This window comes from Mixophyes fleayi, assembly GCF_038048845.1.
Source record: "Mixophyes fleayi isolate aMixFle1 chromosome 4 unlocalized genomic scaffold, aMixFle1.hap1 SUPER_4_unloc_2, whole genome shotgun sequence".
In the NCBI taxonomy this organism is placed as follows: Eukaryota; Metazoa; Chordata; class Amphibia; order Anura; family Limnodynastidae; genus Mixophyes; species Mixophyes fleayi.
The window spans coordinates 311,601-455,779 of NW_027445888.1; the positions used below are offsets into that span (position 1 = coordinate 311,601).

General features: G+C 43.3%; 2 protein-coding genes and 13 non-coding genes across 15 annotated transcripts; 9 read left to right on the plus strand and 6 right to left on the minus strand.

Annotated features, from left to right (window-relative positions):
• Positions 1–12,681: 12,681 nt before the first annotated feature.
• Positions 12,682–12,754, minus strand: TRNAK-UUU (transfer RNA lysine (anticodon UUU)). The gene has a single exon. It is a non-coding gene; the product is annotated as a tRNA-Lys (tRNA).
• Positions 12,755–15,413: 2,659 nt separating this feature from the next.
• Positions 15,414–15,486, minus strand: TRNAK-CUU (transfer RNA lysine (anticodon CUU)). The gene has a single exon. It is a non-coding gene; the product is annotated as a tRNA-Lys (tRNA).
• An 8,910-nt stretch (positions 15,487–24,396) lies between these two features.
• On the minus strand, positions 24,397–24,469 carry TRNAK-CUU (transfer RNA lysine (anticodon CUU)). The gene has a single exon. It is a non-coding gene; the product is annotated as a tRNA-Lys (tRNA).
• A 10,236-nt stretch (positions 24,470–34,705) lies between these two features.
• LOC142111300 (hepatic lectin-like) lies at positions 34,706–63,994 on the plus strand. Its single transcript, XM_075193797.1, has 7 exons — positions 34,706–34,813; positions 40,275–40,382; positions 42,578–42,640; positions 44,478–44,525; positions 45,530–45,675; positions 62,327–62,439; positions 63,400–63,994. The coding sequence occupies exons 1-7, from the start codon at positions 34,750–34,752 to the stop codon at positions 63,530–63,532; spliced, it is 675 nt and encodes a 224-aa protein (XP_075049898.1). The 5' UTR covers positions 34,706–34,749; the 3' UTR covers positions 63,533–63,994.
• Positions 63,995–65,480: 1,486 nt separating this feature from the next.
• TRNAK-CUU (transfer RNA lysine (anticodon CUU)) lies at positions 65,481–65,553 on the plus strand. Its single transcript has one exon. It is a non-coding gene; the product is annotated as a tRNA-Lys (tRNA).
• Positions 65,554–65,828: 275 nt separating this feature from the next.
• TRNAV-CAC (transfer RNA valine (anticodon CAC)) lies at positions 65,829–65,901 on the plus strand. The gene has a single exon. It is a non-coding gene; the product is annotated as a tRNA-Val (tRNA).
• A 1,223-nt stretch (positions 65,902–67,124) lies between these two features.
• TRNAV-CAC (transfer RNA valine (anticodon CAC)) lies at positions 67,125–67,197 on the plus strand. The gene has a single exon. It is a non-coding gene; the product is annotated as a tRNA-Val (tRNA).
• Positions 67,198–67,620: 423 nt separating this feature from the next.
• TRNAE-CUC (transfer RNA glutamic acid (anticodon CUC)) lies at positions 67,621–67,692 on the plus strand. Its single transcript has one exon. It is a non-coding gene; the product is annotated as a tRNA-Glu (tRNA).
• Positions 67,693–77,630: 9,938 nt separating this feature from the next.
• Positions 77,631–77,702, minus strand: TRNAE-CUC (transfer RNA glutamic acid (anticodon CUC)). The gene has a single exon. It is a non-coding gene; the product is annotated as a tRNA-Glu (tRNA).
• Positions 77,703–83,591: 5,889 nt separating this feature from the next.
• Positions 83,592–83,665, minus strand: TRNAN-GUU (transfer RNA asparagine (anticodon GUU)). Its single transcript has one exon. It is a non-coding gene; the product is annotated as a tRNA-Asn (tRNA).
• Positions 83,666–85,160: 1,495 nt separating this feature from the next.
• TRNAE-CUC (transfer RNA glutamic acid (anticodon CUC)) lies at positions 85,161–85,232 on the plus strand. The gene has a single exon. It is a non-coding gene; the product is annotated as a tRNA-Glu (tRNA).
• Positions 85,233–109,665: 24,433 nt separating this feature from the next.
• On the minus strand, positions 109,666–109,739 carry TRNAN-GUU (transfer RNA asparagine (anticodon GUU)). The gene has a single exon. It is a non-coding gene; the product is annotated as a tRNA-Asn (tRNA).
• Positions 109,740–110,402: 663 nt separating this feature from the next.
• Positions 110,403–110,475, plus strand: TRNAM-CAU (transfer RNA methionine (anticodon CAU)). The gene has a single exon. It is a non-coding gene; the product is annotated as a tRNA-Met (tRNA).
• A 9,127-nt stretch (positions 110,476–119,602) lies between these two features.
• Positions 119,603–140,895, plus strand: LOC142111302 (hepatic lectin-like). Its single transcript, XM_075193801.1, has 7 exons — positions 119,603–119,704; positions 121,695–121,805; positions 123,994–124,059; positions 131,728–131,775; positions 135,846–135,988; positions 137,673–137,794; positions 140,490–140,895. Exons 1-7 carry the CDS (start codon positions 119,659–119,661, stop codon positions 140,620–140,622), a joined length of 669 nt encoding a protein of 222 aa, XP_075049902.1. The 5' UTR covers positions 119,603–119,658; the 3' UTR covers positions 140,623–140,895.
• Positions 140,896–142,712: 1,817 nt separating this feature from the next.
• TRNAM-CAU (transfer RNA methionine (anticodon CAU)) lies at positions 142,713–142,785 on the plus strand. Its single transcript has one exon. It is a non-coding gene; the product is annotated as a tRNA-Met (tRNA).
• Positions 142,786–144,179: the final 1,394 nt, after the last annotated feature.

Consider the following 144,179-nt stretch of genomic DNA (forward strand, 5'->3'; position numbering starts at 1 on the left):
ATAAAAACTGAATTTCTATAGTCTATAGCTGTTGGGCAAATATGGATATTAGAAATACACACCAAAGTTATTAATTAAATTTAAAATCCTGTCCCAATACCAGCATTGAACCTTGGCTACTTACATGTGCCGACCAGTGAAGAGTACCCAGCGAGTGCTACTCCACACCGCTACAACACCAGCATGCTACAGTCGTGAGCAAAAGTTTTGGGAATGACACAAATATTATTTTTCACAAAGTCTGCTGCCTCAGTTTTTATGATGGCAATTTGCATATACTCCAGAATGTCATGACGAATGATCATGAATGTCATGTATTGCAATTAATTTCAAAGTCCCTCTTTGCCATGAAAATGAACTTTATCCCAAAAACAACATTTCCACTGCATTTCAATCCTGCCACAAAAGGACCAGCTGAAATCAAGTCAGTGATTCTCTCGTTAACACAGGTGAGAGGGTTGACGAGGACAAGGCTGTAGATCACTCTGCCATGCTGATTGAATTAGAATAACAGACTGGAAGCTTTTAAAGGCGGGTGGTGCTTGAAATCATTGTTTTTCCTCTGTTAACCATGGTTATCTGCAAGGAAACACGTGCAGTCATCATTGCTTTGCACAAAAAGAGCTTCACAGGCAAGGATATTGCTGCTAGTAAGATGCACCTAAATCAACCATTTAATGGATCATCATATACTTCAAGAAGAGAGGTTCAATAGTTGTGAAGAAGGCTGCAGGGCGCCCAAGAACGTCCAGCAAGCGCCAGGACCTTATCCTAAAGTTGATTCAGCTGCGAGATGGGGGCATCACCAGTGCAGAGCTTACTCAGAAATGGCAGCAAGTAGGTGTGAGAGCATCTGCACGCACAGTGAAGCAAAGACTTTTGGAGGATGACCTGGTGTCAAGAAGGCCAGCAAAGAAGCCACTTCTCTCCAGGAAAAACATCAGGGACAGACTGATATTCTGCAAAGGGTACAGGGATTGGACTGCTGAGGACTGGGGTAAAGTCATTTTCACTGATAATTCCCTTTTCAGATTGTTTGAGGCTTCTGGAAAAACGCTTGTCCGGAGAAGGAAAGGTGAGCACTACCATCAGTCCTGTGTCATGCCAACAGTAAAGCATCCTGAGACCATTCATATGTGGGGTTGCTTCTCAGCCAAGGGAGTGGGCTCACTCACAATTTTGCCTAAGCACACAGCCATGAATAAAGAATGGTGCCAAAACATCCTCCAAGAACAATTTCTTTCAACCATCCAAGAACAGTTTGGTGACGAACAATGCCTTTTCCAGCATGATGGAGCACCTTGCCATAATGGCCAGGCAACTCCCCCGACCTTAATCCTATTGAGAACTTATGATCAATCCTCAAGAGGCGGGTGGAAAAGCAAAAACCAACAAATTCTGACAAACTCCAAGCATTGATTAGGCAAGAATGGGCAGCCATCAGTCAGTGTGTGTCCCAGAAGTTGATTGACAGCATGCCAGAGTGAATTGCAGAGGTCTTCAAAAAGAAGGCTCAACACTGCAAATGGCAACCACAAAAAACAAGATTCTCTAAGGAATCGCCCTCGGCGCTAGCAGACCAGAATATATTCTCTATAGTATAAATATCACATGGAAAACCCTGCAGCTTAAACTACGACTCATCAGATCGTTAAGTGGAAACAATATATACAAAAAATGTCAAGCGCTGGGAATACCTGTGTTTCTTAATCTCTTCACACTGAATGTTATTTTCAAATGCAGTATCATGCAATATAATAGGAATAGCCTAATATAGTAAAGAACACATGTAGTATTTATTAAGGTTACATCACATGAATATATTAAAATGTTGAACAAATAGCCAGACAGTATTATCCTAATACACAAGAACATGCATGTTCTATCATTGGAGGAAAGGAAGGAAAGAGGGGGAAGAAAAATGCCCGGGCACGAGAAAAAATACTGCTTGCATAGATTGCGCTAGACGGAAAAAATATAAGTACATCTATTAGAGTCCCGGTTCCAGTAGAAAAAAATATATATATAAAAAGCATGCATTAATAATAGAGCTCCATATAAAAATAAAAGTAAAAACATAAAAATATATAGGAAAGGTCCTCCACATATAGTGTAGCTTTGTGGTAAGCAATAGTGCATTAAAAAATCCTCATAAGTAAAGGGGAGTTCAAATTCCAAAGGTCACGTATAAGAACTGATAAAGATGGTATATATAATATCTCAAAAAAAGTTCTTACCACCTTCTTCACGGATTCAAATGATGTCTCTAATAAATCCTCTCCTTAGGAATGGCTTAAAGCCCAGTTGGAATTGGAATAAACCAGAGTGTCTTACCACTTTCTGGACCCTCCGGAGGGATAATGAACGTATATTGATCTCGGCAGTGAGCCCAATCGTCCTGCAAGTGCTGCAGCTGTCAGTAGTCGTTTCCACTATAGGTGTTCCCACTCAGGCGTCCCTCGGAAACAATTGCGAGATAGAGATCATTCCATTCACTTGATGAAAAACGAAGGAGCTAAGGTCACAGTAATATTGTTATGACTCCTTCTCCATATATGACACCAATGTATCCGGACAAGAGTATTAGATATAGCTGACGCGTTTCGTCCTGTAAGCTCAGGACTTTCTCAAAGCTAATTCACCAACAGTACTTGCTCCTATTTAAAGAGCCTATGGGCGTGACAATTATTAAAACAGTCTCGGTCTTAAAGTGAGCCTTATCATTTTCTTTGGCTAGATCATCCGTTTCTGTTTACATTTAGGGCTTTGTTTATTTATCTGATTCTCCATTTAGGGCTTTGTTTCTTTATCGGCTTTTCCATATCGATATAATAATAATCCCAAAGTAATTCTATTATAGCTTTTCATATATATCGGATATGAGTATATTTATCAGTATGGGTATATTTAGGTCTCCGTCTCGCACACAAATGTGATCCACATTGTCTCACATATCAAATCAAAAAAATATATATAAGTTTTCTTTCACCCTTCAGAGCCTAATTGCCTTTTCCAACTCAAAGGTTTAGGTAAAAGTGTATATGTATACGCATAGATCTCCCAAATATCATATTCAGTAGTAGGGATGGTATATAAATATGACATAATGATCATATTCCATTGAGTTCTATAGGTCTCCGGAATTCAAATATATATATTGCGGTTTTCTACTCACATGGAGAAAAATCAATTCTCCTTCGCCTCCCATATTTGGTATTGGAGTCCTCTTATTGACATGGGTGCTTTACCAGTCTGCAAATATTTACAGAAAATACACCTCAAAGGAATCCTAGTGGAAATGCTTGGGGTCTAAAAGCTGTCTTACCCCGCATATATGGGTATGTTTCATGTCTTATAATATAGTGTGGTACTCCACATGTATGTCAAACTCACATCTTGTGGTATGGTATACTGTTTCACATATAGATCGGCCATCTCTATATATGTATATTAACACACATATACGTCACCGACATGTATAGATAATCCATATACTCCAATAAATAAATATATATATATATGCGCAATTTATCCCATTTATATTATAGGGTAAATTCCATTCATCTATATGAGGTCTACTCAAACAAAAAAGTATTATGAAACATTCTGCCTACATATAGGAGATGCGTCTCCATATAGGTATATATAAAAAAAGTTATCAAAAAGGGACTAGATGTTGGATAAATAATATACGAAAGGTTTAGATAAGTTCATATTCTCCTCTTTAAAGAGAGAGATATTACACTATTCCATACCATAAAAGTCTAGTGCTTCATTCAAGCCTTTTGGAGAAAGGGTCCCCATTTTGAATATCCATGAGGATTCACAAAGGCACAGTCTCTTGAATCTATCACCTTTTCTCGTAGTCACGGATACATGTTCTAGGCCAACTACCTTAAGGCACTCCGGATTTCTTGCATGAGCCTCGGAGTAGTGTCTTGAAACACTATGGGTTGAAAGACCGTTAAGTATATTCCGCCTATGCTCACGGAACCTGGTTTTTAAGGGTCTGATGGTACGGCCAACATATTGGAGTTTGCAACCACACTCCAACATGTATATGATGTATGAGGTATCACAATTGATGAAAGATTTGATTGAGAACTCTGTTCCACAAGATTCAGATATTACCTTGACTGTTCTATTCATGACATGTCTGCATGTTAGACATCGTGATTTTCCACAACTATAGCACCCATTGGGTTTATTAGGGAACCATGTATCCCTCTGATTCTTATGAGTCTGTTTCAATATACTCGGAGCCAACATTCTTTTCAGATCTAAATTTTTCTTAAATATGACTTGAGGTAAGTCCTCTAAGACACTTTTTAATATATTGTCTTCTTTTAAAATACTAAAATTCTTTTTAACAATATTACGGATCTGCTTAGATTTGATGTTATAAGTGGAAATAAAAGCTGGATCACTTTTTTCAAATACTTTATTTTTCTTTCGTCCATCTGAAGATTTTAACAGGACATTCATATTTAAGGAGGAAGCATAAGAAGCAGCTTCTTTAAGTAAGTTTTCAGGATAACCCCTTTCCTTAAAATTATTAAGCATCTTATGGGATTGATTCAAGAAATCAGTATCTTCGGAACAATTTCTTCTCAATCTCCCTAATTGTCCCCTGGGTATATTGTCAACCCATGGACGATGATGTCCACTTTCATAGTGTAAGTAGTTGCACACATCCACCAATTTATTATAATTGGAAGTCAGAACTCTATTTCCACATGCTACTACTGTAACATCTAAGAAGTTAATAGTTTCTCTGTTAAAAGTATGGGTGAATTTCAAATTATATGTGTTATTATTCAAAAAACCTACAAATTCCAATACCGAATCCAAACTACCATTCCAAACAAAAAACAAATCATCAATGAATCGGCCGTATAGGACCAGGTTCGCGCTAAAGGGGCCATTTCAAATGAGTTCGTTTTCTAATTGCCCCATGTATGTATTGGCAAAACTTGGCGCGAACCTGGTCCCCATCGCCGTACCCAGGGTCTGTAAATAAAACCGGTCTTCAAACAAAAAATAATTATTGGTTAAAATGAACTTAATAGAGTCCAAAATAAAAAGACGTCTAGCTGCTGGGATGCTATCATCTTTATCCAAGATCTCTCTGACAGCTTCTATACCTCCCTGGTGAGGTATATTGGTGTATAGCGCCTGGACATCTAGTGTAAGAAAAGCATACTCTGATCTCCATTCTATTTGATTGACAATATTTAAAAATTGAATGGTATCTTTAATGTAAGAGGGCAAACCAGGAATAAATTTCTGCAAATAATGATCAACAAAAAATGAAAGGTTGGAGGTAAGAGAACTAATGCCCGATATAATAGGGCGCCCAGGTGATGAAACTAAAGTCTTATGAATTTTAGGGAGGTGGTAAAATATTGGAATGACCGGAAATTCTGTATACAGAAAATTATATTCATCTTTTGAGATAACATTGTTTATCAGAGCTGTAGATAGTAATTTTTTAAGTTCAATCTGGAATCCTCCAGTCGGATCTCTTTGTAATAATTGATAACACGATGTGTCCTCTAATTGCCTAAAAGCTTCATTAATATATGACTCCCGGTCCATAACTACCAGCCCCCCCCCCCCACCCTTATCAGCTGATCTAATCACTAAAGAGGTATCCCTCTGCAATTCCTTTAGGGCTTGTTTTTCTTTTGGATGTAAGTTGGAATGATATCTATAATTACCTACACGGGTCTCCCCTGTTGTCTTGGCAGTCTCCATTTTCTTATTTCTACTATTTCCATGACATATAGATGTAAAATCACTCAGAGTCTTATTGTAGAAAATTGTAATAGCTGAGCTTTTCTGATTCAACGGAAAGAAATTGGACTGGCGTTTAAAGATAGAACCAGGAACTCCCTTTAGGGTATCCTTGGGACTATCTCCATTGTTAGTGTCAAAAATGGGGGTGCAGCTAGTATCCTCTATTCTATTCTACTCCCATAGAGTCTCGAGGATGTCCAGACTCCCCTGATCTTCACTATCTAGGATGATGGGGGCTGCATACTCAGAATCTTTTTTTAGATTTTTCATAGCAAAGTATCTTTTTCTACACAGTGTACGTACATACTTATTGAGATCTATAAATAGGTCAAATAGGTTTGGCTCCTTAGTTGGGGCGAAATTCAAGCCTCTAGAAAATAATCTAGTTTGATAAGGGGTGAGTTCTTTTTTAGAGAGGTTAAATATCCCTCTGGGCTCTACCTTACCCTCATCCTTCTTACATTGTTCTCCACGTCCTCTCTTTCCTCTGACTCTCTTCTTCTTTTGGGCGTCTTCGGATATAGCGGGTGGTAAGGGTTGTGATGCAGACCCACTTTCCATCCCGGACTTTTCTCTAAAAAATCAGTGTTGGTAGTATCTCCAGGTTCCTTTTGTTTCGGTCTGGCTCCTAAATCATACGGCCGACCCGGATCATTTCTACTATCAATTACCATATCATTCCTACGGGGAGTCCGATGGTATGGACGTTTAGGACTGTAATTCCTAAACTTGGTTCTACTCTCTCCCCCATATTGATATCTATTTCTTGAGTGGGATTGGAACCTGTTTATTTTATTATTGTCCCTCCATGTTTCCTTATATGACGGTCTATCCACATAATTAGATTTCCGGGCTCTTTTATTATAGGTCCTCACCTGATCCGACTCGTAATCTGTCTTATCCCTCTCAAACTTTCTTGTTTTTTTCTCTACCAGATCTTGTTCGAATCTCTCAATTATCCTATTGACAGCTGAATCTCTTTCTTTGAATTCTCTACTATCTTTAAAGGGATCCAGGGATGTTTTTATATTATCAATGAGTTCCGTGGTTTCCCTCACTTTCTCTTCCCTATATTCCACCAATAATTTCATAAGGGATAAAGAACAGTTGTCTAAGATCCCATTCCATTTTTCTAACAGTCCTGGGTTATCATTAATAGAGAGATTTTTCACTATCCTCAGACCTCTCGGGATACGTTTGGCGTCTATATATTTCTGCAATGAAACGCTATCCCACCAATGTCTCATCTCAACATTAAGGAGATCTTCTAGTTCGAAAAAAGGCCTCGATAGATCGTCTGAATTTCTGTCTCTCTCATTCTTAGTGTCTGTTTTAAAAGATCTCAAATATTGATCTCTCCTATTAATTCTCTCTGTGTAACATGTGAACACTGCAAATATTGACTCTTTGCATAAACTTAATGTATTTTTTAAGAAAAGCCTTTGACACTTATGAAATGCTTGTAATGTTACTTCAGTATACCATAGCGACATCTGACAAAAAGGTCTAAAAACACTGAAGCAGCAAACTTTGTGAAAACCAATACTTGTGTCGTTCTCAAAACTTTTGACAATGGCTGAACACTACATCCTTATTTCCTTGGCCCTCGGTACTGTTATTATTAAATATCTGAATTAAGGTTCAAATTTTTCTTGCTATAAAATCATCACAAAAGGCTATAATTACTTTTATCAATAAAGCCTGATTACCAGACTGCAATGCTCTTTTATGGCACTGGTATTATTTCGCAGTAGTCCTAATCCGATACATCAGCTCCCTATCCATACCATTTATACTTGTTGGCACTCCATAGATTATATCTGAGGATCTCAGAAACTGTAGCCTCCTGATCTGGCTGCTATTTCATAGCAGTCTACTCTCCCGGAATGTCCGGGAGATTCCCATATTTTTGGGAGTTCTGGGAAGCAGGGCATCCTCCCACTTCCTGCCCTGAAGTGGGTGAGGTCGGGGCTAATTGAAGCTTCCTGGCCCTGTCCCCTGCTGTAATTGGCCAACATCGGCCAATTACAGCAGGAGGTGGGGCAAGGTGATCTCCAGATGGGAGATCACCAAAGTTGACAAGTATGTGCTACTTACTTCTATAAGTTCCTGCTCTCCAGTATTCCTTTATGAATTTTTGCATAGTTTCATCCAGATGACAACCCAGAGGACAATCCTGTCTGACACATTTAAGAATTTCAATTTACGTCTGATAAAGATCTTCCCATGCAATAACAGACAGACTATGTAAAAAAAAAATTTGCTTGGAGTTTCAACCTATTTAAGATCTTCAAACCTACTTGCACAGTTATGTTGACAAAGATTATAAGTTCAAGCAGGGATTGAAAGAAGGTCATACACACCATGAAATGCTTGGTTTATTTTCAATATAAAACTTATCTATCCCCCACTTCCTCAGAACTGTTTGGACTTCCTTGGATTCCAAATATGATAGGATGTCATCCTGCATCCTCTTGAAACTAGTGCCATTTATTGTGCAAAAAACATTGTTCAATTCCTGATACTATTATCCCACAGGGCACCGTCCTTTGCATTCAGGTATCCAAATTTTCCTTTTAAAAAAACAAGGGGGTAAATTCAATCTACGAGTTTCTGGCAGGTTTCAAAACTGGAGATGTTGCCTATAGCATCCAATCAAATTCCAGCTGTCATTTTGTAGAATGTATTGAATAAATGATAACTAGAATCTGATTGGTTGCCAGAGGCTGGGAGAGGGGGGGCAGGGGGGTATCTGCCCCCTAGGCCAGTACCATAGAGGGCTATCTTAGGCTGGGTCACTGGGCCACTTGCATTTTTATCCTTTAAAATAATTGCTGAGTCGATTCTTCCCCCCCCCCTCCCTTGGCCTGAAATTTGCCAGGTTGCTATAGACAACATCTTCACTTTTCAAACTCGCAGCTTGATGCATTTACCCCAAGGCGTCAACTATATTAATAGAGTATAGGAAGTAAGGATATTTAAACTGTGAGGATTTCTAGAACATGGAGACACACTTTGAAATTGGAGGAAGGAGGACTTAAATGTTAAATAACTTTTTTTTACAAAAAGGGAGATAGATTCATAGAATACTTTTCCAGCAGTTGTGGGGGGGGGGGGGTCCCTATGCAGTAAAATAATTGGGGCAAATATAATGCTATTGTTAAGACAATAAGAAAATATTAAGGCCCACTCCTCAAAACAAAAACTCCACCTAGAAAAAAAAGTTGTCGGTAGCCTCCTTAAACTCTTCCTTCATTAATTCTGCTGTAAAATGGGAGAAATTTAGATTATTAGTATTAGGCATAGAAATTGCCTCAAAGAATGTATCTCATCTATATCCAAGACTATTTTGGAAAAAAAGTTAGCACAGTACAATTTCACCTCTGTTAAATAATGGGAAATAATGACTGTGTGTGTGTATGTATGTTAGGGAATTTAGACTGTAAGCTCCAATGGGGCAGGGACTGATGTGAATGAGTTCTCTGTACAGCGCTGCGGAATTAGTGGCGCTATATAAATAAATGATGATGGTGATGATAATGAGACCTACTATTCATTTCTTATCTGCCTCTAGCAATTTCAAAAGGATTGGATGCCCCTGGAGACACATAGTATTTTTCCTGAACCAGGGATTTGTTTCTGCTATATTGAGCCTTATTTAAGACTTCAGTCTTTATATACTTTATCATGCACCCCTCTTCTCTGAATGGCGTGATCCTGGTTCATATTGTAGGTTAAGACAATGGTTATACTTACGTTTCCCACTACTAACTGATAGTCTCTTAAGCTGGGTACACACTACAGAATTTTCAACAACTTTTTATGCCGATCGATTTTACATGCGATCGATGGTCCGATCGCTCGGTCCATGGTCTGCATACACACTAGCCTTGTTTAAGACGATAAAGGGAAGAGCGGACGACCCTTTAGCGACTTTTTACAGCCATGTTGTCGTGAGCAATGATTGCAATTTTGTACACATTGGTGGGAAGTTTATACACACTACACAATGGAAACGAGATTGGAACGAAAATATTCAACGGTACGACCAACCAAATGAGGTGGCAATCGTCCATTTGGGCAGACTTTCGACCATCGTGTCACTACACACACTGACCCGACTTTTGAACGAGCGGTCGTATGTCGGCTGGTTGAGCCGATTATTGGACAAAAACCCTGTAGTGGGTACCCAGCTTAAGGCTGGGTACACACTACAGGGTTTTCAGTCGATTATCGGGCCAATCACTTGATAAACGACCATTTGGCCTGATATCGTATTAGTGTTTATGCTCCAACAATGAATGATTATCGTTCCAAAGCACATCTTATCTTTTTATTTGACTTTTAAACCGGACTAAAAATCTCATTCAATGATGGAAGGATGTCAATCCACTTCTGCAGTGTGTATGCACTCATTACCGGCAATGTCCATAGATCTTTAAGAAGTGTGTAAAGTCCCGATCTTTTAAGCTCATGGTTATGACAGATGAAGAGCACAGATCTGAAGGTAAATCGTGTAAAACCTGTTTAGTGTGTATACATGCATCGGCATGCTGATCGGGACTGTCAATTGTTGGCAAGATCATTAACGATATTGCATCAGCAGAAATTGTTTGTAGTGTGTACCCTGCCTCTTTCATATCCTCCATCCAATCTGCAGCCTTTCCAGTTGTCACTGTAAGAGAGATTGTACCTGTCCCTGTACAGCAGAATCATCTAAGAGACTGGAAATAAGTCTTCATAGCCCTAAGCAGAAATACGAACCATCTGATTAGAATAAGAAACTAATTTTTCACCTACTATAGCAACAACTTCTACTGGAGAAGTCTATTCTGCTGCTTCTTCCACCATAAGTTCAAAGAAACATGGCTTTCTACCATCGTGATGTCCAAAGACACTGGAGTCTCTATTCAATATTTTGCCAGAGAATCTGTCCCTTTGTGTTCTAACGACATTGAAATCTTCAGTCATAGCCACTGGAACAGATGTGAAGAGGTGCTGCTTAACTTCATGGAATAAGCTTTCTGTTACTAGCTGAGGGCCATAAATATTGATGTGTCTGAAGGTCACCTCCAAAAATAATAAGACTGTCCATGAATACCTCTGTCAGTCTACAATCACGAGTGTTAATCAGACAGCGACCTGAAAGATGGGAACACTTGCCATTCCCTCTCAGCTTCATGTGACTGCCCTACTGCAGACAAGTGTATCTCCTGTAAGAAGAACACATCTGCATCCAGATATATTAGATGGTCATAGACTGCATGCCTGGTCTTCCTGAGCTTAATGCTACACGCATTACTAAAGAAAGAATTAGAGCAATAAACAACAGTGGCAGCACAAAAAATTATTTCTTATATCTCATAATCATAGCCACCTTGCCGACCACCCGTTTCCATATCTGATTCTACTTGCTCTATCAGAGATCTTCTTTTTTTATTGGTGGATCATCTCCTGACTGCCAACAGGTATCAGTCCCGGGCAGACGTTTGTTGGAAGTAACTGTTACTTCTACGCCTGTCTTCCATAACTTCTTCTTTTTGCTGGTTTTTGGACAACACTTGATTCACCTTCTGATTTACAAGAGGAATTTATCTTTTCTCCTCCTCTCTTTCCCTGTGCATCTGCTCTCTCCTGATGCAGACACTGTTACAGAAGTGGAGGGCTTCAATGGCTGTTGCTAAACCTGAAGAACATTTTAGAATTAATAAAACAGGTTGCATGTACGACAAGCGACTTGTCATAAAGTCATCTACCAATATCCCAATACTGTGCTGTTTAAAAAAACACAAATAGTGCACAGCTAATATCTCCTTAAAACTAAAATTTTCCCATCCACACACTAGCGTTGACCAGAGCTAAAGGATTAAACGTTGGAGTTTTTGGATCTCCCCTGTCAGCTACTTGATTCCCATATTGGCTGCTGTGGATGGATGAAGATTTGTAGAGGTGGGAATACTATGCGTTTTTTATTTATTCATTCAGACCACTGCTGGAGTGAGGATGGAAGTGGGGCACATTTATTGAATCAGCCGAGTCGATATGTCCATCTACAATTAATATGGAAGTTATTTTGCTCCACCTTGTTGCGCTGTGGAATAGAAGTGAATTTTCAGGTGAATTCCGAGCTTTGTAAAATTCTTTACACACTAATTTGCTACATGCAATAATGATGTTCTCTTACAGTCATAATTTAAGCCATAAATGCTATACCAAACACTGTTTTTGGAGAAAAATACTGAAAGACATTGAGGCATACTTTCACACAGAGGTGCTTCCAGCAGAGAAGATGAGCACCTTAATGTGTGCGGGGTACAAGTGCAAAACAAAAGCACTATCAGTGTTGTTGTTCTTAAGCCCATCTTTTGATTTATACTTATGTATAACTCCTACCATCAGGACAAAATAAGAACCTTCCGTTCTGACCAAACTCCACCTACAAATTTGCGCCTTTTGGGTAAAACTCCACCCACTTTTTTTAGGCTTTGCCCTTTTGCAGCTCTCGAAGTGGGAAATCTCGCCAAAATCGAGACAGGTGGGAGGTATGCCATTGTAATGGCTGCCATGGAGTAAGCAAAGGAAATAATAGAATTTTACTTGTTAATTTATTTTTTTTGAAGTACTAAACCCAATTTTCCCACTCATGATCTATATTCATGTTTTCGTATGACAGCTTGGTGAGTTTTCTAAAGACACCAGAGTGAAGGAGGAGCCACCTTATATATGTGTTTTCTTCTGTTTGGTATGTTTTTTCCTGCCTCTGCTGAGATAATTAGGGAATTAACCCATTATAAGGTCTGCTGTACTTCAATGAAAAGCAAATTAACAACAAGAGCTATATAAAAGTTATTAATGAGAAGGGGGGAAAAAAAAAAAGAAGTGCGCCCGAACAGGGACTTGAACCCTGGACCCTCAGATTAAAAGTCTGATGCTCTACCGACTGAGCTATCCGGGCTCCTGTGGAGTTTCTGGTTTGGTCAATTCTAAATGATCACTTGAGTGACAAAGTCACAAACTTGTAAATTATTTTAATTACTGCAGTCCATCCTTTAGAGTAGTAGTGGGCAACAGGCGGCCCACCAAACTTTCACCTGCGCCGACCTGCCTGGCTGCTTTTTTTTAAAGCAGAGAATAAGGAAGATCGGGGGAAACCGACCTTCGAATCACTTGACCTTCTCTTCAGAACACATGGAGGTCACTCTGCATACGGAAGAGGGGAAGGAAAAGGAGGAAGTTCAGTGTGCACTATAGAAAAAAGGGAAAGAGAAAAGATTTGTACAATTGGAGCACTTAATAATACAATTCTTAAACTTTATTGAGTATCAGTAAAATATTATTTTTTCCTGATTTAAGAAAAGTAGCAAAATGTGAAATGTTGAACTAATAAAGTGACAGTATTTACTTATAAAGTGAAATTAAAGGGAATTAAAATTGCAGTCAATGCATATACTTCGTTGTCTATGGCTGTATGTAATAAAACATGTATATTTGTGTAACAATAATGGCTCCATGTGATTTTTTTCTAATTGTGCCAATACAAATACACATATCTTCCTATTGAGAAGATGTGTGATGTGTGAATGAACATACGTTGTATGTATATTCACATATATTTTACTTAGTCACAAACTTCAGATGAACTTGAAAGGACTTTAGTAAAATTATGTTGTTAAAGGATAACATTAATACATTTCATGCATACATTGGCTTCCTTCTTAAGGGTTAAACCTAAGGGTAAGTATATCTCTGCCACTGATCTGTTCATAGAGGTCACAGAGCTGATAAATAACACTCAGTGTAAAGCTGATCTGCATTGCTGAGCTACAGAGTAACAGGTGAAGGAGGGGGTAGGGTGAGCAGTGTAAGCTGTGACTCATTCATACACTACATGTAGTCAAATTGGGTGCACAGCGCTTCCTGGTTGACATTGTGTAAGAGCACCTCCCCCTCCTTCTGATTGGTTTCTCTTCCTTCACTTAGAGAGGCAGAAGTGTTAATGAATGAGTAGCGGGTGAGGTGCTCCTACAAAACCATAATGAGCTAATGTTTACATGCAGGCATTGCAGGAACACTACATAAGGTTAAACAAAGGCGTTTTATAGTCCTAAAATTATCAAAGCAATCCATTACTAGTCATATAAACTACAGAACATAGCTCCTTAGCTTAGGCTAAGAAATATACAGTCATGTCCAAAAGTTTTGAGAATGACACATGTATTGGTTTTCACAAAGTTTTCTGCTTCAGTGTTTTAAGATCTTTTGTCAGATGTTGCTATGGTATACTGAAGTATAATTACAAGCATTTCGTAAGTGTCAAAGGCTTTTATTGATAATTACATTAAGTTTATGCAAAGAGTCAATATTTGCAGTGTTGAGTCTTCTTTTTGAAGACCTCTGAAATTTGCCCTGGCAGCTGTCAATCAACTTCTGGGACACATACTGACTGATGGCCGCCCATTCTTGCCTGATCAATGTTTGGAGTTTGTCAGAATTTGAGGGGTTTTGTTTGACCACCCACCTCTTGAGGATTGATCATAAGTTCTCAATGAGATTAAGGTCTGGGGAGTTTCCTGGCCGTGGACCCAAAATTTTGATGTTTTGATCCGAGCCACTTAGTTATCGCTATTGCCTTATGGCAAGGTGCTCCATCATGCTGGAAAAGGCATTGTTCATCACCAAACTGTTCTTGGATGGTTCGAAGAAGTTGCTCTTGGAGGATGTTTTGGTACCATTCTGTATTTATGTTCTTAGGCAAAATTGTGAGTGAGCCCACTCCCTTGGCTGAGAAGCAACCCCACACATGAGCCATTCATCTTGACATTGACATTTATTTCTAGTTTAAATAAAAATGTGTTTGGCAGATGCACATTACATTGAAGTGATATTTTTAGCGAAGCGACGAAGGTCGGCCCAGATCTTTGGAAGCAATGGTCACGCCTCATGGTGACATGGCTACAACCCCACATAAGCATGCGTATGCCCCATTTTTGCACATGCAGCACCTGATGACTGCAGAACATTACAAGTTGTAAGGTATGATACACACTGCTACTTTTACTAGTATTGCAATAGTGTTCCATTTGTGTTTGTAATGCATTTTGTTCTAATTTTTTTGCGTTTCCCTATGGACAACACAATGGGAAGGTATACAGTGAGCTCAAAATCCTATAAACAAACACAAGACAACCAAGCATTGTTATGCCCTCATTATAAAGAATTAGGTTTTAATATGTGAACTATATAGTAATTTTATTAACCCAAGACTTCTTTTTTATGGATCCTTTTATTACTCCCATGTGAGGTCATTCACAATTATTATTATTATTATTATAAGATAATAAGTAAAATTGCTAAAAATTAAGTTTATAATGTAATATATAAACAACAATTTCTTTTTTTAAAAAAAGCATAAAAAACAAATGTAATAAATTTGGTTTAAACCAGAAATAAAAGATTTATGAACTGCAGACCCAATATCATGATGAATGGCATCTTTCATGTCTACCATGAAAACGGCAATAAATAAACATACATGAATAGACCAGCTGAGGAATCTTTTTAAATACGAATTATAATACTTAGTGGCAGATTTCAAGACCACTTTCAAAATGGATCGCCCAACGTGGGGCTCGAACCCACGACCCTGAGATTAAGAGTCTCATGCTCTACCGACTGAGCTAGCCGGGCATCTACAGCAAACTTTATGAAGACTTGCTCTGAGCACAAAGGGGTGTTGTACAATGAGCATAATTTGCATACATCATTTAACTAGAGCATTGACATGAATTATTATTATTATTACACAGTATAAAGTACTGTACAACACAAAGTGCAAATAAACACACGTTTCAACTGAGAACAGGTGCACAGGGCAAAGAGGAATAAGTGACTTCCACAGCAAAGAGAGAGTGGGAAGGGGATGAAGGGAGATGGGGAGTGAATTTGGAGGAGACTGATTGATTCTGATTTGTAAAGCTATCCACAAATGGACCGTTGCTGGCAGCCAGCTGAGCAACTGAGTCACTTTCCAATTGGGACACACATGTGATTGGCCAAACTGAATGAGATCCTATGAAATCATGAATAAACCAGTTGACAAATCTATTTTTAAATTTATATCAGAATTTACATACTTAGTGACAAAAGACTTTTTCAAAAAGAGATTGCGCCATGTGAAGAAAAATTTTCTTCACACGGCGCGGTTGGAAGGAGGGAGACAACCAAAGAAATTGGTGGTTAGTGGTAAGTAACAGGGAGCCTTGTGCATCGTGAGGCTGCCTGTTGCTGAGTACGGTCCTACAACACTGCTCTGATCAGACAGGAAGCAGGAAGTATTCTGTGAATGTACCTTGTTTTCTGGCCCAATTCTACCCACTTTACTCTGGCTGGCCACCCATGGGTGTCTTCCTAGGCCAGGGAAGCCTACCCAGTACCTTCTAAGGTTCTTATTAGTCACTCAGGCAAATGCAGTTAGAAAGTAAAGAAAGTAAAGCAATACATTTATTGTAATAAAAACAATCACTAGATTATTATGTACACACAGCAAATATATGCCAGGCAAGTTTACCACATCATATGTCCCTTACCCCACTAGCTTAAGGAGATACAGTCACTTGGATGTCCTGACTTATAGTCCCATGGAGTGGGAAAAACTATATGTGCGTAAGGTAACGTATCCCCCCTCTCCCTATCTCATGCTTTGATGTGTAGGTCTTGATGGCTTGTTGCTGTTCCTCTAGTCGCTGAAGCATATAACGTGTGGAATTCCACCTTGTTACTACCTCTTGCTTTAATTGGTGACATGGCAGATGATATTTTTTTTGCAGCTGGTGAAATGTTCTTCATTCGGTCACTAAATGCCAAAAGTTCCCAGATATTTTACACACCACAAAAAGCATTTCCTGCATTGACCTCTCATTTTTTAAAAAATTCTGCACCACCCAGTTTACAATGTTGGCTCCGTTATCAGCGATGAGGAATCCTGAGGAGATTCTTAGCCGGGTGAACCATTTTGCTATAACATTCCAGAGATTTTCCAACAGATTAAGAAACATACTGGTGTCAGTGAATCCAATGATACAGAGAGTAACTTGCCTGTGAATGACCTGGCATTGTGTGCTGACACTACTATGCTGAAACAATTAGGAGGAGGAGGATGAAACTGCCGATGCTGCTGCTGATGGCGATACATCTTCCCAGTGGGCTCTTACGGTCATGTAGTCTTTTGTTTGACCAGTACCTCTTGTCCACATATCTATAGTTAAATGGATAGTCGGTACAATTAGATTTCTAGGGTCTGAATTACTTTTTGTTTAACCTCCTGGTACAGGTGAATAATTGCTGTTTGAGAGAAATAGACTTGAGATGCAATCTGGTAGAATGGACCCATGGCCTCAACTAAACGGCTAAAACCTGATGCATTGATGGCGGAAATTGGACACACACCTAACTTAGCTCTCTTGGCTTTAGTGATCCGCTGTGCAACAGGATGCTGACTGTCATACTTGTTTCCTCTTCAAACGCTTGCTTCTCAGAGAATTGTTGTTTAAAATTATGCTTACTCTTCTTCGTCCCCTTCTGTAAAGAATTATTATCCCCATCAGATGCAGAAGCTGTAGCATATAAGGATGCCTCTTGGGAATCATAGATTGCATTAGGGGAGTCAGTTGGAATTGGAAAATTAGATGCTGGACTAAGTACTAATAAAGAGGAGGTTGATAATGAAGGTGAAGACTGCATGAGGTATCTATCCATTCTGCAGTTAGCTGATGATAAACTGCTTGTTACTATACACAATTTTCCACCTTTTGTTAAACTACTTGAAAAACTAGCTGCAAATAATATAACAGGGATGAGGTGCTAGATATCAACGCCACTACCTCTACTTATTGTGGCATCACAAAGGCTACAGATGCTTTCTGAAATGTTGCGTGGTTTGGGATATATTTCGACACACAAAATATGCTTTTTTGGTCTTATCCCCTGGCATGACAATGCGCTTATCATGGTCCTGAGTGGCTATCACTGGTGGCTGACTTACTTGGACACATTCATTATCCTCCCCATTATCTTATTCAAGTACAACACATTCCAACATTTTCAAATCCACAATTATACCAGTCATCCTGTTGCACTTTAGCAAGTTCCAAAGTGGCATCCTCAGTTTCTATGTCTAAGTCGTCATCATTTCTACTGAACCACACAAATGGGTGAGACATTTTGAAAGGAGACTGCTCTATAATTACTAGGGGTGTGCACCGGGCACTTTTAGTGTTTTGGATTTTGGGTTTTGGGTTCTGATTAGCTTGAGGTTTTGGGTTCTGATTTGTTTTGCCAAAACACCCGACGAAAGGTTTTGGTTCTGATTTAGGGTTTTGGGTTCTGATTTATTTTTTAAAAAGCATAAAAAGTGCTAAAAATCTATTTTTTTTTTGTTTTTCACTCCTATGCTATTATTAACCTCAATAACATTCAATAACAATCATTTCCACTAATTTCCAGTCTATTTGGAACACCTCACACCTCACAATATTGTTTTTAGTCCAAAACGTTGGACCGAGGTAGCTTTCTGGACTGCGTAGTGGAGTGGGCCCGGTACCCAATTTGGTACCGGGGCCACAATATCTCACCCTAAACTGGTCATAATTCCACTGCACAGCTGCCTGCTCCTACATCCTCTGCAGCATATACAGGGTGTAGTTCTAACGCATCAATACCTCTTGTTTTTGACGATGACAGGTCATTTTAATTAATTTTGGATTTGGCCCCAACATTGAATGTAGTTTAATATCTGATACGCATCTATCTGGGCTGCGTAGTGGAGTGGCCCTGGTACCCAATTTGGTACCGGGGCCACAATATAAAACCCTCAAATGGTCTGAATTCCACTGCACAGCTATCTGGACTGTGTAGTGGAGTGGCCCTGGTACCCAACTGGGTACCGGGGCCACAATACCTCCTCCAACTGGTCTGAATACCACTGCACAGATGGCGGACACCGGATGCACGTCTAACACCAACATAGCAGTTAAGGCCGCAGTTATTTTTATTTGGAACTACTAAAAAAAAAACGTAGCAATAGAAATGGCAGTTCCTCTTTTTTTGAAATACAGAAAGAAAGAAAGTAGTTATAGAAATGTCAGTTCCTCTTTTTTGGAACTACACAAACAATGAACGTAGTAATAGAATTAGCAGTTCCTCTTTTTGGGAACTACATAAAGAATGAAAATATTAATAGAAATGACAGTTCCTCTTTTTTTGAACTACACAAACAATGAACGTAGTAATAGAAGTGGCAGTTCCTCTTTTTGGGAACTACATAAAGAATGAAAATATTAATAGAAATGGCAGTTCCTCTTTTTATGAACTGCACAAACAATGAACGTAGTAATAGAAGTGGCAGTTCCTCTTTTTGGGAACTACATAAAGAATGAAAATATTAATAGAAGTGGCAGTTCCTCTTTTTTTGAACTACACAAACAATGAACGTAGTAATAGAAGTGGCAGTTCCTCTTTTTGGGAACTACATAAAGAATGAAAGTATTAATAGAAATGTCAGTTCCTCTTTTTGGGAACTACATAAAGAAAGAAAGTAGTAATAGAAATGGCAGTTCCTCTTTTTGGGAACTTAACAAGAATTAGAGCATTTTTTTATTCAGAAATGATGAGTCTCTCTATTAGAGTGTAATGCCCCTTAAAACTCCTTTAAATAAAATAGTACGTATTCTAGGAGACCCGGTTTATATATTTAAATTGGTTCTGCAAAAATATGCATGATGATCACTGTACAGAGATCTGCAATAGAGCAGCCATTAAAGTGGCCTGATTAAAGGTCATGTAAGATCTTAAAGCACTCACAATTATATAGATACTGTATTCTCGTTAAAGACGCTTCCTAACGTGTATAAAAGTTGGCACTTATATAGCGCTTGCTTCACTGGGTGATGTGAGCAAGCGGAGTGTGTTAATATGGAGAGACCCTATCTAAACATTAATATGATAGAACAAATAGCAGCGCTGTATACGCTGTGTGTAGGTAAGGTAGGGATCTCAAATACCATGACACTCTTTTTAGCCTAATCCCTGTCAATGTAATATCACGGAAAGCCTATTTGATTATCAAGGCCAATGGTTAGCTTCTGCTAAATCAGACAGAGTATGCAGCGCACGTCTAACACCAACATAGCTGTGCCGGCGACATGGCCTGCAGGAATATCTCTGATGGAGATAGAACTAGGCCCCAAAGAGCACATAATGCCAAAAAAAGAGTTGCAAGATGGTATTGTCCTTGGGCCCTCCCACCCACCCTGATGTTGTTGAAATAGGACATGGCTGAAATGATTGGTTTGTTTGGGCCCCCACACAAAAAAAAGCTATTCATCTCTCCCTGTACAAACTAAACTGGCTCTACTGAGGCAAGATGCCGTCCTCATCCTCATCCTCTGATTCCTGGGCCCCTTCAGTGTGTACTTCCTCATCCTCACACATTATCAATTCGTCCCCGCTGGACTCCACAACCACAGGTCCCTCTGTATTATCTGGAGGGCAGTGCTGTACTTGATTGAGGAATTGATAATTCATTTTTATGAACATCATTATTTCAACGTTCTGAGGAAGCAACCTCCTTCGCCGCTCACTGACCAGGTTCCCTGCTGCACTAAAAACTCTTTCCGAGTACACACTGGAGAGGGGACAACTCAGGTAAAATAGAGCCAGATTGTACAGGGGCTTCCAAACTGCCTTTTTTTCCTGCCAGTAACAATATGGACTGTCTGACATGTCTATTTGGATGGTGTCAGCAAAATAATCCTCCACCATTTTTTCAATTGTGACAGCATCCAATGCAGCGACAGTAGACATGTCTGCAATGGTTGGCAGGTCCTGCAGTCCAGACCAGATGTTCTCAGCATCCCCGCCAGCGGCTCTTTTAGGAAAACTGAGCTTTTTCCTCGCAGCCACAGGTGTTGAAGATTTGGCATCGCCCTTGGCAGACGACGTTGATGGCATTTCATCGTCTATGTCATGACTAGTGGCAGCAGCTTCAGCATTAGGAGGAAGTGGGTCTTGATCTTTCCCTACTTTATGGTCCAAATTTTTGTACTCCATTATATGCAGCACAAGAGAGCGTACCCCTAAACCACACACACTCTGCAAAGCCTTTACAAATTATCTGCGGCACAGGAGAGTACCACTGGACTGGAGTTATACAGCAGTACCTAGTATTTTTAAAATATTTTTATTTATTTTTTTTACAATTATTTTTGTATAATTTTTTTATAATTTTTAAATTTATTTTTTTACATTTTTTTTTTATAATTTTTGTATAATTTTTAATTTATTTTTTAGCAGAACAGTGCAAAGGACACAGGCAGCACCACTGGACTCAGCAGGACAGAGCACAGGACACAGGCAGCACCACTGGACTCAGCAGGACAGAGCACAGGACACAGGCAGCACCACTGGACTCAGCAGGACAGAGCACAGGACATAGCACCACTGGACTCAGCAGGACAGAGCACTGAACAAAGCACCACTGGACTCAGCAGGACAGAGCACAGGACATAGCACCACTGGACTCAGCAGAACAGAGCACAGGACATAGCACCACTGGACTCAGCAGGACAGAGCACTGGACAAAGCACCACTGGACTCAGCAGGACAGAGCACAGGACAATGCACAAAAGTACCACTAATATTAAAACAAGGACAGGAGCTCCCTAACTGCAACCTCTCTCACGAGTGATCGCAGCCAGAATGAAGATGGCGGCCGCTAGCGCTGAATTTATGACATCCGATTCTCACGAGATCCGACGCGAGACTTGGATGTCATAGCCTCGGTTTGGCTCCGTTTGGCGCCCAGAAGTTCCCGAACAGTGCTCGGATCCCGCCGGATCAGCACTGTTCGGGTGGGCTCGGATTTCGGAAATCCGAGCCCGCTCATCTCTAATAATTACAGTGTCAGAATCTGAAATCTGAACTTCGGCCTGTAACGTAGATGTCTTTCATTGCCACAAGGGGCTGCGCCGGCCACGGGGCAGAGAAGTAGAAGCACCAGCAGTGCAGTCCCCCTGCCCTATCTCCACTCATAGCTAGACGTAATGACATACTAGCATTGCAGAAGTTCTAAATCCCAATCTGAGCCGGCAGATCTGTCTTTTTATTCTTTTATTGCGGAGAAAGTTAATTAACAGACTACCCAGAGGCAGGATCCTGTGCAGTGAACAGGCAGAGGCGGTGACGAGGAGGACGAAGAGAGAACACGCTGATTTCCTGAGAGGAGAGGATTTCAAACCCAAGTGTGGGGAAGTATGCAGCGGTAACCAGCCGGGAACCCGACCTCTGGAGAGGGATAAAAAGGTTTCCCTACATGCGCAAGATCATCCCACATGGGGTAAGAGTCCAACCTTATCAGGTTCATAAGCGATTTCACTCAGATTATACCTCTTTATTTGTTTTTATATTGTGCTTAGAATAAATGTATTTTTATTATGGTAATGCACCATTTGGAGCACTCTTATTTTTCTTTTGAGCCTATACTCAAAGAATTATGTGGACTTAATTGAAGATCTACAAGTGTAATCCACTACCATCTTTGGAGTCACAGATATCCTCCTGTGTAAGTGCATATTTGTTCCAGTGGAGAACTTCTGGTCACACATGGTGATAATTAAAATACCTTTTATACTACACGGGCATTATAAGGTTTTTTGATCGTAGCAAAATATAAGTGAATACAGAATAACACGATCTTTTTCTGTTTATTTATATGTATGAACATTTGTGGAAAACCATATCTGGATACACAATACCCTCCTTTTGGGATCAAATCTTGTTGGAACCATATGAACATTGAGGACATTGTTCTTGGGACTTTTTAAATACGTACATATTTTGGACTACCTTTTTTGTGTTCTTTTTGAGATTTTATAGAGTATAAGCGCCAGATTTGTTTGCATATGTTTGTAGAATCTGAAATGTCAGACTCATATATAGCACTCTTGTCAGGATTCTGTGAGTGCCCAATTTGTTAGTCAGTCTCAGTGTTCGTTTCATGCACTAATGTGGCTGTTTTGGAGGTGACAGACCTACATGCAGAGCAAGAAGGTGGTGCATTGGAACATACAGGAGATGCGTGACCGTGCTGTGCACTCTATATTGCAGTGGGAATTCTAGTACGTGTAACAGCAGTGACAGGACCACTACTAGCAAAAAGTGGGCAAAGTCTGAGACTTTTCCTGCCACTGTGGTGAATGGAATGGTAGCTATTTTCATTTTTTTTACACAAATCACCACATGCATCAGAAACTTTTCCCTTAATACTTATATCAAGAGCTGATGTTTTCTTTGAGATTGAAAAACAGCATTTAGATTTCAAGCACGCTTTGTTGCGCTTTCTTCCCACTTGACCTCTTACTAGTACTGGCATGCTCCTGACCTGTAGACTGAACTACTGACAAGAGGAGTAAAGCTACTTAAAGTTGGAGCTACTTGTCGCTGTCACCACGCCAGCTGAACGCCCAGTTAGAAAGGGAAAGGAGCAGGCGCGGTCTGGGAGAGGGATGGCCGGGGGGCACACAGGCGGCCGCATCGCATGAAAAGGGATGCGGCCGCGTCATTGATGATGCGGCCGCATCCCCTGTCATGTGATGCGGCCGCCTGTGCGCTGACGCGGCCGCATCTGATGTCATCAGATGCGGCCGCAGGGGAAAGTGGTGTTTTTTGCATCCGGGGGGCGGCTGGCCTAACCCCGGCCCTAATAGCTGTCCGACCGAGCGGCCCTGGGGGCCGCTGCCCCCCTGCCCCCCGGGCCAGCCCGCCCCTGGAAAGGAGGGACTTTTACCTTGCAATTTTTCAGACACTGTTCCACAATACAATTGGTTCCTACAAAAAATATTATTATCCTGGGGATGGGAGCTGCTCAGAGTCGAGGAGCACCTTGTTATTTTGCTGTTTAGTAGTTCGACAGTGGTCAGTGATACTGTCCCTCACACTGTTGCATTCAGATTGGAACACTTTGATTTTAAAAGCAAAAAAGAATATTTTTCGACCACACCTAATTAGTTTACTAATATACTATTAATACCGGTAGTCACTGATTGTCTTCTCTTCACTTTCTCACACACAATTTATCAAATATATCAGCCTACATTGCCTACAGACTGATCTGTAAATACACTGATAAGATTTGTGCAGTACAATCACAGCTATTTCAAAATACATGACCTCTTTCACCTTGTACATCCCTCTACAACCTACTTTATGAGCATAGAATTACAGCAAACATCCTACCCACGTGCTATCACTTCTTAAACGGCAGCTGAGAGCAGGGTGGAGGATTAAATATAGAAGATATGCGCCATTTTATCAGAAAATACGTTTGGCCTCCTTTTCAGATTCAAAATTTGCACAAGAAAACAACTCATGACTTAGTTTGACACTGTACACCACAATTCAGATCTGTTGGATTTCTCCGAATCCAAACTTCTCATCTGTAGATATCATTAATAAACCTGCTGATTAATTTTTCAAATTGATATATATACATTTATTTATCAGAATTTACATACTCATTACCAAAAGAGATTTTGAAAAAGAGATCACCCAACGTGGGGCTCGAACCCACGACCCTGAGATTAAGAGTCTCATGCTCTACCGACTGAGCTAGCCGGGCAACTGGTTCTTAATGCTGGGCAACTGGTTCTTAATGCACAAAGGGGTGTTGTGCAGTGAATGTGATTTACATGTATCATTTAACAGGAGCATTTGTATGAACTGAAAGCAATCATAAAAGAGAAGGTCTTATGTCTTGGATGATGAGCAATTTTTGACCTGTGTGTGGTAACATCTTCTGACTGCACAGAAGGCGCCCCCACGTGGTCTAAAATTGACTGTAACTCAAATAAAAGGTATTAAGAGTTCTCTGATTTGTGAAGCTGTCCACAAATAGACCATTGTTGGCAGCCAGCCAAGCAACTGGATCACTTTCCAATTGGGGCACACGTGACTGGCCAAACTGCATGAGATCCACCTACCTGGTGCATAGGCTGAGCAGCTGGATCCAGGGCAGGGCTGGTAAATTTAGACTCAACTCAGCAGCCTGAGGAAAAATGCAGGTGGCCCAGTGAACCAGCTAATGGTAGCTCACTATGGGACCGACTCAGGGGACAGATGTCCCCCTGCCCCCCAGCCCAGCCAGCCACTGGCTGGAACACTGAGGGCCATTTAGTGCATTCATAAGATGTTCCTTCATCTAAGACCTTCTCTTTTATGTATCCTATTTTAGTTTATGCCTATGCTCTTGTTAAATAATATATTTAAGTCATGTTCAGAGTGTTCTTTAAAAAAAATAAAAACAATATTCAATAAAATCTTGTAATCCCAACAAACAGCTTGAATAGCAAAAGTAACAAAGAAATGTGGGTCCAAAAGAATAACATATGAACAGAAGGCATGAGAATAGGGGAACAAAAAAAAAAACAAGCACAAAAAAAACATTATAAGAGATATTAGAGAAACAGTTTTGGCAGAATAATGCAGATTCCCAGTTTGCTGGTGTATGTGTGCCAAGACCTTCAACCCGAAAAGAAAAGAGGTGAGAGTAACCGAACTATGAGATTTATCCCCCTCCAAGTATGTTCAGGTACCCAAAGGTGCAGTGTCTACAGTTACATTGTCCCTGGAAAGGGTTGTTAAATGTATCTAACCAATGTGCTGTATATACAATATCCAATGTATAATTATCTAGGAGGCTTCTGGTGACTGAAGGCTGGAGACTCAGAAATCATCTCAGGAGATAACCTGCAGGACATAGTTCACCGCTGCCCAGCTAATAAAGTTGACATCGTTCCCTGTGTATGCTCTCTATTGTCTTTCATACATGCAGGAGCCAATCCCAGCAGGGGTTGAGTGTGAGGTAGGCAGTACCCATCACCACTGCCTAGCCAGCAAGCTTCAGATTAAACCCTCCAATGGAGCTGAGAGCCAGGGCATTTTCACACTCTCTCCTGGGGGTGCTAGAGTGTTGGACAATGGGAGAGATTAAACTCTAATCCCTAGGCAGTTAGGTAAAGCAGTTGGGAGTGGGTGTTCAGTTGACACTTGTTGGTGCAAGGACTGGCTGGGAATTGTGATCCTGTGTTGGTCTGCACAGCTGTGAAAGGATCAAAGAAGTTCTGACCCCTGGAAGATACAAATCAAAGGTGTAGCAGGGTGTGCAGCGGTTATAGGGCCTGTAGATGTGAGGTCCATTTCACTTGTCATTTGTATATATGTTTTTTTTCACTCTTCATTGGTACATGGGGGTCCTTACAAAATCTTGTTATATCTAGTTACGTCCCTTGCTCTAATCATCCAAATTTACTCTAAGTAATCTACTATACCTTCATAGTTCCCCACTGTCAGAGGTGGAACTAGCGAGCTGTGGGCCCCTGTGCAGCTAAGTGGGGAGGAGGGAACCGGGACCTACAGCTGGCTAGTTCCTTGTGCAGCTGTCCCCATTATCTCCATAGGCCCTGGTGCACTGCACCTGCTGCACCAATGGCAGTTGGCCCACTGTTCATGTTGTTCTCAAAGGGTGTTACCTTAAAATCTCATTGTACTGGGGAATATTTAATAAGAAATGCAATGTTGTGTGCGGCCTGTGAGAAGAGATACAGCAAGACCAGACTCCCCTTCTCGCTCTACTCATGGCCGGATTAAGGGGGGGGCACAGGGGGCACGTGCCCCGGGCCCCCCTCTCTCTGAGGGCCCCCCGCCGCCGGCCGCCAGCTGATTGGATCACCTGTCAGTTGGTGATCCGATTCTGCTGCTTGTGCGGCCCCCCTGACGCAGGCGCACCGCCCCCGCAGAATTTGACAGCTGCCCTGATGTACAGCAGCCGCGGTGCTGTACATCAGGCTATTCTAAGATGGCCGAAATGGAGCTGCTGCGCATGTGCAGCAGCAGCTCCTCACATACCAAAAGCTACTGGGATGCTGTGCTGAACGTGGCTGCCAAGGTGAGTCACACATTCACTTGGAATATGTATGTGTATATGTATGTATGTATGTATGTATGTATGTGGTTATGTGTATATATATATGTGTATATATATATATATATATATATATATATATATATACACACATGTATATGTGTATGTGTATGTATATGTTAATTAAACATTTAATAGAAAAGGCATAAGTACTTTAATTACTAACAAAATAGGGGATCCCATAACATATTTGTTGTGTGTGTCTACATATATATATATATATATATATATATATATATATATATATATATATATATATATATATATATATATATATATATACACACACCGCACATTAAAAAGAAAGAAACATTTATAACATGTCAATAATTTTGATATATATAATATATATATATATATATATATTTATGTTAAAACTGATGTCATTTTATCAGTGTTTCTTTTTTTTTTTAATGTGCCGTATCAATACTATTTTCTGAGGCGGGCTGGGACGGGGAGCTGGGGGGCATATGCCCGCTGGGCTGGGCAGAAAAAAAGGACTATTTTGGGCCGGTCCCTGCACTGGCCCAAGTCTCTATTACTTGGTGGCTGGCCTCTCCTCCGAGACCAGCCACCTTCTATCATTGGCTGCGGATTCCTACGATCCGTCCTCCCCTTCCCCCATGTGTGGCTGCTATTGGTGTCACATGGGACGTGTACCACGTGACAGGTGCCGTCCCATTTGTGAAGAGAAACAAGGTGTCACGAACGCGCTCCCAGCTGCCGTGACGTTGGGGTGTTTGCTGTATGAGGTCACACACGATTTCAGCCCGCAGTCTCTCTCACCTATCACACAGGTTCTTAGACCTACGGAATCGCCCCCAAACACAGCGCTCTCACACCACCAGACACTTCAGGTACAGCCACCACCTATTGGGTACGGCCAATAGGACCCCAATATACTATCTCACACTGGCACACAGGCTTCTAGTTCCACAAACTAGCAAGACTTCCACCAGCACACACAGGGTTAACTCTTCACACCTCCAGACTGTTACACAAATGTACATACAAGCACACACAGCTTGTTAATCAAATGTATCAACAAATCACACACTGGCATTCCAAGGGTTTACCTGGACGAGCAATCTCCTCTACAAAGGCTATGGATTATTTAGAGTATCAAGGACGCAACTTATTAAATTTTAGATTTAATATACAAAAGGTACAGGGCATTCAGATATAAAGAAAAATAAGGAATAAACAAATAATAAGTTTGACATAACAAGCAAACAGTTTAAAATAAAAGAGATAACTTACAGAGCATTACTTACATATAATAATCTGTATGCCTGGGGCAGGCAGAAATAATGGACAGTCCTTCAATTAGATTGATCCCCAAAAGTCTGACAATTTGTTCCCTCAGAACACAGATTTTTAAGCAACCTCAAATGGGTGCGGCATTCACAGGGGCAGGGTTAATGCTAATCGGGGTTGTGTCCTGGGACACCTTTTCAAACCAAATTTACCTGTTGCCTGATTTATTAACCAATTCTACAATGTGATATATTTGTCCTGGACAGCGTTACATCGATCCAATCTTATCATTAACAAATCCCCTATGACTTTGTTCATCTTTTCATATCAAACATGCCTAAGTACAGGGCATTCGCAGAGCTTCCACTCCTTTTCTTCATTTCTCTGTGGGTCAGAATTCTTAATTTATCATATGAGCTGCCCTTCATCATGCTATTGAGGAATAGGTGGTTGATCTCTGCTTTTATTGATTTTAAGTGGCATATTTTAAAACTGAATTCTTTCTGTCTATACAGTATTACATATAGGCTATGTTATCCCCTGGCCTCATTGAGCCAGACCACATGCTGAGCGGTACCTACAAGTCTATTCAAGTGTCACAAGCAAACAGTGCTATGTCCTGGAAGCTGCTAAAAGTGGCAGGCTTATCTCCTCACACTGGGATGTAAAAACCTCCAAACACCATTACATCAGACGCTGCGTCTTTAACTGTTACACTAGCTTATCAATGGATTGATTTGATACAACCTATTTACCCTGCAGTTATGAATTATCCCTTGTAAATAAATGCAAGCTCTCTAATTTACACCTAGGGGTTAGTTTGTGTTTATACTACCTATTGAAGGGAAGTAAATTAGCTAGGGAAATACATGATCAAATACAATGGATGTCTGTGATCTGCATATCTAAAGCTGGTCTCTGCACAAAGGGTTTACCTAACTCAATTACATGTTCTTGACTTCATTTGGTCACACCTTTATCTGAATTGACCATCAGGTTAATTTAGATATTCATGCAAAGATTTATTTGGGTCCTGACATCCAATATTCTATTTCAGCATATCAGATCTATGCTTTATCCTGACATCTCCCCCCTTCAAGAGATGGCATGGGCATTGACTGACAGGTCAGTGCCCAAGATCATCTCATCTAATTTCCCCCTGGGTCCACTGTAATAGCTGCTAGCTGGCTCTTACTGTCATTATGAGCCTTCAACCGATTATCATGAAAATTTCTCTCTATCATCCTGGCAGGGGAATCATACCACTGCTTCTGGCTGGTCTGGGCCTGCATCACGTTCTCATGTACCAACCCTGGTACAGTGTGCACTTTGTCTCTAATCCTCATGTCTTCTAAGTGAAAGCCTGAGGGAAAAATGGCCAGGAATTCCTGATACTGTACTTCTAAGTGGGAACCCCTTAAGGCTGGCACAGCAGAATACCTACTTCTACTCTGCCCTACTCCCCAGTTACAACCTTCCCTGTCAGTGGGACACCCTATGCACTTCTTATCTTGGGGCCTACATAACAGGACACTCCCCTCCCCCTTGGACTCATCTATCTGGGGATGTAGAGTAGCCGGGAGTATGGGCCCCTCATCTATCTCCTCTAAACCGTTAGACGGCTGGCTAAGTGAGTGTGGGCTAGCAACTGACCCCCCTGTCTCTATGGAAAACTCAGACGAATGGTCAGAACTCAGATGTAGATCTGAGTGGTGAACATTCGAACTACAGGTCCCAGCAACAAAGTAAGAATTGCTGTCACTCGCTACTTCCCGTTGGTCAGGACTATGTGTCTGCCCCACATGCTCAATCGCTCTGTATGCAGCTGGTTCAGGCACAGAATATACATCTTCACTCTGCCCTCCCTCCCAGTTACCTGGTACAGCATCTTCCGAGCACATTACCTGGGTAGAAACATTGTCTTTCTCTAGCACAACAGAATTAATCACATTGTCATCTGTCCCATTTCTAGTAAGCATATTATCTACACCAGTATTAATGCCAACATCTGCAATAACAATGTCCGCTGTCCCTATCCCATGACAAGATGTCAATGTAAAAACAGGTTTGGATTCTAACACAATACTGTTATTGACATTATCCTCATTATAGGCAGTAGGTCCAATAAGACATTCTCTTTCCTTATCACATCCTGGCACCTCGGGTTCTTCCCGTAAATCATCATAATTGCCAGAGTTAACACTGGCACGTATCAGCTTCTCATCATCACATTTCACTCGCACAGCACCAGATGCAAAATGATTACAGAACAGTTCAGGTTCTTTACACAAAGTCACATCATTGGCAGGTTCAGCATTATCCCATACTACCTGGGCTGAGTCACATGGTGTAACAGAATTAGAGATAGTAGGAACAACATTTGCGGGAACATACTGAGAATTTAACCATCCAAGATCAGTAACTACTAAAACATTTGTGGGAATATCTTCAGGCACTTCCATTTTTCCCCCAGAAATAGTCTTCTCAACAATTATGTCCTCTTTAAAATCAGCCTCCTCCAATAGCAAATTCTGTGCAGCATCTGGTAGTATGCTGCTAGCATCATCAGCTTCCCCCAGCAGATTAAAAGGGGCCTCTGGATGCAAAATCTCGGTAGCATATTCCATGTTATCTGTAGCTGGCAGGGGTACCTTTTCCTCGTGGGCCACCCCTACAGGCTGGGCGATTACTGCTCCAGCTTGTGAAAGAAGCTGCTGCAGGTGCTGCCTTTCGTCAGCCACCCGGCGACACTGATCTAGCCAGAATGGGGTATGAAGTCCACCCCTGAAAGATACCTCTTCCTGAGCGTATTCAAAACTCTCCTCCAGGTAGTCCAGCCGTTCCATAAGACTCATCGTGTAGCCCGGAATGAGGACCATCATGCGATACTCGCTGAAAGGATGGATCGGGCTTTCCTCTTCCCAGTCGAGGTGTTCGATGATCTCCCTGCGTGTCTTGTTGTGGCAGGAGAAACCTCGCAGCTGAGCTTCTTCAATTAGCTCTGCCATACTCATCATGACAAGTGGATTCTTTGGATTTATGAAAATGTACCTACTTGGATCCTCTGGTTCAGTGACATTATCCACACCTTGATCCTCTGGTTCTGTCTTGCTCCCCAGCTCAGGTTCCATATCACATTGCTTCTTTGCATCATCCTCCAATAATGCGTGAACCAGCTCCTTTTTAGTTTTATCTGTCCAGTCGAGACCTCGCTGCTCACACAGGGCAATTAAAACTTCTTTGGCTTTTTTCTTGTAAGCAGCTGCCATCCTTGCAGTCACTTTGCAAAAAAAAAGATAGAAAAGAAAAACAAGAGAGAAGGGAAGGGAACTGCTTTGCACGTATGTCTTCAAAAATTATAGCCCTGAGTTTCGTCCTTGTAAAACTATTGTATTCCTCGCAAGGTTACAATCAGTTTATAAGTGCAAGGGTTAATTGCTTAAACCATGCACTTAATACTCTAAGAAATTAAATCATCCCACCACTATGCCACCAATTTGTCACAAACGCGCTCCCAGCTGCCGTGACGTTGGGGTGTTTGCTGTATGAGGTCACACACGATTTCAGCCCGCAGTCTCTCTCACCTATCACACAGGTTCTTAGACCTACGGAATCGCCCCCAAACACAGCGCTCTCACACCACCAGACACTTCAGGTACAGCCACCACCTATTGGGTACGGCCAATAGGACCCCAATATACTATCTCACACTGGCACACAGGCTTCTAGTTCCACAAACTAGCAAGACTTCCACCAGCACACACAGGGTTAACTCTTCACACCTCCAGACTGTTACACAAATGTACATACAAGCACACACAGCTTGTTAATCAAATGTATCAACAAATCACACACTGGCATTCCAAGGGTTTACCTGGACGAGCAATCTCCTCTACAAAGGCTATGGATTATTTAGAGTATCAAGGACGCAACTTATTAAATTTTAGATTTAATATACAAAAGGTACAGGGCATTCAGATATAAAGAAAAATAAGGAATAAACAAATAATAAGTTTGACATAACAAGCAAACAGTTTAAAATAAAAGAGATAACTTACAGAGCATTACTTACATATAATAATCTGTATGCCTGGGGCAGGCAGAAATAATGGACAGTCCTTCAATTAGATTGATCCCCAAAAGTCTGACAATTTGTTCCCTCAGAACACAGATTTTTAAGCAACCTCAAATGGGTGCGGCATTCACAGGGGCAGGGTTAATGCTAATCGGGGTTGTGTCCTGGGACACCTTTTCAAACCAAATTTACCTGTTGCCTGATTTATTAACCAATTCTACAATGTGATATATTTGTCCTGGACAGCGTTACATCGATCCAATCTTATCATTAACAAATCCCCTATGACTTTGTTCATCTTTTCATATCAAACATGCCTAAGTACAGGGCATTCGCAGAGCTTCCACTCCTTTTCTTCATTTCTCTGTGGGTCAGAATTCTTAATTTATCATATGAGCTGCCCTTCATCATGCTATTGAGGAATAGGTGGTTGATCTCTGCTTTTATTGATTTTAAGTGGCATATTTTAAAACTGAATTCTTTCTGTCTATACAGTATTACATATAGGCTATGTTATCCCCTGGCCTCATTGAGCCAGACCACATGCTGAGCGGTACCTACAAGTCTATTCAAGTGTCACAAGCAAACAGTGCTATGTCCTGGAAGCTGCTAAAAGTGGCAGGCTTATCTCCTCACACTGGGATGTAAAAACCTCCAAACACCATTACATCAGACGCTGCGTCTTTAACTGTTACACTAGCTTATCAATGGATTGATTTGATACAACCTATTTACCCTGCAGTTATGAATTATCCCTTGTAAATAAATGCAAGCTCTCTAATTTACACCTAGGGGTTAGTTTGTGTTTATACTACCTATTGAAGGGAAGTAAATTAGCTAGGGAAATACATGATCAAATACAATGGATGTCTGTGATCTGCATATCTAAAGCTGGTCTCTGCACAAAGGGTTTACCTAACTCAATTACATGTTCTTGACTTCATTTGGTCACACCTTTATCTGAATTGACCATCAGGTTAATTTAGATATTCATGCAAAGATTTATTTGGGTCCTGACATCCAATATTCTATTTCAGCATATCAGATCTATGCTTTATCCTGACACAAGGTCATACAGCGAGCGGATAAAACAAAGTTAGTGGGGGTAGTTCGTTAATATAATGTGTGTGTGAGGGGGGTAGTATGTTAATATATTGTGTGTGTGAGGGGGGTAGTATGTTAATATATTGTGTGTGTGAGGGGGGTAGTATGTTAATATAATGTGTGTGAGGGGGGTAGTATGTTAATATATTGTGTGTGTGAGGGGGGTAGTATGTCAATATAATGTGTGTGTGTGTGAGGGGGGTAGTATGTTAATATAATGTGGGAGGGAAGGGGGGTTCTTAATTTAACTTGGATTGCAGGTGGATGCTAATTATTAAATGGGTGATCTTTTATTTGTGGAGTGATGGTGGGGCAATTTAATATAATAGTGTTGGCTATCAATTTAAGATGGGGTGATTGGACCTTTAAATTTGATGCTGGGGTGGTTTGGAAGCTCATAAATAAATGTGTCGTGTTTTGGGGAAAATTAGGTCTGTTTATTAAATGTGAATATGAATTATTTAATGGCGTAGATGATTGTGGAAAATGGTTATATATTTTAAACATAAATGCCATTTAATTTATTGATAGGGCTTTTTCGAGGGAGGGAATTATGTTTATATATTAAATGGGAATACTATTGATTTAACATCGGGGTTGGTTGGAATTTTCTAATTTTCATGTACCCATTTTTTTTACCAAATAGGGCCCACAACATTCCAAGATCCAGACAAGCAGCAACTGAGCTAAAGACACCAGCAGCCACAGGTGGAGAAAGTGACAAAAACAGGTAGGAGAGAACAGGACAGTCTTCCAACTGTTCTGAATCTGGTCCGGCAGTCCTGAATTTGGGTGACTGTCTCGTGTAGTCAGAATTGGGTCCAACTACAGGAACAGTTGGAAGGTATGTCCTGCTTCACCCTGTACTGCTCGTGAAGACAGAGCTGCGTGCACCTAACAGTAGTGCACACAGCATTGCCTGTGTGTTTGTCTAAAATGATAACCATGTTACATCATAGGGGCCCCCCTGCCTAAAGTGCCCCGGGCCCCCCAGAGCCTTAATCCAGCTCTGGCTCTACTAATGTACTGCGTGACAGCCTGTTGCAAGTGCCAGGAGCAACGCTAGAAGGGCACGATCGCCCGATTGTCTCCTCTGCCACTGCTGTCTGCTGATATAAAGACACACGCAAGTAGGGAAGGAAACTAAAAAAAAAAAACAGGCATAATAAAGGTTGCACTAGGTAATATGTGAGCCAATAAAGTCATTTGATGGTGAAAAACTAGAGCACATTCATATAAGCCAGAGAAGCAGCAGTGGTCATAGGAAACAAGGATGTATGCAATAGCTGGCTTTACAAGCAGTTTACAGGCAATTCTCCAAAGAACTTCCTGTAAACTCGACCCCTACAATTCTCAGGAAAACCTTCATCTTCTTGTTTCAGCAAAAAATTACACAAACATGTTTACATTGTCATTATTCCTCTGCTTCAGCAAATTGAAGTATAAGACCAGTAAATTACTCAACATATTAATCATTTCAGCCATGGAGCCAGAGACAGACTTCAGTATAGGACATGAGAGAATGTTTGACAAGCAAAACTACTCAGGTAAAGTTGTATTGTCTTCACCTTTAACCTCAATTTTTACTATATATATGTATATATATATATATATATATATATATATATATATATAGCCATGTTACATTAGACTGATTATACCAGTCCAAAACTACCCTTACAATGTTACAATAGACACCAGTGATAGAGGTGAATACAATATAGATTTGGAAGGAGCTGTATATGACAAGGAGGCCACACATAGTTCAAGCAATAACAATTAAAATTGCACATATAGATAGTGACAAGAATAAAACAATTCAGTGTAACATTTGCAGGCTGTTTGACAGACTCACACTCTTCTGGGGAAACAGCAGCATATAAAGACAGCATTTTATTGAATATGTGCATAGTTAATTGAACAGAATAAAAGATCTGTTAGCCAAATTGCGGGACAACGATTCACTCTGAAAATATATATTTTTTTTTAAGGGTTACTGAACCCCATTCGGTTTTTAGACACTTTAAAGGAATACATAATCCAACTGGTTTACAGTTTGCAGCTATAGAGAAACCCTATTTACCCAAAGGAGGAGATCTGGGAAAACTATCCAAAAAGTTTTTTCAAAAATTGTTTTAAATTGATAACTAGAATACCCGATGTGTTTACTTGATTTTTTAGGCATAAAATGTTTTTTTTGTGTGTGTGATTATTTATTTATATTATATTTATGTCCTGTAGTCAGTAGTATACTTTATATTGCATCAGACCAAAGGTTTAATTAGTAACCATTGGAGTCTAATTGATGGAAAATGGTTTACTTACCAAAATAGTACTAAGTGACTTTTTTTGGTTTTTTATTTATCCATTTAATTTCTATTTATGAATTTTGTAAAGATACTTTTTATATTTATATTTTGCTACTATAAGTATATACAAATAATGTATTGTTCATGTATATATCTGTATCTGATTGATCTAATACAATAATAATACAAATATTTATTTATTTGTAGCATCTTAGTGATTTAAAGAAATTGAGTGTTTGTAGATATATTTATAGGAGCACGCTCCTTATCCCACCATTTACCTGTAACATTTATTTTACAATACTTGTGTAATTTTTAAATGTATTTATATGTAGCACTGTCCCTTTAAATACATGTATACCTTAGCCTTGGAATGTTTAACTGGATGAGCCTCAGATGAAGTGTTACCTGTGGTGCAATACTAATTAGGCTACCAGCTGACCCACTGCTCCACCCAGGCTTCTAATTACAAAGTGTTTGTAGACCCCCTGTAGTGTCTGTAGCCAGCAGGACTTATTTGTTAGTGTGAATAAATCATCAATGGGACAGGCATTGCCTTTCATTAGGTATAGCTTGCTAGGCTTAAGCTGGGTACACACTACAGAATTTTCCACTAACTTTTTATTGCGATCGATTTTACATGCGATTGATGGTCCGATCGCTCGGTCCATGGACTGCATACACACTAGCCATGTTTTAGACGATAAAGTGAAGAGCGGACTTCCCTTTAGCGACTTTTTACTGCCATGTTGTCGTGAGCAATGAATGCAATTTCGGAAGTATATGAGGAAGTATCAGAGGATTGTCGTGGATCGGTAGGAAGTTTATACACACTACACAACGGAAACAAGATTGGAACGAAAATATTTAACGGTACGACCAACCAAATGAGGCGACAATCGTCCATTTGGGCAGACTTTAGAACATCGTGTCACTACACACACTGACCCGACTTTTGAACGAGCGGTCATAGGTCGGCTGGTTGAGCTGATTATTGGACAAAAACCCTATAGTGTGTACCCAGCTTTAGGTATAGCTTGCTAGGCTTAGCCACTGTCCTATTTGTAGAAGGAGGAGGAGCCACACTTTTGGGGACTGTAGGCATAAGTAAAAAGGTCACTGGTAAAAGTGCTTTTACTCTGTGTTGGATTCCTCTGTCTCTTTGCTGAGACCAATGTGGTTAGTTCATTTAACACTTGGTATAAGGTGGTAAATAGTGTTCTGATTAAAAATAGATAATTGTTATGTTTTACAATGAATGACCATCTGATTGTGTTTCGCTACCAGCGGTGATACCCGATATGGTCTATAAGTCTAACAAAAAATGTCTGATTGGGCTGAGTAGTCCCGCAGTGGTTCGCTGTGGGGTTATTTGCCTGAAGAAATCGCTGGATATACCACATCCTCCCTGGGTATCAAATCTATAGAAAAGTATTTTGTCCTGCTGCATTGTGTTTTTTATAGACATGAAACTACTTGATGACTTACACACACACACTATATACAGGGCCGTCTCTTCCATTGGGCACAATGGGCAGGTGCCCGGGGGCCCCTGCGGGCTAGGGGGCCCGTCAGAGGCAACGCAAAAAAAAAATCCTGGAAAAAAAAGGAAGAATATACTTACCTTGCGGTCAGCTGGCGATCCGGCTCCCTCCCTGGTCTCCTCCTCCATGCGGCGCTCGCAGTGCATGTCGGGCGTGACGTCATCACGCACGCCCGACATCCATTGCGGAGTGCAGTACGGAGGAGTCCCCTGCTGCCTGCTGATTAAAGTTGTTTTCGCACTGCAGTGACTTGTAAGCAGAGTGAAGAGGATCGCATTGGAGAATAAGGTAAGTTAAGGGTTTTTTTTTTTAAATTATTTCAAGGGCTGACCAGTATGTGTGTGTGTTAAAAAAAAGTGAGATTATATTATATTATATATATTGTAACAAAGGGAGGCATTTATCTGACAAGATGCAGAGAAAGCTTACAAGCAGAATAAAACATTGAGCAGTTATGCACCTAGATTGAGTTTAAACCAGGTAAAGACTTATGTGTAGTTTAAAGTTTGGTTAACTTACATGATTTGAAAGCTCCTTCCTCTCAGCAAACAGGGTGTGTCTGTTAGTGCAAACAGAGCCAGTGATGGGCGTTTCCTCTTAAAGAGAAGGTGGGTGTGTCACCTGTCCATCAAGCTAGGGCTGGGGGAGGAGTATCAGGTATAAAAGCTTGTTTGTATCATTTGTTCAGTGAGATTAACGCTGGGGAAGCTGGCTGGTCTTGAGAGAGCTGGTCTATGTCTAGCTAGCGTTATTATTATTATTATTATCATTTATTTGTTGGGCGCCACAAGGTTTTCGCAGCGCCGTACATAGTACAAACAGTAGCGTTTAGTGTCTCCATGATTGCTGTGAAATGAAGTTGTTCGCGCGTGCTTCAGCAGTAGCGGGCTCTTGCCACAATTATTATTATTATTATTATCATCTATTTGTTAGGCGCCACAAGGTTTCCGCAGCGCCGCACATAGTACAAACAGTAGACTATACAGGGTATAACAGTACAGAACAATAAACAAAAAGTACCAATACTTCAGAAACTCCAGGCAGGCAGATGCAATAGACACGGAGCAGAAGAACGGGTAAGGAGACAGGAGAGAAGAGGGCCCTGCTCATTCGAGCTTACATCCTAAGGGAGGGTTGACAGACTAGGCACAAGAGGAGCCGGTTGAGGCAATGGGAGAGAGGGGAGAATGAGCGGAGGAGATAGGGGTTAAGTGGATGGGTGGTAGGCTTTGAGAAAGAGGTGAGTTTTTAGTGCACGTTTGAAAGAGCACAGTGTGGGAGAGAGGCGGATGGAGCGAGGGAGGTCATTCCAGTGAAGGGGGGCTGCACGGGAATTCTGGATGGATTCTAGAATGGGAGGAGGTGATCAGAGTGGAGGAGAGGCGACGGTCATTGGCCGAGCGCAGGGAGCGGGCGGGAGTGTGAATGGAGAGGAGGTTGGAGATATAAGGGGCAGTAGAGTGGGAGAGAGCCTTGTAAGTGGTGGTAAGAAGTTTGAAAAGAATTCTGTAGGGGAAGGGGAGCCAGTGAAGGGCAAGGCAGAGAGGGGAGGCAGAGGAGGAGCGGCGTGAGAGGTAGATGAGTCTTGTGGCCGCGTTGAGTATAGAGCGGAGGGGGGAGAGACGAGAGTGGGGGAGGCCTGTGAGGAGGAGGTTCCAGTAATCCAGGCGGGAGATGATGAGTGCGTGTATGATGGTTTTGGTGGCCTCCTGAGAGAGAAAGGGATGGATGCGGGCGATGTATACAATATATATATATATATATATATATATATATATATATATATATATATATATATATATATATATATATATATATATGTGTATATATATATATATATATATATATATATATATATATATATATATTTATATATATATATATTGCAGAAGCACTGGAAAAGTGGTAAATGGCAGGTACATAAGTCCTGAAGTTCTGTTGTTTGTGTTTTAAAAACCTCAGGGAGATTGTCTGTTTGTGGGGAAAAGTTTCCCAAAGAGTGTGTTCGGCTGTAGGAATAGTCGGTATAAGGGTGCTCTGGTACAAGAAAACATGCTCGTGGGAGCATACACGCTAATGCAATGTAGGACCTAACAGTCTTTTATTGTGTGATGGGCATGATAATCGAGTGAAAAACCTGTAGTGTGTACCCAGCTTTAGTCTTATGTTGAAACATACTAATCTATTTTTAATCATTATGTTTTTTTGGTAACAGCGCTAATAAACATACTGTTTCACTTTTCAGAAAACTATCAGTGATTTCCTTTAAACCATGAGCGCAGTGGCTTGATCAATTATTGAACAATACAATATTTAGGCTATTTTGCTTCAGGATAATCATTAGACCGGCAGTCTACTTACTAATGTGCAAGCAGTTTGCTCCGTAAAATAGCCATTGGATAAGTCATAGATTTCTCTGCCAAAACCATACTTGCCAAGTTTTCCTTGTTGGCTTCAGGGAGATCCCAGGGGAGGTGTGTGTGCGGGGGTGGGGCTTGACAAATCGCATCATTAACCACAGAATATTTGCATCTGTAAGCCCTGCCCCACCACTTATCTATTGCGGGTACGAGAACCGGGAGGTTGCCCTGCTCTCCCGGGAGCCCGGGAGGTCTCCCAGAAATGCGGGAGTCTCCCGGACATTCCAGGAGAGTAGGCAACTATGCGTTAAAGAAAAGCAGCTAATGAATCTCTAGAGATTGAAGTGTCTTTTACATTTCTGTCTCCATTACTGAAGTAATGTTGTCTTACCTGTCAGTCTTTGATGAAATCTTGGTCTACGTGAAAATGGCCACCTCCATAGGCATCAATACATGGGCATAGGACACAATTTCTGAACTGTGTCATCATGCCACAGATGGCGAATCCAACCATGTCTTGTACTAGCTCAGCATCAGGGAGAATGCCAGACTCTTCAGGGAGTGAGGAAGATCACCCCTATTTCAGGGAGTCTCCCTGACATTCAGGGAGAGTTGGCAAGTATGGCCATAACCCATTTAAGGTTGCTCAACGTGGACCCCATATATCAATATGGGAACTGAGAAGTTATCCACTTTATTAAGCTTTGTTTTTCACAGTAAGGTAACACCATCGCAGGATAGCTTTAAAATAAAATTGTGTATTTATTTATTTATTTTTTCATTGTGTCTTTACAGATAGTGGATGGTCATATTTCAAGCAAAAACCTGTCATCCTCACATTTGGACTGCTGGCACTTTCATATATACTGGTTATCGTCCTCTTCATAAATGTTCTATCACAGAGTAAGCAACACTTGTTTTTATTCTTATTGACATAAAGGAGATTGAGGACCAGATGACCACATGGTCATGTTACATGTCTCTATCCGTATCTGGTCTCAGTCAACGTCTTCACCGCTGTCATTATGAAACAAAATCATTGTACTTGTAAACACAGGCAGGCCTAATGTCTGGGTGGTTCATGCTCTCTCTGGTGTCAAACAGAGTACACTTAGCTGTAGCATTCTTGTCTGACACTTGTAGTGGTTCTCTGTCTTCTCAGTGTTGTTATCAGCGACATAGCAACATGGGTCACAACGGTTGGGCACAGGTGGTGACCCCCGTCTACAATGCCTGCTTGCCTCTGACGGCAGGAAATGGGCAATGGAGGGGCTGCAAACCAGTTAGGGGATGCCTGGGCTCAAAATTTGCCCTTGTGACTCATGGACCTCTATATCATTGGTTGTGATGCACTTTCCACATGGTTCATTTTTCATGACAAACCAATATTAATGTATTCTAATAAGCAAAACCATAGTAATTAGCAATTATGAGTGCATTAAAAACATACTTGCTTACTCGAAATTCGGGTCGGTCTCACAGACTCCTGGGAGAGCAGGCAAGTCTCCCGCATCCCTCAACTGCCTACCCTAAATGACGCAATTTGCGGTGAATCGCGTCATTTTGGCCCCGCCCCCGCAACAAAACGGCATTTCCATCGCAGGGGCAGGGCCAAAATGATGCGTTTGGGCACTGCCCCAACCCCTCCCGCCCTCTAGTCACGCCCCTCTCCCGGACTACACTTGCCGAAAGTAGGCAAGTATGATTAAAAACAAAATAGCTTTAATGAAGTACTGATAAAGTTCATATATCATCCCCATTGCATAATTTAAGTAGTAAAGCCACTATTTGAAATATATAAGTGTTACTGAGATGAATAATAAACATGAAATAACTGGTGTGTTTATATTTAAATATGTCCACCATGCTCTCTTTCACCCTTTTGCAGCAGGTTGCAGTATTACCAATGGTGGACGTCTCTGACTAAACGAGCAGAGAGTGACTGGCAGTTTTGCAAACTTGCTTTACAGAAATGCAAAACGTGCATTGGTTTATTCACGCCATGATTGCCCCCCCCCCCCTTCGGATCCGCCACTGCAGGGGCCAGTCCAGTGATGTCAGGGCAACTTATTTTCAACTTTTTAATCTTCATCACGACACTGTATTAAAAATGTGGCAATAGGTGTATCTGTCTGTAATACATTTAGAAATAGCGAAGAACAATTTTTTTAAAACTGTTCCGCAAAATATTTACCTCATTCTGCATTGGGCCGGAAAATATGTTTTTTACAAATACAGTGTGGAACTTCGGTCATCTCTGATGGGAGGGTAATTCTTGTGACTGAAGTAACACAAGGGTTAGTAAAAATCTGACATGTGTGGAGGAAGCAGGTGAATAGCGACTTTTAGAAACTAATTGGAACCGTGCAGTCATTTAATGGCAAAACTGCTCCCACTGCAAGGGGTGTGGCCCACTAGGGAGCCTGGAGATTAGGATGACATGTCACTGCAGGTCTTTCCTTCAGAGGGCGCTGCTCATCTCTATTCAGCGTTTATGGAGGCCGGCACATGCACCAGCCCCCATGCATTCTCAGTAGAGCAGAGCGAGGGGTCTCTTACAAGCATGTATGGTGCCTGCAGGCCCACCCACACATTTTGCTTTCTGAAAGTGTCACAATAAAAGCAAAGTCTATTTGTGCTTGATCTGGGAATTTAGGTACTACTATTAATGGGTATTTATTGGATGCCCTAAAATGATGCAGCGACGGACATTGGGGAAACAGAATAAACGTGAAACATGACACAAGTACATACAGGGTAGATGAAATGCAGATGGCAGCTGCGGGTTTGAAAAAGTGGGCATGTTTCCTATAGCAACCAATCAGATTCTAGGTTTCATTTATTTAGAACCTTCTACAAAATGACAGCTAGAATCTGATTGGTTGCTATAGGCAACATCCCCACTTTTTCAAACCTGCAGCTTAGTAAATCTAGCCCTAAGTGTTTAATGAAAAAGATGGTGTATTTTTATTGTTTTATTGCTCCAAGGTGAAAATGGAAATTTACGTAAAATATAGATAAAAGTTTTCTATATAAGTAATATATGCACTGAAAATACAGATAATTATAAATTTTTTTCAAAATGAATTCTCCTCCAGATTCCACAATTGATATGAGTATTTTGGCCAGCAAGAGTGATATCCTCAGCTTGAACACTAGTGGTAAGATGTCACTTACTTACTCTTCTTGTGTAGTAGACTGTTAAAATGCTTAACACTAAAAACACATACTTTTAAAAAATTGATACTTCCCCATTAAAGAGGAATTACTTAATGTTATAGTACATCCAGTGGTCGAAATGAAAATTTAGAATTGGTGTTATGAAAATTTGGAAGCAGCAGTATGAAAACTGTAATAGGAATTAAATGAAATGTAATAATTTTACAATGAAGGCAGCAGTGGCGGATCAAGGGGGGGGCGATAGGGGCGATCGCCCCCCCTAGCAGACACTTGCTGCCGATGGCTGCACACTATGTGCAGGTCCGTCCAGCCGTAACAGGCAGGGACAGTGTGCTGCCCGTCTGCTCTGATTGTGTTTAAAACACAATCAGAGCAGCCAGGCAGCACACTGTCCCTGCCTGTCACGGCTGGACGGACCTGCACATAGTGTGCAGCCGTCGGCAGCCTAAGATTTTAGAAAGGGGCGGGGCCTAAATCGCCCCCCCCCCCTAAATCGCCCCGGGTAGAGTACTTTTCTAGATCCGCCCCTGGAAGGCAGTAGGAGAAGTGGCCGTATGGCCTACCACCATATACATCCCTACTTACACCACTGAGTACTTCCTGAATTTACTTAACATCCCTTTTCCTCTGACCATGTTAGGAACTGTGACAGTTCAGGAAATCTCACTCCCGCTAGTCCAGCAATGCTTCTCGTCCCTGTATCGACAATGGGCAGAAGGGGATATTCAAACAGCACTGTGTCAATTTTTAAGATAAGCTCGATCTGGGTAGAGACACAGGCTTGGTCTTGAACTTTTTCCAGTTGTCAACAATGAGTAGACATTTTTACCTAACTGGTGTGGATGGTCTCTCCCAAACTGCAGGGGTCCCGCACAGACTTGGAGCCTTCACAATTCTACTTCTCCTTATCTTGCATATTAGTTTGTTGTCCTTCAACATTGCTATTTTGACCAATTGGTGTTAGCCTCTGGCACAATAAAAAATGTGTTAATGTCTATTAGGGGCTGATTTATCAATGATTTGTCAATGGGCTATAAGCGCTATTGCAAGTAAAAATGTGAGCTTTCCGCAGTCTTTGGGGCTTTTTTTAATTTCACCCAATGCATGAAAGGGTTACTGCGAGCAATACCGGAGATTCAACAGCTTTTGCCAGCAATGGCACCGTTGTGCCTTTACATAAGAAAGCCTAGCCTAACCAGTATCGAGGCGGTACTTGTACCTCCACAATTTCTGTTCTCCTTTAAATATATAACATATGAAAATCATTAAAGAAAAGCAATAATAAAATATTTTTTTTTGTGGAAAGGTTTTTAAATATTTTATTTGTACAATTTGTATATATTTTTTAACATTAGTGGGCCTGCACCTTTCAGCAGGTACTGACCCAGCAAAGAAGTAACCCTTACTACACCAGACCAGTGTCGATACTCCAGCGATATACTTGTTAAAGCGGGAAATAATCAATTTTCTATTGCTGCGATAAGTGGTAATAAAAGCTGTATTGCTGGAAAAAGATGTAATTCTGTTCCAGCTGGGGGTGAGAGAATGCTGAGGAGGGTGCAGGGAAATGTTACACAGGGTGTGACTACCTGCCAGAGTAACCCATGCGTGTTGTTACAGTTATTACAGAAGGAAAAGAAGCGTGAAAAGCAGAAGCAGACTATTGTTACACTGCGATAGTCAGGATGCCAGATCTCTATAATGACAAAACATGCTAAATCTAGTAGCTTATTTGTAATATACAGAATATTTCAGTTACAGTCCAACATAATGATTCTTAAACTACCTGCACAAATTTAACAATTCGCTCTCTTGCAGTTGATGAACTGACTACAAAGCTGAAACAAGTGGAGCAAGATGCAAAAAGTAAGACAAAAACATACCGTACAGCATACTACAATCCCATATGATTTAATCAGAAAATGGGGGCATTAATCAGATGCATAATGAGAAAGTTATGCTTGGAAAAGCCGTATATGCAGTTGTAGTCTTTCAAATTGCAGGGGTACAAGGAAAGGGACCTCCAAAGTTCTCTTATTTGGAGAGGAGGGGGATAGTTAGCAATTAAATTGTTTTCATTGAACTATCAGAACATTTTATTTAATCTCTTTTCATATAAAAAAAAGAGTCATGCCCGATCTGAAAGCCGTGCCCCCATTTTAGTAGTCCAGTCCCTTTTGCCTGCTAAAAATCGAAAGGTCCCTTGAAACTTTGGACCCCATGGGACCTAGAAGAAAATGAACCATATATCCCAGATCTACCTATACTTTCCTCCTGATCCCACATGTTATTTAGTACATTTTGTTTGTACAGAGGTGTTTAATCGTTCAGTCTTTCAGTGCTGCCTCAATTCAGTGTGTTGGCCGATCTTATGACTACCAAGTAGCCACTGGAATGCACATATTGTAACACGAGGATCACTAACGGACCCCAAGCCAGAAATCCCTATGACTATTAGATTAGTTGGGAACTTCTTCCCCAAAAGGCATCATCAGGCAAATTAATATAACAAGGTAGACGTCAAAGGAGGGCTGGCAAATTTTAGCCCGGGGGGCAAGACTGCACTCAGCAGCCTATTGTAAAAGGAAAAAAATGTAGGGGGTCAATTGACCAACCCAAGGTAGCCCACTATGGGACCATCCCAGGGGGCAGATGCCCCCCTGCCCCCCAGCCCAGCCTGCCCCGGTAGACGTGGTAACTATCCAACAGACAGGTGAGTCTGTCTAGCCACAACATCCCCACCTCTACCCTGTGGTAAGCCACATCTCCAACCAAAGAGCTTCATTTACTGCTGAGGTTCCCACATTATGCTCATTATGACACTGTCCATAATCTATAATATTTTCTTATGGTATCTTCATCTTTTTCAGAGGCTACATCCTGTGACCCTAATTGGGAACATTTTGAATGCAGTTGTTACTACTTTTCAAGCATGAAATCTGACTGGATGAAGGCCAGGGCCTTGTGTATTGGTAAAAGCAGTGACTTGGTTGTAATTACCAGTGAGAAAGAACAGGTGAGATCCGTGTTTGTGAAGTACAATCTAATAAACTCCAATGACAGTTCACCCTCCAAGTTACATCTAAATACATCTTACTATGGCTAAAGAGCGGCTTCACTCACACACTAAAGTGACACATGTCCAGGTGTCCCCTCACTCTCGCAATTGATTTAACCCATAAATGAGGCTAAACCAAGCATTATTTTAGGAGAAAAACTGAAAATTGTATTTAATTGAAATGGATAGTTCTAAAGTGGTAGAAGGATGGACAATGATGTATTGACGGATCATAGAGTTGCACCTGTTGTGTGACTGGGGTGGATTTCATAAATGTCCTCCTGTGACTTCTAACTAGTGAACGTTTGCTGGCATCTTAGTTCATCTGAGCAGAATAGCCAACATTTGAAAATAGACCCAACAAGTCATAACCTGTAGACATGATAATAATATAATTTGATTGCACCCTAGAAAGAATTAGGACACTGCATTTACTCAACCTGACATGATCACTAGACATGACCATAATAACATTCTATTATACTCTACACATACATAGGACACTACACCTCCCAACATGTCATAACCAGTAGACATGCTTATCATTAAATTATATTGAGATAGCTTAACCTTCCACTTGATGAATATCCAATTCAGCCACTATATATCGTGGTGATGCCATTGTGGGGCAGGGAACAGGGCTTAAGGATGCAAAATCACGTCATTAAGCCCTATTCTTCATGTCTGGGAGGATGCCTACTCTTCCATAGGAGTTTGGGAGGGCTCCCCGAAATTCGAGAGCCTCCAGGAAATTCTGGGAGAGTAGGCAAGTATGGGTTTAAGCGGAGAGCAAATAGAGAATCGGTGCCACTAAATTAATAAAGGTGATGTGTATGACTTGTGTTTGCACTGTGTAAGTGCCGTCCATTCATATAACTCAATGGTTCCGAAACTTTTAAGAGTCTCCATAATTTTTTCAAGGCATCCCTCCAAAATAATTACTGAGCAGTCCCGTTTTATAAGTAGTTGGGTCAAAATAACGCAATAAGTATTTAGGTCAGGACAGAAATACTAGTATTAAAGTAATTCTATTGTTTTCAAATAAGCATTGCCCAAGCGATAGTGTTGTGTTTCCAAGGCACAAAGTTATTTATTTTAGCAGATGCAAAGTTTAACAATTTAATACATGATTATAATACAGTACAGCCAATACCAAAAAGAGATAAAATACATACCGCGCTCACATGTGCATGCTGTGCTCCCACGGGTACCAGTGAACAGTATTTCACTCCAGAATACTGTGGTCAGAGAATGGCTGAAGCCAGTGGGAGCACAGCTATATTATATACACTCAGTGTTACAGAGACAACAATGCAGATGACGTGGCTTGCTTCTATTGGTCCAGGTATCAGGAAGGTCCAAAGTGCTGCAGGTCATAGACTAGTTCAAACAACCCCCTCAAAGGCTGAGGGTCAACATTCCAGATGATTCTCCCGCCCAGAAACCAGTTACAACTAGTCCATTTTACAGTTGGTATCACTCTAAAGGTTTATTCCCTAACATCAATAACTAGAGTATGCAATGTGCGTTCTCTTCGCCGAATGAACCGGGCAGCTGTTGATGAATAGGGGATTAAAATGATACGAGACATTACACATTTCCTATAACCTGAACCTTAAATAACACTGAAGTGTACATATAATCATAATATATAAACTAATAATAAACTAAATACTATCTGCTCATAAATCACTGTGGAATGGAATCCATATAAATATGAAATATATAAATAACTAAATGCGAGTGTGTGCATGCGTATTTTACCGTGCGATCGCGTTATTCCACGTGTAGCGTGGCGTACTAAGTGCAATCGCACAATAAAACAATATTAACCAATATAGTTTTGTTCATCCAATTATACGACTTCGACACTAGTTAATAATTGCTTGCGAAAATAATACACATACATTCAAGGGATCAGAATATTTTTATACATTTTTTTCAATTATATTTCTGTCAAAGAATAATTTACAACTAACATTAAGAGGAATATAATCAAACAAAATAAAACAACAACATGTACAAGAATCATCACACTGTGCCCCTTTACCTTTACACTGTGCCCCTTCACCATTACACTGTGTGCCCTTCATCCTCACTTTGTGGGCCCCTTCATCCTCACACTCTGTGGAGCCCTTTATCATTGCTCTGTGCGCCCCTTCATCCGCACACTCTGTCTGCACCCCTTCATCCTCACACTCTGTGCGCCCCTTCATCCTCACACTCTGTGTGCCCCTTCATCTACACACTCTGTCTGCACCCTTCATCCTCACACTCTGTGCACCCCTTCATCCACACACTCTGTCTGCCCCTTCATCCTCACTCTCTGTGTGCCCCTTCATCCTCACTCTCTGTGCGCCCCTTCATCCTCACACTCTGTCTGCACCCTTCATCCTCACACTCTGTGCACCCCTTCATCCACACACTCTGTCTGCCCCTTCATCCTCACTCTCTGTGTGCCCCTTCATCCTCACTCTCTGTGCGCCCCTTCATCCTCACACTCTGTGTGCCCCTTCATCTTTACACTCTGCTCGCCCCTTCATCCACACACTCTGTGTGCCCCTTCATCCTCACACTCTGTGTGCCCCTTCATCCTCGCTATGTGTGCCCCTTCATCCACACACTCTGGGCACCCCTTCATCCACACACACTCTGCGCCCCTTCATCCTCACACTCTGTGCTCCCCTTCATCCTCACACTCTGTGTGCCCCTTCATCCACACACTCTGTGCACCCCTTTATCCTCACACTCTGTGTGCCCCTTCATCCACACACTCTATCTGCGCCCCTTCATCCTCACACTTTGTGCGCCCCTTTATCCTCACACTCTGTGCACTCCTTTATCCTCACACTCTGTGCGCCCCTTCATCCACACACACTATGCGCCCCTTCATCCACACACTCTGTCTGTGCCCCTTCATCCTCATTCTGTGCGCCCCTTCATCCTCACACTCTGTGTGCCCCTTCATCCTCACACTCTGTTCGCCCCTTCATCCACACACTCTGGGCACCCCTTCATCCACACACACTGTGCGCCCCTTCATCCTCACGCTCTGTGCGCCCCTTCATCCTCACACTCTTTGTGCCCCTTCATCCTCACACTCTGGTCGCCTCTTCATCCACACACTCTGTGCGCCCCTTCTTCCTCACACTCTGTGCGCCCCTTCTTCCTCACACTCTGTTTGCCCCTTCATCCACACACTCTGTGTTTCCCTTCATCCTCACACTCTGTGCGCTCCTTCATCCTCACACTCTGTGCGCCCCTTCATCCTCACACTCTGTGTGCCCCTTCTTCCTCACACTCTGTTTGCCCCTTCATCCACACACTCTGTGAGCCCCTTCATCCTCTCAATCTGTGCGCCCCTTCATCCTCGCTCTGTGTGCCCCTTCATCCACACACTCTGGGCACCACTTCATCCATACACTCTGTGCACCCCTTTATCCACACACTCTGTGCGCCCCTTCATCCTCACACTCTGTGCGCCCTTTCATCCTTACACTATGTGCGCCCCTTCATCCACACACTCTGTCTGCTCCTTCATCCTCACCCTCTGTGTGCCCCTTCATCCTCACACTCTGTGCACCCCTTCATTCTCACACTCTGTGCGCCTCTTTATCCACACACTTTATCTGCACCCGTTCATCCACAATCTCTGTGCACCCCTTCATCCTCACACTCTGTGTGCCCCTTTACCCTCACAATCTGTTCGGCCCTTTATCCTCACACTCTGTGCGCCCCTTCATCCTCAAACTCTCTGCACCCCTTCATCCTCACACTCTGTGCGCCCCTTCATCCTCGCTCTGTGCGCCCCTTTATCCTCACACTCTGTTTGCCCCTTTATCCTCAAACTCTGTGCACCCCTTCATCCACACACTCTGTGCGCCCCTTTATTCTCACACTCTCTGCGCCACTTCATCCTCACACTATGTCTGCGCCTTTTCATCCTCACTCTGTGCGTCCCTTTATCCTCACTCTGTGCGCCCCTTCATCCTTACACTCTGTGTGCCCCTTCATCCTCACACTCTGTTCGCCCTTTCATCCACACTCTCTGTGCGCCCCTTCAACCACACACTCTGTCTGCGCCCCTTCATCTTCACTCTGTGCGCCCCTTCATCCTCGCTCTGTGTGCACCTTCATCCACACACACTGTGCGCCCCTTCATCCACACACTCTGTGCGCTCCTTCATCCTCACATTCTGTGCACCCCTTCATCCTCACACTTTGTCTGCACCGCTTCATCCACACACTCTGTGCGCCCCTTCATCCTCACACTCTGTGTGCCCTTTCATCCTTACACTATGTGCGCCCCTTCATCCACACACACACTCTGTCTGCCCATTCATCCACACACTCTGTCTGCCCCTTCATCCTCACCCTCTGTGCGCCTCTTCATCCTCACACTCTGTGCGCCCCTTCATCCTCACACTCTGTGCGCCCCTTTATCCACACACTCTGTCTGCTCCCCTTCATCCTCACACACTCTGTGTGCCCCTTCATCCTCACACTCTGTTCGCCCCTTCATCCTCACACTCTGTGCGCCCCTTCATCCACACTCTCTGTGCGCCCTTTCATCCTCACACTCTGTGTGCCCCTTCATCCTCACACTCTGTACGCCCTTTCATCCTAACACTCTGTGCGCCCCCTCATCCTCACACTCTGTGCGCTCCTTCATCCTCACTCTGTGCGCCCCTTCATCCTCACTCTGTGCGCCCCTTCATCCTCACACTCTGTGTGCCTATTCTTTCTTACACTCTGTTAGCCCCTTCATCCACACACCTTGTGTGCCCCTTCATCCTCACACTCTGTGCGCCCCTTCATCCTCACACCCTGTGTGCCCCTTCATCCTTGCTCTGTGCGCCCCTTCATCCTCGCTCTGTGCGCCCCTTCATCCTCACACTCTGTGCGCCCTTTAATCCTCACACTCTGTGCGCCGCTTTATCCACACACTCTGTGCACCCCTTCATCCACACATTCTGTCTGTGCCTCTTCATCCTCACACTCTGTGCGTCCCTTCATCCTCCCACTCCGTGTGCCCCTTCATCCTTGCCCTGTGCGCCCCTTCATCCTCGCTCTGTGCGCCCCTTCATCCTCGCTCTGTGCACCGCTTCATCCACACACTCTGTGCGCCCCTTCATCCTCACCCTCTGTGCGCCCCTTCATCCTCACACTCTGTGCGCCCCTTTATCCACACACTCTGTGCGCCTCTTCATCCTCACACTCTGTGCGCCCCTTCATCCTCACACTCTGTGCGCCCCTTTATCCACACACTCTGTGCGCCTCTTCATCCTCACACTCTGTGCGCCCCTTCATCCTCACACTCTGTGCGCCCCTTTATCCACACACTCTGTCTGCTCCCCTTCATCCTCACACACTCTGCGCCCCTTTATCCTCACTCTCTGTTCGCCCCTTTATCCTCACACTCTGTTCGCCCCTTTATCCTCACACTCTGTGCGCCCCTTCATCTACACTCTCTGTGCACCCCTTCATCCACACACTCTGTGTGCCCCTTCATCCTCACACTCTGTTCGCCCCTTCATCCTCACACTCTGTGCGCCCCTTCATCCACACTCTCTGTGCGCCCTTTCATCCTCACACTCTGTGTGCCCCTTCATCCTCACACTCTGTACGCCCTTTCATCCTAACACTCTGTGCGCCCCCTCATCCTCACACTCTGTGCGCTCCTTCATCCTCACTCTGTGCGCCCCTTCATCCTCACTCTGTGCGCCCCTTCATCCTCACACTCTGTGTGCCTATTCTTTCTTACACTCTGTGCGCCCCTTCATCCTCACACCCTGTGTGCCCCTTCATCCTTGCTCTGTGCGCCCCTTCATCCTCGCTCTGTGCGCCCCTTCATCCATACACTCTGTGCACCCCTTCATCCACACACTCTGTGCGCCCCTTCATCCTCACACTCTGTGCGCCCTTTAATACTCACACTCTGTGCGCCGCTTTATCCACACACTCTGTGCACCCATTCATCCACACATTCTGTCTGTGCCTCTTCATCCTCACACTCTGTGCGTCCCTTCATCCTCCCACTCTGTGTGCCCCTTCATCCTTGCCCTGTGCGCCCCTTCATCCTCGCTCTGTGCGCCCCTTCATCCTCGCTCTGTGCACCGCTTCATCCACACACTCTGTGCGCCCCTTCATCCTCACACTCTGTGTGCCCTTTCATCCTTACACTATGTGCGCCCCTTCATCCACACACTCTGTCTGCCCCTTAATCCACACACTCTGTGCGCCTCTTCATCCTCACACTCTGTGCGCCCCTTCATCCTCACACTCTGTGCGTCCCTTCATCCACACACTCTGTTTGCTCCCCTTCATCCTCACACACTCTGCGCCCCTTTATCTTCACTCTCTGTTCGCCCCTTTATCCTCACACTCTGTGCGCCCTTTCATCCTAACACTCTGTGCGCCCCCTCATCCTCACACTCTGTGCGCTCCTTCATCCTCACTCTGTGCGCCCCTTCATCCTCACTCTGTGCGCCCCTTCATCCTCACACTCTGTGTGCCTATTCTTTCTTACACTCTGTTCGCCCCTTCATCCACACACCTTGTGTGCCCCTTCATCCTCACACTCTGTGCGCCCCTTCATCCTCACACCCTGTGTGCCCCTTCATCCTTGCTCTGTGCGCCCCTTCATCCTCGCTCTGTGCGCCCCTTCATCCATACACTCTGTGCACCCCTTCATCCACACACTCTGTGTGCCCTTTCATCCTTACACTATGTGCGCCCCTTCATCCACACACTCTGTCTGCCCCTTAATCCACACACTCTGTGCGTCCCTTCATCCACACACTCTGTGCGCCCCTTCATCCTCACACTCTGTGCGCCCTTTAATCCTCACACTCTGTGCACCGCTTTATCCACACACTCTGTGCACCCCTTCATCCACACATTCTGTCTGTGCCTCTTCATCCTCACACTCTGTGCGTCCCTTCATCCTCCCACTCCGTGTGCCCCTTCATCCTTGCCCTGTGCGCCCCTTCATCCTCGCTCTGTGCGCCCCTTCATCCTCGCTCTGTGCACCGCTTCATCCACACACTCTGTGCGCCCCTTCATCCTCACCCTCTGTGCGCCCCTTCATCCTCACACTCTGTGCGCCCCTTTATCCACACACTCTGTGCGCCTCTTCATCCTCACACTCTGTGCGCCCCTTCATCCTCACACTCTGTGCGCCCCTTTATCCACACACTCTGTGCGCCTCTTCATCCTCACACTCTGTGCGCCCCTTCATCCTCACACTCTGTGCGCCCCTTTATCCACACACTCTGTCTGCTCCCCTTCATCCTCACACACTCTGCGCCCCTTTATCCTCACTCTCTGTTCGCCCCTTTATCCTCACACTCTGTTCGCCCCTTTATCCTCACACTCTGTGCGCCCCTTCATCTACACTCTCTGTGCACCCCTTCATCCACACACTCTGTGTGCCCCTTCATCCTCACACTCTGTTCGCCCCTTCATCCTCACACTCTGTGCGCCCCTTCATCCACACTCTCTGTGCGCCCTTTCATCCTCACACTCTGTGTGCCCCTTCATCCTCACACTCTGTACGCCCTTTCATCCTAACACTCTGTGCGCCCCCTCATCCTCACACTCTGTGCGCTCCTTCATCCTCACTCTGTGCGCCCCTTCATCCTCACTCTGTGCGCCCCTTCATCCTCACACTCTGTGTGCCTATTCTTTCTTACACTCTGTGCGCCCCTTCATCCTCACACCCTGTGTGCCCCTTCATCCTTGCTCTGTGCGCCCCTTCATCCTCGCTCTGTGCGCCCCTTCATCCATACACTCTGTGCACCCCTTCATCCACACACTCTGTGCGCCCCTTCATCCTCACACTCTGTGCGCCCTTTAATACTCACACTCTGTGCGCCGCTTTATCCACACACTCTGTGCACCCATTCATCCACACATTCTGTCTGTGCCTCTTCATCCTCACACTCTGTGCGTCCCTTCATCCTCCCACTCTGTGTGCCCCTTCATCCTTGCCCTGTGCGCCCCTTCATCCTCGCTCTGTGCGCCCCTTCATCCTCGCTCTGTGCACCGCTTCATCCACACACTCTGTGCGCCCCTTCATCCTCACACTCTGTGTGCCCTTTCATCCTTACACTATGTGCGCCCCTTCATCCACACACTCTGTCTGCCCCTTAATCCACACACTCTGTGCGCCTCTTCATCCTCACACTCTGTGCGCCCCTTCATCCTCACACTCTGTGCGTCCCTTCATCCACACACTCTGTTTGCTCCCCTTCATCCTCACACACTCTGCGCCCCTTTATCTTCACTCTCTGTTCGCCCCTTTATCCTCACACTCTGTGCGCCCTTTCATCCTAACACTCTGTGCGCCCCCTCATCCTCACACTCTGTGCGCTCCTTCATCCTCACTCTGTGCGCCCCTTCATCCTCACTCTGTGCGCCCCTTCATCCTCACACTCTGTGTGCCTATTCTTTCTTACACTCTGTTCGCCCCTTCATCCACACACCTTGTGTGCCCCTTCATCCTCACACTCTGTGCGCCCCTTCATCCTCACACCCTGTGTGCCCCTTCATCCTTGCTCTGTGCGCCCCTTCATCCTCGCTCTGTGCGCCCCTTCATCCATACACTCTGTGCACCCCTTCATCCACACACTCTGTGTGCCCTTTCATCCTTACACTATGTGCGCCCCTTCATCCACACACTCTGTCTGCCCCTTAATCCACACACTCTGTGCGTCCCTTCATCCACACACTCTGTGCGCCCCTTCATCCTCACACTCTGTGCGCCCTTTAATCCTCACACTCTGTGCACCGCTTTATCCACACACTCTGTGCACCCCTTCATCCACACATTCTGTCTGTGCCTCTTCATCCTCACACTCTGTGCGTCCCTTCATCCTCCCACTCCGTGTGCCCCTTCATCCTTGCCCTGTGCGCCCCTTCATCCTCGCTCTGTGCGCCCCTTCATCCTCGCTCTGTGCACCGCTTCATCCACACACTCTGTGCGCCCCTTCATCCTCACCCTCTGTGCGCCCCTTCATCCTCACACTCTGTGCGCCCCTTTATCCACACACTCTGTGCGCCTCTTCATCCTCACACTCTGTGCGCCCCTTCATCCTCACACTCTGTGCGCCCCTTTATCCACACACTCTGTGCGCCTCTTCATCCTCACACTCTGTGCGCCCCTTCATCCTCACACTCTGTGCGCCCCTTTATCCACACACTCTGTCTGCTCCCCTTCATCCTCACACACTCTGCGCCCCTTTATCCTCACTCTCTGTTCGCCCCTTTATCCTCACACTCTGTTCGCCCCTTTATCCTCACACTCTGTGCGCCCCTTCATCTACACTCTCTGTGCACCCCTTCATCCACACACTCTGTGTGCCCCTTCATCCTCACACTCTGTTCGCCCCTTCATCCTCACACTCTGTGCGCCCCTTCATCCACACTCTCTGTGCGCCCTTTCATCCTCACACTCTGTGTGCCCCTTCATCCTCACACTCTGTACGCCCTTTCATCCTAACACTCTGTGCGCCCCCTCATCCTCACACTCTGTGCGCTCCTTCATCCTCACTCTGTGCGCCCCTTCATCCTCACTCTGTGCGCCCCTTCATCCTCACACTCTGTGTGCCTATTCTTTCTTACACTCTGTGCGCCCCTTCATCCTCACACCCTGTGTGCCCCTTCATCCTTGCTCTGTGCGCCCCTTCATCCTCGCTCTGTGCGCCCCTTCATCCATACACTCTGTGCACCCCTTCATCCACACACTCTGTGCGCCCCTTCATCCTCACACTCTGTGCGCCCTTTAATACTCACACTCTGTGCGCCGCTTTATCCACACACTCTGTGCACCCATTCATCCACACATTCTGTCTGTGCCTCTTCATCCTCACACTCTGTGCGTCCCTTCATCCTCCCACTCTGTGTGCCCCTTCATCCTTGCCCTGTGCGCCCCTTCATCCTCGCTCTGTGCGCCCCTTCATCCTCGCTCTGTGCACCGCTTCATCCACACACTCTGTGCGCCCCTTCATCCTCACACTCTGTGTGCCCTTTCATCCTTACACTATGTGCGCCCCTTCATCCACACACTCTGTCTGCCCCTTAATCCACACACTCTGTGCGCCTCTTCATCCTCACACTCTGTGCGCCCCTTCATCCTCACACTCTGTGCGTCCCTTCATCCACACACTCTGTTTGCTCCCCTTCATCCTCACACACTCTGCGCCCCTTTATCTTCACTCTCTGTTCGCCCCTTTATCCTCACACTCTGTGCGCCCTTTCATCCTAACACTCTGTGCGCCCCCTCATCCTCACACTCTGTGCGCTCCTTCATCCTCACTCTGTGCGCCCCTTCATCCTCACACTCTGTGTGCCTATTCTTTCTTACACTCTGTTCGCCCCTTCATCCACACACCTTGTGTGCCCCTTCATCCTCACACTCTGTGCGCCCCTTCATCCTCACACCCTGTGTGCCCCTTCATCCTTGCTCTGTGCGCCCCTTCATCCTCGCTCTGTGCGCCCCTTCATCCATACACTCTGTGCACCCCTTCATCCACACACTCTGTGTGCCCTTTCATCCTTACACTATGTGCGCCCCTTCATCCACACACTCTGTCTGCCCCTTAATCCACACACTCTGTGCGTCCCTTCATCCACACACTCTGTGCGCCCCTTCATCCACACACTCTGTCTGCCCCTTCATCCACACACTCTGTCTGCCCCTTCATCCTCACCCTCTGTGCGCCTCTTCATCCTCACACTCTGTGCGCCCCTTCATCCTCACACTCTGTGCGCCCCTTCATCCACACACTCTGTCTGCTCCCCTTCATCCTCACACACTCTGCGCCCCTTTATCTTCACTCTCTGTTCGCCCCTTTATCCTCACACTCTGTGCGCCCCTTCATCCACACTCTCTGTGCACCCCTTCATCCACACACTCTGTGTGCCCCTTTATCCTCACACTCTGTTCGCCCATTCACCCTCACACTCTGTGCGCCCCTTCATCCACACTCTCTGTGCACTCTTTCGTCCTCACACTCTGTGTGCCCCTTCATCCTCACACTCTGTGCGCCCTTTCATCCTAACACTCTGTGCGCCCCCTCATCCTCACACTCTGTGCGCTCCTTCATCCTCACTCTGTGCGCCCCTTCATCCTCACTCTGTGCGCCCCTTCATCCTCACACTCTGTGTGCCTATTCTTTCTTACACTCTGTTCGCCCCTTCATCCACACACCTTGTGTGCCCCTTCATCCTCACACTCTGTGCGCCCCTTCATCCTCACACCCTGTGTGCCCCTTCATCCTTGCTCTGTGCGCCCCTTCATCCTCGCTCTGTGCGCTCCTTCATCCATACACTCTGTGCACCCCTTCATCCACACACTCTGTGCGCCCCTTCATCCTCACACTCTGTGCGCCCTTTAATCCTCACACTCTGTGCGCCGCTTTATCCACACACTCTGTCTGCCCCTTCATCCACACACTCTGTCTGCCCCTTCATCCTCACCCTCTGTGCGCCTCTTCATCCTCACACTCTGTGCGCCCCTTCATCCTCACACTCTGTGCGCCCCTTCATCCACACACTCTGTCTGCTCCCCTTCATCCTCACACACTCTGTGTACCCCTTCATCCACACATTCTGTCTGTGCCTCTTCATCCTCACACTCTGTGCGTCCCTTCATCCTCCCACTCTGTGCGCCCCTTCATCCTTGCTCTGTGCGCCCCTCCATCTTAGCTCTGTGCGCCCCTTCATCCTCGCTCTGTGCACCCCTTCATCCTCATACTCTGTGCGCCCCTTCATCCTCACTCTCTGTGCGTCCCTTCATCCTCACACTCTGTGCCCCAAAATCCTCACACTCTGTGCAGCCTTTCATCCTCACACTTTGTGCCCCTTCATCCTTACACCCTGTGCACCCCTTCATCCTCACTCTGCCCCCTCCTTCATTCTTTTGCCACTCCATTGCTGTTTCCTATCACCATTTCCCCTCCGTTTCTTTACTTACTATACTTGGCCTTCTTTCTTCTATTTCTTCTGTCTTCTCTTCTGTCTTCTTACCAATTCAGCGGCGCCTGGGACCCAGCTTCCTCCTCTTTCCCATTCATCCACACATTCTGTCTGTGCCTCTTCATCCTCACACTCTGTGCGTCCCTTCATCCTCCCACTCTGTGTGCCCCTTCATCCTTGCCCTGTGCGCCCCTTCATCCTCGCTCTGTGCGCCCCTTCATCCTCGCTCTGTGCACCGCTTCATCCACACACTCTGTGCGCCCCTTCATCCTCACACTCTGTGTGCCCTTTCATCCTTACACTATGTGCGCCCCTTCATCCACACACTCTGTCTGCCCCTTAATCCACACACTCTGTGCGCCTCTTCATCCTCACACTCTGTGCGCCCCTTCATCCTCACACTCTGTGCGTCCCTTCATCCACACACTCTGTTTGCTCCCCTTCATCCTCACACACTCTGCGCCCCTTTATCTTCACTCTCTGTTCGCCCCTTTATCCTCACACTCTGTGCGCCCTTTCATCCTAACACTCTGTGCGCCCCCTCATCCTCACACTCTGTGCGCTCCTTCATCCTCACTCTGTGCGCCCCTTCATCCTCACTCTGTGCGCCCCTTCATCCTCACACTCTGTGTGCCTATTCTTTCTTACACTCTGTTCGCCCCTTCATCCACACACCTTGTGTGCCCCTTCATCCTCACACTCTGTGCGCCCCTTCATCCTCACACCCTGTGTGCCCCTTCATCCTTGCTCTGTGCGCCCCTTCATCCTCGCTCTGTGCGCCCCTTCATCCATACACTCTGTGCACCCCTTCATCCACACACTCTGTGTGCCCTTTCATCCTTACACTATGTGCGCCCCTTCATCCACACACTCTGTCTGCCCCTTAATCCACACACTCTGTGCGTCCCTTCATCCACACACTCTGTGCGCCCCTTCATCCACACACTCTGTCTGCCCCTTCATCCACACACTCTGTCTGCCCCTTCATCCTCACCCTCTGTGCGCCTCTTCATCCTCACACTCTGTGCGCCCCTTCATCCTCACACTCTGTGCGCCCCTTCATCCACACACTCTGTCTGCTCCCCTTCATCCTCACACACTCTGCGCCCCTTTATCTTCACTCTCTGTTCGCCCCTTTATCCTCACACTCTGTGCGCCCCTTCATCCACACTCTCTGTGCACCCCTTCATCCACACACTCTGTGTGCCCCTTTATCCTCACACTCTGTTCGCCCATTCACCCTCACACTCTGTGCGCCCCTTCATCCACACTCTCTGTGCACTCTTTCGTCCTCACACTCTGTGTGCCCCTTCATCCTCACACTCTGTGCGCCCTTTCATCCTAACACTCTGTGCGCCCCCTCATCCTCACACTCTGTGCGCTCCTTCATCCTCACTCTGTGCGCCCCTTCATCCTCACTCTGTGCGCCCCTTCATCCTCACACTCTGTGTGCCTATTCTTTCTTACACTCTGTTCGCCCCTTCATCCACACACCTTGTGTGCCCCTTCATCCTCACACTCTGTGCGCCCCTTCATCCTCACACCCTGTGTGCCCCTTCATCCTTGCTCTGTGCGCCCCTTCATCCTCGCTCTGTGCGCTCCTTCATCCATACACTCTGTGCACCCCTTCATCCACACACTCTGTGCGCCCCTTCATCCTCACACTCTGTGCGCCCTTTAATCCTCACACTCTGTGCGCCGCTTTATCCACACACTCTGTCTGCCCCTTCATCCACACACTCTGTCTGCCCCTTCATCCTCACCCTCTGTGCGCCTCTTCATCCTCACACTCTGTGCGCCCCTTCATCCTCACACTCTGTGCGCCCCTTCATCCACACACTCTGTCTGCTCCCCTTCATCCTCACACACTCTGTGTACCCCTTCATCCACACATTCTGTCTGTGCCTCTTCATCCTCACACTCTGTGCGTCCCTTCATCCTCCCACTCTGTGCGCCCCTTCATCCTTGCTCTGTGCGCCCCTCCATCTTAGCTCTGTGCGCCCCTTCATCCTCGCTCTGTGCACCCCTTCATCCTCATACTCTGTGCGCCCCTTCATCCTCACTCTCTGTGCGTCCCTTCATCCTCACACTCTGTGCCCCAAAATCCTCACACTCTGTGCAGCCTTTCATCCTCACACTTTGTGCCCCTTCATCCTTACACCCTGTGCACCCCTTCATCCTCACTCTGCCCCCTCCTTCATTCTTTTGCCACTCCATTGCTGTTTCCTATCACCATTTCCCCTCCGTTTCTTTACTTACTATACTTGGCCTTCTTTCTTCTATTTCTTCTGTCTTCTCTTCTGTCTTCTTACCAATTCAGCGGCGCCTGGGACCCAGCTTCCTCCTCTTTCCTGCCGCTCCTCACTGAATATGATGGACGTGATGACGTCACACCCGACATTCAGTGAGAAGCGAGGAGGGAGGATGATGCTGGGTCGCGGGTGCTGCCCAGATTAGTAAGTTGTTTTTTTTTTGTTTTTTTTCTTGTTTCCCTGGCCACGGCACCCCTGTGACAGTTCTGCGGCACCCCTGTGACAGCTCTGCGGCACCCATAGGAGCCGCGGCACACACTTTGGGAACTGCTGATATAAGTGTCCGGGAGACTCGCAAATTCTGGGTAGGTCTCCTGAACTCCTGGGAGAGAAAACAATTCTCCTGCACCCAGGCCCGGCGCTCCCATTAGGCAAGGTTAGGCACTTGCCTAGGGCGCTGAGCTCTGGAGGGCGCTTGGAGGGCGCCCTCCAGAATGAAAATTACTTTAAAACTGTGCGGCGACCGCTGACCATACCTGTCATGGCCACCGCACAGCATTCAGATGCACGCGGGAGGGGGGAAGAGGCTATTGCTCACCACCACCGCCTCTCTGCTCCGTCTCCTCCCCTCCACTTACTAGTGTCAGTGAGTGGAGGGGAGGAGACGGAGCAGAGAGGCGGCGGTGGTGAGGTAAGGAAAGACGGGGTGAGGGGGGAGGAGGGAGGAGGGCGCCGATTTTGTAAAAATGCCTAGGGTGCCATGGAGGCTTGCACCGGCCTTGCCTGCACCGCAGGGTGGGCAGCCACTTCGTAGTGAAGAGGGCAGGATGTAAGCCTCAACAACACTACTTGTGGCAAATCTCCTAATTTTGGCTTTGACCCCCGTAACAAAATGGCAATTTAGTCTCTGGGGGCGGCGTCAAAATGACACTACTGTCCCTGCCACTCCCCCGCCCGCCATTTCCCCCTCTGGGATCTCCCGGAATTAAAAAACTAAAAGTGGGCAAGTATGGGTTACAGCTTTACAATCTGTATAGATACTTAGCATGAAAGATAACAGACATAAATAGATATGGCTTAGCATATTGGATTTAGCACAGGATATGGATTATCCCATGGTTTCAATCAGAGATGTACCCATCTCTATTGTATTCAGGAGTCCTGGTTCCTTCTGAATTATTTGGTTCAATACACCTCTGCTCACATACAGCCAGAGAAGTATATTTGCAATAGTTCTGCCTGTAGCTGCTACACTCTCAGCGGTCTTTCTGCATGCTAGTTCATTTATTCACGGGCTGACAAGTCATTCAACTCCTTTTAAATTACTTAATTTTTTCTCCCATTAAACAAAGAGGAAAGGAAAAGATGTCCTGTGACAGTGTGACAGAAAGGGGTGGAGGCACATAGTTAACCCTTTCCTGACACTCCTAGATTTTGGACACATTGTTGGAGACTCACTTATACTGCAAGCGCCTCTTTGCTGAATCAGCACCAGGCGCGGGCTGGGAGAGGGATGGCCGGGGGGCACACAGAGGCGGCCGCATCATATGACACGGGATGCAGCCGCGTCATCGCGGCCGCATCCCCTGCCAGGCTCGGAGAATATGCTAGATTAAATGTATTTAATCCCTAAAAATTTTCCAAGGCTTAAATACAAAACAGTTAATAACAAGACATACAAAATAAGTTGCACAAATTGGTTTCAGAAATAAAAAAGGGCATAAAACCAGAGTCACTAACTTACTAGTTTAAGACTTAGCGTGAGAGGAGTACACTTTGGGAAAGATGGCATACTTCAACCTAGATACAGTAGGTCTCCTCATAGAATGAACAATAATACTGGGTAGCAGCTGATTTTTTAAACTTCTCACACTCCTCTCATCCCCACCTTTGAAAACTAACTATGCCAACCAAATGTCAGAGCATTTCCCAGAATGACACAGGGCTTTAAAAATGAGTTATTTATTTGAGATAAAGGTCTTGCATCTCAAAGGACAGGATTTCTCACCTCTTGCTGATCAGATTGTTTGCACAAATTGTGTAAAGCCTCAGATATGTTATCTGTTTGGCCTGGGTACTTTCAAAAGACTCTTGACACTTGCACAGGTGAAACTCATGTCATTTAGCAAAGCACACTTGTTACATACAAAATACACACAGGCATACATCAACATCCAGGGGAAAGAAATAATCAGTGATTAGGTGCAATACACAATCGCCACAGATTGATTGTTTTAAAATTAATTTTGTGAATTTTGCTGCTTCAGAAAACCTGGTTTGACTAATTGCCCACCACTGAGTAGCATACATTATTTTTAATTGCTAATATCAGGTGTGGTTTATAGAAAGCTATTTATTTTCATTACCTGCTTCCACAGAAATTTCTCAGTGCTAAAACTAAGAACAGTCCCTACTGGATTGGGTTGAGTGACATAAAGGAAGAAGGGAAGTTTAATTGGGTCGATGGAACAGAATACACATCCTCTTACAAGTAAGTTTTCTGTGAATAGAAAACATGTTATGCACTAATTACCAGATCCATTGGAGAAGTTTTGAAGAACGTAAGCATTGTCTATGTCCTCTGCACCTAGAGGACTACCCTTTCTGGGGCAATGTTACAGCATGGTGAGAGGACATGTTGGCAGGTAGGTGGTTTGTTTAATTGTGGGTGGAAATATCCTATATTATTTTGTAAGTAAGCAGCATTTCAAGAACAGGGCCCTTTTACACACTGGTTCTATAAAACTTTTGAACCCTTTAGAATCTTTTAAATTTCTGCGTAGATGTGTTCAGAGCTTCATCTTAGTCATAAATATATGAAGAAAACCCAATAAGAGAACACAATAAATAAAAAAAACACACATATGGAAATACTTTTACATTCATTTATTGATCAAAATTATTCAACATTCATTTTCTAGTCCTAAAAATATATGTGAAGCTTTCATGCATGAACATCTCTATTTTAGGTCACCACATTTCAATTGGATTAAGGTCTGTACTTTGATTCTGTGATACCAAAATGCACAATTTCTTCACCGTCAGCCACTTTTTTGTAGACTGACTTGTCTGGTTAGGGTCGTTGTCTTACGGCAAGACCCACCTTCTGCTGAGCTTCAGTTCATGGACCTGACCTTCTCCTTTAGAATTTTCTGGTACAATTCAGAACTCATAGTGCTGTCAATGATGGCCATCATTGATTTATTGGGTTCTTAAACTATTTTAAAGACTTGCATGAAGAAACTAAACACATTTAGGGTCACAAATATACACATTTTTTTTTAACAAACTTTCTTGCACCTCTGTGTAAGAGGGACCTTCATCCACTCCTGATCATTACAACAGTATCGTGTAACTTTACAATAACTGCAGTTATGTCCACCTGTAAAGATAGGATATTATACTTACTAGCTGAATGAAGGCATTGTCTTACGCTGTCTCCCTCTTACAGGTCTTGGATGAAAGATGAGCCCAATGATCAAGGTAAAAAAGAAGACTGTGCCCACATGTGGATGAATGGGGATTGGAATGACAAGATTTGCAGCCATGACCAGAATTTTGCTATTTGTGAGAAAAAATTCTGAGCCACCGCTCTACGCTTGGTTACATTTTATAAATGGGATTAATGATGTTTCTCAGCTGTCCTCTTTTGGACTACCACATACCTATACTCCTATCCTACCTCTAATCCCTTGTTCCCCTTGTTCCTCATCCCCCCTTCCCAATATCCTTACTTACATCAACCTACTCTATCACTGCGTGTTTAAACCACCCACAGGCTAGTTTGAATGTTTGGCCTCCACCCCCTCCCTCTAGAATGTAAGTTCTCAGGGGTAAGGTCCTCTTCTCTATGTATCTTGTTTGTCCACCCCGTCGTACTTGTTTGTCCCTATCATGTCTTATGCTGAATTGTCTTTGTATGCAATACAATTTATTATTATGCTCTGTACCCATGTACAGGTTATTACATGTATGCTATTTCTGTACGTCTATGTCAGACGCTATGGAATCTGTGGTGCCAAACAAATAAACAATCATAAAGATGACTTGAGTTCCGGAACAGTTATGTAATCATACTATTAGGAATTGAATCCAATTAATTCCTACAACCCCGTTATTCTAACAGATTTATTATCTCATAACCGCTTACAAACAGGTAGAGCTGGCAACTCTTAAAGGATAATTCCACCATTATAGTATGTGTTCTGAAAAGCTACCGTACCCACCAGTCCACTTGCTCCCCCTTTATGGGGCTGGCACTCCACAAGTGCTGGATACCCTGCGTGGTTGTGCCCTATGATTCTTTCGGGACCCAACAACAGTGGGCCCAATGTGTGCGTAGTCTGTAATTGTTTTATATTTAAAAAAAGTCAATCTTGCCAATGTTTCACCCTACAAATTAGTGCTATACGTCCTTAAAATGGACAAATAATCTAATAATTAATATTCTTAAGTGGCAACAGACTAAGTGGCATAAGACTAATTTTTTTTTAACTGGGAGCTTTATATATATATATAAGAAATAAATAAATATATATATATATATATATATATATATATATATATATATATATATATATATATATATTATACACACAATTTTACATTGAAGGCAGGAGAGGGGACCTTATGGCATACCAGCCCACTTCGTCCACTGATATATATATATATATTGTTTCGGTTAATCTGTATTTCACCTTCACAAAACTTTGATTATCTGCTTTATGCATGCCCCTATGGAAGCGTTCACTAAATTTATTTTGATTTCCTTATTCTTCACCATAGTGCTTACATACCTGTGTTTCATCATCATCAACATTTATTTATATAGCGCCAGCAAATTCCGTAGCGCTTTACAATTGGGAACAAACATTAATAAGACAATACTGGGTAATACATACAGACAGAGAGGTAAGAGAACCCTGCTCGAAAGCTTACAATCTATAGGACAATGGGAGTTAGAAACACAAGGGCATGTGCTACATCATATTGCACACTGGACCACAATGGTGTTTACTTTGGTTTCTCCAGTTTCCAGAAATATTAGTAGGTTAGCTGGCCTCTGACTAAATTGTCCATATGATTTTGTATTTAGGGAAATTGAAATTGAACAATGAATATGTTAATGTTATATAAATAAAGGACATCAATAATCTACCAGATATAGTTGCTTATTCTTTTTGCACTTGGATACAACATGATATGGAAGGTAAAATAAAGCACACAAATTGAATATTATTAGTGTACATCAGTGGCGCACGCAGGGGGGGTTTTTGAGTCTCTAGAAACCCCCCCCCCCCCCCCGGCGCTAACTAAGTGGACACTGTCCTATACAGCAGCTGCATTGTATTGTATACAGCACCGCCGCAGACGCTTCTTAGACAGCGCCGCGGCTGCTGTATAGGACAGCGCTGGCGAAACGGAGCTGCTGCGCATGTACATCACCACTACTGAAGCTATCATTTTTCTAATAAGCATTTTCCATTCATGACTTAGTTGATATCTGACATCTCAGGAGCTATAAAAACAGCTGCCCGGCTAGCTCAGTCGGTAGAGCATGAGACTCTTAATCTCAGGGTCGTGGGTTCGAGCCCCACGTTGGGCGCAGAGTTTTTTTTTAGCCATATGCCAATATTTTTGCAGGGTTATGTTAACAGTAGTGAAGATCTTTAACACTTATTGGAAGTGTACCTCGTTGTAGTCTTTACATCTTTTAAAACTTGTTTAAAATGTTTGTAACAACTTGTCAGGCAGACAGACATAGTAGCTTAACATATTCACGTGGTTTACATCTTTACACTCATCCCGCACAAATCTGTGCTAAAGCATCTTTCTTTAGGATATAACTTTCTGTATGAACCACAAGCATACCCTGTGAAAGTTTCTGTAGTGTAGTGGTTATCACGTTCGCCTCACACGCGAAAGGTCCCCGGTTCGAAACCGGGCAGAAACATATTTTTTTTTTTTTTTTGTATTCTTTAATAAATTTCTCAAAATGTTTTATTAAAGGGTGGCATAACTACAGGGAATTTAAAAACTCCACAAAGCACATAATACTTATGTAATGAACCAGCTAAACTAGATAATTATAAAGAGATTAGAATGCGAATAAAACAGAACAATAGTCTATTCTATGTTAGTTGTATTTCTACACTGAATGAAAACTTAGGATGGGAGTTAAAACGTCTATATAGCCACTACTACAGTTTATCTACATCATGCATGCAACCTCACATTGAAATTAACCATATCATAATGTTTTTATACAACGCAGCCAACTTTACCACGTGTCATAAAAGCAAAGAGCTTGCGACATGAGCCTGCGCTGACCCAACGCGGAATGCTATGGATTAAAGAAGGCTCAAACATACACGCAATAAATCTGCTAAAATACGGCAGACAAAATCACCTGAAGCTAATTAAATTGCTTTAGGTCAGTCGTGCTCAAGTGACAGTTGAGGACAAATCAGTCCAAAAACATATATCATGCATATAATTTTAATAAGGTATATTTAAAAGCAATTTAAAAAAATCCAGACATTATAAAATAAGAATGACTCCTGAAAATGCAAGATATGTCTATTGTATTGCACTATATGTACCATATTGCACTATTGAATTGATTCCTCTGATGAGGACCAGACTGAAAGGGACCATGCCTGATGAACCCATCTGGTGAGATTTAAGAACAGTGAACAGATATACATTATAATAATATTAAACATTAATATAGTATTAAACATTAATACAGGGCAAATATAGTTAATAACACTTGCTCTGGTGACAGGGGGATGCCAAGCGGCTTATCCTTTATTTTCAATCAGCCTGGCACCTTGATCATGACACCCATGGAATTTGGAAATAGGGGAGGTTCCACTATAAAGCTTCCGGTGTTGGCAATCAGGCCGTGTTTTGAGTAGATCGGTGGCAGGGTTACTTGTCTCACTGGCATCTGTCAAATATAAAATCTATTAATCATCACAAATAACTATGTAAAGTTTTAATGCACTCAAAACTTTTATTTTGTAGTCTTTACAATGACAAATCCGTGCTAAATCTTGCTTTGGCTTTCTGTGTATTTTTTTCTTTGAAAACCACGGCCATTCGTCAATATTAGGCTCTAGAAACATTGGCACTTTGTATTTCTTATAATATGGGAAGTACTGTTCACTACAAGTTTCTGTAGTGTAGTGGTTATCACGTTCGCCTCACACGCGAAAGGTCCCCGGTTCGAAACCGGGCAGAAACATATTTTTTTTTTATATAGATTTATTTTGTTTATTGACTGCTTACAACCAATCTTGAAAGTAAATAACCACTACTGCATATGCTAAATATCGTGGTTTAAAACAGCATGCTTTCAATGTTGTGGAAGGTGAACACAGATTTTAGCTACATACGATAGAGCCACTACAGTATCACATATATTATCAACTGAAGCTAACTAAGTTATTTTAACTCAGTTGAATACATTTGAGGAAAAATCAGTTTGCAGCAGAGTCCAATTATTTTTATCGCATACTGGTTTAAATAAGAAATATTTACAAGCAAGTTGCAATATGCAATGACATTGTAAAATGGTTATTTCTCAAACTACAAATTCTGTTGTGTTGAACACAGTAGTTATACGGATATTGAGATATTGACATAGCTAAATAGTTGTGTATATGCTTCCCTGGTGGTCTAGTGGTTAGGATTCGGCGCTCTCACCGCCGCGGCCCGGGTTCGATTCCCGGTCAGGGAATGTAGTTTTTTTTATATTTATGACTATTTTGTATTTTACTTGTATTATTGTATATGCTGCTAAATACGATATAGTCATTGGAAATATAAAAAAATAGGAAAATTGCTTTTATTTTCACTTTAGTGTCTTTTTTTAATATTTGGTGTCCACGTCACCTTTAAGATTCCTATAACTGGAGTATTGGGAAGTAGCTATCATAAATGTAATTATATTTAAAATATTTAGTGTACAGTAATGGAGAGCAACGTCAGAAAGAATATAGAGACATGGATCGTTAGAAAGGAACTGCATTTTTTTTTCACCATTAGTATTATATTATATTACCGACTGACATTTCTGGATTATGTAAATTATAGAAAGGGTTTAGTTTACCTGCAATCACCTTTATTATTTATTTATTTTTGTGGCGTCAAGGTGAAAACCAATATGCTAAGACAGACTGAATTGAAGTACAGATGTAACAATAGCTAAAGGGAAATTTCAAACATTTTGATGTCATTTATGTAACATGGCTTGACACTTTAAAATAAACAATGCATTGCATCTTGTCAAGTGTGTTTTCCAAAGCATTAAATCTCAATTACCTGTTTTACATGCATTATCCTTTTTCTAAGACACATTGTCATATTAAAGCAATGAATTCGCCCCATGCTCTGGAAACACCATTAAAATAAAAGTATTATTGAAATGAATGGCCAATTAATTTTTTTGTAGCAAGTTGTTGTAGGGGGAGGATCGAATGTGGACTAGCATTTCAGAAGCAATAAACACATCCCTGTAGGACAGAAACACGCCAACATGGGATGTGAACTAGAGATGAGCGCACTCCGATTTTGTGAATCCGAGCCCACCCGAACCTTTCCGATCCGAGTCGGATCCGAGACAGATCCGGGTATTGGCGCCAAATAAAAACTTGAAACTGAGGCTCTGAGTCATAATCCCGCTGTCGGATCTCGCGATACTCGGATCCTATAAATTCCCCGCAAGTCGCCGCCATCTTCACTCGGGCATTGAACAGGGTAGAGGGAGGGTGTGTTAGGTGGTCCTCTGTCCTGGTAGATCTTGTGCTGTGCTGTTTAGTTCTGTGCTGTGCTGTTTAGTGCTGTGCTGTGCTGTGCTGTGTTCTGCAGAATCAGTCCAGTGGTGCTGTGTGCTGTGCTCTGTCAGTTTTGAGTTCAGTGGTGCTGCTGGGTCCTGTGCTGTGTCCTGTTCAGTCCAGTGGTGCTGTATCCTGTGCTCTGTGCTTCTAAGGGCATAGTTATTTCCCCATTATTCCCAAGTGTTTTAAAAAATAAAAAAAGTTATAAAAAAAAATACAAAAAAATAATTAAAAAAAAAATTAATTACAACAAAATTTGCAAAACCAATCCTGCAGTATAAGCCCATTGGTACTGCAATATTACCAAGTTCACACATTCAACAGTAAAAGTCCAGTGGTGCTGTGTGCTGTGCTCTGTCAATTTTGAGTTCAGTGGTGCTGCTGGGTCCTGTGCTGTGTCCTGTTCAGTCCAGTGGTGCTGTGTCCTGTGCTCTGTCCTTCTGAGGGCATAGTTATTTCCCCATTATTCCCAAGTGTTTTAAAAAATAAAAAAAAGTTATAAAAAAAAAATACAAAAAAATAATTTTAAAAAAAATTAATTACAACAAAATTTTCAAAACCAATCCTGCAGTATAAGCCCATTGGTACTGCAATATTATATTACAAAGTTCACTGATTCAGCAGTGTATAAGTCCAGTGGTACTGCTATTACAAAGTTCACTGATTCAGCAGTATAAGTCCAGTGGTACTGCTATTACAAAGTTCACTGATTCGGCAGTATAGGTCCAGTGGTACTCTCCTGTGCCGCATATAATTTTTAAAGGCTTTGCCGAGTGTGTGTGGCTTAGGGGTACGCTCTCTTGTGCTACATATAATGGAAAACCAAAATTTGGAGGATAAAGTAGGGAAAGATCAAGACCCACTTCCTCCTAATTCTGAAGCTGCTGCCACTAGTCATGACATAGATGATGAAATGCCATCAACGTCGTCTGGCAAGCCCGATGCCCAATCTCATAGTACAGGGCATGTAAAATCCAAAAAGCCCAAGTTCTCAAAAAATAGCAAAAAGAGAAACTTAAAATCATCTGAGGAGAAAGTTGGCAATATGCCATTTACGACACGTAGTGGCAAGGAACGGCTTAGGCCCTGGCCCGTGTTCATGACTAGTGGTCCAGCTTCACCCAAGGATCTAAGCCTTCCTCCTCCCCCCCCTACAAAAAATTTAAGAGAGTTATGCTGTCAGCAACAACAACAAAACAGCAAAGAACTCTGCCTTCTAAACAGATGACATCACAAATCCCCAAGGCGAGTCCAAGGGTGTTGTTGGTTGTGAACCCTGACCTTCCCATCACTGTACGGGAAGAGGTGACTCCATCCAGCATTTGCAGCACGCCCTCTGCATATGCTGGAAGGATCACCCACAGTCCAGTTACAGATTTGGCTAATGAAGGTGTGAATGTTGTACACCGGGAGGAGGATATTGATGTAGCTGGCGCTGAGGAGGATGTTGATGATTATGATGCAGACAGATACCAAATTGCCTTTCTCAATTTCTATTTATATTCTAGATTATATAACGGCTGAATAGTTTTCTGTTTTACTACTAGTGGAGAGGGGATCTGATGAAGACAGATACCAAACTGCCTTTGTCCATTTCTTTGTATATTTGAATTTCTAGTTCTACAGTCTATGCAGGCTGCTTTATTTATATTCAACTACAAGTGTAGGCCTGGGGGGGGGGGGGTATGGGGGGGCATAGATAGCCACCAAAGTAACATGGTCCATTTAATTTCACTTTCTAGCTCCACAGTCTGTGCAGCCTGCTTTTTTTATCTTCAAAGTATTTATATTTACAAGCCTTGCAATCTAAATTAACTAGAGGTAGTGACGTGGTAGAACTCCAAATGGCAGTTTGGAAACCCCTGTACAAACTGGCTCTATTTTTTAACTGAGTTGTCCCCCCTCCAGTGTGTACACGGAAAGAGTTTTTAGTGCAGCGGGGAACCTGGTCAGTGAGCGGCGAAGGAGGTTGCTTACTCACAACGTTGAAAAAATGATGTTTATAAAAATGAATAATCAATTCCTCAATCAAGTACAGCACTGCCCTCCAGACAGTACAGAGGGACCTGTGGTTGTGGAGTCCAGCGGGGACGAATTGATAATGTGTGAGGAGGAGGAAGTACACACTGTAGGGGGAGAGGAATCAGAGGTTGAGGATGAGGACGACATCTTTCCTCAGTAGAGCCTGTTTAGTTTATACAGGGAGAGATGAATTGTTTTATTGGTGTGGGGGCCCAAACAAACCAATCATTTCAGCCACAGTTGTTTGGTAGGCCCTGTCGCTGAAATGATTGGTTTGTTAAAGTGTGCATGTCCTATTTCAACAACATAAGGGTGGGTGGGAGGCAATTCCATCTTGCAACTCTTTTTTTGGCATTATGTGACCATTCAACAGTCGTTTGCCATGTTCAAAAAGTAAAAGAAAATGCCAACAAATTCAATAAATTAAATCAAAAGTTAAATGCCCTGTCATTATTTAAAACAAGAGGTTTTGACGTGCTAGAATTAGTGTAGTGTTAAGATGTTATAAACACTACACTTGGAACTTGGAGGAGGTATTGTGGCCCCGGTATCAAATTGGGTACCGGGGCCACCCCACTACGCAGTCCAGATACTTGTTTGGTGGAATTCTGACCAGTTGAGGGTGTATTTATTTTATTGTGGCCCCGGTATCAAATTGGGTACCGGGGCCACCCCACTACGCAGTCCAGATACTTGTTTGGTGGAATTCTGACCAGTTGAGGGTGTATTTAATTTATTGTGGCCCCGGTATCAAATTGGGTACCGGGGCCACCCCAATACGCAGTCCAGATACTTGTTTGGTGGAATTCTGACCAGTTGAGGGTTTTATTATTATATTGTGGGGACCACTCTATTCCACACTAGCACTCTATACCACTCTATTTAATACTTTAATTCTATTTAATACTTTAATTCTATTACTAATTCCCATAAAGAGGAACTGCCGCTTCTATTTAATACTTTAATTCTATTAGTAGTTACCATAAAGAGGAACAAATTAAACAAATTTTACCAAAAGTATAATATGACTTACAAACACTACACTTGAAAGATGGTGCCTTTAAATGAAAAAGTCAGTCTTCATTGCACGACTATGTGCAACAGGGACAGTTTTTTGGTTTACAAAGTCAACCAATAACAATTCGACCCTGTCTGTCTTTAACATACTTGATGGGATCTCAATGATGAATGGTCTGTACCATGGTTGGAGGAGGTATTGTGGCTTACATTATTCGGTGCGATTCATACAAGTTCAGGGTTTTAAATTTATATTGTGGTGACCCACTCCTCTACGCAGTCCAGGTACATTTTTTGGTGCGATTAAGACCAGTTGATGGTTTTCTTATTATTTTGTGGGGACCACTCTACTACGCAGTCCAGAAAGATACCTCGTTGCAATGTTTTGGACTAATAACAATATTGTGAGGTGTTCAGAATACACGGTAAATTAGTGGAAATGCTTGTTATTGGATGTTATTGAGGTTAATAATAGCGTAGGAGTGAAAATAAGCCCAAAAACTTGATTTTTGAACTTTTTATGCTTTTTTCAAAAAAAATCCGAATCCAAAACCTTAAATCCGAACCAAAACCTTTCGGCAGGTGTTTTGCGAAACTCTACGCAGTCCAGGTACATTATTGGTGCGAATCATACAAGTTCAGGGTTTTTAATTTATATTGTGGTGACCCACTCCTCTACGCAGTCCAGGTACATTATTCGGTGCGATTCATACCAGTTGATGGTTTTCTTATTATATATATTGTGGTGACCCACTCCTCTACGCAGTCCAGGTACATTATTGGTGCGAATCATACAAGTTCAGGGTTTTTAATTTATATTGTGGTGACCCACTCCTCTACGCAGTCCAGGTACATTATTCGGTGCGATTCATACCAGTTGATGGTTTTCTTATTATATATATCATGGTGACCCACTCCTAAACGCAGTCCAGGTACATTATTCGGTGCGAATAATACCAGTTGATGGTTTTCTTATTATATATATTGTGGTGACCCACTCCTCTATGCAGTCCAGGTACATTATTGGTGCGAATCATACAAGTTCAGGGTTTTTAATTTATATTGTGGTGACCCACTCCTCTACGCAGTCCAGGTACATTTTTTGGTGCGATTAAGACCAGTTGATGGTTTTCTTATTATATTGTGGGGACCACTCTACTACGCAGTCCAGAAAGATACCTCGTTGCAATGTTTTGGACTAATAACAATATTGTGAGGTGTTCAGAATACACGGTAAATTAGTGGAAATGCTTGTTATTGAATGTTATTGAGGTTAATAATAGCGTAGGAGTGAAAATAAGCCCAAAAACTTGATTTTTGAACTTTTTATGCTTTTTTAAAAAAAAATCCGAATCCAAAACCTTAAATCCGAACCAAAACCTTTCGGCAGGTGTTTTGCGAAACAAATCCGAACCCAAAACATTGCGGAAATCCGAATCCAAAACACAAAACACGAGACACCAAAAGTTGCCGGTGCACATCTCTAATGTGAACATGCCGAAAACAAAGACCTGGGAGAGGAGGAGTGGCTGCAGAGAACAGGGGGGGAATGGGACTGGTGAGAACAGGGGGGGGAGGGGGGCTGGAAATAAAAGGTGGGAGATGTAGTTGCAGTGTGGGGGACTTACCTGGCCGGGGCCGTCGTCATCCCTCGGGCGGCGGTTCCCTCAGTTCAGCCGGGACGGTGAGGCAATCAGGGCTCACCTCCCGGCCATTTCAAAAGGAAAAATGGCGGCGGGCCAATCCGGACCCGCCATGTCGTCACGTGGCATCGCGTCGACGCTACGTGATGACGTTAGCGCGGTGCCGACTATTTAAGTCGGCGCGCGCACCGCCATGTTGGTTAGTTCGTCGGCGGAGGGAGCAGGAAGAGGACGTGTCGCGGAGAGCTGCGGGATCAAGAACCGAAGAGAAGACAGCGGAGACCAGCAGTGGCAGCAGAGAGCCCTTGTTAGGGCTAAGAGCTCCTCTGCTGCCTGAAGACCGGCGGGATCAAAACAAGAAGCCGGCGGCAGAGCGTGGAAGCAGCGGCAGACGGGGAAGGAGTTCAGGAGAAGCTCCCCGAAGACAGCCCCAGGTAAGGCCTTTGCTAGGCAACTCCTCTCCCGGGTCCACGCCCGCAGCACACTAGATAGAGTCGGGCACTAGGCCCGTGGGCACAGTCGGGCACAAGGCCCATTGGCACCGTGAATTAGGGGCACAAGGCCCAGGGACCTGGGCACTAGGCCCCTTGCTATTTAGTGGGCCAGTAGGCCATAACTTTGATAAAGGGGACAAGCCCCTGTTAGTTAGACAGGGGGCGTAGAGCCCCAGGTGTACAAGGGCACAAGGCCCTTAGGTAGTTAGTGGCCTAGAGGCCATAGGAAGGCCACAGGGCCTGGTTAGGGGCTGGTAGCCCGTAGGCTATTAAGGGCACAAGGCCCTCAGTCAGTCAGGGAGGCCACAGGCTTCAGGCAGGGGCTAGGACTCCTAGGTAGCAGGGCACAAGGCCCTAGTTAGTGGGCTCAGAGCCCTGAGGTAGAGAGGGGGCTAAGGCCCATTAATCAGAGCATCAGGCTCTGTGTATCTGGGCAGAGGCCCATGGTGTGAAGGGCAGAAGGCCCTGGTGGTGATGAGGTAGAGGCGTGGGAGCCTCGTGAGTGTAGGCGCGGTCCTGTGTGAGGTGAGCACACGTGGTTAGGAGGTACAGTAGAGCGGAAGCTCCTGTGATGCTGTAGCAACCTGCTGGTTGGCTAACAGCGGTGTGCTCTGGTAAGTAGCTTACAAAGTACTGTATATTGTATTCTGTCTGTGAGGCGGGTATTGTTGAATTACAGTATTTTGGGTGTGCTATGTAATTGTGTCCAGGGTCAAGACGTCAGGCCCCCATTAAAGGTAGGCTCTTGTTCCTGTGGTTTCCTGTGCTAACCCGTGCTGTGGGGACAAGTGTAGTTACCAGCATACACATAGTCAGGGGAGAACACATGTAGTTTTCCTGTCCCTTAGGTCCCCAGGGTCACACTGGTACCCAGAGGGGGTGGCTGAGTGAGTTGGTGGCAGTGCAGCACACCTTGCGGCAGTTCCAGGGGCGGCCGTGGTTCTGATCAAGGGTCCTCAAGGCCGGTTCCGTGCAGGTGGACCTGTGGTTCCGGACGTAGGGACACGTGTGAGATACCCGAGTACAGGCAGTCGGGCGGTTCAGTTCGATCGGCTGTTCCGTGCGGCAGTCGGCCCGCGGGTTAGTGTGCTGTTCTACTGAGCCTCAGCCGGGCTTAAAGAACCAGTCCTTAGGGTCTGTGGGTGACCCCATAGCAAGAAGGCAGCTTCTTGGTACGACCTGGGTGAGGGGGGTTAGGAACCGCCCTCCGGTTTAGTCCGTGAACACCGGCTGGTGTTCCCCGTAGTGTGTAAGTGAGCAGTTCCGTTAGTGCACCACACCTAGTTAGTCATAGTGGTTTGACTTAGTTGCGTTGCCGACCATTAGAACGTTGTTAGGGTCGGGTCGCTGTTGTAGTCAGTCCAGTTTTGTGGGTGCCATTTTAGTCTCACTGAGAGCGTAGAGGGAGGCTGTGTGTTCTTGTCATCCGCAGGAGTCGGGAAGGGGCAGAGGAACCGGATCGGAAGTGGGAGTGTCCCGGTGAGTATCACGCTTGATTCCTCCTTTCGGTTAGGCCCTCACCGGCAGGTGTGTGAGGTACTCGAGGCGGGATTAGTCCTCGGACTAGTCTTGGCCTTCAGTGCCTGTAGTCCCCCGCGTCTTGGCAAGAACAAAGTGAGGAGGCGGCAAGTGAGCTAGGACTGACCGTGTCCTTGTTCTTTGCCGTAGTCTCGGACAGCTCTTACTTGGTAGGCTCAGTTTAACTGTGTTCTCCCTCTTAGGTGTTACCTGCAGGCGTCCGGAGAAACCCCAATCAGGGACCGAGGTAGGATCCAGTCATCCACGCGGATCGTGGTAGATTCGGAGGTATTAGGAGTTAGTCGCCCTGTGAGGCACATCTCCGATAGGGACCTTACAGCAGAGTACAGGGGGCTGGTGAGAGAGGGGGGTGAGGAGGCTTAAGAGACATGGGGGAGAAGGAGTGGCTGCAGACAACAGCAGAGAAATGGCACTGGTGAGAATAGGGAAGAGAGGGGCCTGGAGAAAACGGGGGGGGGGCTGAGGGCTATGAAGAATAGGGGGCTGGTGAGAATAAGAAGAGAGGGGGGTGAAGAGACCTGGGTGAGGAGGAGTGGCTGCAGAGAACAAGGGGGAGATACAACTGGTCATAACAGGAAGGGAGGCGGGGCTGGAGAAATGGGGGAGGTGGGATGAGAAGTGGCTGCAGAGAACAGAGGCTGGTGAGCATGGGGGGGAGGGGGAAGCTAAGACATGGGAGAGGAGGGGTGGCTGCAGAGAACAGGGGGGGGGGGAATGGGACTTGTGAGAATGGGGGAGAAGGGGCAACAAAGACCTGGGAGAGGAGGAGTGGCTGCAGAGAATGGGAGTGGTTGGGATTGGTGAGAACAATGGGGGAGAGGGGGCTGGAGATAATGGGGAGGGGGAGAAGTAGTTACAGAGTACAGGAGGCTGGTGAGAAAGGAGGGGGAAGGGGGCTGCAGAGACCGGGAGGAGGAGGAGCAGCTGCAGAGAGCAGGGGGGGGGGGAGTGGATGGAAAGAACATTAACACTATTCCCAAATAAATGTGAATAGTGTTAATGTCGGGGGTAAGGATAGGGCAGTCTTAATAGCATTATAGATGCCCGGGAAATGCCGAGAACTGGGGCCCTACCTAGACAGCCACTCACATCCTTATGTACAATTAGTACGTGTACGTTGTTTTTGTCAAGGTCAAGATATGTATTCGTATCAGCAAGATCGCATGTAAAGATAACAGCAGACACTGAGGTGATTAGTACACCTAAATGTTTTAATAAAGAGGATTTGAAGGTTCTGAATAAATCTCTCGGAATAATATACTGAAAAGTTGAAAAGCCTATGGGGCCCCTATGCTTGTGGGGTTCCCGGGCAACTGCCAGCGTGCCTATGCATTAAGACGGCTCTGAGTGAGGATAGTTCTACATAAGAAATGGAAATGCTATTAATCTAATTTTGGGGTTGGTTTGGAGGAAGGAGGCTATTTATTAACACTATTATTTTCATGTCAGACTGGTTAGGGGGATAGAGGAAAGAGGCCTTATTATTAAACGTGAGTGCTATTAATTTAATGTTGGGGTTATATGGGGGGAAATAGACTTATTTATTAATTGTGAATGCTATTAATTAAATTCTGGGGCTGACTGGGTGGAAGGAGGTTGGTTTAGGGGCAGGGTGGCATATAGTGTTCACTCACTACTCAGCTTTCCATGAGGTGAATAATAACTCTCTTACAAACAAGACTCCAACATTCTAGGATCCACCAAGCAGCAATATAGCTTAAGGCACCAGTAGCAGCACCATGTAGTGAAAGCTACAGGAACAGGTAGAACAGTGAAGCACGAGTGGTCTTGAGAGAGCTAGACACAGCCCTACTGTAGGGGGTGGGGGGCAGTATTCTCTCTTGCCAGGGGCACTAAAATATCTAGTTACGGCTCTGCAAGCATGGTCTGGGGAAAGGCTCCTTGGTAATGTAGTGGTTCTGCATACGTTAACATTATGTTACTGATTCAATTACAATACATGTATTTTAATGTTATTTTATGCTTTTTATAAAACAAGCATCCTATTTTTTACATTTCTTGACAATTTAGTCTCCTGTAGACCTTACTTATATTATAAGAGAAGAGAATGTTCTGCTGAGTAATAATAAAACAGGATGAATAGTTAATGGAAGAAAAGAAACATTCCCTGACCGGGAATCGAACCCGGGCCGCGGCGGTGAGAGCGCCGAATCCTAACCACTAGACCACCAGGGAAGTTACTTCTTTTGTCTTTGCTGGAGCTCTGGCCTGGTTACTGATTTTGTCTCTTCCAACCTTGATCTGCTATTTAACGTATGCTTTTGTGATAACACTCAACAGTTTAAAATATGTTTTACTTGTGAGAAGATGCAAGGAGAAAATGAATGGAGATTCTGTACCGTATTGACTGGCAAGGGGTGAAGCACCTCGTATGAATTTGCTCCTAACATTCTAAGGGAAAAGTCACTCAAGGGTTAAACTAGGAACTCAGTGGGATATAATTTCATAATGTTGGTTTAATCTTTACTGTGTGCCATGTGAACATATCACATAGTTGCCTACTCTCCCGGAATGTCCCGGAGACTCTCAAATTTTTGTGAGCTCTCCCGGACTCTCGGGAGGGCAGGGCAACCTTTCGAATTCCTGCCAGGTGTGTTGGTGAAGTGGGTGTGGGTGGGGCTAATAGTGTCATCCTGACACCCCGACACCTGCTATAATAGGTCAAACTTGGTTTTGTATAGATAGGGGGCGTGGCATAATGATGTGATTAGCATGACCACACCCCCAAGACACAGCTAGGTTTGGAGATCTCCCGGAGGTCGGTGTGATCTCCAAAGTTGGCAAGTATGACATAATTTCAGTGTTTCATTAATTCCCAGGCCCGACTCCCAGGAGCCAGAATAGTAAAGGGGTATAGGAATGAAGCACTCCCCAACTTAATAACTCCCCAAGTAGGTGTCTCTTCGTGTATTCACTCCTTCTGAGCAGGGCCGGATTTACCGCTAGGCAACCTAGGCACCTGCCTAGGGCCTAGCGGCTCTCGGGGGGCACAGCTGGGGGGGACAGGAGTAATTTTAAAAAAAAAAAATTTGACTCGCGGCTGCCCCCCCCCACTCGTGCAGGGGTGGGGTGCCGCAAATCGGGGGAGGGGGGGTCGGGTGCAGCGAATCGGGTCCCGGCAGCCTCTTCTCCTCTCAGTGTCTCAGTGATAGAGAGGAGGAGAGGCTGCCGGGACCCGACGAACGATCACGTGACTCTTTCTTTTTTTTTTTTTTCTACATCTGGACTGACGGAGGAGGAGCAGCGCGCAATAGAAAGGTAAGTAAAACAAGGGACATAAGTGGTGATGGTGAAGGGGCACAGAAGTGGTGATGGTGAAGGGGCACAGAAGTGGTGATGGTGAAGGGGCACAGAGGTGGTGAAGGGCACAGAGATGGTGATTGGCACAGAAGTGGTGATGGTGATTGGCACAGAAGTGGTGATGGTGAAGGGCACAGAGGTGGTGATGGTGAAGGGCACAGAGATGGTGATTGGCACAGAAGTGGTGATGGGCACAGAGGTGGTGATGGTAAAGGGCACAGAGGTGGTGATGGTGAAGGGCACAGAGGTGGTGATGGTGATTGGCACAGAGGTGGTGATGGTGAAGGGCACAGAGGTGGTGATGGTGAAGAGGCACAGAGGTGGTGATGGGCACAGAGGTGGTGACGGTGAAGGGCACAGAGGTGGTGATGGTGAAGAGGCACAGAGGTGGTGATGGTGATTGGCACAGAAGTGGTGATGGTGAAGGGCACAGAGGTGGTGATGGTGAAGAGGCACAGAGGTGGTGATGGTGATTGGCACAGAAGTGGTGATGGTGAAGGGCACAGAGGTGGTAATGGGCACAGAGGTGGTAATGGGCACAGAGGTGGTGATGGTGATTGGCACATTGGTGGTGATGGTGATTGGCACAAAGGTGGTGATGGTGATGGGCACAGAGGTGATGGGGAAAGGGCACATGTGATATTGTGAAGGGGCAAAAGTGACAATGAAGGGGCACAGTGTGATGATAGAGGGACAAAAGTGACAAGAGCACATACTTGGATTTATGCGTATTATTTTTGCAAACAACTTAAGTAAGTATTTCTGCCCTGACTTCAATATTTATTATGTTGTTTTGACCCAACTACTTAAAAAAACGGGACTGCTTGGTAATTATTTAGGGGTGCCTTTTTCTGCAGCAGGGTGGCCTTGCTCTTTTCACATGTTAGGTACGCCCCCAAAGATGCAAGCCACGCCCTCACCTCCTTTGGCGGCACATGCTTTCATATCTACTTAACTATAGGGGTATATGGTAGGCATGCGGCGGCACATGCTTTCACTTCTACGTAACTATAGGGGTATATGGTAGGCTGCAAAAATATAGTGCTATGGATTGTTTCAGGGAGGGGGCCCAAAAACAGTATCCTGCCTAGGGCCCCATGAGGTCTAAATCCGGCTCTGCTTCTGAGAACATGGGAATTAAGAGGTGTTTAAAAAGACTGTATTCATAACAGTGTGGATTTCTATATGCTTGACAGTGCTGGCTGGAGGTTACAGATTCTGCAGGACTGTTTTGAAATAGACATCGCTGTTATCTGGTGCAGAAAGGAATCTGTTCACTATCGTGTACCCGCAATAAGAGGGCTGATGATTGCTAAAACAAATTTCATGTTTACCAGAGCAAAGATTGAGGAATCTTAGAACTGTCCCTGTATTACTGCAAAGCTGTGTCAGCAAAAAAATGTCCGCTGCTTGTATGTGTAAAGTTTCCTTCCTGTGTATTTTGTTACTGTGGCTGGGTTCCCCTCACCTCCCACATGGTCAAGATGACTTCTGCAGCATCCATTGGGGTAATACATGATGCTTCTGTGCCAAATGGATTAAATCTCAGCACTAGGGGATTAAAGATGTATTAAAGGGATATTTATTCATTTATATGTAAACATTTAATGTATGGGCACTGTGGCTCCGTTTAGTAACCAGCGTGCAGTGCCAGAAAGTGTTAAGTCCCGGCGCTGGGAGTGTAAATGTATTTATTTTCATATTGTTCATGTATTGATTTATGAAGTAATATATCATGTTGGAAGAAGCTTATTTCTGTAAGAAAGGAACTCCCATGCTAATTACGTCTTTCATCTCAGAGTGACCAACATATCTTTTTAGTCTGAATGCACAGCAGGGGATCGTTACCTTTCTATCCTGTGTAGTTTTTCATCCTGTGTCTTAGAACCTGTCTGAATAATGGAACAGGAAGTGATTTGGGAAAGCTCAGATTGATGTAAATGAGTGGGAGTGGGTAGGTATTCTTGATAGTAATTTTGGTGAGCCCTCTGAAATCGTTGCACAGCCGTAAGCTCCTATCTTTCTTGGAGATGAAAAAGAATCCAGCCCCGGCTGGAGACTTAGAAGGCCTCAGGAAGCCTTTCTTCAGATTTTCCTCAACATAGCTCTCCATAGCCTTGGTCTCAGGAGCTGACAGAGCGTACAGTCTTCCCTAAGGAAGGGGGAGCTGCTCAGAGACAGGTTGCAGGTTAGGAAAGTGGATGAGCAAGATGAACTCCATTGGATGATCTCTCCTCTGCTCCAATCGATGAGAGGATTATGGAGATAGAGCTAAAGATGACCCAGAATGAGCGGAACAGAAGGCCGATTCTGTCTTCACTTCTTTCCTTAATGTATTGATAGATTTTGATGGAGAGTTGCATAAGTTGTCTGGCGAGGGATACTGCACAAAGTAGTCCTTAATCTGCTCAGAGTGACAGAGACTGAACTGACTACAGAGAGCAGGTCTATTCCATTCACTGTCGGTGGCCCAGCATCTGAATTCCACACCATATTCCTCTGCAGTTCGATGCCCCTGTTACAGGAATCTCAGGGGGGTTTTGGTTGAGGCCACTCGATCTGGGTCATCATATAACAACCCTGAGGCATTAAAAAAAGTGTCCACAGTTTGAGTGCAGGACTACTTGAACTAACCCTGAAGGCCCAAGTCTGTGGGTCTCCTTGAAGAAGGAGATCACAATCCCCACTGTCTGTTTCTCCGAACCTGAAAAGCAAGGCCTAAATAAAATTTGCAACTTTCCTTGAAATTATGAAATAGTTTCCATTCCCCAAAGAAGCGATTCTGGAGATTTAATTTGGGTTCTGCATCTGGCGCTAGTGTTGCCAGAGAGGACTTGGATGCTTCTTCTTGCACTGTTAAGCGAAGTGAGAGTTCCTGAACCACTTGGGACAAAGTCTGGATATGACCAGCAAGGAATTGGGCTGGACTAGGCTGACAGGTATCCATCGGAACAAAATCCTCCAATAAACTTTTAATACGCTGGTTGTAATGTTACGGCTCCCTAGTAACTATCATAAGCTTTTAGAACTAACGGTAGAGGTCTTCACCTATAGCAACCGCCTTTCCCATAGGGTTAGATGCACTCAAAGGTACTCAGATGCTCCCAGGACTTATCTCAACGTAGTAAGTGTTTATGAGCAGCAACTGGGAACACAGAGATAGGAGACAGGTGGTCAGGCAACACGGTATAGGGCTATCCAGAAACAGCAAGAGGTCGTGGGTCAGTAGCGAGCAGGGAGCATCACAAAGCAGGACAAAAGGTCAGGACTGGCAGCAAGCAAGGATAATCCAGAAAACAAAGCCAAAGTGTCAGAATACAGCAATACGCAATTTGTAGCCAGATCTATATACCCGGGTACAAATTTGCCCCACAGTAACTTTTAACCTCTCCTGCTAGGTAGAACAATTAACCATGAATGTTTAAAATGTTTTTGTACACAAACAAACACAGGATTTAACGATACAAGTCACAGAAGAGGTAAATGAGAGGAGAGAAGCGACATGCAGCTGCTCGGTGTGAGCTAAAGATGGCGACTCCGCTGTGTGTAGTGACACAATGGTCGAAAGTCTGCCCAAATGGACGATTGTCGCCTCATTTGGTTGGTCGTACCGTTAAATATTTGCATTCCAATCTCGTTTCCGTTCTGTAGTGTGTATAAACTTCCGGCCGATCCACGACAATCCTCCAATACTTCCTCGACCTGTGGGGCGTGTGTATGTAAATTTGTGATGTCTGTACCAGTCCCACGTGCAGGGCCGGATTAACCATAGGGCTAACTGGGCTACAGCCCAGGGGCCTATGGCATCCAGGGGGCCCTTGAAAGTGCTCAGCAGCAGTATTGATTGGTCGGGGGCGGATGCGCCCCGGCGCGATGAGTGCTGCTGAGCACTTTCACTGCGGTCCTTCCCCGGCAAGCTGTAGTCTCCTTACTGAGGAGATCTCGTGAGTCTCACTCTCACGAGACCTCCTCAGTAAAGAGCTTACAGCGTGCCGGGGAAGGAGGTAAGTGCCGGGGGGGGGGCATTCAGCTCGGATCACGGGGAGGGCCCTCACGGGGAATGGAGGCCCCTTAGCCCAGTTCCCTTAGCCCAGGGCCTCCTTTCCCTTAATCCGGCACTGCCCACGTGGTGTGGTATCCGCACATTACAGGCTTGTGTTTTGTATAGATGTATAATGCACCTGTCTGGCTGCAGACCATTACACGTGTATAAAGCACGTGTGTTATTACCCTTTGCATCTATGTTGGGAATCTAATCATATTTACCTTTATAAACTTTAACCTTATAAACTATTAAAGTTATAAAGTCATATTAACCTTTATTAACTAATATTTGTAAAATACCACCGTCTATGTTTAAGACCATCAATAAAAATACTGAATATGCAGTAGATTCATATAACTGCTCTGAAACTGCATTAGAAATATGGTATGTCATACCACTGACTTGTGGACAATGAGGTGCTTTGGAGGTGGTGTTGGCAATGTCTTATTTAACTTCCTTAATAACTAACTTATTCAAAAGATTCAAATTTCCTGTTCATTCTCTCTATGCCATTTCCACATTCTTAAACAGCTATGGTTCCAGTTGTAATGCGTTTCTCTCTCTGATAAACTATTATTTATTTATGGAAATTATTTATTTTCATAAAAAAATATCAGAAACAGATATTTTGGAGAGTAAAAGAAGGAATGTAAACAACATATTTTTAATTAAGATTGATAAAGATAGACTGATAGCCAAAAAAAAACAAAAAAAACAATCGTCCCTGGGTGGGCTTGAACCACCAACCTTTCGGTTAACAGCCGAACGCGCTAACCGATTGCGCCACAGAGACTACTGTAAGAGACGAATTGAAAGCACCATTCTTAATGACATACTGTAATACAGAAAACAATAAAATGCTATAATATGGTGATGTACAGCGTTCATGAGAAACTTATCTGCATGAGCAGCAGGAGATCACGTCAAAAGGACATATGTCAGCCTTAAGGACACAGCTGCTGCGAGTTACACAACAAGCAAACATCTGATGTGTGGGCTCTTTATGCAGACAGAACAAGCAAAATATTGACACAAAGACAATAACAATAGCGAAGTGAGTAGAATAAAAATCATATGCAATGAAAATAATCCGGTAAAGCACAAGTTCCACCAAGCTGTACATATATACTGCAAACGGCCGGGTAAAAGCACCTGAACTACTTCGACAGCTTAGACAGCACTAGTGAAGCCTACTTCGGTAATAAAACAGAGCACTGCTTTTTCATCTACTATGGATAAGAGAGTACCATGGCCCGGGAATACATACACAAGCAGAGTGGCGCAGCGGAAGCGTGCTGGGCCCATAACCCAGAGGTCGATGGATCGAAACCATCCTCTGCTATGGTTTTTTTTTTTTTCAGAATTTATTTTTTTTATTGTGAAAAAAGGCTAATTATTCCTGCAAATTAACTGTATCATACATAGAAGCTCTATGGAAGGTTTTATACAATGCAGTGAATTAACACTGAATATGGCACATGCGTTGAACTCACACATTTGAGCTACATGCGATAGAACCACTACATCGTGACTGAAATGAACAAGTGAAGCTAATTAAATTAACTTAAATCAATGATGATTGGTGATTGTGATCACTCGAGTAATTTTGATTGTTTGTAAGTCCAAACTGTTGCATATACAGTGACATTATAAATGAAAACAAATTATCAAAGTAGAAGGAGATTACAAAACACCAATGGGTGTTATATACTATTCTAGCACTATATCATGTATCAAAACGTGGACAAATGTATGTGTGTAAAAGTCCAAGTATTTAATGTAAGTCTCCTGCACAGATTTTCAATGAAGATGAGACTGGTGATATAACAGCATAAGTATCAACAGCAAATACCGATTAGTTCATTTAGTTTGTTATTTCTACGCTGGATGAAAATTTAAGAGAGGAGTTAAAACGTCTGTATAGCCCTACTTCACTTTATCTACATCATGCATGCAAGCTCACTATGAAATTAACCATATCATAATGTTTTTATACAACGCAGCCAACTTTACCACGTGTCATAAAGGCAAAGACCTTTAAGATGAGCCTGCGCTGACCCAACGCGGAACGCTAAGTCATCTGATGCTAATTAAATTGCTTCAGGTCAGTCGTGCTCAAGTGATAGTTGTAGCAGAGTCCAAAAACGTATATCGTGTGTATAATTTTAATAAAGGTATAATTACAAGCAATTTAAAAAATCCAGACATTACAAAATAAGAATCACTGCTCAAACTGCAAGATATGCTCTGCAAAGACAATTGTATTGCACACATTTTACAATATATCTTCCCTGGTGGTCTAGTGGTTAGGATTCGGCGCTCTCACCGCCGCGGCCCGGGTTCGATTCCCGGTCAGGGAATGATTCTTTTATTGTTATGAAATTATTAAAACTGTTAAGTATGAATAGACACGTTTCAGTCATTGTTTTCTTTCACTTTTAAATCTGTTTTACAATTTGTATTTATTAGGTTTAATAATCACGGTTGGACATTGTTTCTTGGGGACTAATAAATAAACCATGAAATGTCCAGATCACATAAAGTTAACAGTGGCCTGATGCACCAGTTCCTCCCATCAGAATATTATTATTATTATTATTATTATCGTTTATTTGTAGGGCGCCACAAGGTTTCCGCAGCGCCGCACATAGTACAAACAGTAGACTATACAGTAGACTATACAGGGTAGAACAGTACAGAACAATAAACACACAGTACCAGTACTTCAGAAACTCCGGGAGGGCAGATACAGTAGAGACGGACCAGAAGAACAGGTATGGAGACTGGAGGGAAGAGGGCCCTGCTCATTCGAGCTTACATCCTAAGGGAGGGTAAACAAAGTCAGGCACAAAGGGAGCCAGTGAATCAAAGGGGAGAGAGATGAGGGGTCAAGGTAGGATGAGCAGAACAGATGAGAGGTTAAATGGATGGTTGGTAGGCCTTGAGGAACAGGTGAGTTTTAAGTGCCCGTTTGAAGGAGCACAGATTGGGAGAGAGACGGATGGAGCGAGGGAGGTCGTTCCAGTGAAGGGGGGCAGCACGGGAGAAGTCTTGGATTCGAGAGTGGGAAGAGGTGATCAGTGTGGAGGAGAGGCGGCGATCATTGGCTGAGCGCAGGGAGCAGACAGGAGTGTGAATGGAGAGGAGGTTAGAGATATAAGGGGCAGTAGACTGGGAGAGAGCCTTGTAAGGGGTGGTAAGGAGTTTAAAAAGGATTCTGTAGGGGAAGGGGAGCCAGTGTAAGGCGAGACAGAGTGGAGAGGCGGAGGAGGAGCGGTGTGAGAGGAAGATGAGTCTTGCAGCCGCATTGAGTATAGAGCGAAGGGGGGCAAGGTGGGAGTGGGGGAGGCCAGTAAGGAGAAGGTTGCAGTAGTCGAGGCGGGAGATGATGAGAGCATGGATGATGGTTTTGGTGGCATCCTGAGAGAGAAAGGGACGGATGCGGGCAATGTTGCGGAGTTGGAAGCGACGGGCTTGGGCGAGGGATTAAATGTGGGGGGCAAAAGAGAGAGAGGAGTCAAGAGTGACACCCAGGCAGTGGAGTTGGGTGACAGAGGAGATAGTGGAGTTATTGACAACGATAGAGAGATCGTGGTGGGATTGGAGTCTGGGCGGAGGAAAGACAATAAGTTCAGTTTTTGAGATGTTAATTTTAAGAAAGCGTGAGGACATCCAGGAAAAGATAGCTGAGAGGCAGTCAGTCACACGAGAGAGGAGGGAGGAGGAAAGATCAGGAGAAGTCTGGTCTGGTAGAGTGGGTGAAAGAGAGGCCCCCATAGGAGAGAGCGGCAGGAGAGGCAGTATCAGAAGAAGTGAGCCAGGTTTCAGTGATGGCGAGGAGATTGAGAGAGTTGGAGATGAAGAGGTCATGGATGGAGGACAATTTGTTACGGACGGACCTGGAGTTCCAGAGGGCACACGAAAAAGGGAGGGAGGGACGAGGGGAGATGTGGATGAGATTATCGGGGTTGAAGGAGCGAGGGGGATGGGACCGTGAGAGATAGGTCTGGGGGAGAGGATGTGTATAGGAAAGGAGCGAGGCGGCATGATGAGAGACAGGGGACAGAGAGGAATAAGAGAATGGCCAGAGGAGGCAGGGGAGGGGTGAGGGAGAGACGCAGAGGGAGGGCAGCAAAAGGGAAATTGGAATAAAATACAATAAAATGCAATGAAATAAAATAAAATACAGTTGAATGAGCTTAAACTAAAACATGGGTTAAGGCAATCAATGGTAAGTTGAAATGAGAAATATATGGTGAGGGACCAGGTGTAGAGGTACCATGCATTGAAGAAGGAGACCTCAGGAACCAGGCGATTTCAGGTAGATCACGGGTAGTGATCGTCACAGCGACAGTGAGTGGAAGGGACCAGAGTTCAGACGAGACGAGAGATCCGGAGAGAATGTGGGTCCAGGGTGCAGGTGATCCAGGATCGGTGAGGGAGGTCCAGGGAGCAGGAGAGTGAAGAGTTCAAGTGGACCAGGGCCAAAAGGGCTAGGTGGAGTTCAGGTAGGCCAAAGGGACAAAGGCAAGTCCAGAGTTCAAGTGGGCCAATAGGACTAGGTGGGTCCAGAGTTTAGGTGGGCCAAAAGGACTGGGTGCAGAATAAAGGTCCAGAGTAGAGGTGGGCCAAAAGGACTAGGTGGGTCCTGAGTAAAGGTGGGCCAGAAGTATTAGGGGGTCCAGAGAACAGATGAGCCGATATGACTAGGTCTGGGCCCAAGATGGTGGCAGCGTGTCCGTGTGAGGACCGGGGGGGGGGGGGGGGTTGTGCACAGAGGCAAACAGGGAGACCGAGAGAGGTCTAGTGGTGGGGCAGTGAGCAGAGGAAACCCAGTGGGAGAAGGGCGCAGAGGCGAGGGAGGCTGGGAGGGCAAGAGAGGGCTAGTGGTGGACGGTAGGCAGAAAGGGAAACCGACTAACCAGCAGAGAGAAGGCAGCGTGGTGATTTCAGTTTAGCAGCGGGTGCAAAGCAGCGAGGAGAGCGGCATCCATGGGGCGCAGGAGACGGTGTCAGGAGGAGCAGGACACACGCGATGAGGGATGGAGGCTGGAGACACGCGGTGAGGGATGGAGGCTGGAGACATCATCTGGAGCAGCGTGGAGACCCGACTGGAGCTACAGGAGACAGCAGCCCGACGGAGACAGCAGCGGAGGGAGAAGGAGGAGTAGCGGGGCACCAGAGAGGCAGACCAGAGGACGCAATGGAGAGAAGACCAGACGATGCAGCGTGGAGGCCAGAGACAGCGTCAGGCAGGAGCCGGAGGAGTTTAGAGACTGTATTCTCTGTCTCTGCTCTAATCAGCCTGTGACTACACCCTGCTCTCTCCCTCTGTCAAATGGCGATGGATTGCTGTGGAGGCGTGTATTTATAATCTTCAAGTATCGCGAGAACCGAGCCCCGAGATCCGACGACGTCACAATGACGTTCGGCCTACTCGGCTCGGTACTCGGATACCCAAAGTTTGGGTGGGTTTGGTTCTCGGGGAACCGGACCCGCCCATCTCTACTTATCACCCAGGCAAATATCCATTTATCATAATAAATGAGTTTATAAGGGATTAAAATGAGTATTCACAGTGGAAAAAGTAATATAGGGAAATAACAGGTAAATACAGGCACAGAAATTATAACACTCTCAAGCAAGGATTTAATTAATCATACTACAGTCGTTGCAACGATAACACACCAGGTATATGGCACTGTACTGGCCTCTCAATGGCCATCCCTGGGTATCCGATCTTGTGTCAATGATGCAGTGGAGGCTCTCTGCCTGTTTCCTGTCAGAAGGGGTCCTGAATTATTATCACTCCGCTTTTGGTAGACACACAGATCCACAAAACTAGCAAGGATGAAGGAAAGGACTTACTGGTCCTTACCTTCCTTCTGTCGTACTCCAATCTTTAGTTAGTCGAGCGGGAGTCGTAGCCCACACCAGCCCTGGCACTCCTTTCTTTAGGTTGCACACTACAGGCTGGTCCCTAAAGCTGATTCTTATGTGGTCCCATCTTCCAGGTTCCAAGACTTATTGCTACTAGATTTCTGGACAGGCTCATCCTGATTTTCTGGCCTGGATCAATCTTCAGGCGCTGCCCCTCTTCTTCAGGACCTCCTGAAAGAATTACCTCCTGAAAAGCAGCATAATTACTGGGGGTATGGGGCCAGCCAGACACTGTTTCAAGAAGTAATCCTTGGACTGCTGAGGCTGCAGATTCTATGGATGACCGTCACGTCCTCTAAACTTCAGCTGGGCTTCTCGAAGCCTTCCCTGAGTAGCGGTAGTGGATTGAACTCAAGCAGGCTTTTCTCACTGCAAAAATTGTGCCCATGGTTGCTATAGCTCTTTTGTAGACCCAGGACTAGTTCCAGCATGGTTAAATACCACTCATAAGGCATGGTTACAGCAGACAATTTCGTTTGTCATTAACAATACGTTGGAGAACATATTCTGGGAATATCTAATGGGAGGGAATTCTGGTGGGCTTAGCCATTATTGTTGGTTCCGGTATTCACCATCTCTAATTTGGAAATCTGGAGGGCGACCAGGGTTAAAAAGTATAGTCCGTAGAGTCTATACTCTGTGAGAAATGAGCAACAATACTGGCAGTGTTCTAGGTGCACCTTGTTTCGATATACATAGCCAATCCAATTATTGTGGGGCTTGAATCCACTCTTCTTACTGTGAGGCTAATATTCCCTCTTACATATGGTGGTGCTGAGACATACTACTGGTTTACTGTGGGGCTGGGCCTACTCCAATTATGGTGGGGATAAAGCCTGGTAATACTCAGTGAGGCCATCTCGCTGTACTTCCCCGTTCTTGGGACAAAGCCCAATATTTCGCACTGCTGGTGGGAAAAAGGACCTTCACTCAGTCGACATTTAGGCAGACCATATTGTCATGTTACCGGGTTATCCCTGTGGAAACCACTGGAAAGTATGCCCATGGGCAACCACCCCCCACTCAGCCAACTAGCCTTAGCGTATTGCCTGGATCACTGCCGATCTCAGTGGGGCTAGTACCGATCAGAGCCGGATTAAGTCCACATGGGGCCCTAGGCAAGATACTGATTTGGGGGCCTCCTTCATCAATCCACATCACTCTATTTACTTACCCTATATACACGGATCATTATACAGAGGTCACACATACATTACACACCTGATACGCACTGACCACCAGGGCCGGACTGGCCATCTGGCACTTCTGGCAAATGCCATAAGGGCCGATGGTCCGAGCAGTCAGTGCACTGTGCACGGACACTTCTTGGTGGCTGGCTCCTCCCCAGGAACCAGCCACATGACGGGATGCGTGCGCGCAGCACATTCATATCTGTACAGGTCCTGCAAGGCAGCTGTCGAAGAGCGGGCAGAAGGCAGAAACAGATAGATAGAAAAGAAGATGAGAAGGTAAGTATACAAAATGGGAGGGGGTGGAGAGAAGAAGAAGGATGCCACACAGAAAATGAGGGGAGGGGGGAGAAGAGGAAGGGTGTCACACCGAAAACGGGGGGATAATATGATTTGGGCCACTACTGTGTGGCATAATATGATTTGGGGGCACTATTGTGGCATGATATCAACTGGGGGAACTATTGTGGCATAATATCAACTTGGGGCACTACTGTGTGGCATTATATGATTTTGGGGCACTATTGTGGCATAATATCAACTGGGGGCACTATTGTGGCATAATATCAACTTGGGGCACTACTGTGTGGCATAATATGATTTTGGGTCACTATTGAGGCATAATATCAACTGGGGGCGCTTTTGTAGCATAATATGATTTGGGGCACTATTGTGGCATAATATGATTTTGGGGCACTTCTGTGTGGCATATGATTTAGGGGCACTACAGTGTGTTATAATATGATTTTGGGGCACTACTATGTGGCATAATATGATTTGGGGGCACTATTGTGCATAATATCAACTGGGGGCACTATTGTGCATAATATGATTTGGGGGCATAATATCAACTTGGTGTACTACTGTGTGGCATAATATGATTTGTGGGCACTATTGTGGAATAATGTCAACTGGGCACTTTTGTGGCATAATATGATTTGGGGGCACTATTATGGCATTATGATTTTGGGGCACTATTGTGGCATAATATGATTTGTGGGCACTACTGTATGGCATAATATCAATTAGGGGCATGTACTCAGGCATGAGGGAAGAAGAATGTTAATATAATGTGGGAGGCACGCTATTAATTTAATGCTGTAGTTTAGGTGCTATTGGTGCTAATTTATTTGTGTGGTGATGTGGGTCAATTTAATTTATTATTGGGGCCTAGCAATTTATGATGGGATAATTGGACCTTTAATTTAATGCTGGGGTGGTTTGGGGGCTATTAATTGAAAGTGGGGCTGGAAAAAAATGTCTATTTATTAAATGTGAATATGAATTATTTAATGGCAGTAAATGTTGGGGCTGGAGGGAGGCCTAATTATAAAATATGGGTGGTATTGATTAAACACCAGGGCTGGTTGGAGTTTTCTAAATTACATGTACCCATTTCTTTTCCAAATAGGGCCTCCAACATTTCAGTATCCAGACAAGCAGCAACTGAACTAAAGACACCAGCAGCCACAGGTGGTAAAAGTGACAAGACAGGTAGGAGCATACTTGCCTACTTTGGGCAAGTTCTTTCCGGGAGAGGGGCATGACTGTAGAGGGCGGGAGGGGGTGTGGTCAAATGCTTCATTTTGGCAGCAAATCGCCTCATTTTGGGACAGCACTAGTGGGATGCGGGAGATTTACCAACTCTCCCGGGAGTCCGGGAGAATTTCGGGAGTCTCCCGGACAATCCGGGAGAGTTGGCAAGTATGGGTAGGAGAGAGCAGTACAGTCTGCCAACTGTCCTGAATCTGATGGGGAAGTCCTGAATTTTGGTGGCTGTCTTGTTTAGTGAGATTTGGTCCAACTACAAGGACAGTAGGGAGGTATGTCCCGCTTCACACTGTACTGCTTGTGAAGGCAGAGCTGCGTGCAACTAACAGTAGTGCACACAGTATTGCCTGTGTATTTGTCTAACATTTGCCTAAAATGATAACCATGTTGCATAATAGGGGCCCCCTGTCTCAAATACCCCGGCCCCTCCGAGCGTTAATCCAGCTCTGGTTAGCAGGAGGGAGCGGATAGCTGCTCCCAGGCCCTGGATAGGACACAGAATGCAGAGCTAGCCGAGGAGCTCTAAATCTCTCAAGATTTGGTAATCTTGTGAGACAAAGAGCTTCCCTGCTCTCTCGTGAGACAAAGAGCTTCCCTGCTCACTCTACAGGAAGTTCCCACCAGAAGCATAGATACAGTGGGCTGGGGGTGTAATAATGTGCCTCGGGGGGTGGCATGATAAATGTAATGTTTTATTTTAATGTATGTATCATTGTCCCAGGTTGGCCACATCCCCAACACAATGTGGTCACGCCCTTTTCGGTGCCGCCGATTTCTTTCCTGCTGGAACTGAGGTGGGCCTGTATATTTTAGATGATAGGGCTAATTTTTACTCCCAGTCCGACCCTGCTGACCACTATACACATTTCACATTGATCATCCTTATAAAAGTCTTATGCCTGATACCTTAACCTCTTTTACCTTCTTCATATTATTCACTATAACCTTAAAGTAACGACATGAGACTTGAAATAGGGCACAAATAAATGATTTATTTAAATATGGTGGAGGTGAATAAAGCAGTCAGACCGACGTGTGCCAGGCAAAACCCAACTGTCCTAGGAACTCCTTAGGACTACTCACTGGGGAACAACCAAACCCCTGGGTTCAAGTGGGGGACCAACCAATCAAACCCCGGGCGCACATATCTACCTGGACGGGGCACCACGTCCCAATTCTACCGAACCCGCCCCTCCTCTGGGCTATAATGAAAGCAACCACAGGGCAACCCACAGGGGCGGTACCTGAAACCGAGACTAATAGCCGATTCACTCGAAGAGAGGCGGGTTCACCATGCCCAATACCGTAATGTGCGCCCAAACAACCACTGGCCGTCGACTGAACTGCTTTTCCGGCAATACTCAATCCATCTTCACTGAGAACCATGCCTGCCTCCAACGCTGATATCCATCGTAACAGAATCTAACCGACTCCTTTGTCTCTCAGCAACGAAAACAGGGAGGGTGGGTGGGCAACGTCCATATCTGCCAAGACTGAGCAAAACTCCGCCCATCCAACTTATAGCCCTATACCCCTCCCCTATGACACCGGATGGGCGTACCACAAAGTTAACTGTTAACACTCCGGAGAATAACTCAGTTAAAGATACAGCAAAGCTTTTATTATCCTTCGCTCCTATGCAGATCTCAGTTCTTATTTCTTTAAATAGCACTCCTGCAGCCCTGTACAGAGATTATCTGTCATTATCATTGTTCTCCCCTTATCCTAGCCCCATTTTATCATACTGTGCCATGCTGCTTTTGCTCCTCCCCTTCTGTGGGTACCCCTTCATCATCCTGCTATGCTGCTTTGGCCCCCATTCACATTCTGCCATGCTGCTTTGGCCCTTTTTCACTCTCTGCCATGCTGCTTTGGCCCTTTTTCACTCTCTGCCATGCTGCCTTTGGCCCTTCTCACTCCCTGCCATGCTGCCTTTACACTTCCTCACTCTCTGTCATGCTGCCTTTGCCCCTTCTCACTCTCTGCCATGCTGCCTTTGCCCCTTCTCACTCTCTGCCATGCTGCCTTTGCCCCTTCACTCGCTGCCATACTGTCTGTGCTCCCCCTTCAGGGGCGAACGCAGGATTTAGAAGGGGGGGTTCTAAAGCGGCTGCTGTACAGTACCGTTGGTTCGCGGAGGGGAGGGGTTTCTGGAGAACCAGAAACCCCCCCTGCGTGCGCCACTACCCTTCACTCTCTGCCATGCTGCCTTTACTCCCCCTTGCTTCCGCTCTTGCACTTACCTTTTCAACCAGTTTCTCTCGTCTCTTCTTCTCTCTGCTGGCTTCCCTCTTCTTGCCGACTCCTCTCTGCGCCGCTCCTCACTGAATGGTGGGCGTGGTGACATCACGCCCGACCGACATTCAGTGCGAACAGAGCACGGAGGAGTCGGTGAGCGCCGCCGTCACGTGAGTATTTTTTTTTTTTTTCATTTTTTTCAGCAGTCATCACATGTCTTTTGGAAAGGTATTTCATATTGTTATAATTCCATAATGTTCGCTATTTAAATCGGGGATTATGATCAGTTTATTGACAGGGGAGTTATGTCTCTGGGATATATCTGAGAAAAGATAAGACAGGTAAAAACTTTTGGAATATTTTTGAGCAAACCATAGTTGACACCCAGGAGCCATTTCTGCCCCCACAGTAGCATCAACACGGCCCCTCTAAATGTCGTTCCATTTGAGTTGGCTTAAAAGCCTGTGTTGTGAAGGGACAATTTGTCAACTCTCTAGGTTCAGTCTATTTGAAGGACTGTCCATCTCTTCAGGCAAACAGATTATTATATGTAAATTTATGCTCTGTACATTCTAACCATTTGTTTTTATAACTGTTATGCATTTTATATTTGAATGTCAGTTATTGTCTATTTGTTTTTATATCTGAGTGCCCTTTCCCTTTGTATATTAAATCTAAAATTTAATAAGTTGTGTCCTTTATACTCTAACAAATCCATTAGCCTGTTAGGAAGAATATAGCTTGACCATGTTAACCCTTTTGAATGGTGATGTGTGAATTGTGAATACATTTGACTAACAAGCCTAGTGTGTGCCTGCATTTACATTTGTGTAACAGTCTTGAGGTGTTAAAGTGTTAACCCTTTGATTGCTGCTGTGGGCCTTGCTAGCCTGTGTGTATCAAGGAGATTAATATGCTAGTATGGGACAGTATATTGGGATTTTACTGTCCTTATAAAGGTGATGGCAGAACCAAAGTGTTGGGGGTGTGAGAGCGCTGTGTTGGGGGTGATTCAGCAGATCTATAACCTGTATGATAGGTAAGAGAGAGATTGTGAGTGCTGGAATCGTGTGTAGCCCCATACAGTAAACACCCAAAGTCACGGAAGCTGGGAGCGTGCTCATAACAGTCAGCATATACATAAGTAGCTGGTTTAGCAACAAATGTATCTCAGGTGTCACAATTAAAACTTTCCTGAGTCCCCATTTTCAAGGTATGCAGCACCTATGATGGGAGGGGTCTGACCAGGGCCATCTTAACAACATTATGGGCCCCCGGGCAAAGCAGTGCACCGGGGCCCCTATATATATATATATATCTATAATATAAATGTCTAGTGGCGTGTGTTAGTCTGTCTGTGTGGAAAAAATAAAACCAAGCTGCAGCGCCACCTGCTGAGCGGTGTTAAACACTGACCTACTAAATTCTTAGTGTGTGTGGAAAAAAAATTTCAGAAAGGGCTGAAATTTGGTATACTAAGATGTTTTTAATTTGTTAATTGTTAAAAGTGTTTATAAAGATTTAAAAAAAATATATATATATTTCTTGAAGGAGAAGTGACAGTTGGGAGTGGTTGGTGGCTGCCGGGGGTGACAGAGTGAGAGGAGTGTGATACTCAGGACCGCTGAGAGAGATCCCTGTGTCTGGATAGACATCTGGATAGATGTGGCGATGAAAATGAAGGATGAGGTGATGGAGAAGAATGATGAGGTGGTGACATGTGGACAAAACCACGTTAAAAAAGGCCGCTTACATCGGGAAGTAACGCTCTTCCCCTGAGGAGGCCTGGGCTATGGCCCAAATGCATGACAAGAACCTTTTTAACCTTTGAACCTTTTTAACACCTTAAGTAGCTTGATTTGACTAGAATGCATGAGTATCATGCATGGGTTAACTTGTATATATATATATATATATATATATATATATATGTAAAAAAAAAAAAAGTGATATATATATATATATATATCTATAATATAAATGGCTAGTGGCGTGTGTTAGTCTGTCTGTGTGTGGAAAAAAACAAACCAAGCTGCAGCGCCACCTGCTGGGCAGAGTTATACACTGACCTATATATTTCTTGAAGGAGAAGTGACAGTTGGGAGTGGTTGGTGGTTGCCGGGGTTGACAGTGGGGAGTTTTTAACACCTTAAGTAGCTTGATTTGACTAGAATGCATGAGTATCATGCACGGGTTAACTGACCTACTAAATTCTTAGTGTGTGTGGAAAAAAACCTCAAAAAGGGCTGAAATTTGGTATACTGACATTATTGACGAGTTGAGGGGTCAAACTCATTTTCGTGAGGTAATTTTACCTCATGAACACACATGTGTACAGTGGCGGATCCAGGGGGGTGCGATCGGGGCAATCGCCTGCCCCCCCCGCCTAGCAGGGGTTTGCTGCCGACGGCTGCACAGTATGTGCAGGTCCGTTTGGCAGTGACAGTGTGCTGCCCGGCTGCTCTGATTGTGTTTTAAACACACTGTCCCTGCCTGTCACTGCCGAGCGGACCTGCACATACTGTGCAGCCCCGGCAGCCTCAGAAGTCGAAAAGGGGGCGGGGCCTAGATCGCCCCACCCTAACATCCCCCCGGGGAACAAACATTTTCTAGATCCGCCCCTGCATGTGTATATGTGTTAGTGTGTATGTCTGTGGAAAAAACTATTTTCTCAGAAAGGGCTCATCCGAATGACCTGAAATTTGGTATACTGACATCATTTGACAAAAAAATGCATGAGTATCATGCACGGGTTAACTTGTATATATATATATATATATTTTGAATCCTCTTCTATTCCTCGTCACTGTTCTGTGCTCCTCCGTTCTGTGCTCGCGGTGAATGTCGGGTGTGATGACGTCATCGCGCCCAACATTCACTGCGAGCGCAGCACGGACCAGGGGACCAGGGGGGGGGGAGCCGGATCGCCACCTGACCTGAACGGACAGGTGACCGCAAAAGGTAAGTTTTTTTTTTCTTATATATGAGTCCTGCCTCGGGCCCCCTTGTTCGCTGGGCTGCCCATCGTGCCCAGTCAGAAAGATGGCCCTGGGTCTGACTCACAAAAAACAAATTAGAAATCAGTGAAACCAAACCATTGTACAAGGCTGTTATCTCCACCAAGGCTGTTATCTTCACACATTGTGGAAATAACAGCAGAAGGTTCAGGAGTGAGATGAGCACCTGTCAGTCCTTGTCCAACCCCAGGAGATAAGGGCTGCAGATAGCCAGCAGAGTTATCTCCCTCCCTGTATCCAGAAGCCACAAGTGTGGGAGCCAGAGCCAGTATAAAAGGCTGTGCTCAAAGAACAGAAGGTAGACTTTCAGTGGTGATATCGTGAGAACTGGATGTCAGGACTTGAGAGGGGTTACGCCTCCTGCTGGACTGTCCAAGAAGTGGAGGTTACAACAAAGGACCACAAGGACCAGAAAACATCGTTTTTGAGCCTCATACCCTGCAGGTGTTGTTGTTACAATACAGGCAATTTACCCTGGCCAAACGGCAGAGAGTGGACTCGGGGATAAGAAACAAAATCTACCACACCAAAACATATTTTCCCACCCAAGCAAATATCTGGATAAATATGACATTTATTAATTTAAAAAACGCCAACGGAGGTGTTGCACTTTTAAGCAAGAGTTAACTTAATAACACAACAGCAGTTGTAACATAACACATAGGCAAATTTTGGTGATATCTGCTGCGGTCCCAGTGTCTTTGAACGCAAAAGCGGTCCCCATTGCTTTCTATGGTGACCAGGGCCGGATTAAGGGTCACAGCCGCCCCAGGCTACTACACTAGTTGCTCCCCCCCCCCCAGTGTGTGTGTGTGTGTGTGTGTGTGTGTGTAAATAAAAAATGTATATATATATATATATATATATATACATATATATATATATATAGATAGATATATATTTTTATATATATATATATATATATATATATATATATATAGATATATATAGATATATATCTGTAAATAAAATTGTAAAACATTAATACATAAAACACACTTCATTTTTATTTCAGGAATTCCCAACTATCCCTATATTTTATTTTCTCCCGAAAATCCGTAAGTCCCTTATAAACCCACTCGGGAGGCCCATAATTGCAGGGATAGGCTCTCTGACTGCCCAAGCCTCCCAATATGTAGAAATATTTTTAAAAAAATATGTTATGATGCTACCGGCATACCTAAAGGATACCACTTCCCTGCTACAGCTATTGAAGCAAATAGAATGGAAGGATACCTATAGATGGGCGACTGTTGATGTACAGGCCCTATATACTTCTATTGGCCATGAACAGGGAGTAAAGGCAGTTGAATTCTTCTTGGAAATGGATAATGATATTACAACTACTCATCAAATTTTTATATGTAATCTTGTGAGATTTATTCTTGAGCATAATTATTTTAAATTCTTGGATGAGTTCTATATCCAATTGTGCGGCACAGCGATGGGCACAATTTTTGCGCCCAGCTTCGCTAATATGTTTATGGGGAAGTGGGAATCCGAGACTATACATTCTATCAATCCTTTTAGGGCCAATTTAATTTTCTATAAGCGTTATATTGATGACATTATTTTAATATGGGAGGGCTCAAATGAGAGCCTGGATGCCTTCTTTGAATATATTGGTAACAATGACCTCAACCTGAATTTTACACATAAGACAGACATTAAATGTATAGATTTCCTGGATCTTGATCTGGAGATTGAAGGTGGAGTGATTGAAACTAGCACACATATTAAGGAAGTGGACAGTAATAGTTATGTCCATTATGAGAGCTGTCACCTGAAAAAATGGAAAGACAATGTACCTATCTCCCAACTAACCAGAGTAAAGAGAAATTGCTCTAATGAAGAAACTTGTAAAGTGCAATCCCAAATATATCTAGATAGATTCAGGGAACGTGGGTACCCTGAGAATCTACTGGATGTCGCTTCTGAGAAAATTGGGGGAAAAAATAGAGAAGAGCTCCTAATATATAAATCTAAGGATACAAATAAGAGAAATATGGTTCCATTTATAACTGAATTGAGTATTGATGAGAAAAGGATTAGACATGTTATGAACAAGCACTGGAATGTTATTAAAATGGACCCGATTTTGGGGGCAGAACTAGCAGATAAACCAGATTTGGTATTTAGAAGGACCAAAAATCTGAAAACCATGTTAGCACCTAGTTTACTAGTTGACAAGGTAATGCTAGGGAGGGGAGAGACTTTTTTGTCTAATTATAGTAATGGGTTTGGTAAATGCACAAAATGTAATGTTTGCAAATGGGTTGATCAATGTAATAAAGTTTTCTATGACTCCACTAACACTAAGGAGTACAAGATTAAAGGGAGAATCAATTGCTTAACTGCTTCGGTGATCTATGTAATAGAGTGTCCATGTAAGCTAAAATATATTGGTAAAACCAAGAGGATGCTTAAAATTCGGATACAGGAGCATGTGAGGGCAATTAAAAGTAAACTAGATACACATGCAGTTTCTAAGCACTTTGCACTTTTTCATAATGGTGATCCCTGTTGTATGAGCTTTAAAGCTATAGAGCACGGGTGTTAGGACCTAGGGGAGGGGATATTGCCAGGAAACTGGCTTGTAGAGAAATGTACTGGTTCTATACCTTAGGTACACTTGCCCCTTTGGGCCTTAATGAGGCTTTTGAAATAGCCCCTTTTATATAATGTACTAATTACTTTTCCTTTTGTCTTTTTTATCCCTTTTGTTTTTGTTGTTTATTTCTCCCTATTCTTTTATCCTGTGTGAGGTTTTCACCTCTAAGGAACTTTGTGAATTGCCATTGTCTAGATTTCCTTGTTAGCTTGTATGCCATATTGACCTAATTAGGTCATATACTGTGCTTCAATTCTGCATTTGGGTGTTGGATCCTGTCATCTTGTGTAATGTTATTCATTATGGAATTGCTCTGATGTTTTTACAATATTAAGATACTTACCTTCGGGGTTATTTTGGGAATTGTATGACTTTTGGGAAGCAGGGTATAGTGTGTAGCTCCGGTAATCCTCTGTTTTAGGCTCATTTGTTTGGGCTTTATTGCCTATTTGTATCTGTTTGGCCTATAGGCTGTCAAAGTCGTATAATTGGATGAACGAAAGTATATTGGTTTAATATTGGTTTGCCGTGCTTATTGCGAAGCGTACGCCACGTGTTACGTGGCGTGACGCGATCGCACGGTAAAATATGCACACACACACTCGCATTACAACAGTTAGTTATTTATATAATTTCATATTGGTTCTGTTACACTGTAATTCAGGAGCAGATAGTATTTGGTTTATTATTAGTCTATATATATATATATATATATATATATATATATATATATATATATATATATATATATATATAGTGATTATATGTACATTGTAGTGTTGTTAAAGGTTTAGGTAATAGGAAAGGTGTCATGCCTGATATCATATTAAAGCCCTAATCATCAGCAGCTGTCCGGTGCAGTCGGCGAAGAGATCGCACATTGCATACTTTAGTTATTGATATTAGAGAGTAAACCTTTGTATGATACTGGCTATGAAAAGGAGCAGACCCCCTTGAGAGAAGACCCCCACCTTTGGATTCCTTAGATTGAATCAACCTATTACCTGTCTGGCCTGGACCCACCCAACGTCTGGACCTATAGAAACCATCTACGTCATCTCTATTGTTCACAATGAAACACTGACTGTATATATATTAGCTGCATCTCACTGGGGCCTCAGTCAGCTCTGACACAATATTCTATACAGAATATTGTCCATCGGGTCCCGTGGTTGCGCAGCATGCGCAAGCGATTGCATTGGTATGTATTATCTTTTGGTATTGGCTGTGCTGTACTGTACTTTATCATAATATAATAATGTATTGAAATTGTTGACTATTTACATCTGCTAAAATAAATCACTTTGTGCTTTGGACACACATTCAATTGATTGGGCAATGCTTATTTTAAAACGATAGAATTACTTTAATAATTTGGAGGCTCGTGAGTTAGGAGTTACGTTACCGGCAGGTATGCAACGCTTACGATATTCGGTTCCTCAACAAAGGGTGGATTGACGGGCATAAAGCAGGAAAGAATATAATGTGTTCAAGACCTGTGGTTCACTGTGTGTTGCGAAACCGAATGTTCGTTGTTGCATAGACTGAAGGAACGCTAATTAGAATCTAGGGACACGAAAGAAAAATGTTTCTTTTTATTGTCGTTTTACGTTTTAAAGTGTATTGCATTGCTGAGCGTATGTGTATTTCCTGCTGTGCGTAAGCGAACTTCCGGTAGCTTTGCCACGTGGTTGAACAATCGTTTTGATAGTTATTATTTGCATAGTATAATTACTTGTGAAAGCCTCTGAGACATTATTACTATTGTTGGGAACTTTTGATTTTCTGCGCAGAAAAGGTGTATAGTGTGATTTTGTAACGTAGATACACTGTTTATTGTTGAGGTGCTCAGTTGCTGTCTGACGAGGCGGATTGCCCAACTGAAGGACGGTATACAGGGCAGGTGTACCGAATGCGAAAACGTGTTTTTCGCAAAGCGCTACCAATAGATCGCAAGGTTTGCTAATAATTAGTATTGGTAGGCAGTGCGATCCGATCGCACCGTTAGTGCGAATTGGTGAAGCAGCTAGGAGGAATTATACTGGAAAGACAGGTTGATTGTATCGACTTTGCGCTCCCAGCGATAATAAACTCAGCAGATTTTTGTGGTTGAGCCAGGGTATCGAGGAGCTGATAGCCCTTGGGGCCCACAGTGATATTTCTGTATTAGGGATCCTCGCCTGGTGCGAGAAAAGCGAGTGAACGCGGCTAAAGGAAATACGTTCACCGAGCATTATAGATCTCTAGCGGTGAGTATAGCAACAGAGTTGAAATTATTAGGTGGAAAGAACAGAGCATTGCGGTGTGTCTGTATTTCACATTTGGCCGGAAGGAACAGAGCATTGCGGTGTGTCTGTGTTCCGGGTAGAAGGTATATTGTTCAACATGGGTGCTAAGCAAACGCTAGAGATGGTCAGTGTACTGCCTAAGGAAGGCCCTATTGGTTCAGCGAGGTTTCTTATGTGTAAGAAATATGGTGCATACGCAACTGTGTATTGTGACACGTGGGTCGGGATGACCAAAGCTTGTGATAGGCCTTTCCCAACAATAGGAAGTTTTAATGCAGAGGTGTTAAATACCGTAAAAGATAAAGTTTGGTTGATTAAGTCAACGAAAGTGAGAAATGCACATAATCATTGTTTAAAATCGTGGCAAATGGAAGGTAACACGTGGCAGAGCAGCGAACGCACAGCGGAAGTGAGTGTAAGGAAAAACACGTGTTCAGCGGAAGTAAGCGTACCGGAAACAAGCATTCCGGAAGTGTGCGTTGCAAAGCGTGGCGAACTGAGCGCAAACACGCCCCCGATAAATTCGGTCAGGGCGGGAAGTACAGCCAATACCAAAAATGTAAAAACTGTAACTAGTAAGTTGTATGTTGTTTTAAGTAACGTTAAAAGTAATGTTTCAGTACAAAGAAGAGGAACGGTCCCACCAGCAGGGGCAGCTGCTGAAAGTGGTGAGAATAATGAAAAGGTTAACACAGGGGGAGACATCCATTGTACTGCAGCAGCAATTTCAGCAACTAGTTTCAGTGATTTGGTAGACTTACATCCTGTCTGCACAGCAGCAGTTCCCAATGGGAAAGCAGACAGGAATAGTGATGTTCCCTTAAAACATGTAGCAAAGCATGATCCATGCACTAGGTCTGAAACATTTTCAATTTTGTCTGATTTCCCTGATCCTAGGAAAGATTTGACCAAATGTCAGCAGTTTATTAGACATTATGGTAATGTGTATGAGCCAACTAATAACGATTGGCGAGTATTGTTTAAGGCCTGTCTTCCTCTCAATACTGATATACAAAAGTTCATTAAGGATTGTATGTTGGAGGAGGATGAATCCTTAACCGAGGATGATAACCAGGACAATATTAAACAAATAATCACACGGTTGGCCACATATTTCCCAGTGATAGTGGACTGGAGTAAAATTTTTAGTATCCAGCAAAAAGATAGTGAAAATGCAACAGACTACTTTTGCAGGGCTCTGATGGAGATGGTCAAATATACTGGGGTACCAGACATAAAAGATAATGAAGATTACAGAGAGGTTGCTGTTCACGTTCTAATGGATGGACTCAGGGAAAACTTGAAAAAAAGGGTGCAAACTTCATTACCATACTGGAGAGGAAGTACCGTAAGTGTTCTCAGGGAGTCAGCTATAGAACATGATAGAAGTATGAATAAACAGAAAGAGACACTAAGTGATAGGGTATTGATAGTAAGTATCCCAGCACCAGAGGGACTGCACACACGACCACCAGCATACAACCCACATAATAAGAAACATAGAAAAATCAGGTGTTTTAAGTGTAACGAAGAAGGCCATTTCGCAAGAGATTGTAAAAAAGAAGAGAAACAACATGAGTTGAGAAAGTGTTTTAGATGCACTAAAATGGGACACCAAGCACAGGACTGTACAATGACAAGAGCGGAAGCAAAGAGACTTGGCCCATCTAAGGGGGAATCACATAGACACCCACAGAGACGGCGCACACAAGTCTCGGAGACTTCTCAACAGTTTCCTGTGCACCTCATAGCAGCCAATGCCTGGGGGGAGAAATATAGCCGACTCTAGGGTTTAAACTGTGGTAAGTAGTAGTGTGCAGGAAACTGATTTTTAAAAGGTAATCTTTGTTGATTTTGTTTGTTCATTTATGTTGTGAAATGTTTGTTTTCCTAAATTTCTAGCCGACGGCAAAGAATAGAAATGTTTGTTGTGTTTGCTGTTTTAAGATAACTATCTTGTTTTTCTTCTCACAGGTAAAGGGGACACAAAAGGAGTATAGACTTAGTGATCAAAAGGGGAGATAGAGAAATAGAAGAATCACTATTGAAAGACAAATTAACAATAGACAATTGGAACACTCTTTTGTTTTAGGCTGCAGTGACTGATGATAATTTGTTTGGCTGAGAATCATTATCCAACAATGAAGTATGTACATACTTTGCTCCAAAATATAGTTTTATGTATTTCAGAGAAAATATGAGTCACTAAGAGTAAATTTTGACATTTCTCTATCATAAGTCAGAAAAGTCAGTTGAAAAGGTATGTAGTCAATGAGATACCGAGTTCTTAATGAACAAATGACGGACGACACTGGATTGCACTGTTAAGACCCCCTAGTCAAGTATGGGGAGGGGTCATAGTTAGCAAATAGCTAAGGGGAACAGTGGAATGAATACAGCCATTTCCCCATAGAGTCAGAGTCCAATCCAGCTGTTGTTTGTTTTAAAAATCTCCCTTTCTACATGTATGTTTGTATTCAAACCTTTGTATTCCCATCATTCATTGCTTTCCTATTTCCCATTCTTTACACAAATGCTAGTCTCTCTCTCCTCTCTCTCTCTCTCTACCCTCTCTCTCTCTCTCTCTCTCTCTCTCCTCTCCCTCTCTCTCTCTACCCTCTCTCTCTCTCTCTCTCTCTGCTCTGGTAGAGAAAAAATCAGACACAGTCTCAACAATGGGGCTAAAACATATTTTATGTTTTCACATAAGACAAATTCAGAGATACACACACTAGATTGACATGAGTTACAGAAATAGTCAGGGGTTTTGTTTTCATGTGTATAGAAACTGCTGATTTTAAACAGAAAGGTTCTGTTGTGGAAATACGATTCATGTTTTATAGGTTGCATATCTGTTTTGTTTTTTTTTGTTTTATGATTCGTGCCTCCTGTACAAAAATGTGCCTTTATATGGAGGCACAAAGGGTGGATAGGAGACTGCTGGAGGTTAGGCATACAGATATGCATCTCTGTATAGAACATTGGAGTAGGATTTTTACCACAAGATACGACATAATGTGAAACCCTAGAAAATGTAGAATTTTCATGTTTTATATTTTTTCACTGTTAGACAGGCATGTACTGGATACTGTTATATTTGAAGAAAGTGTTATAGAAAGAGACCCCTTTGCCTTTCCCACTTAGTCAAGTAGCTGAATATGAGGTACTGAGAATGACATGTGAGTTGGCAGAGGGAAAATCGATTGATATACATTGGTCTTTAGCATTTTTCTAGTCTAGAGGGCGATGTTGAGGTGACTGAGTAATCGTTTTATAGCAATACCAGCACATGATTAGGACACTACATAGAGGACTTTATACAGTGACACAGTTACCAACTGAAGTAGCTGCTAGTAAAATCCACACTTACACACACAACCATACATGGCTGTCACACCAGGGAGAACATAGCTGTCAAATAGACAGCAGGGTTTTATGTGACAGCTAACAAATCTATGTTTTGTTTGTCTTTCGTTGTATTGTTTTAGTTTTAAAAAGGTGAACACACACACACACACATGCACGCATACACATATTGGTTAATATAGGAAGATTTGTGTTACCCGAGGGATAAACTGTCTGGAAGGTGAAGAGATGTGGTGAGGAGTCTGGTGGACTCTGGAGAGATGGACAAGGTAGACCAATAGAGCCATCCCATATCCCTCCTGCTGATGGGTTTTCCACCATGTAAAACAAATACACGTCATCCAATTACCTCCATGCAGGATCCTCAAGTATACACAGATGTACCAATGAAAAATGTCTAGATAGAGGTGTATTGAAATGTGTCTAATGTATTACTGTATCATACTCAAAGCTTTTGTTATTCAATGTGATAGTCCTAGAGTTATAATAGATGATAGGGGTATTCATGTTATTGATAATAGATGTATAATGTATGAGTAGTGGTAACAAATCACATACTTTCAATTAGCCATAAACCAGTGGGAACATAAAGTAGTGGTACTCGGTAGAATGAATTGAATAGAATAAGAGTTGGAACTTGATTGAAGTGCCACTAGTCCTTTCCCGCTACCAAGAGATCACCCCTGGGCAGACTCCTAGCCTGTCAGTTTTTGAAATGTTCTTGACCCCTCGTGAGATGAGATTGTAACTGGGAGGCTAGGTTAGACCTTGAGAGAAGGTAAATAGTGAGACAGCAACCGAGAACGTCCAAAACACTGTTTCCTGAAAGGTCACACTAACTGTCAGGATGTTGGATCAGGAGAGTAAGTTGTGGAGCAGTAATTTCTTAAGCTTAGGTTATTTGCCAGACAGGTACCAGGTGTAGGCTACCAGCCTCACGGCTTCAAGGGTAGCAGAGACACACTGGTGCCCATACCACCCACTGCAAAGGGGCCAACACTCAGAGAAGGGTCCAAGGGCACTCATGAGTTTGTACTGGAAGGCCTCGAATGCAGTTAGTAGCACCTGAGCCAAAGGCTAAGACAGTTGTCCAGCATGAAGTTGTAGTTTTTCCTGTTTTGTGTTCTCTCATTTCACTCTCTTCTCGGGACGGTTAATTCTTTTGATTATTAGCAGGTGACAGAGACTGGTTCAGGTAATGATAAGGAGGTATTGGGGAGGAAGAAGTAAGTAGCATAATCAGTCCAGTCAATTACTCTATTCAATTCAGGGGTAAAGGAAAATTTGGAAACCTTGGAGCTTGGAGAAAGCGCGAGGGGCTATTGTCTGAGTAGCATTACGTCCGTAAGTACGGCGACCCCATGGTTAGAAAAGAGATACACCCGGCGATGCCAGTCCAGTAATATTCGGACTTGAGCAGGCATCCTAGAGAATGATTATCATTCTTGGGAGGGTAAGGTTTTAGACCAAACAAAGTGCTGGGCGTGCTCACACGTGCCTCAGTAATTATATCAAGTAGGATTAGTTCTCTTTCCACTAAATATTCTTGAGGTACCCGAACTATGGGTGGGAGGTCACTAGGGGAAAAAGTAGGACACCTAGGTCCCTTAGTCTGAAGTCTCCCAATGCTTTGCAAGCCGATCACTGTTAAATCTGAGTATTGAGAGACTGGGAAGAACGAACAGACAATAGCCCGCCCACAAGTGTTGATGAAAAGAACTGGTGACATTATTAGACGTGTGTATATTAACGCAAGCTGAAAGAGAATTGCATATGACATTATTGATAGACATAGGATGATGCTATTGATGAACATGAAGTGTTTAAATGTATACTGAGCTCAAAGACATGCGTTGGACAGAAGAACCTGTTAAACTTGAAGAACTGTAGTAGAGAATTCTGTATAGCTGATACACGTTCTACTGTACCACGTACCTTTCCAAATAATGTATTAAGTGTTTTATTGCACCCTTGAAGGGCATACAAAAGGTTATCTCCAAGCTCCAGAAGTGTACGGTTTATAGTAAAAGAAGAAGTCGTTTAGAGGATTAAGACTCTCTCTTATGATAACTTGTTTAGATCTACAAACAGCGTGGACATTACATAACAATGAAACGTGGTACTGAGATCCTGCATATAACATCTTTAAGGTGATAGTTTATTGTACTATCAAAGGGTGGACTGTCAAAGTCGTATAATTGGATGAACGAAAGTATATTGGTTTAATATTGGTTTGCCGTGCTTATTGCGAAGCGTACGCCACGTGTTACGTGGTGTGACGCGATCGCACGGTAAAATACGCACGCACACACTCGCATTACAACAGTTAGTTATTTATATAATTTCATATTGGTTCTGTTACACTGTAATTTAGGAGCAGATAGTATTCGGTTTATTATTAGTCTATATATATATATATATATATATATATATATATATATATATATATATATATAGTGATTATATGTACATTGTAGTGTTATTAAAGGTTTAGGTAATAGGAAAGGTGTCATGCCTGATATCATATTAAAGCTCTAATCATTAGCAGCTGTCCGGTGCAGTCGGCGAAGAGATCGCACATTGCATACTTTAGTTATTGATATTAGAGAGTAAACCTTTGTATGATACTGGCTATGAAAAGGAGCAGACCCCCTGGAGAGAAGACCCCCACCTTTGGATTCCTTAGATTGAATCAACCTATTACCTGTCTGGCCTGGACCCACCCAATGTCTGGACCTATAGAAACCATCTACGTCATCTCTATTGTTCACAATGAAACACTGACTGTATATATATTAGCTGCATCTCACTGGGGCCTCAGTCAGCTCTGACACAATATTCTATACAGAATATTGTCCATCGGGTCCCGTGGTTGCGCAGCGTGCGCAAGCGATTGCATTGGTATGTATTATCTTTTGGTATTGGCTGTGCTGTACTGTACTTTATCATAATATAATAATGTATTGAAATTGTTGACTATTTACATCTGCTAAAATAAATCACTTTGTGCTTTGGACACACATTCAATTGATTGGGCAATGCTTATTTTAAAACGATAGAATTACTTTAATAAGGCCCTGGTGGGTTTTTATTTATTTGGAGGATACCTTAATATTGGCATGATCCGTACTGGATTCTATACTCGCCTGGTAATCCTCTTTTTTCTATTTTTAAATATATGTATGGGCGGAGATGTATATATACACTGCTGACCCTATGTAAATTGTTTTAGTATTAGTTTAGTATGTTTGTGCTAGTGATGTGTCTAGCAACTTATTCATGCTGGGTTCTCTGTATGAACCTCGTCCCGGAGTATTGACCGGAAGTGACGTCATCCTCCGGAACAGGAAGTGATGCGGATACCTCTTCTGGGGCATAATCGTGAAATGTATCATCCTTAACCAAAAATAGGGTCCTGAAAAACGTTTCTATAAGCAGCAGCCGTTCTATTGGCGCTCACATCACATTGCCTATACCAGCCTCGCTGCGCCCCCCAGGACTCAGCGCCCCAGGCTGCAGCCTGATCAGCCTAGTGGTTGATCAGGCCCTGATGGTGACTGCTATTTTGCACGATTGAAGATGGCGCTAGCTATTGAAGCCTATGGAGAGATAATTGCGGTACATGGATCTTGGGATCCCTCACTGCATCTTACCTGCTTGCCCCTCTGGTCACTATCGCAAAGTATCCACTTTGCGACAGTGACCATAGAAATAGAATGTCGCTAAAATGTGTGTTCGTCGAGAGAGCCATTTATCGCGACTGCCGTCCAATAAATGGACACCACTTTTTTCTTAAAAGAACACTTTTAATTTATGCTCACAATCTTTCATTTTTATCATTTCGATAAGGAATGAAAATGACCGTGACAAAAAAGTGGTACATAATAAATATGCCCCTTTGTATAATAAGCTGTTTTTATTTTACTTTGCTCCAGAAAGTGTCCCTTTGCATAAACGCCTTTGCTATTTTCCATTCTGGAACTCTCATTAAACACATCTGTTAGGAAGAGTCATTGAACTGACAACCACTATTGTTAGCAATCTCTTCTTTAATGCATTATGTAAAACGATTCATATTCCTTCTGCATTCATTCTATGACATTTCCACATGCCTAAACAGACATGGCTCATCATCCGTTATTTATAAGGTGCTACAAATTCTGCAGTGTAAGTCAGCTTACAAATCACAAGAGAAATCACATTAAAACTAGTTAAACATAGGAATAAAATGTGCTAACAAAACGTGTGAATAAAATAAAGGTACAAGACATAGGTACAGTTAGCACATATACAGGACAAATTCTGTATGTACAAGGTAAACATGGAATCACAACAGTCACAACAATAGAATTTGAACATAGCATAAAGAGGTAAATTTGAGATAGACAAATATAGGGTGGAGACCTCTGATCTACTGATCTGTTCCACTGATCTAGAGGGCCCCAGTTACAATGTGTCTCTTTCTGATGAAATCTGTTATTTAACTTTTTATTTCTTTAAATATATATTTTCAGTTTTCATATTTTAACATAAAGAAAAGATAGGCACAATGTAAAATTTTAGGAACATAATATACCTAAAAAAATAAATCTCGTCCCTGGGTGGGCTTGAACCACCAACCTTTCGGTTAACAGCCGAACGCGCTAACCGATTGCGCCACAGAGACAACTGAAGCATAATCGTGAAATGTATCAGCCTTAACCAAAAATAGGGTCCTGAAAAACGTTTCTATAAGCAGCAGCCGTTCTATCGGCGCTCACATCACTTTGCCTATACCAGCCTCTCACAACCTGACGCTGTGAACTCCACACCAAGCAAACATTTAATGCATTGGCTCCGTATGCAGACAGAAAAAGCGAAACATCCATAGACAATAAATGTTATCACTCAGCCACGGACAATAAATGTTATAACCCAGGAAGACAATAGAAAAAAATGTAATAAAAAAACATCCAGTAACGCTCAATGTCCAGCAAACTGTATATATACATACTGCAAAAGGGTGAAAGCTCGCACAGGTCAGATGATTGACAGCGCTAAGGAGCGTACCATTCAAATCTACAGGGGTGTAGCGCAATGCCTCTTGTACAGATTTGGCCAATACAACAGGCTGTTTTTATCTATAATCCACAGCACCGTATCACTTGAGCTTTTAAGAATAAACGAATAATCTGATTTACTATATATTAATCACGGACGGTGGTGTGATAACTCCGGGGCTCTACTGCTGTAACCGGAGGCAGAGATCAGATGACCTATTAAACACTATAAGGTTCGGCTGCAGTTATGACATAGTTTAAAAGGATAAATACAGCGATTGCCAGTAGCTGCCTCGTTAGCGCAGTAGGTAGCGCGTCAGTCTCATAATCTGAAGGTCGTGAGTTCGATCCTCACACGGGGCACTTGATTTTTTTTTTTTTGCCCACGAACTAGTTAGCATAATAAGGACATAAAACAAGCAGTTGATATCAAGGAATACTTGCTAGTCCTGGTTAATTTAAATGTAGAATTAGACCAGACGTTATAAGCCAGTATTGTTATCATAGGTCAGTATATAGATATAATCTTGTGTTGTAGAAGGTTAGTTCAAACTAGAGATGGGCGGGTCCGGTTCTCCGAGAACCGAACCCACCCGAACTTTGGGTATCCGAGTACCGAGCTGAGCAGCTCGGTACTCTCCCGCCCATTCCGAATCCAAATCGAGGCCGAACGTCATTGTGACGTCGTCGGATCTCGGGACTCGGTTCTCGCGATACTTCAACTTTATAAATACACGCCTCCACAGCAATCCATCGCCATTTGACAGAGGGAGAGAGCAGGGTGTAGTCATAGGCTAATTAGAGCAGGGACAGAGAATACCATATTGTTCTTGCAATTGCTCTAACCAAAATCGCTAGTGCAGAGAGGAGGATAGAGGTTTATTATTTTTTCTTCATATTTGGCACTCCCCAGCGCTTTTGGGGTGTCCCCCATAATTGTGCATTAATATTTCTGGCTGTCAAAAGTCATATCTGTCAGCAGTATCTACTAAATAATTTGTAGCACACCTCAGTGTTTTTGGGGTGTCCTCCCTAATTGTGCATTAATATTTCTGGCTGTCAAAAGTCATATCTGTCAGCAGTATCTACTCAATAATTTTTAGCACTCCTCAGTGTTTTTGGGGTGTCCTCCCTAATTGTGCATTAATATTTCTGGCTGTCAAAAGTCATATCTGTCAGCAGTATCTACTCAATAATTTTTAGCACTCCTCAGTGTTTTTGGGGTGTCCTCCCTAATTGTGCATTAATATTTCTGGCTGTCAAAAGTCATATCTGTCAGCAGTATCTACTCAATAATTTGTAGCACACCTCAGTGTTTTTGGGGTGTCCTCCCTAATTGTGCATTAATATTTCTGGCTGTCAAAAGTCATATCTGTCAGCAGTATCTACTCAATAATTTTTAGCACTCCTCAGTGTTTTTGGGGTGTCCTCCCTAATTGTGCATTAATATTTCTGGCTGTCAAAAGTCATATCTGTCAGCAGTATCTACTCAATAATTTGTAGCACACCTCAGTGTTTTTGGGGTGTCCTCCCTAATTGTGCATTAATATTTCTGGCTGTCAAAAGTCATATCTGTCAGCAGTATCTACTCAATAATTTTTAGCACTCCTCAGTGTTTTTGGGGTGTCCTCCCTAATTGTGCATTAATATTTCTGGCTGTCAAAAGTCATATCTGTCAGCAGTATCTACTAAATAATTTGTAGCACACCTCAGTGTTTTTGGGGTGTCCTCCCTAATTGTGCATTAATATTTCTGGCTGTCAAAAGTCATATCTGTCAGCAGTATCTACTCAATAATTTTTAGCACTCCTCAGTGTTTTTGGGGTGTCCTCCCTAATTGTGCATTAATATTTCTGGCTGTCAAAAGTCATATCTGTCAGCAGTATCTACTCAATAATTTGTAGCACACCTCAGTGTTTTTGGGGTGTCCTCCCTAATTGTGCATTAATATTTCTGGCTGTCAAAAGTCATATCTGTCAGCAGTATCTACTCAATAATTTTTAGCACTCCTCAGTGTTTTTGGGGTGTCCTCCCTAATTGTGCATTAATATTTCTGGCTGTCAAAAGTCATATCTGTCAGCAGTATCTACTCAATAATTTGTAGCACACCTCAGTGTTTTTGGGGTGTCCTCCCTAATTGTGCATTAATATTTCTGGCTGTCAAAAGTCATATCTGTCAGCAGTATCTACTCAATAATTTTTAGCACTCCTCAGTGTTTTTGGGGTGTCCTCCCTAATTGTGCATTAATATTTCTGGCTGTCAAAAGTCATATCTGTCAGCAGTATCTACTAAATAATTTGTAGCACACCTCAGTGTTTTTGGGGTGTCCTCCCTAATTGTGCATTAATATTTCTGGCTGTCAAAAGTCATATCTGTCAGCAGTATCTACTCAATAATTTTTAGCACTCCTCAGTGTTTTTGGGGTGTCCTCCCTAATTGTGCATTAATATTTCTGGCTGTCAAAAGTCATATCTGTCAGCAGTATCTACTCAATAATTTGTAGCACACCTCAGTGTTTTTGGGGTGTCCTCCCTAATTGTGCATTAATATTTCTGGCTGTCAAAAGTCATATCTGTCAGCAGTATCTACTCAATAATTTTTAGCACTCCTCAGTGTTTTTGGGGTGTCCTCCCTAATTGTGCATTAATATTTCTGGCTGTCAAAAGTCATATCTGTCAGCAGTATCTACTCAATAATTTGTAGCACACCTCAGTGTTTTTGGGGTGTCCTCCCTAATTGTGCATTAATATTTCTGGCTGTCAAAAGTCATATCTGTCAGCAGTATCTACTCAATAATTTTTAGCACTCCTCAGTGTTTTTGGGGTGTCCTCCCTAATTGTGCATTAATATTTCTGGCTGTCAAAAGTCATATCTGTCAGCAGTATCTACTAAATAATTTGTAGCACACCTCAGTGTTTTTGGGGTGTCCTCCCTAATTGTGCATTAATATTTCTGGCTGTCAAAAGTCATATCTGTCAGCAGTATCTACTCAATAATTTTTAGCACTCCTCAGTGTTTTTGGGGTGTCCTCCCTAATTGTGCATTAATATTTCTGGCTGTCAAAAGTCATATCTGTCAGCAGTATCTACTCAATAATTTTTAGCACTCCTCAGTGTTTTTGGGGTGTCCTCCCTAATTGTGCATTAATATTTCTGGCTGTCAAAAGTCATATCTGTCAGCAGTATCTACTAAATAATTTGTAGCACACCTCAGTGTTTTTGGGGTGTCCTCCCTAATTGTGCATTAATATTTCTGGCTGTCAAAAGTCATATCTGTCAGCAGTATCTACTAAATAATTTGTAGCACACCTCAGTGTTTTTGGGGTGTCCTCCCTAATTGTGCATTAATATTTCTGGCTGTCAAAAGTCATATCTGTCAGCAGTATCTACTCAATAATTTTTAGCACTCCTCAGTGTTTTTGGGGTGTCCTCCCTAATTGTGCATTAATATTTCTGGCTGTCAAAAGTCATATCTGTCAGCAGTATCTACTAAATAATTTGTAGCACACCTCAGTGTTTTTGGGGTGTCCTCCCTAATTGTGCATTAACATTTCTGGCTGTCAAAAGTCATATCTGTCAGCAGTATCTACTCAATAATTTGTAGCACACCTCAGTGTTTTTGGGGTGTCCTCCCTAATTGTGCATTAATATTTCTGGCTGTCAAAAGTCATAACTGTCAGCAGAATCTACTAAATAATTTTTAGCACTCCCCAGTGGTTTGCGCTCAGAATGGATTCAAAGCAGTCCACATATGATCTAAATGAGCAACCAGGTTCTGTCACCAGTCCTGATGTTAGTGTTCCCAGTACGTCATCTGGCCAAGGCGATGTCAAACAACAGAGTGTTTTCAAATTAGTGCAAAAAACAAAAACCCAAAAAAATTTTACTGTATTGAAGCGAAAAAGAAGTGTAACTGAGCAAAAGTTAAGTGACGATAAAAAAAAAATTGCAAGCATGCCATTCTACACACGCAGTGGCAAAGAGAGAATGAGGCCTTCACCTTTGGCTATTAGTGGCAGATCCCAAAAAGTTACCCAGCCTACAATTGGTGCACAACTACTGTTACGCGTCAAAGCCGAGCTGCAAGATAACAGTGAGGCATTACAGGAGAATATTTGCTCTGATTCACAAATGACAACAATCCCTGTGGAGAGTCCATCCAACAGTGGGATGTCTAATCGTGACCATTCTGTTAGTCTACCCATAAAGAAGGGCCCTTTCAGCAGTTCTGCTGATGTGTGCCTGAACAGCCCGAGTGTAGCCGGTGATACACCAAGTGAGGATGACACTTTGTCTTTAGAAGAGGATGTGGGGGAGATTTGGGTATCCGACGATGAGGATGCGGTTGATTGTGTAAGTCCTGCAGCAGTGTGGCACCAGTGGGAGCAGTTCTGGCATGTGAGGTTCTGGCACCAATATGCACTTTCCAAACACAAGCAGGGATGACGCAGGGGGCAGACCACAACAGTTTGACATCTGGGCTGGTTTGAAGGATTTGTCAAAAAAATGTGTGACCTTGACCATAATTCCAACCAATCCTACTATTAACATGCAAAGGATGGTGGAGGGCCTATCAGGGATTAAACTGTATTTTTCATAATTTTCACTAATAATGTTTGGGTGTAATATACACCCAAAGACGAGTGCTCAATTGCTAAGAGTCATTGATGGAGAGGAAGACAAGCAGGCTTGTCTGTAGAATTTGCAGGCAAATTGTGCTGCGTTATATAGGTAACACCCAAAGAGAAGAGCTCCATTGCTCCATTGCTAATTGTAATTGCTGAAATAGAAATAATAGGGCTGACAGTCTTGGTCTAAATCTGCAGTTACATTTTATTGTACCATAGCTCATTGCGAAACAGGAGAGGTGGCAGGGTTTAGTGATAATCTTCCTCCAACAATACTAATTCATCCCAATATCCCAATATCATAGAAGTCTGTGTAGTATGATGTAATTGCTGATAATGGCCTTCCAAAGGGAATGACTAGTTGATTTTAGGGCAGAGCTGTCACGGTTTTTGGGCAATTCTTTTACAGCACAGCAAATATCAAAATGTTTAGCGGACTCATCTGCATCACCACTGGGTGTCTTGGGAAAGCAATTTCTTTTATTACAAGCAGTTGCCAGAGAAACTGAAGGAGAAGACGTCCCAACAAGATGTTGATAAGTCTGGGATCCTTGCAAAGAAAATTAAGTATTTCATCTACAATTAAAATATAGTTAGCACATTTACTTTGTTTTATTGCACACTATAATTTTATGTAGCACCTTTTCAAAATCTATTATTAAGGCAATCACTTGACTCAAGCTAACTGTGTCTGCACTTTCTTCACAGGTAACTACTTCGCTGGACTAAAGTATATTCCCCTCAAATGCTAGTCTTCTTGCAGCTGCTGTATTCTCCTACATGCTGTTGCAGAAACCACAAATTGACCCTAAATGTTTATGGACACAAACAGCATCTCCTGCATGTCATTTTTCAAAAGTTCTGTAACACCAAGTTGATAGTGTGTGCAAAACAGGAAATGTGATGGAATTCAGCCCCGCTGTAATGCTGGACCAATATTGGGGTCGTAATCAGAAATGACATATCCTCAGGAGACTCCAAGCAGGATTAGCCATCTTTCAATGACATCCCTTAGTTTTTGGAACAGTTTGTCAGCTGTATGCCTCTTAGTGAAGCTGCTGATACACAGAGTAGCCTACTTCTCAAAAATGTGATGCACCTGGGTACATGCTGCTGCTGTCCATGCTGGGGAAGGCGAAAGACCAACCCAGTGGGCTTTCACAGTCATATAATCTTTTGTTTGCCCAGTTCCGCTTGTACACATATCTGTGGTTAAGTGTACAGTGGGTAGAATACCATTTTGTCACCCAATAATGACATTTTTAGGAACTTTCCGGTACAGGAGAGAATAAGCTTTTCTAGTAAAATGGTATAGTGATGACATTTGCTAACAGGGACATAACACCTCAATTAAATGTCTTAAACCAACTGTATTAATAGTGGACATTGGACACAGATCTAACGCTAGCATAGTACCCAGGGCGTCTGTGATCCGCTTTGCGACTGGGTGACAGGTTTCATTCTTGCTTCCTCTTGCAGAGGATTGTTTACTTGCCAATTGTTGGGGGGGAAGATTGCAGGTGCTGGGATGTAGATGAGAGAAGGGAGGTAGATTATGCTGGAATGCTTGTTGTTAATTTTTTTTTAACCAAAGTTTCTGATTTTCCCAACAGTTTGCCAATAACTCGCTGAAAAATGACGAAACATGGATGAGGATCCCAGATGGTTAAGGTCCCTACCTCTACTGAGTGTGGCTTTCAAAATGTTACAAATGGATAGACAACTCTTGCCAGGATTCGTGTAAAAATAATTCCACACTTAAGAGGTGGATTTTTGGTCTTATGCCCAGGCATGACAATGGCCTTTTTGTTATCACTGGCAAGAACTGCAGCAATTTTTCTTTTCAAGTGTATGAAAATCATATTGTGACATAGGAGGTGTTCAAAATTGAATAAAAAATGACTGGAAATTAGTGTTACTGAGGTTAATAATAATGTAGCTACAAAATAATACCTAAATTATGTTATTTTAGCACCAATAAATGTAATTTTTATAACAAATTGCAAAACAAAACCAAACAAAACCAAAACCAAAACCAAAACACGCAATGGCGGTTTTGCAAAACCAAAACCAAAACCAAAACACGACGGTAATCCAGATCCAAAACCGAATCCAAAACCAAAACACGGGGGTCAGTGACCATCTCTAGTTCAAACCTCACTCATTATACTTGTAAGAAACTCAGATTAAAGTCGGCCAGTTCCCGATGTCCTAGTTTGTAATGCTCTGCATGGGTTTTTCACCTCAGCCAAACTACTGTAAGTCCAAGTTGTTCTTTTAATGTCATGTTGGGAGATATATTTATTTGTGAGCTATATGTGTACCTGACAACTGTACCACTTCAAGAGTCCTTCAAAGCAGTGTTCACTAGTCTACGTGCGACATGTCCATGTACACATTGATTTTGAGCAGGTGGATTTGTTTATTGGTTTGTGTTTGGGGTGTGGGAAGAAACCGTAGTAGCACCTGGAGGAAACCCACGCAAACATGGGGAAAACAAACAAACTCCTAATAGATAAGGCCATGGTCAGGAATCAATTTTATTTTAAAACAATCAAGCACTACCACCACCATTATTTAACATGACAACTAAACATAATTTGGGATTTTCTATAAGGGCTCTGTTTCGCCAGCGCTGTCCTATACAGCAGCCGCGGCGCTGTCTAAGAAGCGTCTGCTGCGGTGCTGTATACAATACAGCACCGCCGCGGACGCTTCTTTGACAGCGCCGCGGCTGCTGTATAGGACAGTGGCCACTTAGTTAGCGCAGGGGGGGAGGGGTTCTAGAGACTCAGAAACCTCCCCTGCGTGCGCCACTGAGCTATGGGGTGGGGCAAACTGTGCCTTATCCCACCTAAATGCTCTCAAGCGGATCTCCATCTGTGTTTTCTCTTTACAGGTGAGATCTTAAGTCTGTGTTCCCAAGAAAGGTTGGTTCTTCTCCGCAGGAAGGTAGGACCAGGGCCGGATTAACCCGAGGTCTAACTGGGCTATAGCCCAGGGGCCTCGGGCATCCAGGGGGCCCTTCAAACTCCTCAGCAGCATTATTGATCGGTCGGGGGCGGGGGCGCCCCCAGCCCGATCGATGCTGCTGAGTACTGTCAGTGCAGTCCTCCGTCCCGGCGCGCTGTAGTCTGCTTACTGAGGATATCTCGCGAGAGTTCATGAACTCTCGCGAGATCTCCTCAGTAAGGAGCTTACAGCGCGCCGGGACGGAGGACTGCACTGACAGGTAAGTGCTTGGGGGGGTCCTCGCGGGGGGTGGGGGGCGGCGGACGGCTCACATTGGGGGCCTCGCGGGGAATGGAGGGCCCCTTAGCCCAGGGGCCTCCATTCCCTTAATCCGGCCCTGGGTAGGACCTGTTACAAAGGCATGCAAGATAACAAAAATATAGAGTATTGCATCCAGCAAATAGAGTGAAAGAGATTGTTAGCTACAGGAATTTTCAAAACGACTTCTAAAAACATTCTATTGTCCCTGGGAATTAGGCACAGTTGTCAATTAAGAGTTAAAATTTTTCTTTATCTCTCAAATCTCTTTAGTTGATCTCTGACCTGACACAAGTCTATGGAGTATATTTACTAAACTGCAGGTTTGAAAAGTGGAGATGTTGCCTATAGCAACCAATCAGATTCTAGTTGTCATTTTGTAGAATGCACTAAATAAATGATAACTAGAATCTGATTGGTTGCTATAGGCAACATCTCCACTTTTTCAAACCCGCAGTTTAGTAATTATACCCCTATGAGGGTATATTTACTAAGCGGTGTTTCCGACGATCTGCAGTTTCTCTGCGCTTTTCTGTCATTTTTTAAAATGTCAATTTTATTAAAGACAAAGCCCATGCAGTTTTTAAAAAAAAAAAAATGACAGCGCAGCATCAAGACACGGCGGTAGTAAATATATCCCCATGACTCAGTTACAATGGAAACTTGTAAAAAAACATCTAAACAAAAAAAAAAAAAAGGGAATGAAGTTTCAGCACATCCAAACAATATCATAAAGTGGCTTCATCAGCAAATTTCCTTTGTATCAAGGGGTGGGGGAAAGTAAAGTTATTTTGTCTAATTTCTCATCAGTGTGATGACTCCTCACATGCTGCAATAATGTGGTGGAGAGGGACACCTACATGGGGACACTGAAAAACGACTTGCTCTAAAACTTATACGTGTTTTATTTTGGTACAGCCTCCTGAGTAAAATATGTATACTCCTAGGTTTTTGGAAATGCTTTAGTACAGTAATACTAACCAAATGTTTTATTGCTAGTTGGCTTTTTTATTAGTGTAATTTATTGAGTGCAATGTTTTTATTGTCATCTATGAAGATATCTACATCGTTCTGCCTTCTTCCACAGACCTCAAGAATCGTGATTATTAGTCACAACTAATGCTACTGTCCCCATAGAGGTCTATAGGGACAGCTGTAAGTGCCTGTAATTAGGTCAATGTCGGAGACATTTATGATTCCTCCTCATTATCATCATTTATTTATATAGCACCAACATATTCCGTAGCGCTTTACAATTGGGACAAACATAGTAAACTAATAAACAAACTGGGTAAAACGGACAAAGAGGTGAGAAGGTCTTGCTCGCAAGCTTACAATCTAGCATTAACCCCTTGTTAAATAGGAAAAAGTGGTAAAAGCCGACGTTAACGCCACCATTTCGGCTCTTCAACACTTGTCAAATAGACCCATAGGAAGCAAAACACATTATTTTCTAATCAGGCAACAAATTTGGAACTGGGACTAATATTCTTGGGAATGAAGCCTATGAATTTATTAGGAAGCATAAACTACACAAACTATTTGGCAACGGATGTGGAACAAGCATGTTTTTATCTCATTCATTTCCTCCCTGATTCAGCAAATCAGCATAAAACCATCACATGTAGAACAACACTTCAGCCCTGAACATGGAATCAGACAGTGCAAGCCGTTACAGTGATTTCAAGTATTCAGGTAAGAAAGTAAACAATTAACTTTTATATACTTAGTTATATACTTTGTGTTCAACAGACACAGAGACATAACCCAGGGCAGTAACTTGGGCTGTGCGACAGGGGTGACCGCCCAGGGCGCAACGCTGAAGGGAGATTAGCAATTTAGGAATATTTTAGGTTAATTTGGTTACAATTGAGGGCTAGGGGGGCGGCATCTGTCTTTCTCGCCCCAGGCACTAGAATTCTAAGTTACGGCTCTGACATAACAATTACCCAAGTTGGCAATCAGGTGTCTGTTTAAGCCACAGTGCAGGTACTTTGTGTTTTCTGAAGTTTTGCATTAGCATAGTCAACACTAACTTTTCAACATAGAGAAAGTTCCACTTTTGGAAAAGTAAAAAAAAAACCATATGTTTTTTAAAAAATAAATAAATATATATATATATATATATATATATATATATATATATATATCTCAAAATGATAAGTTATGGAAGGACGGCGCCTTCAGGTGTAAAAACAGATAATTGTGTATATATAGTCAATAAGCTCAGAGAGTCCAGAGACCATAAAATCCCAAGAAAAATAGTAAGGCAGGTGGATATCAGCATATAGCAGCATATATCAGCAAATCAGGTGAGACACTGTGCAGATTAATAGTGTAGTAGTGTGCGTACCAGAAATAAGTAAAATAACAGCTTATCTGTATATAGGCTCCTCAGTCATCCCAGGTGGTGATTTCCTTTGCTCGCAGAGACAAGATGCAAATATAGTATGTTCTATTAATAACTGCTGCATCACCGCTCAATAATAGGAAAGATATAAGAAAGCCATATGGTGTAGTATTTTTGCAAACAATTTATTCAGCAGATTAAAAATATAAAATGCAAACTCACAATGAAGATAATAAATATAAGCTTATCTGTATAATATACAGGCGAGATCACTGGTAGTCATATCCCTGGAGGTAGTTAAAGATGTCCCTCTATAGGCTCCATACAAAAGCTCAGGAAAGGGTAATATCTTAATTTGTTACTCCCAGGGTAGATCAGTGAAACAGGGTCTCAGATAGTACAGTTGTGGGCCTCAACGCGTTTCGTTCAGTTTGAACTTCTGCACAGTGTCTCACCAGATTTGCTGATATATGCTGCTATATGCAGATATCCACCTGCATTACTATTTTTCTCTGGATTTTATGGTCTCTGTACTCTCTGAGCTTACTGACTATATATACACAATTATCTGTTTTTATACCTGAAGGTGCCGTCCTTCCATAACTTATCATTTTGATACCTCTTTTCGGTCTAACCATCCGATATTGGAGACTTGGCTGCCACACATATTTGAGGAGGTGTTTTGTTTATGTTTTATGTTTATTTATATCTTTGTTTAGTATCACTTTTTGATTATCATTGTTTTTATTATCCATACATTGGGTAAAGCGCCAATCTGATATCGTGTTCTATTCCATTACTTTTTTATATATATATATATATATATATATATATATATAAATTCCCGGTTGAGTCTGTGGGCACTCTTTGGCATGGGTATCGAGCCAGATCTGGTATCCTGGCAACAGGTGCTGAGTTAAATCTTTATTTCAAAGGTATCTGAGTAAGTTCATACTTGAGGTATAAATGAAGAGCTGCTACATAATTTGTCTGTCTATTGTGTTCTACATCATTAATGTTGATATGTGCTTATGTACACATGTAGATGAATACACATACAAACAATTCCTACAAAGAATGATTATTCTCTCTTGTGTGATTTTTTTGTATTGGGATGATCAACCTGTTAGTCTCCATCACTTTTTTAACAGTTCCACCGTAGATGACCGTACTACAAGTTACAACATACTAGGCTGACAATACCTGCTGGGGCTTGTAGTTTGACAGCAGTTTGTGAAACATAGATTGCTTAAGCCAGTTGCAATGTTTTAAGCTGTGTATATTGTATATATTTATGGTATTTAACTGTAGTATCATTGTGTGTTCTCATTTCAGCCACAAGATGGTATTATTTCTACAGACAAAAGCCTGAATGGATCAGCTATGGACTGCTGATGATATTGTATGTACTGATCCTGGCCCTCTTCATAACTGTCTTCTCTGGATGTAAGAACTATTTTTATCTCATGTTCACATGTAATTCATTTTTTTAGTGTTTTTTCACCAGTAGGAGGTGCTGTCACAACAATGTACCATTGATTTGTGACCAGTAGTGAAACTACCAGGGTTGCTGGGTATACAGCACTCCTCAGTGCCCCCTCCCTTTTCAGAAAAGAGCAGAGCGCAGTCCTCCATTGAGCGCCATATTTGCAGAGCAGAGCAGAACAGGGAGCCTGGGAGGCTACAGAGGCATCACTGGGCCCCTACCTATGTTTGGCTATGGGGCGTGGCAATCTGCTGGTTAGACACTTCTTGTTACCTAGCTGTAATCTCTGATCAGGATCTGAGGACTTGGTCATGTAGGTTTATCAATACTCATCAATGATAATATGTTCCTACATAGGTTCCAGGCAATTAGATATATAGTAAGTATATAAGTACAGAGTGTGTGTATATAGACAGCACATTGTTGGATTTATAGTCATACACTAGAGTATTGCCAGTCATTTCAGAGCAAAATTAACTGCCATGATTTGCTTTACCATTTCAGCTTGTTGCCATAAATCTAGACCACTTAAGACACATGTCTTTTTTTGGCTACACGCAGGCCAATGCTCTAACAAGTTCCAGCCACTTTATGCACAGCCAGAAAAAATATATTGCTCATTACAGGTCTACTAAGTTCACCTTCTTGGTTGAAAATTTAAAAATGTAAATGCCAACCCTTTGCCCCCCCTTACTTTAACGCTGGGGATCCATGTTCAATGTTCATGCAGGACCAGCACTATCATTGGGTGAACCGAGGCAGTCGCCTAGGATGTCAATGGTTAGAGGGCTTGAAAAACAATGAATGAGTGACATAATGTTAGTGATCCGGAGCTCTTAATGTAACAGGGGAGCCCCCACATGGAACACCAGCCCTGACATGGATGAGAAGCAGCCAGCATCTTCTTACCTGTGAAGCTGATGGCTGCCGCTCGTTAATGTCAGTGATGGGCTGGGAGAGTGGCGCTCGGCTATGATGTCACTGCCCAACACCACTCTTCCAGACTCAAGGAACGTGAGATGTTGTCCCCAATCCTTTCCATCTGCTTAGGTAGAAACAGCTGAGGGTGGGGGTGCTGTTTCCAAGGGGAAGGGAGATGACACTTAGGGGGCTCTACACAGTAAGCACAAAACTGCCCCCACTCAGGAGGAGACCACAAAAAGAGTGTTATCATGGGCCCTGCCTCCAGTCCTTGTCATCACACTCCTTGCAATGTTCTGAGAACAATAAAAAGTACAGCTCGGAGTTTATATGTTGGTGGCCGTAATAACATGATGACAGGGACCAGTGACAGGGCTAACACAGATCTTGGTTGTGGTCTAGTCCAAACCTTATTTCTTCAGGGAGCTCTACAATGCAATGAAGAGACCCCCTCAGTTAAGGCTACCGTCCCAAATTTCTGGGGACAGTCCCAATATGTAGCAGTAGAAAGAGGTGTAGTCTGTTGGCAGAGGGCATTATTTGGACAGTTCTGGGCATAGTTTGGACGGATCATGGGAGTGACCTATTTTATCTATGATTTTTATTCAGGAATATTGCCAAGTATGTGTTAAGGTAAAGAGGGGTGTGAGTTATGTTTCAAACATTTTCACCCAAAAGGTGTAATTATCCTTTAACAGTGAATTTCTGTTATCTCCCCAACATTAAACAACTTCAAAGCAAACTGTAGCTGAGAAACAAATAGTCACAACAGGCATTCAGAAGTCAGTTGTGAAAATAAGCAACACCATAAAGGAGAACTCCTTTATTTCTAAAAAATAATTCCCCATCCCCCGATTTATAATAAGAATTTGCAGATATTTGTGGTGATCTGTTCTTCTGCCTGTATTCACTGGAAGTTATACCTGCCCCCGTTGTGCGTCACATTGAATGGCACTCCCCAGGATGTAAATGTCTATTATAAAAATTGGGAAGGTGGACCAATTATGTCTAGGGTGTTTGCCAAAAGTGGACGCGCCTTATGCACATGTTTCGGGAATAGAGCTATTCCCTGTGGGTTTAAGAGGTTTGTGGGGGCTGCTAATGAAAAGTTTTGCCCCCCCCCTGCAAAAGTACAAATCACTCCCCCAATGGTCTGAATCACCTTAAGTTCTTCTTATATGTAATTGAATTAGCAGCAATACATAGATTATGTTTTGTTTCTTTCAGCCACTGCAACCAGTCTGTCTCAGTCTACAGTCAGTAAGACAGAAGTTGATGCCTTTAAGAATAAAGGTAAAAATGTTCAATCAATAAGGGAGAGGGGGAATTATACCAAGGATGTTAGTATGTATGAAACTGAGTATCCTACGTACATAATTTATATACATCTACAACATTTTACACTCCAGCATAGCTCTTAGTTAATCAGTAATATGACTCTGCCTTTTACATGATTGCTCCAACACTCTCACACGGGGCACCAATATGCTCCTCTTTATTCAGCCACAATGGATAGCTAGCAGACTTGCTACATACGGGTGTATGGACTTTATTTTTAGGAGGGGGGCGATTTAGCATAGTCACGCCCCTCAATTCGGATTGGCTGACCCCGGTTGGCCCCGCCCCACCTGTGATTGGCCACCCTCCCTCCCCGTTTTGATCAGCGTCTGGGACATAATTTAAAGGTAGGTTTGTGCTGCTAGGGGGGGGCGATTATCCTGATCACCCCCCCCCCATGATCCGTCACTGTACAGGTGACTCTGAGAGCCACGTTTACAGTGCTCTACTCCCCAACAGGTAAGGTCATTATCGTCCTGCCCTATAGACCGTCTCTCAAGCTCTCCGCAGCCTCTCCTCTCACATTAACAGAGCCTCCCTCTTGGAACACAGACATGCTCGTTCACATAGCAGCTCAGCAAGAATATAGACTGAGCTGAAGAAGTCATCATCATCAACATTTATTTATATAGCACCAGCAAAGTCTGTAGCGCTGTACAATTGGGAACAAACACAGTAATAAAACAACACTGGGTAATACAGACAGGCAAAGAGGTAAGAGGGCCCAGGTCAGGAGCTTACTGTCTATAGCAAGAGATAGCAAGCCGAACTCAGAGTTTATCTGAGTATATATTCTAACTGTACATCCTATTATCTGAACTCACACTACTCTGAACCCACCACACCTGAGACTTCTGAGTTCCATATTTAAACCCTTCGGCCACACCCCCATGGTGTCACACTTGATTACCTGTCACGGGGGTATCACTCAATCTCCAAAGCACTTATGGGGGAATTACACATAGAAACAACAACAGCATTGGGGGTTATTTACTAAGGCTGGGTACACACTACAGAAAATTTCGACCAATGTGTTATCTATAACGAATTTACCAACCACTGAAAAAAAAAGCCCCGGCCAGCATACCGATTCCTGCGTACACACTATACACGTTTTGCAAGGTTTCTCTTCAGATCTGTGCTCGTCATCTGTCATAACCATCAGCTCACAAGATCATGACTCTGTAAACTCCAGAGTCATGTGCAGTGTGCATAGACACTGCAGGATTGGAACAACATCGTTCCATTGTTGAACAAGATTTTCAAGTCAGTTTGTAAATCTCAATCGCCAATTTCATGTACTTTGGAACGATAACCGTTCATCGTTCCAGGGTACACACTGTTAGGAACTCCTTCAGTCAGCACGACAGAACCCGGAATCTGCTCCGATGTCTGGTGTTCGCTGGAGCCCCTAGTGGTGGGAACAGACTTGGCTGCAGACGAACGGAGGGTCGTGTAGTGTGCACTGACTGGGGAGAACCCTGAGGCAGCGATGATAACAGAAACCCCTCCCACTGTATGACTCTGCACTGACACAATGCTGACAAAAACCAAGCCAGTACCAATACAGTAAATATATAAGACTCCCATAAGAGTCTATAGATATATATAACAACCCTACCTTTCCTTGCTGATTTGTGCCCGGGTGTCAGCCTGCTGGCCGGGCGCTGCGGCCTCTGGATTACAGCGTCCCGGTTGTTGCCTAGGCAACCGAGACGTCAGAGGCGGAAGTGACACCCCAGTCGTCATGGAGACGGCCGGGGCGTCTGAGAAGACCGGAAGCGAGCCGCGGTTCGTAACAGTACCCCCCCCTCTTGAGGAGGGGTCAATGCACCCCGACTTCCAGGTTTCCCAGGATATTTTTTGAAGAAGTCCTTAATGAGTTGGTTAGCATGAAGATGCTTTTGCGGCACCCAAGATCGCTCCTCCGGGCCGTAGCCCTTCCAGTGGACCAAAAAGTGGATTTGACTTTGCACCCTTTTGGAGTCTAGCATCTTTTCAACAATAAACTCTTGGTGTCCTCTGACTGAGACAGGACGAGGTCTGTGCAATTGACGTGGTCTGAATTTATGTGACCATGTGACTGCTTTCAACAAGGAACAATGGAATGTGTTAGGAATTTTGAGAGAAGGAGGAAGTTTCAACTTGAAAGCCACAGGATTAATCTGTTTAATAATGGAGAAGGGTCCAATGAACCTAGGACCTAACTTCCTACAAGGTTGCTTAAGTTTAATGTTGCGGGTAGACAGCCACACCTTGTCCCCGACCTTGAAAGGACATGGTCCACGATGCTGAGCAGCATAATGCTTAGACTTAAACGAAGCTTGTTTGAGGGCAAGGTGAACCTTTCTCCATATCCGGCACAGATAAGAAATCGAAGAACTAGATTTAGCTTGATTCCAGACTTCCAGCGAGTTGGACCGAGGATGGAATCCGAGGTTACAGAAGAATGGCGATACCAGAGTAGACGAATGGCACGATTTGTTGTAGGCGAATTCTGCCCATGGAAGCAGAGCAGCCCAATCACTATGGCATTTAGTTACATATAAACGGAGAAATTGCTCAAGGGGTTGATTAACCCTCTCCATTTGTCCGTTGGACTGTGGGTGATACCCTGAAGATAGACATAGTTTGATTCCTAATTGGGCACAGAATGCTCTCCAGAATGTGGCTACAAATTGGGAGCCGCGGTCAGAGACAATGTTAACAGGAAGTCCATGGAGCTTGAAAACGTGCTGAATGAATAGAGATGCCAAGGTCTTAGCACATGGCAATCCTACAAGAGGGATGAAATGTGCCATCTTACTAAATCTGTCCACTATCACCCAGATGGTGTTAAAGCTGGATGAGCGCGGTAATTCCACAATGAAATCCATCGATATGTGGGTCCAGGGTCTCGCTGGAATGGACAGTGGCATAAGAGGCCCGGCAGGACGTTTGCGAGAAGACTTGTTCCTGGCACAGGTTTCACAGGATAACACAAACTCTTTGGTATCTGCTGCCAAGGAAGGCCACCAGACGGAACGAGACAGAAGTTCCAATGTCTTGGATACTCCAGGGTGACCTGAGGTTTTATTATCATGACATTCGGTGAGGACCGTCCTCCTCAGATAATCCGGTATGAATAATTTACCCCTGGGAGTAGCTGATGGTGCCAACTGTTGGAGACCACGGAGAGTTGTGCCAAGATCCTGAGTTAGGCCAAGGACTACTTTGGATGCCGGAATAATGAAAGTGGTTTCTGCGAGGGAAGGATGAGAGGCGATAAAACTGCGAGACAAGGCGTCCGCCTTAATGTTCTTGGATCCGGGCCGGAAGGTAATGGTAAAGTTGAAACGGGAGAAGAAGAGGACCCACCGGGCTTGTCTGGAGTTCACAATCTTGGCAGATTGAATATACTGTAGATTTTTGTGGTCGGTATATACTGTAACAACATGATTAGCTCCCTCTAGCCAGTGGCGCCACTCTTCAAATGCCCACTTGATTGCCAGCAACTCCCTATTTCCAACGTCGTAGTGGGTCTCAGCGGAGGAAAATTTCCTGGAGAAAAATGCACAGGGGTGCAGGCAGTGATCATTGAGATCTTTCTGAGAAAGGATGGCACCTGCCCCGACGTAAGAAGCGTCCACTTCGATAATAAAGGGTAACTCTGGATTGGGGTGTCGGAGGACAGGTGCAGAGATGAACGCCTCTTTTAACTCCTGAAAAGACGTTAAAGCAGTAGAGGACCAATTAACGGTATCGGCCCCTTTTCGGGTAAGGGCTGTAATTGGAGCCACTAATACAGAGAATGACCGGATGAATCGCCTATAGTAATTAGCGAATCCTAAAAACCTCTGAATGGCTTTAAGATTGCTTGGCCGGATCCAATCGAGAACTGCCTGTACCTTACTGGAATCCATGGAGAAGCCACGAGGAGAGATGACATATCCGAGGAACGTGACCTGAGTGACTTTAAACTCGCATTTCTCGAGTTTAGCGAAGAGGCAGTGCTGGCGGAGTTTCCGAAGTACCTGTCTGACATGAGTACGGTGTTGCTCCAGTGACTGGGAATAAATCAAAATGTCGTCAAGATACACTACAACGAATCTCCCCAGGAATTCTCGTAGGACATCATTAATAAAATCTTGAAACACTGCGGGGGCGTTACATAGGCCGAAGGGCATGACCCGATATTCATAATGGCCTGAGTGAGTGTTGAAGGCCGTCTTCCACTCATCACCCTTTTTGATTCGAACTAGATTATATGCCCCCCGCAGATCGATCTTGGAGAATATCGTGGCTAATTTGAGCTGATCAAACAGCACGGAGATGAGTGGCAACGGATAGGTATTTTTCACGGTAATCCCATTTAAACCCCTATAGTCTATGCACGGCCGGAGGCTCCCATCTTTTTTTTTCACAAAGAAGAAACCCGCTCCTACGGGTGATTTGGATGGTTGAATGAATCCCTTACGTAGGTTTTCCTCCACATAATCATCAATAGACTTAGTCTCGGAAATAGACAAGGCATATAATCTTCCCTTAGGAAGCTTGGCATCCGGAACCAAATCAATGGAGCAATCGTAGCTACGGTGTGGGGGTAGAGAGTCTGCTTTTTTTGAGAACACGTCGTGGAATTCACGATAAGGCAATGGAAGAGATCCAGGGCAAGGCTGAACAATCCGGAGAGGAAGAGCAAGACAGGTTGAGGAACAAGCCTTACTCCATCGTATGATCTCTCCCGTGCTCCAATCTATGTGAGGGTTGTGAAGTTGAAGCCAGGGATGCCCGAGGATCAATGGTACGGAGGAACAAGGAATCAGAAAGAACGAGAGGACTTCAGAGCGGAGATAGAAACGGATCGATTACCATACATGATCCGAGCAGGGATTAAGACAGAATTCTTGGAAGAGACCATCTGGAGACCTAGGCGTACCTCCTCCTTTACTCCTAGGCCTGGTCTTTTCCCGCCTTGTTCGGGCAGCTACGCAGGAGATGGCCTTTATTGCCGCAATAGAGACATAGCCCCAATGACCGCCGCCTGGATTTCTCCTCAGGGGACAGGCGATAAGCCCCTAACTGCATGGGCTCTGGTAAATCCTGAGGAACTGGGTAGACGGCTGGAGAGGACCAGGATGGTGAGGCGGCCTCCTTCTCGGACCTTCTTTCCTTGATCCTGCGGTCAATTTTAATAACCAATTGCATTAAGGCCTCCAAGGAAGATGATGAAGGATACTGGACTAAGGAGTCCTTTATCTGCTCCGAGAGCCCAAGCCGGAACTGACTCCGTAGTGCGGGGTCATTCCACTGGCTGTCGACCGACCAACGTCGGAACTCGGCACAATACTCTTCCGCTGTCCGCCGTCCCTGTTTCAGCGCTCTTAGGTGGGACTCGGCCGAGGCCACCCTATCTGGGTCATCATATAAGAGACCAAGTGCGTTGAAGAAGGCGTCTACGGACTGCAGAGCTGGATTAACAGGAGTCAGACTGAACGCCCAGGATTGGGGATCGCCTTGGAGTAAGGAGATGACAATGCCGACCCTCTGTTGCTCCGAGCCCGAGGAGCGGGGCCTGAGACGAAAATACAGCTTGCAGCCCTCCTTAAAATTTCAGAATAAGGCTCTATCTCCAGAGAACCGGTCCGGAAGATTTAACTTTGGCTCAGGTGCCGGAGTTGCTTGTGAGGCCTTGGCGGCTTCTTCCTGAGCAGAAAGCCTGTGAGAAAGATCCTGAATCATCTGCGACACAACTTGGATCTGCCCTGCTAGGACTTGAGCCGGACTGGGTTCCATCGGTGAAAAATAGGATCGTCTTTATTTTGGGCCAGTTATAATGTTAGGAACTCCTTCAGTCAGCACGACAGAACCCGGAATCTGCTCTGATGTCTGGTGTTCGCTGGAGCCCCTAGTGGTGGGGACAGACTTGGCTGCAGACGAACGGAGGGTCGTGTAGTGTGTACTGACTGGGGAGAACCCTGAGGCAGCGTAGTAGAACACAGCGATGTGAGACCCAGGCAAAAGGTCAAGGGCCGGCAGCAGGCAGGGATATCAGAAAACGAGCCGAAGTCAGGGGTCACAGGCAATACAACAAAGTCCAAAAACAAGCCAGGGGTCATACACGGGAAATCCAATAATAGAATAAGCACAGGAGCAGGGAAATAGGAACAGGAGCCTAGCTAAACAGGAAGCTATAACTGGCAATGAGGCTCAGTCCTCACTGCCTTAAATAGCAAGAAGGGCCAATAGGAATCATGATAACAGAAACCCCTCCCACTGTATGACTCTGCACTGACACAATGCTGACAAAAACCAAGCCAGTACTAATACAGTAAATATATAAGACTCCCATAAGAGTCTATAGATATATATAACAACCCTACCTTTCCTTGCTGATCTGTGCCCGGGTGTCAGCCCGCTGGCCGGGCGCTGCGGCCTCTGGATTACAGCGTCCCGGTTGTTGCCTAGGCAACCGGGACGTCAGAGGCGGAAGTGACACCCCGGTCGTCATGGAGATGGCCGGGGCGTCTGAGAAGACCGGAAGCGAGCCACGGCGGCCCGTCGGGGAGCCGCGGTTCGTAACACACACTACTGTGATATCAGGCCAATCAGTTGTTTATTCTCCGATTGAACCACTAATCAACTGAAAACACTGTAGTGAGTATCTAGCCTAAAGCTGGGTACACACTACAGAAATTTCGACTAACTTTTTATGCCGAGCGATTTTGCATACGATCGATGGTCCGATCGCTCGGTCCATGGACTACATACACACTAGCCTTGTTTAGGACGATAAAGGGAAGAGTGGACGTCCCTTTAGTGACTTTTTACAGCCATGTTGTCGTGAGCAATGACTCTAATTTCGTACTCACTGTTGTGGATCGGTCGGAAGTTTATACACACTACACAACGGAAACGAGATTGGAACAAAAATATTAAATGGTGCGACCAACCAAATGAGGCGACAATCGTCCATTTGGGCAGACTTTCGACCATCGTGTCACTGCACACACTGACCCGACTTTTGAACAAGCGGTCGTATGTCGGCTGATTTAGACGATTATTGGATGAAAACTGTGTAGTGTGTACCCAGCTCTAGAAAGTGCTAGTACAGACACTCATAGCAACCAATCACACATTTCCTTCACTGACTATTTTGCAATAGATCAATCAAAGCTGATTAGTTGCTGTAGGTTGCTACAAAACTCCACTTTGACCCCCTATGTAAACTCAGATAATCCCATCATACATGAGGCTAGCATTTCTTATTTGAAAGGAGATATTTATATACAAGTTGCTCTGTTTATGTGGAGAAATATCTAAGCCGGTGTTCTCCCCAGAAAATTTTGCCATCCAGGTGGCATTAATAAGTAGCTAGGATAGTTGTAATACTTTGCAATAATATTGAAAAATGTTGTAGGTTATTGCCCACACCTGCCAGGACTGGTCAGACTGATGGTCAGTGATCTAACACACACTGCTGGCTGTAGTGCTCACATAGTGCCTGTTCTAATAGGAGAAACAATGGTTTATTCTATTATAATAGGACTCTGTTGGGCTCCAAGAGCAGGATGGCAAGTAAAAAGAGCACCTGGGAAATAGGTGCTGGGGAGAACACTGTCTAAGCATTTTTTTCTCTTGCAGTCATTCAAGTTTCTTCATTGATAGACCAGCTGAAAACATCTGTAAAGAGTAAGTCAATGAACCCCCCCCCCCCTTCCTTCCTTCCTACAAGAAAAACAATGCCACACAAGCCACAGGAGCATGAATACAAAACTTAGGCCACCTATTGTTTGAAAAAGTTTCAATACAGGACATTTATAATGTTTAAATACAGAGAAGTGCACCACAGTGTCCCCTAGTTGATGTCACCTCATGTCGTCATTTTTGTAAAACCAAAATTTTTATATACGTAGATTATTTAATTGTATGACCTAATACAATAATACAATCATCATATGTATGAACCATAGTACACTATTTACAAAGCATGGCTATACATCCGTAGGAAGCACAGTAAACAGAAAAATAGGGGAAATAGTTAAATAAATAGAAAGTTTAAGGTGTTCTGGATCTAGAATGAAGAGGAGGTGGCAATGTGATGTCATATGCGGGTCCTTTTGAAATTCCCGGTCATTCATGGAGGGAGCTGTTCTCCCTCAACTGGCTCCCCAATCCATCTATTTTCTTTCTCAATATCAATTATTTCAACTGCTATCTCTGGATGTAATGGACTGCACACTAAGGGGGGCAATGCAGACAGCTTTCTCTCTCCTCTGTCTGTCAACTGACTCCTTCGTTTCTGGTTTGCAGACCTCCTCACATCAGGGTGATCAGAGTAATCAGAGCTGAGAGTTACTGTAGCACCACAGTAATCCTGCAGCGATCTGGATTCTTTGTCCCGATTCCTACCTGCTCCACTTTACTTTGGTGGTTACAGACGTAGGCTGTTGAGGTGTATACCTGGCCTCTTCTCTGCCTGTTGACGTGCTTCACCAGAGGCAGAACACTAGGTCTCCTGGTCACAAAATGTGGAGGTGTGGCCTGGCAATACTGTACATGTGCAGTGAAAGTGAAAGTCCATTTTGCAATGCAAACACTATGTTTGCATTGAGATAACAGAGGGAGCAGGCAGTTATGGAAATACCTCCGCTGCACGGTGTGTGGCAGCTAGGGGTCACCGCTGATATCCAGACCTCGTCGCCACAGCACCCCTCCAACGGTGGTAGTTCCGCCACTGGGCTAGATGCTTCCCCAATCCTGAGATGCTCCTCATCTGCTGGGCCTATGTCCTGGGCACAGCCTTTTGTCTTGGCTCTGGTTCCTACAATCGTGACTTCTGGGTTCAGAGGGGCAGCTACATCTGGTGGCTTCCTCACTGGAACCCCTTATCTCCCGAAGTAACCCCTTGCTGTCTTTTTGTGAGATCGAGAGCTCCAGCCTTAATGGCACTTCTAGTGGGTGTAAGCCGACCCTCTTCATGCATAGTGCCGTCACAATAACTGGTGCTTAGCTCACCTTGGAAGAAGAGTGCAATTGAAGCAGACCTTCTATTATATGTTATCCCAGAGACATATTACCCAATACATACATCAGATCAGTTTGTCACAGTTTATATTACAATTTATACACATACAGAGGGAAATATAATTTGGCTATCTGAGAGAGGGTCTCAGCGGGCTTAATCTTAATTTGAACAAGCCCAGTGCCTGCCTTTTTTACCATAGGAGTAGCTGGGTTATGTAATGGGTTAAAGACTGTGCCCTGACCAGGTCCATGAACTGTGGTAAACAAGCTGCAGCAGTGGTGGGAATGGATAACCCCTTCTTTCCCCACAATTACAGATGGAAATGTCTGGAATCTCCAGAATAAACAACCACTTAAACAAAGCTGTCCTATAACTTTTTTCATCCTTACTCCCCATATTTTTTTGCACACTGTTGCCATTCTGTCAGGGAAAGAAAACAACTCTTTTTTGATAGACAGTCAGACTTGGTGGTAAATGTATGAACATGCGGGTTCTTCAACACCCGCGTGTTCAGCGTGTTCGGCGATTAAATTTCGAACGGCGCTGCATTGTAAAGGGAAACTTCCCTTTACAATGCAGCGCTGCTTGAAATTTAATCGCCGAACACGCGGGTGTTGAAGAACTCGCATGTTCATACATTTACCCCTTGGAGTTCCTATTATTAACTGATAGAGCTGCACTTCCTGTCCAACAGGAAACACTTCCAGCCAATAGGAGCCCAGTGCAGGTACTGTCAGACAATAGCAGCACTGACTGATAAATACTGGATCACGTGGTGGGAGCAATGGTTTTCGGCTACATTAATAATGGCTTTTTGTACATCCGTCCTAGTCGCTTTCGGCTTTTAAAATTTGCCATTAGATTGGGCTGCTTTGAACACTAGCCCCCAGATTAGAGACAGCTTTGTATACCTACCACTAGGTTGAAATCAGCTTCTTATTCTAGCCACCTTATTGGGCTCAGCTCTGTATACGTGCCCCCACATTGGGCTGGGTTTTATATACTTGCCACCCTATTGGGCTCAGCTTTGCATAGTTGCCACCACATTGGGCTCAGTTTTGTATATTAGCATTCAGCTTGGGCTTTACGATGTGTATTAGCCACTAGAAATGAGCAAAATTGAAAAAAATGTTCCATGAAATATTCACCTTTTCAACTCCATTCACGCCAAAGTTAGGCTCAACTTCAGCCACCGGGTTTGGCACAAGAATAGGCTCATTTAGAAGGTTCTAGTAAAGTGCTCAAAATTTGATTTGGGCCCATAAGCCTGTAGTTATGTATCGGTCTTATTTATACATTACTTCAGATATATTATCTATAGTGGCTCCATCATATTTTAGGCAGCTTCAAACTGAACACAAATTACTTAATTTCTCCTACCCTCTAATGGTAAGTTAGGAAATTTGACCACTTTTATTGTATATTACTCGTTCCCTTGCTAAGAACTCAAAAGGTCACGAAAATGTAAATGCACCTTCTGCAGTGCTTATGCCATTTGTGACAATATTTGTCTGAATACACCTGTTTTTACCAGGAAGAGCATGGATTTGTGGGCCAAGATGATAGGGTTTGCAGTGGTGGTATATTTTGTATGTTCTGATGGGAAAAGCTAGGTGGACATTAGTTTGTGGGATGAGATTATTTCAAAAGGAGGAGAAGGCATATTTTGGGGAAGAGGGCTGTTCCCCCATTATAAGGTTTCATATTTTTACTTTCCTGATGCGCTTTATATGGTTAGACACATAATTAGGCACATTTAGACCAATGTCATAATAACAACGAATGACACAAAAGTGACACATGTAATAAACATATTCATAAAGCCCCCTCATGATTAATGTAAGACATAAATGAGGCCAATTTGTGCAGTGTTGTAGCAGAAAGATGTACAAAGATGAAATTAAGGAATGTGATGGCCCTAAAGTGTTAATTTGATGGCAAATTTTTCACGCGTTCCAACATTTTTCCAGTCTAAACTGAATCCTGCAAAACTAGGTGCAGATTACTGTCACAGGGGTGGTAAAATAAACATGATTTGGATGCACATCTAAGAAAGGGCTAGCTGGACATACAGATCCATTTGCACAACTAGGGCCTGATTCATTAAGGATCTTAACTTAAGAAACTTCTTATTTAAGTCTCCTGGACAAAAACATGTTACAATGCAAGGGGTGCAAATTAGTATTCTGTTTTGCACATAAGTTAAATACTGACTGTTTTTTCATGTAGCACACAAATATCAACTTTAAATTTCAGTGTACAAATAAGCTATCAAGTATTTGTGTATTACATGAAAAAACAGCCAGTATTTAACTTATGTGCAAAACAGAATACTAATTTGCACCCCATGAATTGTAACATGGTTTTGTCTGGGAGACTGAAATAAGAAGTTTCTCAAGTTAATATCCTTAATGAATCAGGCCCCTAGTGTAACATTACAATGCACTTTCTTAAATGGCATTTACTGTGTAGCTTACTGTCTGACAGGACAATAACACTGGGGCTTAACTCTACATTTTTCTTTAATACTGAAATAGGATAAGCTTAGAAAGCTCACAAATGTTTTGTAAGATTCATTGGGGCGGCTGTTGGGGAAACATATGCGTAAAATTGATAAGAGTGACTGAATGAATAGGACTGATGATAATTTCTTGATTAAATGAAATTGTTCTTACAATCATGGAAATATAAGAGAATGTGTTGCAACAAATGATCAGATTTGTTTTCATTTCAGAGAAGCCCTGTGAGGTCGGTTGGCTACACTTTGATGACAGCTGTTATTACCTCAGTTTAGTCAAGTCTAACTGGCAAAAAGCCAGGGATGGGTGCATTAAAAAAGAAGCCGACCTCGCTGTAATTACCAGTGAGAGAGAGCAGGTGAGATATTATCTGGTCCAAGATGGGGGTCCAAAGGGAAAGATCGTCTTGGTGGATGAGGTGTCAGGATTCAGAATGTCATTGTCTCCCACAGTTTCAACTGATGGTTGTTGATTAATGGCCCATTTATTCATTTTAGGTCGAAGGGCCTCAAATAGGTCCAAATTGATCCCTTGGTCCAATCCAAATTGGATTGTACAGAATTTTTGGGCTGATATGAGTATCTGCACTTCATTGTCCAACAGGAAGTATTCCACGTTTTACTTGTCAATTGAATGTCCAGACCTGTTCAATATGGCTATCTCCATATGTGGTTAAAGTGCTCACAGATCTGGTCGATCAATGTTTATGCCAAATGAACAGATTACTGCAGATATTAATAACAGTATTAGGCGATGGACTCATAAATGCAAACACTGAATCAGTTGTCAAGTGGAGGAGCAACCAATCAGAGGAAGTGATCATGGGAGATCTGTAGGACAGAGCCTGGTTGTTTTGCAGAAAAACTAACAATGGAAATAAGAAAGTGGTCTTAAAACTAGGTTCAGCAGATTCAAGTATGCAACCCAGACATAGGAGAGATTACAGAGTCTTTAAGAGTGCAATTGGTGGAATACCTATTTGGAATGCCTGGGCCTTCTTATCACATCCAATGTAGTGACTTGACAACACAAAGAAATCCCTTTTCTTTCAGAATAGTGAAGTTTAAAGATGGTCTGTTCTACATCTTTCCTTATCTGAAACTAGGAAGTCCTTCTTATATATGTACAATTCCAATAAGATTGAAGCTTATAAGGATTGCCATATCAGCCACCTTAAAGGCATAACATGTAATGCACATGACACATTACTTCTCAATAAAACATAACTTCAGCATATATATCAAGTAGGCATATTTCTAAAACAAATGAACAGGTCTCTCTAGAGCTGGGTTAGCCGGGGCTGAAGCCCTGGGGTCTGGCCTCTCGTGGGCCCAGCAGGCCCAACCCAGTCAGAAAAGAAATGTTATTTATTTGTTAATGTTAATTTATTTTTCTTTTTTGAGGGATTTTTAAAACACGTTTGTTTTTTAAGTAGCGGTATACAATGATAAGTAAGAAAATAAAGTCATTTCAGATTGAATTAAGAAAACATACGAGCAGGAATAAGTTAATGCGTAGAAGTTGACAACCCTTCATGCAGACTCACCCGCTGCCACACCGTGAAATCACATAATTGTAGTGACTCCAGCCGACAGTAATCTGCTCCACTCGTACACCAAAGTGATGGATGATTAAGGACAGGGAGGCCTGAAAAGTCCTCTACCCTGGGGTTGGTGATCACTCTCCACGGCCCTGCAAATTAAATATTGTCTTCAACACATATGTTTGCAATAGATATTTCACAGGGTGTGTGAATATCCATATGTGTGCTTAAATGTTAATTCGAGTTTCTGTCCACTCAACTTTACTCCGCTAAAGAAGTTATGCCCAATTTCTCACTTACAAGCTATGTGTCATAATTTTTACACACAGTACATTGGATATTAAATTTGGACATACTACACTTCTTAATATATTGCTGTATTAATCATTGAGAATATGCCTACAATTGGGAATTAGTTGATTATTATTATACTTAGGAAATCTTACAATGTAATTTTCCGACTACGGTGTTACCTAATAGCTGCCCATTTCTTTTTCAGATTTTCCTTAACGCTAAATCTAACGCCGGCGTTATCAGGCGTTTTTGGATTGGATTGCATGATATTGATGAGGAAGGTGCGTGGACTTGGGTGGATGGATCGAATTACGAAACATCTTACAAGTAAGTCTCTACAAAATTGAAGCTCTGCAGGTTTAGCTGAATGGTGTAATAAAGGGCAGGTACTTCATGACTTGAAAACAAAACACTCCACAAGGACAGAGTACACAAGAATGCCTAAAGAACAGTCACAATATCAAATATAGAAAGTTGTGACAGGAACAGTAGTCTTTTACAAATGCATTAGTGGATATTACAAACTGTTGTTTCATTTAAAGACTGACTACCATACAAAATGAATTTAACAGCAGCTGTACTGGAGCAAAATTGCACACTTTTCAATGTGGCCATTGTTTAATATCTCAAACGAAAGAAAATATTAAGAGATCTATTAAAAAGTTCTATACTCAAAGTATAACTTGCTCTAGAATTCTAACTAGGCAGTTGCAGGGGAGGACCTAGACTTTTTTTTTTTTGGGGGGGGGGGGCGATTTTGCATTGTCACGCCCCTCCTTAACTCTGATTGGTTGGTCCCCCCCCCCTTCTTCTCGATGATCGGACCTCTCTGCCACAATTTAATGGGATGGAGGGGTCTGCTGGCTGCTAGTGGACGTGATTGCCCAAATCGCCCCCCCTCTCTCTATCCTCAGACTTCTGTCAGGTGTCTAATCAGAATTCTAAAGCTAGTTATGCTGTCAGTGGATTAAATTTTAAAACACAATGTATGTTCAGAGCAAAATGTGTTGGTTTTACACCGTTGTGCAAGATGATCCAAGGATATCAAGGTGCACAACTACTCTCCTCTCTTGGGAGATGTTCCCAGTGGAACATATGTTCAACTAATATCAGTGATTTATTTAGTGACTATAAGCAACTACTAGAAATAAAAACAGACAACAATTAAGTGATTACATAGTTTTTCTATACTTAGGTTCGGTAGACAAACACTGATCGCAGTCAGGGAGCACCTCTGTTATTTCATTTCGGACACCTGAATTCTTTAAAGAGAAGTCTTCTGGACACCCATCAATACATTCATTCTGAGGCTGCTATTTATTTGTTTAACTTGTTCTTAAATAGAAGTTATCTGAATGATGACCATGACCATATAAAGTAATAATAGAAATGCACAAATATGATGCGCTTAGCAGAGCATGGTTACATCATCCAAGTAGAAACAATAGCTTATAGTATACATGACACTGAAGATAGATAGACACATAAAAGGCACATTTCTGTTTAACCCTTACAGGAGACACCTCCGCAAACTAGAAGCGTGCTGGGGTTTGCAGAGAGGTGAAATAAACCTGAAAGGGTGCACTGTGCAAAAGTAAAGATGTCACATCAATAATCTCCTCCACTCATCAAAACTCCTACCACCCCTTTCATTAAGTAAATCTGTTGGGTTTTTCGCCTAAAATGCTGCTCTGTTTAATCAAACGTGTGGCTTAAATTAGTCATGAGAGTGGTGGCCCATCATGACTCTCTTTATTACACGGGGCAATTTCATAGGTTTGAAATTTTTTTTTACATGGAGGAAAAAGTGCGCCTAGAAATGTGCTTCTCCGCCAAAGGAAAATGCAAAATACGTTTGATTAAAAATATAGCATGAGACCTGATTTCTACCAGCTATGAGCTTGTGTAAAGTCAAGTCCTGTTACAGAATGGGAAGTGGCTGTTCACCCCTCCGTAGAGCAATATATGTCCTTTATCACATTTCACTAATCAATATTATGTTATCCACGACTGCATATGATAATAAAACATAGTAACCATGCTGGCCTGAGCAAACACATACAGGGGCACACATACAAGGGTGAGACGTTAGTGGTATCTTTGGTACTACTAAAGGCTGCTCCACATATTGTATTTTATCTCTCTCTCTCCTGCTGCCTGGTTAAGCAGTGGTTCAGCCTAAGTATCACCCCGCTTTTGGCAGGCCTACACCAGTGCGAAAACCTCCGGATTGTCACTGTTTGTGTCTCCAGTGGAGTTGGCCCACAATTGTTTTTGCTCCCTGCATCTTGATCCAGTGGAAACCATAAGTTCCAGTTATGTACTGCCTCAACCAAGCTGTAGGTTTTATTCTCCCGTGCTGGTATCTAGGTGCTGGTATCTGGGGTTATCCAAGTGGGACTGGCTCTAAGGAATGTGAGTATCTCACTCACTTTTCGCCTCCTGCTGTGATCAGCTCTGCTGAGTGGAGATAATGCAGGATAAACATTGGGCACGGTATCAGGGAGAGAATATATATTGTCAAACTGACAGTTTGACCAATTCATTAATGAAGACTCTTGGAAGCCCCCTTCTGCATTCCCACATCCAGGCTCTTGTAACACTGGGAGCAGGTATGGCACGGGCAACTCGACTGCAATACAGTTTGTACAATGTACATTACATTAGGACTTGCGTCATGTAGATTAAGAAATTGTTAAACATTCTTATTAGGCAAAGGCGGCCCTGGGGCGGGATGAACCTTTATTTGGCAATACCCATTATCCCCCCCTTCACTGCAAGCATCTTCTTTCCCTTTGAAATATTAAACAATGACCACCTTGAAAAATATTATTGTGTTGCACTAAAGCAGTTGTCCTTTAAGTCACAAAGTTTATCATGCCTCAGTGATGTCACTAGTCCTTGATGAATTTATACCATGCATTCTCATATTGATTCAGACCACTACATTTCTGCCTCCACCGCGTGCAGGTCACTGTAAAGTTGAATAAGTAGTGGATTCAATCCTGTTACTCTCTTTCAGGTTCTGGAAGGAAGGGGAGCCAAATGATCACTTAGAGGGTGAAGACTGTGGCCACATGTGGACCAACGGAGAGTGGAATGATGTGCCCTGCACTTATGACCAATGTTACGCAATCTGTGAGAAGAAGCTCTGAGCGTATATGTCCTACACACGACTTATTAGACAGCCAACACAGTGGAGCTAATTGATTACATACTTCTAATCAGTATTTTAAACGAAACTATTTTCACGTCTATGCTTATGTTGTCTGCCTGGTGTGCCCCTGTTTTATGTATGAACTGTTTTCCCCACTGTCGACAATAGTATTAATAATTAATTCAGCCATTCTCATAATTTCATAATTGGATCAGAATTATATATCTGTTACATTTATGTTTCACCATGAAATTAAAGTGTATTTTATTTTTGTTGTCCTACGATCATTATACTACATGTTGCCGATGAGGAGTACACAGGTAATATCTAAGGTGGTGGACTTTAGCATTTCCAGAGAGTGCCGGTTTAGAACATCGGTGGTTGGGGTGGTGCCCAGAGCTCTAGGTACTCCATACCTTTATTATTATTATTATTATCTTTGACTTATAAGGCGCTACAAAGGGTCCGCAGCGCCATACATTATATATACAGAAAACAGAGAACCAAGACACAACATGATACAGAAAGAACAAAAATATATACAAACATAGGTGACAGGGTAAAGCAAATCAGATTATTTCTGAGACAGATAGTGAAAGGGATGGTAGAAATCAGCGAGAAGTAGGGTGAAGCTTAAGAAAACAGGGAAAACAGGGCTAGGGAAGCAGGCCAAGAGGTACAGAGGGTGATGGAATAGTAGAAGGAGCACACAAGGAAAGAGGGCCCTGTTGATGAGAGCTTACATCTTAAAGGGAAGGGGGAGACACAAATAGGGTGGTACTGACTGGGGGAGAGTGCCAGGACAAGGAAGTTAGGAGGAGGACTGATAGACGTGAATAAAGAAATGAGTCTTAAGGGCACACTTGAAGCCTTTGAGAGTAGATGCTAACCTGATGGAACGTGGAAGATCGTTCCACAGCAGGGGAGCAGCCCGGGCTGAAGATGAGAGTGAGAGGAGGTGATTAGTGAAGTAGTGAGACGGTGGTCACAGGCAGAGCAGAGGGGGCAGCTAGGAGTGTAGGTAGAGATAAAATTGGAGATGTAGGGAGGGGAAGATTGACTAAGAGCTTTAAAGGTGAGAGTGAGGAGTTTAAATTTAATTCTGTAGGGTATGGGGAGCCAATGTAGTGACTGTCGGAGGGTGACAGCAGAGACAGAGCGGTGAGAGAGAAAAATGAAGTGGGCAGCAGCATTGAGGATAGACTTAAGAGGGTCAAGGCGAGAATCAGGTAGGCCAGAGAGAAGGAGGTTACAGTAATCAGGGCGAGAGATAACTGACACAATTCTGACTGTACTAAAAGATAAAGTGAGCTTGTCATGCAGTGCTTGCAGCATATTCCAATGAACTTTAGAAGATCATGTCGCTATTTATACCACAATACTTGGAACTTGCTGCATACATTAAAACATATGGGGTGAGTGGCTTGCTCTGCGTTCTAATAGAAACGTAACCCTGGAAGTATGTCATGGTAAATATTAAATGATGAAGGCTTCCTTACTGGATCCGAAACCAAAACCATAAGGAAAATTATTGCCAATTGCTTGAGCACCACCCAGGACCCATGGTCATATTAAATTGTCACTGCATCCAAGAGATAAAATTGTAAATAAGATTTTAGGATCTCTGCTTAAATTTAATGTGCAATTGGATTTGCTCGGGTATTCAGCGCAATCTAATTCCTTATCCTGGAATATGGATTTGGTGCATCGCTAAATGAAAATTGATGACATATGTACACTTAAAAAAAGGTACAAATATAAAAAGAATTTTTTGCCAATGTATTTCCCATTTAAATCTATGTACATATCCCAAATATTCATATGAAAAAAATAATAATTCAAATAACTTTAAATTTAAAAATGTCATGATCACAAGCTTGTTTTCCTGAAAGCTAGTTATGTGTAGGGCAGAATGGAACATATAGGATATTTCACTAAAATGACCGCACGTGCAACCATGTGAAGTACATAAAAAGGGACTGACATTAAATCTACTCACATTTAAATAAAGCAATACCTGGGTGTCTGTACCCTTTATCTTTAGGTGTAATCTTACAAAAAGATTACTTCCACAATCTCAAGCCAGCTGCCTTGTTAGCGCAGTAGGTAGCGCGTCAGTCTCATAATCTGAAGGTCGTGAGTTCGATCCTCACACAGGGCAAAAGCTTTTTTTTTTTTTTACCACCCACTGTGTCAGTGATAGTCCAAAGGTTAGAAGAGCCACTTATTGTGTACAAGTATCAGTGACAGGTCACCAGCTGTTTACATTAGTTGCCATAAGTAGCTCCACATATTGCCGAATTATGAGGGGCCAAACAGTCTTTGAATTGACTGGTAGTTTTCCCGACATAGTACAGTCCACCTGGAGGGATGCTTATATACCCAGGATATTCCAGATCCAACTGATGTGGGGGTTACTGGATGCCAAGGGAAACAATCCACCTGCTTTACATAATTTCTGTCTTTATTGTATTTTCCTGGAAGAAGATTTCTAGATTCAAAAAGGAGACTTGTTTTTTTCTAGCTCTTCTTTGGTCGATGAAATTCAAAAATTCATATAATTCCTCTTGGGGGCCATCCCAAATGATGCATCATAGTGGTGGGCTTATACCTCTGCCTTATCCCTGCCCGGCACTTTGTATGTGAGTATAGATTCTCACACCTAGACCAATGTCTTTTGAATAAGAATATGTGTAGTTTTTGCCAATTCTCCAAAAGGGCTAAACCAATTTTAAGAATGAGTTATTCAATTACACTGCTTTACGCATTATACAGGGAAAGTGAAAACATGTGTTTGCATGGGGAACAACCAGGACTGCCATCAGAAATCATAGGACCCAGTACAAATAACACAGGCAGCCCCCCCCCCCCCCCCCATAACCCCCTCTCTCCCCAGATGAACCCCACCCCCCAAAAAAATGCATCTGCCTGCTTGTAAGCAAAGCCATCGTGGACTAAATTAAAGTAGCTTAAACAAATCATTTAACACAGTAATTTTTTATTAATAAAAATATAGGTTTGCGCTCTACTCCCTATTGGTGCAGGAGCTGAACTAACCTAGGGTATCCCTCCCTATTAATATAAATTAGATAGTGCCTATACATAAATGTAAATATGTATAAAAATGTATGTATACGTCCAATTGTAAACAGGTTACTAAACCTGAATGGTAAACCTAAACACCTATTACCTTTTCAATCAAAAAACTGATTTTATTCAACAATAAGAACAGGGTCTGCATTAATAAAAATGAAATTCAGAAATAAAAATAAGAGCAATGTTGAAATAATATTAAAAGATTGAGGTTAAAATACAATATGCATAACACTGGGTGGTTACTGCAATATAAGCAACAGACAGACTGAAGTGTTTGAATAAACAAATATCTAATATCTTGAATTACTATATGAAAGTGTCTAAGATTTCAAACCAATATTTATTGTGATGAAAATTGAGCAATTTTTCATCACAATGAACATTGGTTTGAAAACTTAGACACTTTCATACAGTAATCCAAGCTATTGGACTGTATTGGCTGGAAGTACAGTGTTTTAA

Coding starts and splice junctions, on each gene's coding strand:
- LOC142111302 (XM_075193801.1), top strand. CDS start 119,659: ATGGAATCAGACAGTGCAAGCCGTTACAGTGATTTCAAGTATTCAG. Junction 131,776..135,845: donor GCTGAAAACATCTGTAAAGA/GTAAGTCAATGA, acceptor TTTTCATTTCAG/AGAAGCCCTGTGAGGTCGGT. Junction 137,795..140,489: donor AATTACGAAACATCTTACAA/GTAAGTCTCTAC, acceptor ACTCTCTTTCAG/GTTCTGGAAGGAAGGGGAGC.
- LOC142111300 (XM_075193797.1), top strand. CDS start 34,750: ATGGAGCCAGAGACAGACTTCAGTATAGGACATGAGAGAATGTTTGAC. Junction 40,383..42,577: donor CATAAATGTTCTATCACAGA/GTAAGCAACACT, acceptor ATTCTCCTCCAG/ATTCCACAATTGATATGAGT. Junction 42,641..44,477: donor CCTCAGCTTGAACACTAGTG/GTAAGATGTCAC, acceptor GCTCTCTTGCAG/TTGATGAACTGACTACAAAG.